The following is a 144,179-nucleotide window of genomic DNA, read 5'->3' as shown; positions in this document are numbered from 1 at the left end:
TAATGTTGTATCTCTGTGTGTCCACCCTTTGGGATGAGCTTCCACTACATCTACATGGAGAAGGATCCAGCTGTTACCTGTATCCATGCAAAAACACAGGGTAAATAACCATCTATGTTGATGCGTATTACAGGCGTCGACACTGGAACCAGTTGTCATCCTTGTCACACCTGTAGAACCTGCGGAAACAAACCCTTAGGACTATACAAGGTGGAAATATATATACTCTAAGGTTCACCTTCGTCCAAATAAGAATATTCACATGTGTTGTACTTGTATTTGTGAAACAAGTTAAAGGATTAATGTGTAAAACTTTAGGGACTATGATCTGGCTAATGTGCAAAACGTGAGCTGGAAAATGTGTGTACAAGACAATTAGTGTGTGTACTCATATTGGAAACTAGGATTTGTGTGTTTGTGTTATTAAATTTATGAATATGGGTGAGTGTTTGCTAAACTTGCAGCATTGGTTTATGAGTGTGTCCATGTGTATGTGTATGAAGCACAAAAGAGACAAATCATGACCCAAGATATGTGTGTGAAAAACCATACATAAAAATTAAACTTCATGGTGAAGCAATCATCCATGTTCTGTTCAAAAGTTGGGCATTGTATGCCTCTTATTTACTCACTAATAAATACCTCGGGGAAGTGTGTGTTGGAGAAAGGCACCCAAGGAAATGACTACAATTCTATAAAACATTGATGATGAAAACATTACCTCAGGAAAAATCAATGACATAACCAAACACTTACTTGATCAAAAATTGTCTGTGAGTGTTGTATCACATGATGTCTTCTTCGTCAACTTCATTGCATCATAAGTAGATGAGAGTGTCAATGTGTGTGTAGGAAAGTGGTCGTACATAGTTCAAAAACAATTAGCTTAGAGTTTTCCGCTCTCTCCATTGAAGGCCAAGATATTCCACCATTTGTAATTAGGACATCTAATGCATAAGTAGCACCTCCTATCAAAACCTTTACGTACGCGCGTGTGTGTGTGTGTGTGTGTGTGTGTGTGTGTGTGTGTGTGTGTGTGTGTGTGTGTGTGTGTGTGAGAGAGAGAGAGAGAGAGAGAGAGAGAGAGAGAGAGAGAGAGCGAGAGCGATAGCTACTGATTTCCGTAATGAAAGATATGGAGCACAAGAAAGGAGAGTATAGGCAATACAATTTTGACTCCAATCGATAAAGATCATGGTGTGTATGTGTGTGTGAGAGAGAGAGAGAGAAAGAGAGAGAGAGAGAGAGAGAGAGAGAGAGAGGGAGAGAGAGAGAGAGAGAGGGGAAAAGTAGATGCCAAAAGAGAAATGAATGCGTTCAGTGTAATAAAACAAGGTATAGTGGTTGGGATTGAATGCTTTTTGCTTAAATTTGGGATTATGCGCATGCATGTGACTCACCATTTTTGTATCGGTGTACACCTGCCTTCACATGTCCTTCCTTTCTATTTTGGACTATTAAATGATATTCTTGGGCAACACCTCATGGAGATAACATTCACCTTCACTCAAAAGGTTAACTTTCTTTAACCAAAAATAAAAGTCCAAAGACCGTCTCGTGGCCCACAAAGATATTTTATCTTTCCCAGTGTGCACAAGTAGGTCCTGAAAACGACTTTTTTTCATTTGTTTTAAGGGTATCTTGGGTGATGCCCTTGAGGTTTTGAGGGAAAAGAGGGCTGGGGGGCATGTGGTGGAGAGAGAGAGAGAGAGAGAGAGAGAGTGATCTGCAAGGTGTTTGTATATACAGGTTTTGAGGCCGAGCATGATAGGCATGCTTGTCTCTCTCTCCATGCATGTGTGTGTCGCGACGGACGTGGGCGAGGGTAGGCCTGCATGCCTATTATATGGTGGTGATAAAACCATTGGGTGCTCAGCGGACATAGCGACCTCTGCAAACAGGGACAGTGAATGCCAAGCCTGAGGCGGAGCCAGGTGCAGGAGCAGTAGAGGCAAACGCAAGTTTCTCTCTCTCTCTCTCTCTCTCTCTCTCTCTCTCTCTCTCTCTCTCTCTCTGCTCTTGTGGGTAGGCCAAGCTGGGGCGCCTGGTGAGGCCAAGCTGTGGCGCTATGAATGGAGCACGACGAACAGGCTGAAGGAAGGCATGGGTGTCCCGGGAAGGGAGCAACAGCACGCATCCCGTAGGCTGCAAGCCGATGGGCACAAGGGGATGGGAGGAGGGGGAATGCCGCGTGTGCATCCCCTCCAGGTTACATCTCAGTGCCAAAATCGACTAGCCTTTTGGGCTGGAAGGAATCTCGGGTCTTAATTAATTAATAAAAGTAATGCTAGACCCAGTAGTATTGCACATCATACCAACATTTAAAGCCTCTCATTATCAACATCCTCCAAAACGTGAGGTCAAGGACATAAACTAGGAAGATATAATGTGTGTATTGCTTTAAGAGAAAATAGATCTACCATTGAATCTTACTTTTATTAGTCTTTGAAGAGTGGGTTCCCCACCTACTAGGTTGTTTTATTTTCTCGAACTAATGATGTAAAGATCACCCAATTTTAGATTGCGGGATAAAATAGCCTTTCTAGGGATGCGTGGCTTGGTTCTTCTTTAGAATAATTATATTCTATGTGTGTGTGTGTGTGTTGTGTGGGCGGGGGGGGGGGGTTTGGTGTTAACTCTTTTCTTGTGGGGGACAAAAGTCGGCACTGTCGTCAAGATAAGTGTGTGAGTGTGTATATACTCCATCTTGGCACGAGAGAATCATCTTATTACTAAGTTGTGTGTGTGTGTTTGGGGGGGGGGGTGGGGGTGTTAACTCTTTTCTTGTGGGGGACAAAAGTCGGCACTGTCGTCAAGATAAGTGTGTGAGTGTGTGTGTGTGTGTGTGTGTGTGTGTGTGTGTGTGTGTGTGTGTATACTCCATCTTGGCACAGGAAAATCATCTTATTACTAAGTTAGTGTAGGGCCTCCATCTTATCACAGGAGATAGCGAGAATGAGATTACCAAAGAGGGAGCAAGTCGGCCAAGGTTTAGTCCAAGAATTGTCAGATAAGTGTGTGTGTGTGTGTGTGTGTGCGCGCGCGCATGAGAGAGAGAGAGAGGCGGGTCCATAATAGAAAAAGGGAGAGAAAAAGAGAATCTACGAGGGCATCTCTTATTTTCCTTTCTTCTTGTTCCAGTGTAGATATAATCTTCCTGTATACTTGTAGCTTATATATTTTATTAAGAAGATTCTAGATCTGAAAGTGCACGGCATATAATTTCCAAAACAAAGACTTGCAACACACGCAATCGATCTTACAACCGGTGTGCAGGCTGTAGCTGCGAAGTTTGAACTAAGCCACTCGTCGAGAGACCTCTCATGCCTACCCGATCCGATTTACAAATAAACAAATCCTGAAGCGCAACGAGACGCGCAAAAATTTGGATGGGCAGTTTGCGCGCCCTTGTGGCCCCTCTTGTTGAGGGTCCCTGGGCCCCTAAAATGACAAGTACAAGCTTTTTTTAATGCATGGCATGATACAATGTTTAGCTATTTGCCATTGTGGGGGGGGGGGGAGTTTGCTATGAATACATCAATTTTCCCAATTCTATCGCATGGCTATGCATCAAAAAAAGCCTGTACTTGTCATTTTAGGGCCCCAGGGACCCTCAACATGAGGGGCCACAAGGGCGCGCAAATCAGCCATCCAAAAATTTGGATGGCTGATTTGCGCGCCCTTGTGGCCCCTCATGTTGAGGGTCCCTGGGGCCCTAAAATGACAAGTACAAGATTTATTTTTATGCATGGTCATAATTCAAGTTGTAAGTTTTTTTTTTTTTTTTTTTTAAGTGTTGGACTTTTAGGCTGTTTTCAAGAGCTTCTTGTGTTCAATTGGCTCTGAATCTGTCTGGGCTTGTCTCACATAAATTTGTTCATCTCGTCGCGCTCTTTGCCTATCGTGTGATGCAAAAAAATCATATCCTACTCGGATTTTCCAAAAATCAATGTGCAAGTTGGCAATTTCTTAAAAAATGATGTAAAACAGACATTTCTTACTTTTTCCTTAATCTACGGGCTCGAACGGGCATTAAAACCATGGAATCTGAAAATACTCAGAGAACCAATGTTTTTTATTGTGTTAAGGATTGCATTTCCTACATACAAAACTTTCTCCAAATTTCACCCTAACACCTTCAAAAGTGGCTTCCAAGGAGTGCCCTCGATCAAAAATTGAAACTGAAGGAAAACAATCAGAATGAACTCCTAAACTGTGTACAAACTTTAAAATAACCAAAATTTCCTTTTTAAAAAATTTATTGCTAAAAATTTAAAAATAGACCACCCTTAGACTTCCCACAATGATAGAAATCAAAAGGTTCAAGGAGAGGTCTGGTGTCACGAGTGCATGGTAGGAATCTAATCGAGGCTTATTCCGTCAAGATCTCTTATACTTTATTATGTCTTCTCATGTACAATCTTACCAAACAAAAACAAACTTACACTTTAAATGACTACAAATTTTATTTAACTTATCAAACAATCTAAAATATGGTAGACCTAGAGTGCTCTTACACATCAACAAACAAAAAAGTCCAAATTTCTTCTCATTAACTTTGATAAACATACATCTGTGAACACTTTACAAGGAGTAGTGTGGTCATAGTTCTTACATCCATTCCATGACATGGTATGCTCCTGGGGTGACCTATCACATAAAAATATCTTTGGTAGGAGTGCCCTCATGTTAGGAAAGAGCGTGTTGCTGCTGATGAAAAGTTTTTGCATTGTCCTACTAGGGATCTCTTCATGTCAGCATAATGATTTTTGGTGTAGTGGGAGCCACATTGCCGCTGAGGAGAGCTTTGTGCCACCGTAAAAGCTTCATGTTATGCCAGTTCCTTGAGCCGTTCTTGCAAACAACGCCACTCAACTAGCATAGCAAGAGGTCACCTTGTAACAAAAACATGTATGAATTCAACATTTGCAAGCTATATAATGAAGACACTTGTTAAGTATATGTTGTACAAATTTGCAAGTATTTCTATCTAGCTGGGAATAAACAATATAGAAATATACATTAGGATGAGACTACCACTCCTAATAAGCATGGATTTGAAGCACTTGCCTGCAAGATGTAACAAAGAAGATTGTTTTAGAGGAAAAGTGGTGACACTTGGCCTCTCTAACCTGCAGCCTTTCACTATTTGTGCATAAAAGCAACCTTTGTGCCAAGCACTACAAAACAAGTAGAGGCAACACCTTAGACTTCAAAGTTTATGATAAGAAGAACACATTCAAAAGTAAGAAGTATATTGTTACCTTGCATAAAGGGGTGTTTTATTCAAATATGTGATGGTATTGGCAAGATATTGAAGAATCGTCAACATTCATCTCACCGATGGTGCGACGTTCTTGGGATGACCTCTTCTCACCCTCACGTGCGGCCTTCGATGCAAACGTTGCGAACAAGCAAATATGTATGCATACGATTTGTGATGTCCTTGAGCACCATGGTAGCTGTTGCATGAGGAAGCAAAGGATGAAAAGAGAGAGGGGCGAGGGAGAGAGAGGAACATGGGAGAAGACAAGGGGGTAGTGGGGGAGAGAGAGAGAGAGAGTGGAGAAGGAGGAGAGAAGGGGGCAGGGAGGGAGAGGGAGGAACATGGGAGGAGAGAAGGGGACAGTGGGAGAGAGGGAGAGAGGGGAGGAGGAGGAGAGAAGGGGCAGGGAGGGAGAGGAGAGGGAGAAAGGAGGGAGGAGGAAGAGAGAAGAAAGGTTTTTTTTTTGGGGGGGAGTTTTTTTTTGAAAATTTGGACTTTTAGTGCTTGTAAGTTTTAAAAAATGTCAAAAAATACTTTTTTGATATGGATATATGTTGGGGGGGAGTTTTAAGTCAAAAATAAGTAAAAATAACCTTTTTTTTTTAAAAGTCAAATTTTGGCTCTTAGTGATCCACGTTTTTGATGATGTGGCCACACCTCTTTACTCCCTTCACTTTCAAAAAGCTAGAGAGAGAAGGTGACCTCCTAGGTCCACATCCTAGATGTGTCTAAAAAAAAGGCTAGAAAAGCCTACTCAAAACTAGCTTCTTGAATGCCCTTGTCCCCTTAACCCTACACACCATTAGCCTTAATCCCTAAAAATTAGGATTCCTTACAAGGCCCATGCAAGGTTCATATTTCTCCTAATGCTCTGCCAAAAGGCTGCCAAGAACTCGACTATGAGGCCCTCCTCCTGCCAATGATGTGTTGCAGCTGGGAGGGCCTCTCTCTGTGCTGCCAGTATATGACGTCCAAGCCGAACAGTGTACTGAAAGAAGGGGACTCCTGGGTGGTCTGCAGAAGAGAAGGGGTCCCTCCATAGCCACTCACCAGGATCCCACTGTACTCGTGCCAGTGGACAACACTCCCAAGCCCAAAGCCTCCAGTGACCAGTCTCAAGAGCTGCTTGGTCAGGGTCTATGACGCAAGTCCTCCCACAGATGCCCACAACTCGGATCCTCTGAAAACAACACTCTGCTACCTGCGGGTCCTCTACTGCAACTCGCTGTAATCGTCCCCCACCCTGAAGCTCAAAGAACAGGGCTGGGACTGTCTCTGAGCAGGCCTTGACTGAAATGAGAACCTCCAGTCGTGTGAAGGCTCCCATCCACCGGGGTGCTACTGGATTGAGAGGCGTGATCCACTCAGATGGAACTGACTCTGAGATGTCCTGACACATGCTCTGCACCCCTCTCATGCCCTGCGGCTGGTAACCCTGTACCTCCTCTCTCAAACCTGTGAACTCTAGCCAGTCACCTAGAGAGCGCGCTGGACCTGCTGCCATGGGACCCAGAAAACATGCGGTCGACTACCAACCAAGTGGCCTCTCTGAGTGCTAACCATGGGGTTCCAGACGAGGGGCTGTCGTAGGCGCTCCTCCGTGCACATCGGTTGTCGCTACTCCAGGCCACGCCGTAAGAGCTCCCAAGAACAAAGCAAACTAACAGCGAAGCGGTCCTCCAGTCTCCTGCTCAAACCAACTCGGCGCATCTCTATAAAGATCTATCTGGTCAAAGGTTGCCAAGGGCCTCTTGACTGAGGCACCCTGGCACGAAGTCTTTGCAACAAGAACTCCTTCCAGGGCTCCTCACCTGGAAGAAGTCCTCTGACTATGGACTTCCCTAGAAGGGCTATGCTCTGCTGTGTTGGATCAATGATCCCAAGCCCTCCCTGAGAATAAGGAAGCGTGATGACCGACCAAGCCACCTTGGCTCGGGCCATCTGAGTGTCACGTCCTGACCAAAGGAAGTTCTGATCAGCCTCTCTACCTGGATGATACAAGAACTCGAGAAGATCCAGCAGGAAGTGATGTACCACATAGTCGCCAACAACACCTGGTTGGCAACTACTACTCTACCAGCCCAGCGACAGACGTGCTAAGCTCCAATGTAACAGCTTTCTCCTGATGGACAGGAGAAGAGGAGCAATCTATTGCTCGGGAGACAAGTCCAAACCAACTTGACAACCCAAGTATCGAATTGCAGTCCCTGGGGAAATCCACCTGAAACCCTCTCCTGGCATCCAATCTGGCATAGGAGCACTACCAACCGAGAAAGCCACTGTCTTTCTCCAGTTGATCAGTGCGCCCGATGCACTACAGAAGGTCTCCAGAGCCTGCTCACATCTGTGAAGATTGGCCTCCTGGCCATTTAAGTACAAGGCTGAGTCATCGGCAAACTCAGCGTCCAGTAGCTCCTCTCCCCGAATAGGGAATGCTAAGCCCCTCATACCAACCTGCTTTGACACCAAAAATCTACTCATCGCCTTCACATAGAATAGAAAGAGAAAGGGCCGGAGGACAGCCCTGTCTGACCAAGCGTGTGAGCATGAAGCACTCACCTCTCCCCCCTGCCAAAAGCGCCTGACTGTGAGCCTGTCTGTACAAAGCTGACACCCCTCTGATCCAAGCATCTGAGAAGCCCATCCTGCGAAGAGTGCCCTCTAGAAAGTCCCAGTCAACTCGGTCGTAGGCCTTCTCAAAATCGAGAAGAAGAATCACAAGGTCCTCACCACGGAGCCGTGCCAAAGCAGAAGCCTCCCAAAAAGTAAAGATGTTGTCAAGGATACTGCGTTCCTTGAAAAAACCTGTCTGAGTCCCATGTATAAGGCTCTCTAAAAGTGGTTGAATCCTCAAACTCAGAGCCTTGGCAAGAATTTTGTAGGTTGAGTTGAGGATGGTGATGGGACGCCACTATCGAATCTCATCTAAGTAGCCACCCTCCTTGGGAATGAGGTAGATCAGGCCCTCACTCATGTTGTCCGGCATCACTCCTGTGTGCAAAATGTACTGAAAATCACTACAAAGATCTGGGCCAAACAGGTCCCAGTACTCCAAGAAGAAGCTAGGAGTCAACCCATCCTCTCCTGGACAGCTACCACGAGGGAGGGCCCTCAGAGCTGTGTGCATCTCCTCAAGCTGAAGTGGCATTTCTAGCCTCTGGCGCATCTCCTCTGTCACAAGACAAGGCATCTGTGCCCAAACCTACTCCCTGCATGCATCCTGCCGCTCTATCTGAGGCTTAGCCCCGATAGTAACTCACGGTAAAAGTCAGTAGCGACTGCACGCATATCCTCGGGCTCACAAGCAACTGACCCATCGGGCCTCCTCAACTGACTGACCTTGGCATGCGAGTGTCGAGGCCCCACTGTCTCAAACAAAAGCACCAGTCACTCTGTCACCCACCTGAGTCCACTGAGATGCCTGTTGGTGGAAGGCAAACTCATGACGCCTCTCCTCTGTGCTAGCAAGCTCCTGTCAAGCCTGCAGTAACTGCTCCTCCAACCATGGACTGTCTGGGTGCTGCTCCTGCAGCCTCTGTAGTGAAGCAATGCCCCGTCTGAGACACTGCTTCGCCTCTCTCGCTGCAGCCCGGCGAGCTAGAGACTCCTGAAGAAAAAAGTGGCTAAAGCTGAGCTAGGCCTGAGGCCACTATGTCTGTCCATGCCCTCTATCCAGAGAGCCTCTACCCTCTCTTTGAGTGCTGAGTCCAACAAGACCCCCACTGGGATGCGGAGCATCTGCATGTCTGCCACTGTGAGGATCACTAGTGCATGGCCCGAGAAGGAAGTCCCTGCCAGGATGCCCACAGAACCCCCCATGTCACTGAAGTGGTCACTAGTGTAGAAGCAATCTATGCACGATAGATTCACTCCTCCCACTCTGCGGTCAGATCTAGAGAAGGTAAGACTCTCTGGGGGCCTCACAAAACCAGAGTGCTGCCATGTATCCAAGACACTCAAAGTCATACAAAACCTCTCCCAAGCTGCCAACTCGACTCCATGCACAGTAGCATGGCTACCACCAATCCTGTTAGAAGGGTCCTCCAACATGTTGAAATCCCCTCCTATACACCAATGATCGGCCTGTGGCAAAGACTCAACAATCTGTGACCAAAACTCTGCACGAGCACTCGCCACATTGGGCGCATAGATGTTCAAGAAGCCCACCAGGTCACCCTGAACCTTCATAGTAATCCACTGAGCCCTGCCTGGCACAATAATCCCTCTGCCCACAATGGCTTGCTGCAGTGAGTCCGCAATAGTCATACATACCCCTCCCTGGATGCCTCCAGGTCCAAAAGCAGCTGACCAAAAAGTATCATAACATCCACACAAAATATGACCACAACGCCGAATGCGGCTCTCACACAGATGGTGGTCCTAAAGCATGAGGAGATTAATCTCTCCTCCCACAAGGCAATGTTGAAGCTCCTGACGCAATCGGCCCCGCTGTCGCTAAAATTGGGGCCCACCTAGTCCCTGCACGTTCCATGAGACGATCCTCATGGGGAGCGAGAGAGAACAGATGTTGTTGTAGCAGCAAGACGGGCTATCTTCGAGGCACGCTTGGATGGGGAGTAATCCGCATCTGAGCATCCTCTAGATAGGCGTGACTGCAGTGAGTGCCTAGACCAAGCCCAAGCCCAAGCAGAGCGAGCCGTACGCACCACAACCTCCTATGTCCAGGAGTCCTCATGAATGTATACATAGCAAGGCAAACACTGCTGAGTCTGGGGGTGTCACCGCAAGCTTGGCCAATGGCCACAAAGTCTGGAGCATATCTGTGACTCCAAGTTCTCCCATGTGGTGAGAGAACTCTAAGACCTGTGTATGTAGCCATCCCACCACTGAGTCAAGGGACCACTCTCTATCGGCCCTACCACAGAGGGGGAAGGAGAAACCAAGTGCTGAGTCCAGGGCCTGTGTTCCCCGTAGCGGCGAGGAACAAAACATGGACCCTGAAACAGGCTGCCTCAGGGTCTGCTACGGAATCGTCGAGAAAACGAGTGAACCCGTAGTCGAAGAAGTCCCAGTGGCGTCTGATGTCAATGCTCGTCAGACCACAAGGGATGGCTGCAAGGGAGGATGTTTGAATCTGCAGAGGGGGCCTCAAGAAGGGCTGACCCTCTCGCGCTAGGCGACTCATGGCAAAGGCGCTGCCAAGAGATCTCCTAGCCGTCGGAGAGGGACCAGTCTCCTGAGCCAATTGAGGAACTGGAGCAGGAGGGGGGGGAGAGGGAGCTGGGGAGAGTGGAGGAGAAGAGGGGCGGGATGGGGCGACAGAGGTAGAGGGGCGAGGTGGACAGGCAACGGGAGCAGAAGGCGGGGAGGATGAGGCAAAGGGGGGGAACTATGGGGGGGGAGCGGCTGTCGAGGGAGAAGCGGAGGTGGAGGTGGCATAGGGATCTCCTCCTGCTCAAGAGGACCAAAACGATTCCCCGTGGGAACCCACTGCTGCTCAGTAGGCACCTGAGGGCCACTCTGAGTGCCAGGCTGATGCTGTGGCCTCTGACGTCCGCGGCCACGGGCCTGCTGCCACCCCTCCTCCGTTGGAGCCCCAGGCTCGGAGGGTGGCTCTGCATCTGTACGCTGTGCCGCTGGCTGTGGCTGCAGGCCCTGGCAGGCTGGGGTTGAGGCTGTGGTGCAGGTCGTGGCCTCCTCTGTGGACATGCCTTCGCTAGATGGCCCATCTGTCGGCAAATGAAGCACTGGTTCACGAGGCCCGAGTACTCCACACTCTGTCGAAACCAACCCCCACTAACCCGAGGTAAAAGGATAACCTTCGGGAGAGTGTGGGTATCTCTGACCAAAACTCGAACTGAGGGAATGCCAGCCACCTTGGCAGCTATTGATGCTGTCGTGCGAGGTGTCTCCAGGACAGTCCCAATGGCGGAACCGATCCTGGAAATAAGTGGTAGGTACTCTCTCCGTAAACCCGGAAAGCAGACTGAGATGGGGATGTCTGCCTCCTCTACTAGAACATCCGAAGCTGGGGTCAAAACCATGTCGCCACTGTCAAAAGTGGGCACGTGAGGCTCGGATGGCGAGTGGACTCATAGCTATGACCTTGGACGCCATCTCAGAGGACTCAAACTTGATCTAATAGTACCCCCGTCCGAGAATCTGGACATCCAAAATCTTTCCCACCTCTGCGAGAAGGTGGGCCTGGAGAAGGTCTCGCAGCTCTCCTCTGCTAGGTCGGGTGCCGAGAATCTTGCAAATGACCGAGGTCGCCTGCAATCACTCTACCTCGGCGGCAAGGCTCGCTTGCTCTGTAGGTGAGAGAGCAAGTCGAATGGTGGGCTCAGCGGGGTCGGGCGAGGGGGATTCTGGCGAGTCCCTCTGTGGCGAAGCTGGAGCCTCCATCTGTGTCTACTTCTGAGGCGTAAGAAGAGGATGATGACGGAAGGATGCTGCAAAAGGGCGCATCAACACTGCTCCAAGGATTTGAAACAAATGCCGAAGGTGCCGAATTTGCAAGGAGTAGCCGAGGCAGAAGGCCCAAATTGACGGGTGAACGGGCCGAGTCGAGGGGGGGAGGGGGAGGGGGGGTGAGATAAAACGGGCTGAGGCAAGCGGGCCAGCGGTGAGAGAGCTCGGGCTGAGGAGGGCGTGTGGCGGCAGCAAGGGCTGATGGCGGGCGGACGGGCTGGGAAAGGGCAGCGCGAGGGGGGGGGCAGCGGGGGCTGAGTGCAGGCGGCAAGGGATAGGTGAGAGGGGGCTAGGCAAGCGGGGGGCAGCGGGTAGCGCAGGGGAGGCAGCGGGCAGCACGTGGGGGGGGGGGGGGGGGGGGGGGCTGGCGTAGCGAGGGTGGGTGCACAACAGCAGCAAGCACGCGCGTCTCTGCTCAATGAGGTCAAAAGAGACTCTCCCATATTACATACCATCCGTGAAGTAATATAAAAGGCAGAGAGTGAGAGGGGAGAGAGAGGTTGGAGATGCCGATGACAATTACAACAGCAATGGTGCACCAGGGAACCTGATTGGGCATCGCCATTGCCTGGTCATCAACCAATTGTCGCACCATTGGTAGGTAAAGCGAGATTCCTTGAAGCTTTGGTTTTTGCCATTAAGAAGCTGCTAAATTTTCAACCTCACAAATGTCCAGCTCGCTCTAAAAAAATCTGCCTTTTTTATGTCGGCTTTCCTGTTGTCAGCTTGCTTCGTACACCTTTTGGAAATTTGTGGCCTTGGATTGCTGGGTTTCATGAGCTTGGCTAGGTTGTGAAGGAGATTAAGGGTGTGTGCGGGATGTGCATGCATCCTTAATCAATATAGGTGCCCAATTGAAACCATTCACGTTTGAAAACGTTTCAAGCTAGGTCGGCCATTGTGGATCTGCAGTGCACCGAGAGAGAGAGAGAGAGAGAGAGAGAGAGAGAGAGAGAGAGACAAAGAGAGAGAGAGAGAGAGAGAGAATTCTGTTGTGCTACTTGCCGACAAAAATTGCTTGCCTTGTCTCTACAATCCCAACGAGCCCAAGCTCGTACTGTTTGGTTGTGGTTGATTTTTGACCTTCCCCACTCAAGCGGTCGTTTCCACGACCGTCAACCTCCTTGGCTTTATGTATTCAAGGGGCTATGCCGACGGTCTTCCCCCCTTCCTTGCAAGAGAGCTTTTCCGTGGCCCAAGCTTGCCCACATCGAGAGAGAGAGAGAGAGAGAGAGAGAGAGAGAGAGAGAGAGAGAGAGAGAGAGAGAGAGAGAGAGAGAGAGAGAGAGAGAGAGGGAGGGAGGGAGAACGTGCATGCAGCATGCAAGAGTCATGCAAGGCTTTCCCCCTCCTCCATAGCCCCCCCCCCCCTCCCCTGAGCTCTAATACCATTGGGAGACTGAGGGGACTGAAGCGTGCCACATTCCACCCAACCGTGCCCTATATAGGCCTTGCCTAGCTAATTATAGGGACCCCTTGTATCGCATGTCCGTCCTGGCCCTTGGCCTGCCCGGTCTTACCCTAGGCCTGACAGAGTGGGTCTCTAGTTCTCATGTTACACATGATTCGGTTAACTTGGGCAACTCTTATCAGCTTGACATAGTCGCATAGGAGATGTGAAGTTATCCATACAGAATGGTACTAAGTTTATGTTGAAAGGTGTACGACATGTGCCAAAGCTCACTTAAAGCTTGGTGTCAGCGAGTCAGCTAGAGGATCTTGGATACACCAAAATGTTTGGTGATGGTTCTTGGATAATTAAAATATGTAACTTGGTCATGCTCAAAGGCCAAAAGTCTGGCTCATTATATTCCGTGTATGTCCCTTCTATAAAAGAGAACTCTATCTATGTAGTTGAGCTACCTTCTACTAAGTTGTGGCATAGCCGGCTTGGTCATATGAGTTAGAAGGGAATGAAGCAATTGCAATGTTTTGGCTATATCCCTGTGTTAGACTATTATGGTTTTAGTTTGTGTGAGAAATGCATATATAGGAAACAAACTAGGCTTACCACTTTGCCATTAGATCGAAAGTTAGGAAATCCTTTAGATTTGGTTCATAGTGATCTATGAGAGTCTATGCCGCATAAGTCTCTAGGGAGGCATTATATTTCTTGACTTTCATAGATGACTCTACTCGAACGGTATGGATCTACCTCTTGAAAAGGAAAGACGAAGATGTCTTCTAGCAGTTCCTAGCTATGGTCAAGAACCAGTCATGCAATAATTTGAAGGCTTTGCACACTGACAATGGAGGAGAGTATGTCTCCATTGAAATAAAGAATTTCTATAGCAAAGGAGTAATTCGGATGTAATTTACTACGCCATACACACCTGCTCAAAATGGAGTTGCTAAGCACATGAATAGGACTATTTTGGAGAGAGTCACTTCCATGCTATCTATGGCAAATTTACCTCAAGAGTTTTGGGGAGAGGATGTTATGACAACGGTACATATAATCAATAGGCTGCCTAGTACACAATTGAGCTACAAGATTTTGAATAAGATATGGATAGGCAAGAAGCTTAGTTATGACAGATACGCGTGTTTGGGTGTGAGGCATTCTCACATGTGCCTAAAGAGCTTAGAAAGAAGTTGGACCCCAAGTCACACAAATGCATTTTCATTGGCTATGGTGTAGATGGAGAGATGGGTTATTGTCTCTGGAACCCAAAAAATCTTGAAGAGAGTTATTTGCAGCTCACAAGAGATCTTTAATGAATCAAAGATGCACAAATAGCCCATGAAAGAGGTTGAATATTGCAAAGTAAGATTTGAGGACGTAGTGTCAAGTCCAGTTACGCAAACAACTCAGTCTACTAGCAATGTACCTACCCCTTGAAATGCTTCAAAGAGAGCTAGTGATGCTCCTGAGAGAGCAAAGTCTAGTAGTCAGGCAGTGAGAAGATCTACATGAGTCTCTTGTGCCCTTGAGCATTTTCAGCCACCATTAGATTATTTGTTGGTCAATGGCTACGGAAAGCCTATCTGCTACCAAGAGGCTATTGAGATGGAAGATAGCGTGAAGTGGGAGCAGGAAATGTGTATAACTTGATTATGGCTAATGAGACTTGGGAAGTGGCCGATTTTCCAAAGGGCAAACAAAGCCTTGTCTTGCAAATGGATGTATAAGAAAAAGTATACGGCAGAAGATCCCAAACCTAAGTATAAAGCTAGGTTGGTTGCCTAAGGGTCTCAATCAAAAGAAAGGTGTGGGTTTTGATGAGATTTTCTCTCCAATAGTCAAGATGATTACATTGCATCCTGTGCTTGGACTAGTAGTCACTAAGGACATGGAAATTATTCACATGGACGTGAAGACGGATTACCTTCACGGGGATCTTGATGAGGATGTCTACATGACGTAGCCACAAGGTTTTGAAATCAAACCTGAAAATCCTACAAGGGTAGAAATGGTGTGTAGATTGCAAAGGCATTGCATGGACTAAAGCAGGGCTCAAAGCAGTGGTACATAGAGTTTGACAAGTACATGCAGCCCCAAAGTTATGTAAGGAATCAAGAAGGTCATTGCTTATATACCAAGAGGTTGAACGATGGTTCCCTCATCATCCTATTGATGGTATGCTCATCATCTTGAAAAAGTCACTTAGCATGCAGTTTGCTATGAAGGATTTTGGAAATGCAAGTCACTTTCTTGGTATGTGTATCAAGAGGGATATAAAACATGCAATACTAGAGTTTTCTCAAGAAACATGTATCCACAAGGTCTTGCAACGTTTTAATATGCAGGGGGGAAGGCTACATTAAGTACCCCAATGCAGACATATGAAAAACTTAGCAAGAATGATGCTCCCAAGTCCGATGCTAAGAAAGAAAAAATGGCCAAGGTGCCATATTCTTCAACAATTGGTTGTTTTATGTATGTTATGGTAGCCACAAGATTGGACGTTGCTTTTGTAGTGGGAGTCGTTAGAAAATTTATGGCAAAACTTGGTAGGAAGCAATGGGAAGCGGTGAAGCACACCTTGAGATATCTAACTGATGTGCCCGCACAACTTGCCCTTTGATGCTGCCCAATTTGTGTTGCTTGTTACTTTTTCAATCGTTGAGGCCTCAAGGGGAGGGGGCCACTATGGGGAACTTCATCGGCAAGACCCATTACAAACAACATTCTAAACATAGCAAGTGGGGGGGGGGGTTTCTCAACGCCGTCAAGAGGCGCAACAGAGGGGTGCCTTTTACAACACTAGCTGAATAAGGGTGCTCACCGTCATCAGCATGCGTTGTCGGATGCAACATTTTTAAATGATGGCGGTAAGGGGGGTATGAGGTGCTACCAAGGGAATGCGTTGATGTCGTCTTAAAACGCAGTAATTGGGAGAGGGTGAGGGGTTGGTCGACGGCATTGCTATTTGCAGTGTTTGAAAACGCTCGCAGTGCTAGCTTCAACGGGCACACTGGGGGGGGGGGGGGGGGAGAGAGAGAGAGAGAGAGAGAGAGAGAGAGAGAGAGAGAGAGAGAGAACGTAGCAGTGCCACAAAGGCAACTGTAGATGGCTGAGACAATCTCACTAGGTGGGAACCGGCTCCTGTGAGACGCACAGTGGATCAGTCAATAATTACCACGGCAGTTACCACAGTAATTCCCAAAGCATATAAATAGGACCCATTACATTGTAATCGGGTTGGCATAAGTCGTGGGCATGAATTGAGTCATTTGTCGACTGTACCTCTGTTAAGCTTTTGATTCATAATCCTTAGCCCTAAGTTGTTCTTGAGCTACATCATCTTCATTGTAATCTTTCATCTGTAATCCCAAATACAACAGTACAGTATATTCCAGTCATACATACTTTGTACTCATTCTCTTTGAGTCTGAATCTGAATCTGAATATCATTCTCAGTACTTCAGTCTGATTCTCATTTCAGTAGATGTATTCCAGTTCAGTTTCTACTTCCTTGTCCAGTCTACTGTTTGAACTAACACATCACCAGTAGCTGTAAACTTCTAACATTGGAATCAGCTATCTAAAGAGATCAGCTCCAATTCCATTTTGGCGATCACGATGGCTAGAGCTGTTGCTCGTTGACTAGAAAACTCATCTCCCAGTTGGAAGCTTCTTAACTGCAGTAATGGCACCCAAAACAAGTCGTGGCCGAAACCATCCTACCGTGTTGACCCTATTCCTGAGGAGTTAGAAAGAGACTCTGACCCCAAGCATGAGCTATTGACTGACACTGAGGCTCAAGAGGAGCACAATCAAGCTGATGAGGCGCAGGACTCACAGCATTCCAGTCAGTCCCGACGCAAACGGGTAGAAAGGGAAGCACGCAAGGCTAAAAGTTCTCGGTCCAGGCAGGGGGGCGAGGGCCCCAAAGGCAGTAAAGGCAGTCGCCATACTTCCAGTAGACAGTCCAGGGAGGACACAGAGACGGAGACAGAAGCAAATATTAATTGGGATGCAGATACCGACAACTATAAGAAAACTCCAAAGATGAGAAGCGGAAGGACCAAGGGTGATCGGCATGATTACACATCCTCGTTGAAAATCTCTTTTCCAGTATTCAAAGGAGGCAAGAAGGATGATCCAAATGTTCAGATCCATGCTTTTGAGCAGTATGTAGAGCTGAAGAATATTGATGAGGATGATTGGGGTGAATACTTTCCGCAAACGCTGAAGGAGGCAGCGAGAAAGTGGTACTACCATTACCCGGCTTGCCAACTTAGATCCTATAATAAACTACTTAAAGCCTTCAGATTGGAATATTCCGACAACAGAGGTGATGAAGATATTCTTTGTAAATTGGATAAGATTAAGCAGAGGAAATTATCAGTCCGAAGCTATGTTGAGAAAATCAAGGAGCTGACAAGGCATCTGCAGGAACCACCATCAGAAAAGCGACTGCGAGCATGGTTCTTGAATGGCTTTCGCAGCAAGAAGCTTAGGGAGCAGGAGGCGCCAGCACCGATGAAGAAATTAAATGATTTGGTGCAGCGAACCCTGAAGCTGGAACAACAAGCTAAGAAGGAAAAAGTTCATAAGAAGAGGAGGTCCAGTAGTAGCAGTTCTTCTACTGATAACTCTAATTCAAGCGAAGTTTCCAACAGTTTTGAGAGTAGCTACAATGAGAAGACCAAGGATAAGCCTAAAAAGGGGTCTTGGGCTAAGAAGATTGAAGAGGTAGCTCGGCAAATTGTTGAGATTAGCGAGACGAGAAAATCAGTGAGAAGAATGGGGACTTGGTGTTCAAAATGTAAATCTAAGGACCATGTTTCCAACGAGTGCCCACAGTGTACTTATAGTAAAGCCTATGTCCATTAATGGAATAATTGTGGCATTAGGATTCATCGTTTCAAAAAGGGCAAAGACTTGTCAGTAGTGGCATATACCAATGCCGAACCAGTAAGAGTGGAAACTGTCAATGCTTCTCAAGAGGAGAAACGAGGTACCAATGGTACTGGTCCAGAGCGCGGCATATACCAAGCGGGTACTGGCCAGGGTCGGGGGCGTGGTAACTTCCAAAGCTAAAGTCTGAATTGCTATACTTGTGGAAGTATGGGCATTTTGCGGCTCAATGTCCAGACACACTTGGGACTGCGGATACTGAGGTGAAGGTACCAGAGTCAGTTCCAGTACGAGCAATTACACGAAGCAAAGGAGTAGTGATTGAGGAAATCCCAGAGATTCCAGAAAAAGCAGTCACTACTGAAAGCAACAAATGGGCTCAACAGAGAGAGGTATGGAAGGCCAAGGGTAAAGAAAAGGTGGTTGATGAATGGCAGGAGCAGAGAGAACTAGCGGCAAAAATCACAGAGGATTTAGCCAAGAAGCTGCCCGAGAAGCCAGAAAGTTCGAAAGCACGAGTCATTCAAAAGATACCAGCCCAATCTACTGAGACAGATCAGTCAAAGCCCGGCATACCTGAGACCATGCTGGTTGCAGTACAAGGGATGATTGAAGAGTTGGGGGTTGATAGAGGAGCTGAAAGCACTACAATGAAGGAATGGCATTGTGAAAATATTACCAGTTCTTCGAGCTGCGACAACCACTCTGACCAGGAGAAAGAGGAAATTCATGTCAAAATCTATGATAGAATCCAGAAACTCACTATGGAGTTGGACGACATTAGAAGAACTTTGCCTGAAGCAGCGAAATTCATCAGGCAACGAAGGAAGGCTGAGGCGGAGGCCAAGACAGTTGACTTGATGGCTGTGCGAGATGATGAAGTGCCACTAATTCAGATTGATTACAAAGTTCGGAAACAATGGGAACCACTTTCGAGTGTCATCTTGGATGGAGGAGCAGGAGTAAACATCATGGGAGTACATCTTCAGCAGACGATGGGCATTACAAATTTGAAGCCAGCACCTTTCAAAGTGCGGATGGCAGATCATTGAGTCGTGCAAGCTACTTGTATGATTGAAAATATGCCGATACGAGTGGGCAAGGGGAAGTTCAAGACCAATTCTCTAGTTCTCGATGTGCAAGGGGCATATGGAATGCTACTAGGGCCCCCATGGTTGCGAACGACACAAGCTGTTCACGACTATGCTAATCAAACTCTGACTCTACAAGGGGCCAGTGGCAGAATCCAGATTCAGACAAACAATACTAAAAGCTGGAGAAAGGAGTTGAGACCTAAAGAACTATGCTAGAAGTATCAGATCAAGAAGATTGAAAGGATGTTGGCAGGTCTATATATTTTTCGATTAGCAAAAATTGATCTCAATGCAATTCTACTGAACAAGGAGCAAGCTCACAAACAGAAGAAGCAATTTCCAGACTAGTTTAATGAACTCAATTCAGGAGAACAATCAGTTCAGTTAACTGGACGACCGAAAGGTTCAATTGAATCCAGTATGCCAGATGAGCCAGCACACTCTGGGGAGGACACGACAAATCAGAACAGTGATTTGGAATTCAAAGGGCCGTCTTGGGATTACGCTGAAGAGTCAACACAAGAGAAAAGGCGGTGGGCCTAACTGGTTACTCCCAGATGACCAAGAGATCGAGGAATGGAATCTAGGCTCTAAAGACAACCCTAGAATGATCAAAGTTAACAAACATCTCAACCCAACAATGAAGGAGAAAGCACGCAAAATGTTCCAGCATTACAAAGATGTTTTTGCCTGGGAACACACTGATATGAAACGGGTGGATCCAAAGGTCTGCCAGCATAGGATACCACTGAAGCCAGATGCTAAGCAGTAAAACTGCAGCAGTACCGAATGAATCCCAATTATGCTAAGAAGGTAAAGGAAGAGATTGACAACCTTCTCAAAGCTAGGTTCATCACTAAAATAGCCAGTAGCAATTGGTTGTTTCCGATTGTAGTTGTTCCCAAAAAGAATGGGAAGTTGAGAGTATGTGTGGATTATAGGAAACTTAATGCTCGAACCATCAAGGATCCATTTCCATTGCCTTTCACAGATATGTTGCTTGATGAGATTGCAAGGTATGAGATGTACAATTTTATTGATGGATATAGTGGCTACAACTAATTACAAATTGCTCCTGAGGACCGGGGGAAGACCACTTTCATTACAGAGTGGGGAGCATTTATGTACTTGGTAATGCCATTTAACCTATGCAATGCACCAGCCACTTTTCAGCGGTGTATGATGGAGATATTCAATGAGTTTCTTCATCGGTTCCTCGCCATATTCATGGACGATTTCACTATATATTCAGCTAAGGAACAACATTTACTATTCCTGGAAATGGTTTTTAAGCACTGTCAGGAGAAGAGGATTTGTCTAAGTCCATTTAAATATGTTTTCCTAGTCTGGAAAGGACAGCTACTGGGACATGTAGTATCCCTCAATGGAATAGAAATGGCCAATGATAAGATCCAGTGTGTTCAGCAGGCCAAGGCGCCCAGGAATGCATCTGAGTTAAGTTCTTTCTTGGGATATATTAACTTTTACAGAAGGTTTGTGCATAAATTTGCCTCCCAGGCTTTACCATTGTATGAGCTCACAAAGAAAACCAGCAAGTTCAATTGGACTGTTGAGTGTGTGGAAAGTTTCTAGAACTTAAAAAGTGCCATTATCAGTAAACCAGTCCTTCGGTAACCAAATTGGGAAGCTATCTTCCATGTACATGTGGATGCTTCGAGGCTGGCGATGGGGGCCATACTAGACCAGCCAGATGGAAGGACTGACTATCATGTCTATTTCGCCAGTCGCAGATTCAGTCAGGCTGAACAAGGTTATACAACCACTGAACGAGAAGCTCTAGGGATTGTTTTCAATGCTACAAAATTTAGGCATTATTTGCTAGGCAAATTGTTTCATTTCTATGTGGATCATCAGGCTCTCCTATTCTTGATTAATAAAGTCATTATCCAAGGCAGGCTAATACGGTGGATGATGTTCCTTATGGAATTTGAATTTTGGATTTTCCATAAACCTGGCAAGAACCACTGTGGCGCTGATTTTCTCTCTAGAAGTACGAAGGGCTATTCTGAAGTGTCTTTAACAGACGAACCAGTGGATGTTGAATTATTTCAGCTGGAAGCGGCAGAATCAGTTGATCGTAAATTATATGAAGTATATCAGTTTCTTTCTCAGGGTGGTTTCCCAGATGACTGAAAGCAACACCAGAAGAAGGCTCTAGTCATCAAAAGCTTAAAGTTCACCATCATCGGGGGCTCACTCTACCGATTAGGTGTTGATGGTATTCTTCGTCGATGTGTGCCTATGGAAGGGAGAATGCAAGTCATCTCAGAGGCGCATAATGGAGAATATGGTGGACAATTTTCTACCGATGTTACTTACAAGAAGATTCTGCAGGCTGGGTTACGGTGGAAAACATTGATATCTGTTGTCAGAAGCTTTTGTAAAACTTGTGAGATATGCCAAAGAATGGGTAGACCCACAGCTGCAGACATGACTCCCTTAACACCAGTACAACCACTGGGTGTTTTCATGAAATGGGGTTTGGATTTTATGGGACCTTTCAAGAAGGTTACTCCCAAGAAGAATAGGTATATAGTGATGGCCACCTGCTATGTAACTAAGTGGGTAGAAGTTAAGGCTCTTCCTGACAACACAACCAAATCCACTGCAAGATTTTTATTTGAGAATATTGTCTATCGCTATGGATGTCCTGTGGATGTCTATCGCTATGGATGTCCTATGGATGTCTATCGCTATGGATGTCCTGTGGAGATTGTGTCGGTCCAAGGGACACACTTCATCAATGACACTATGGCTTCTGAATATGCTTTTAGTCAAGCATCGGAAATCCACACCTTATTATCCTAGATGCAAAGTAGTAACAAGACCATTAAGACTATTCTCACTAAGATTGTGCAGAAAAAGCCAAACCAGTGGGATTTGAAGCTTCAGACTGCTTTATGGGCATACAGGATAGCTTATAAGGTCACTACAGGATTAACACCATTCATAATGGTATATGGCACTGAAGCTGTTGTCCCTATGGAGTTTGTTATTCCGAGTATCAAAATGGTTGTTAGATATGGGTTAGATTTTAATCACAATCTTAAGAAGCGACTGGAGGAGCTTACGCAGTTAGATGGACTCAGACAACAGGCTATGCTGGAACATGAGATTGTTCAGCAAAGAAGGAAACACTGGCATGACCAAAGGATTAAGGTCCGAGAATTTCAAGAAGGGGATCTGGTACTCCTATATCAGTCGAGATTGGGTCCTAAGAAGCCGAACCTAAAGATAGCCTGGGTAGGACCATTTGAAGTGGATTGGGTTTTCTCCAATGGCACGGTAAGACTGAAAGACCTATCTGGATTACTGCTGTCAGGGGTGTATAATGGAGCTAAAATCAAGCTCTACTATTTAGAAGTTAGAGAGCCTTGCCAGGAACAGGGTGTCGAGGATCTGGGTGCTGAAGACCAAGAAATTCCAGAATCAGCTATCTTGGGGCTTTTTCATGTGCAGCCAGTTGGGATCGGAGAGCACACACACACAGAGCCAACACGAAGAAGGAGATAGACACAGTGTGTGGCGGGGCGGTACTCACACTACAATGTGTAGTTATGAGTATGGTTATTATGAATGAGTAAAAGAATGGTTGTACATGGGCGGCTGAACAACGGGCAGCCGGCCACACAGGCCTTTAACCCAACAATCTCCCACTTAAAGGCAGTGTGCCTTTAAAGTGGCCAAAGTACAGCAAAATAAGTCAAGCCATACCCATCAGCGATCTGCAGTGTGCAAACCGCTGTGAGGCTAATGACTTCGTGAGTAGGTCAGCAGGGTTACCGTCAGTGTGTACCTTGACAAGCTCCAAGCACTTGTCCTCTAGCACCTCTCGTATGAAGTGATACCTCACCTCAATGTGCTTTGTCTTCGCATGGAAGATAGGATTCCGTGCCAACGCTATGGCACTCTTGCTATCACAATGTAGCATCGGAGCATCACCAGCCATACCAAGATCTCCCACTAGTCGTGAGAGCCATATGGCCTCCTTGGCAGCCTCAGTCGCAGCCATATATTCAGCCTCTGTAGTGCTCAAAGCAACGCATGGCTGTAAATGTGATGCCCACGAAACCGGTTCACTTGCAACTGTGAACACATAGCCACTAGTAGACTTCCTCGAGTCCACTGACCCTGCATAGTCTGAATCTGTATATCCGCAAACAGACATATCCTTCTCACCATAACATAGGGACAACTCTGAAGTCCCTCTCAAGTATATGAGAATACCTCTCACTGCATCCCAATGACGCTTGCCCGGGTTAGACATGTACTTGCTAGCCACACCAACTGCATGAGCAAGATCTCGATGCATAGCCACCATGGCATACATCAAGGAACCAACAGCTGACGCATAGGGAATCTGAGATATCTCTGCAGTCTCCAAATCTGTCTGAGGGCAGTCATCATGGCTGAGTTTTACATATGGAGGCAACGGGGTACTAATGGCCTTCCCCCCTTCCATATAAAAACGCTCAAGCACCCTGTCAATGTACTCTTTCTGACTAAGAAAGGGCACCCTGCGAGAACGATCACGAGTGATCCGCATACCCAAAATATGACTGGCATCCCCAAGATCCTTCATGGCAAAGGTCTCATGTAGCCTATGTTTCAAGGCATCCACATCAGAAATACACTTCCCTGCGATCATCATGTCATCCACATACAAAACCAAAACAATAAGACTGCCATCTGCAGCCTTGCGAGTATAGAGGCATGGGTCCTCATAACTGTGTACATAGCCCAATGAACTCATGAATGCATCAAACTTACAATACCATTCACGAGGTGATTGCTTCAGCCCATACAAGGTCTTAAGAAGCCGACATACCATCTTCTTTCAACCGTGAATAACAAACCCACTTGGTTGCTCCATGTACAAATCCTCGTGCAAGTCCGGATGTAAGAAAGTTGTCTTTACATCCATTTGCTTCAACTCCATGTCTTCTGTAGCTACCAAAGCAAACAACATACGCAAAGTAGACATCTTCACCACTGGGGAGAAGATCTCATCAAAATCAATGCCCTTCTGTTGCTTGAATCCTTTAGCCACAAGCCTTGCTTTGTACCTAGGCTTTGCATCTATTGAACACAATTTTATCTTGTAAACCCACTTGCATGGTAGTGCCTTCTTACCCTTTGGAAAAGGAGTAAGCTCCCACGTATCATTTTGGATCAACGAATCCATCTCTGACTGCATAGCCCGCTCCCACTTGAGCTTGTCAACACTAGACATGGCCTCATCATAACATGATGGCTCCCCGCAATCAGTCAACAATACATAATCCATAGAAGGCACAAAACGTTGAGGCTGTCTTGCACGCCGCTCTGAACTCCTCAAAAACTGTGCAGGAGGTGCATCTGGCTGTCCCACATCTACATGATCTCCCAACAAGGGCTAATCTCCCACCTGAGGGTCAATGGGCTGCCCACGAGCAGCCATGGGACCATCATATCGATGACCATCCTCCTCAAATATCACACGCCAAACCTCAACCGTTCGCGGTGATGCTCTATACATAGAGTCCTCATGAAAAACAACATCATGGCTGCGCACAATCTTCCTGTCAATAGGATCCCACAATCGATAACCCATCTCACCAGAGCTACCATAACCCAAGAAGAAACATCTCTTCCTCTTTGGATCCAATTTGTTGCGTTTTGCCTTAGGTCCATGTACATAAGCTTCACAGCCAAAAACACGAAGGTGACCATACGAAGGTGGCAAACCTGTCCATACCTCTTTAGGCACTTTGAAGCCCAAAGGAACACTAGGTGAACGATTTATCAAATGCACGGAAGTGGCAATTGCTTCAGCCCAAAATCCATCTGACAAACCAGCCATAGAAAGCATACTACGGACTTTCTCCTGTATAGTCCTGTTCATGCACTCTGCCACACCATTTTGAGGAGGTGTATAGGGAGCACTAAGCTCACGTTGTATACCCTTCTTAACACATAATGTAGTGAAAGCATGAGACATAAATCCACCCCCATTGTCCGTACGTAAGCACTTCAACTTACAACCTGATTGGTTCTCAACAAGAGCCAACCATTTCTTAAATATATCAAACACCATATCCTTCTTACGAATGGGGTATGCCCACACCTTCCTGCTAGCATCATCAATGAACGTAACAAAGTACATAGCACAAGCATTGGGCATCGGCCCACATACATCACTATGCACCAAAGCTAGCTTTTCCAAAGATCTATGTGGAACACTCTTCTTATGAGAAGACCGAGCATGTCGACCATAAAGGCAATGCTCACAAAACTCAAAACCACCAAAATCTGAAACGATAATGTAATCCGCACGTGCCAACAACTTCAAACCTTTCAGTGACATATGCCCCAAACGTTGATGCCATAAAGAAGCAAGAGGTTGCTCAGTGATCCCCACAATGTGATCAACCACACTAGCTACACAAAGGGAATACAACGTATTCCTCTTAGCACCTTTAACCAAAACAAGGCTGCCCTTAGTGAGCTTCCAACCTCCGTCACCAAAAGATACATTGAAACCAAGTGAATCCAAATGACCCACACTAATCAAGCTTTTTGCAAGAGCCGGCACATGACTCACACACTACAAGACAAACGTAGTAGAGTTTGGCATAGCCAAATGAATATCCCCAATGCCATGAATCTGCATAGAACGCCCATCGGCAATCCTGACAGTACCTGTGCTCGAAGCATCATAGTCATGAAACCACGACCTATGAGGCGTAACATGAAAAGAAGCACCACTGTCAATGACCCAATCCATAGGCATACTACTCTCATGAGTGAGAAGAAAAGCATCATCAAAATAGGATGCAAGCAACACATCACCAAGATCTTCACTAGTAGCACTAGTTGGAGCACATACATGGTCATCTTGAGAGCTACACTCTCCCTGTGTTGCATTTAACTCCTCAATCTTGACATTGGACTTAGGCTTGTTCTTAGCATCATGTTCTTTCTTCTTACCATCTCCATTTTCCCTTTTCCACTTGTAGCAATCCTTTTTGAAATGGCCTTTTCTACCACGATGAAAACATTCCACATCCTTTTTACTTGTGCCTGCACGGGAGTTGCTTCTAGATTTACCCCTGTTGGACTTATACTTGTCCATAGTCCTGCCTCTGACAACCATTGCACTAGAAGACTTACTACCTGCATTATTCTTTCGATTAATCTCTTCCGTGAGAAGACTAGACTCCACATTAGTACTTGTCAACTCATCCGCAGGAACGGAGTTACTTATGGCTGTCCTAAATGTGTCCCATGACTCAGGCAACGTGACAAGTAAAAACATAGCTTTTACATTGTCCTCAAACGTAATTTTCTGCGTAGCAAGCTGGCTGAAAATTATATTGAACTCATTCAAATGCGCATTCATGGAAGCACCTTCCTCCATTCGCAAATCAATAAGCTTTTTAATCCAATACACCATAGAAGCAGCCAAATGCTTATCATACATATCGCAAATCCGCTGCCATAGCTCATAAGCTCCACCCTGTGCATCTTTCACATTGTAATAAACAGACTTTGAAAGGGAAAGCCTAATGGTAGACCTGCACATCTCATCCAACTCCTCCCAATTATCCCTCTCCATGTTCTCTGGCTTAACTCCCTGCAACTTTAGAAGTCGAATCTGTTTCTTCTGCACCAAGACATCCCAAATCTGATCTTTCCAATATGAAAAGTTAGCACCATCCAACTTCTCAATATTGAAAACTGTGTCCTCTTTAGTGCCCATTACAACAAGAATGCAACAATCAGAAACCTGTAACCAACCAACAAACTGCCACAACAAAGTAGTGCTGCAAATCTGACAACACCTGCTGCTCAATCAAAGAGCAAATGCATAGAGTATAAATCAACCCATAATATGGTCAAAAAACGTACGTAGAAATCCACAAAAAAAAGCATAAACCTGTGACACCTGTAACTCAACCAGCCTAGGCAAACTGTGCCACAAAATGCATCAACAATGAGTTGTCATAGAGGCATAAACATACTCCATGTCTGAATAACCACAATAGAGACATAAGCTGACCAAGATTACACAAATCCGTGAGCATAAATGGATCCAAGTGAGCATATAACCAATGCACAAGCTCAACGAAGTCCAATCTCTATTGTCAACCAAGTACCTGTCCGTACTCAAACCGCAACACTGCAAGCAAGAGCGAACCTGCTCTATGTATAAGTGAACCAAATCTCCACAATATCATGCATAAAGAGTGTCTGTCAAACTGCCATATCCACATCCATCAACATACATAGATGATGTAAACCTGTAGCTCAAGAACACGCATAAACAGACTGCCCAGAAAAGTAGAAGCTCCCACTCAAACCACAACCATATACATGGATGTCCCACAGTCAAAATACATGTTTTGTAACCACGGAAGAAACCTGTATCCAAAGCTCCCTGTAACCTGTACCTGCACCTGTACCTGTAGTCGAAGAAGACAATGCCGCCAAACTCCCACTCTATCTGTGTGTATGAGGCCACTCCAAGAAGAGGCTACACACTCTCAAATGAGCTGTGGGCTCACGTAAGTGGAAGACACTGCAGCAATGGCACCTGTAATGGCTATGGAAGCTCTGCAGCAGCAGAAAACTACCAAAGAGAGCTGAAAAACGCAGCTCCTAGTATGTAGCTCGGATGGGATTTCTGATGGCACGAATGGCTCCGAAAGGGGGGTTAAACCTCAAAACACCTGCTGAAAATACTCGCGGAGTGCTGAACCTTCCAATGCCAAGCTCGGAAAAACCTTCTGCTCTTTAGAAATGCGCACATGCGCGAGACCGAAAAACGGCAATGAAACAGCAGCAATTTTCAGCACACTCAACAATGATGATGAAGCTCTCAATGCTCTCACTACCAAGCTCTGATACCACTTGTTGGGATCGGAGAGCACACACACAGAGAGCCAGCACGAAGAAGGAGATAGACATAGTGTGTGGCGGGGCGGTACTCACACTACAATGTGTAGTTATGAGTATGGTTATTATGAATGAGTAAAAGAATGGCTATACATGGGCGGCTGAACAATGGGCAACCGAGCACACGGGCCTTTAACCGAACACAGCCAGTTCCAGTTTCAAAACCAGTTTCAGACCAGTACCAGCGCAACCAAGCCAGGCTGATACCAGGACCAAAACAGTGGGGACACAGTTATCAATTTTTAGGCGACCAATGGTTAGATGGAATATCAGTAGTAATCATTTCAATGACGGGTGAAAGTCTTGTCCAATGCATGTCTGCCACGTCAATTGCAGTGCACAAAAGTCTAGGAACGGTAAGTGGTGGAGCTTTTATGGTGCGAATGCATATAACACTAAGGCGAGTAGGCATTTTTCCTCGCAAATCCCCTGCGCGACGATTACCTCCTGTTGTCCACTCACCATCGCCGAGCTCTGAAGTATCTTCATTGCAGCCGCAAACCTCATCTTTTGAGGAGATCGTGGATTGTCGTCTGACTTTGCCAACCACACCTGGGTACGGTTTCGAAGAATCAAGTAAGTCATCTTCTTATTCACCTTATTCATCATCTTCACGGTGCATGGGTAGGAGGAAACTGTTAGAAAAGATGCAGGACACTATCGACGAAACCCAAGCTCTTATTACTACTACAAAGGCAACTCTTCCACTCATCCCGTACAACAAAATTCAACGTTATGTGTTTACTGAGCAAGTTATGGCTCTACTCCAACTGTGGGACTTGTGTATGGTTCTGCAAGCCACAAGGATTGAGTTTGACACATCCATCATAAGGCAAGCCTTGGACTCTTTCAATGCTGAAGATGGCAGTGCTGTGATTTATGGCCAGAAGGTGTCTGTCACACCAGAAAGCATTGCTTTCGCATTCCGTATGTCAAACGGGCCCAAGCCATCTATGGCAACTGCAAAGCAGATTAGTGCAGCTTTGAAGGAGGATGATGCTGCTAAGAGGAAAAGGAAAGCGAGTGCGCAAGGGATTCCAGTTGCAAGACTGGAAGCTCCCGCTGCTTATCGGTTTGTGGCTGAGGCTGTGAGTCTGAAGAATAACCCGATATATGTGCCAGAGAAACTTTTTGCCATGCTTTTAGCAAAAGACTGGATTCCAAAGTCTCTATCAACCTTTGCCAGATATTGTCTCACAATGTGCTTCAGCAAACTGCCAAGCTGAAATCTCAAAGTGTATTCAAGGCTTGATATGTTTGGCAATTTCTGTACTGGGCAACTGATCCAGACACCCATGATCAGGTGAGAATGGCTTGGAGTCAAAAGCCGTTTCCACTATCCAAAAATATCGACTTGTCATCGGATGAAGAAGAGCCAAAAAGTCAGTCAACTCCTACTGGACTGAAAAGGAAGGCTAAACCATATGAACCTGGCAGTTCAAAGAAGCCAAGGAAGACACTGACTAAGAGTAGTGCTCTCCTAAAGCAGCTGGAAAGTCAAGTCAAAATAGTGTCTACTGAAAGGACTCCAGTTAGCCAGACTGAACAACAGACTGCCCAGACCAATGGTGGAATTAACTAGTCAGCAGGACAGATTTCAGTAACCACGAGTACTGGCCAAGATCAGACAGAAAAGGCTAGTCCTGAGCAATCAGCAGACTAGGTTGATAAGGGCAAAGGCCCAGCTTCTCCAAATCCACTGGGCCGAGTCTCCATCCCATACAGTGAAGAATCCTTGCACTTGACCAAGAAAGACAGGTTACAACAGTTGCAAACTCATCCACTCAAGGGACGTCTCCTATTGAGAAATCTGATTATGCTGCATTACCTTATATAGCTCCTGTCACAGTCTATGAGCCAGCTAATTCTGACCCAACAACAGTTAATGATGGTTGTTCAGTACTCATTCAGTCATCATGGAATACTATTGTCAATTGTATGGGACAAATGTTGGATGCTGCAGGGTCAGAAGATGAAATAATTAAGGTAAAAGCTGAATTGAGGGAGGCTAAGGAGCAGATTGAAAAGCTGCAAGCGAGAGCATCCCAGAACTTGCGCCACACTCTCCTTGAAGCTCACTCAGATAAGACCATTCAACAGTTACAAAGTAAGGTAGCCAAGGTAGAGTCTGAGGTGCAGACCATGCGGGAAGAAAAGGCTGAAGCACAACGAGCTGTTGTAGGTTCGAAACCCTGTTAAGAATGAAGTGAGTTGAGTTCAACTCTTTACTGATCCGTCACAATGCTCTGAAGACCACCCTAACAGAAAGATATATCTATAATAATCTGATTGAGATCTTGAATCCATCAGGCAATGCTGTTTTCGATATGGATAACTTGAAGTCTCTTATGGAGACGATGCACAGTGATTTGCAGGATAAAGTTACTGAATATAACAGTGGTCTGACAAATCAAGCTATCCTTGATTACATTGAACAACAGACTACCATTGAAGAAGATGAGGATAAGGAAGACGAAGCAGAGAAGGAGGAAGATGAACCAGACGAAGGGCATAATGATGATGATGATGATGCTTTTCCTCCATCTCCACCTCCAGGACCTGGTACTGGTGGTACAGGGCCAACTAGAGGAAATCAGTCACACAGGCAGACTAGCCAGACTAGCATGAAGGGCAGCAATTGCGCAATCAGCAACTGGAAGAGCAACAACCCAGCAACACTAGGAATCCACCGGCACACCAGTCACACAACATAGCAGGGATGTTAAAGGGAAAGGCAAAGCTGTGAGACTGAGGAACCAGCAGGTGATGAGCAACGTTCATTACAGCTCATCACGCTAAACAAGAGATTGAGACATCAACAGGCTCCTATAACCAGGCGATATCTGGAGGATGATGCTCTTATCTCTGATCTGGAACGCTTTCAACGACTATATGTCAGAGCCAGGGAAATAGTTGAGCATTGGAAATCAGTTGCTTTCCATGATCAAGAGGCTTGCCAATTACCTGCGCATCCCAACACAATATAGCTCTTGGAAAGGGTGCCTGAATGGATACTAATTGATGAAGAGAGAGTAACCAATCCACATTGGCAACGACAGTCTGTTGCAGATTGTCGCTCTCTGGCTATGGAATTAGAGCTTCTGTTGTGAAACAAGCCAACATATAGATGCATGAAGGATGTCAGGAATCAATTGCAAGAGGTTTTAGTGCAAATGCAGATTGCTAGGGGAGTTCTTGATCAAAGGGTGCGGACCATTCTTGAAGACCAGACTGCCACCAGCAAGGGACCTCAAACTAGAATGTCAGTGGAGAACAAGCAACTGCTCTCTGGCAACTGTTTCAGCTGGTTAGAGTAACCAGAAAAATGATGCAGCAAGAGAACCAGGTTGTCCTTAACTTCTTAGAATTTGTGCTTGATTCCCTAGTTCTTTTGTATGCTTTACCAGCAAGAGAGGCAGAGTTGCCAAGATTTTTTCCAATACTTTACCCTCAACATCTAGAACCAGTCGATCGGCTCACATATTTCAAGATTACTGATGAACTTCAGGATTGGTATGAGCGATCGACTGTGGAATGGAAAACTTGGCAAACGTTGTTCAACGACGCTCTCCAGCTGAATGATCTCCAGGAATTGAAAGAGAGGATCAAACTGTGTATGGGCCAATGGAAAATTTAGATCAGAGGCCTAACTAAGATCACCAACCAACTGCTGCAACTCATTGTTGAGTCCTCTAAACTGCTTGAAAAGGAAATTACGGCTAAACCAGGCCTAGGACCACAATATAGAGAGATGGCTCAGATTCTTTTTGAAGCTTGGATCATAACCAAACAGCCTCTTCCAGAAGGGTGGATCCATACAGCCTTGCATTGTCACAAACTGGCCAGAACTTGGATGACCGAAGGCAGACGCACGCTCTATGATCTCGACACCAAAACCTATCATCCTCTCACACCTTATGAAATGGAGATGACCACAAAAAGGCGGGATCAGCTTGAGCAGGAGGCCATTTACAGACTCATTCAGAAGGAGAATGCTGGCACTGGGACTTCTCATACGCCATCCAAGCCAAAGGGTAAACGGAAGCGGGTTCAGTGGAAGGATACTGGGTAGTTCCATCTCAGAATTCGGTCAAGGATTTTTCTTCTTCTCAGTTGGCACAGACTTTGAGTCCTCAAATCATACGGTGTTTGGCACCTGTGGCATCAGCTGTAATAAATGGAAGGTTGATATCAGTCTGTGTAGATGATGAGAGCTCTACCTTGGCCTTTTCAGCTGCCTCTCGCAATCTTTGTATGGCAATCTTTCCAGCAAAATCAGACTGTGGATTTTTTCTCAGAAATTTTGGAATCTTGCCAAAATTCAAGAAAGGAGGGAAGGATGTAGATGGCTGAGACAGTCTCACTAGGTGGGAACCGGCTCCTGTGAGATGCACAGTGGATCAGTCAGTAATTACCACGGTAGTTACCACAATAATTCCCAAAGCATATAAATAGGACCCATTACATTGTAATCGGGCTAGCATAAGTCGTGGGCATGAATTGAGTCATTTGTCGGCTGTACCTCTGTTAAGCTTTTGATTCATAATCCTTAGCCCTAAGTTGTTCTTGAGCTACATCATCTTCATTGTAATCTTTCATCTGTAATCCCAAATACAGCAGTATAGTATATTCTAGTCATACATACTTTATACTCATTCTCTTTGAGTCTGAATCTGAATCTGAATATCATTCTCAATACTTCAGAATGATTCTCATTTCAGTAGATGTATTCCAGTTCAGTTTCTACTTCCTTGTCCAGTCTATTGTTTGAACTAACACATCACCAGTAGCTGTAAACTTCTAACACTGGAATCAGCTATCTAAAGATCCAATTCCAGCAACGTTCTAAAATGCTGCCACATGAAGAAAGGAAAGGGGCAACACCAACAAAAGGAGAATGAGGGATCTCTTCTCAACGCGACTTCTACTCCACCAAAGGCTCTAATACCATATCAAAGTCGACGATGCAGAAGCATAGAGACCAAGGAGAGTAGGCACGCGAGAGAGAGAGAGAGAGAGAGAGAGAGAGAGAGAGAGAGAGAGAGAGAGAGAGAGAGAGAGAGAGAGAGAGAGAGATTCTCTTAAACCAACCAACCTTGGTGATGAATATATGATAATAATACAATGGGGGCAATGGGTTGCATACATACCCACATAAGTAAATTGCCCTACCTAGACTTTGGCAAATAGTAAAATAAATACATAAAAGCCAAAATAAATAATGGAATCACATTGGGAAGCTCACTTGAGATGCCATAACTATAACAAGCCCTGTCTTCAAGGAAAGGGGCTACCCTAGTCTAAGGTAAAGAGAGGGCTCCTAGGTGAAAAGAATTCGAGACTCAAGAGAGGAACCTCTAGAGTAATATGGTCGAAGGGCTGTTGCATGAACATGTTTGGACGTAGTCTTGTAGGGGCAAGATTGTATGGGATGAGGATCCAACTAATGTGGGCTTTGTGTGTGAATTTGAATGTGGCCTGGCTTATAGGGTGGACAATGGGGTAACTTGTGGGCTTGTAGGGGCAAGATTGTGTGGGATGAGGATCCAACTAATGTGGGCTTTGTGTGCGAATCTGAATGAGGCCTGACATATAGGGTGGACAATAGAGAGAGAGAGAGAGAGAGAGAGAGAGAGAGAGAGAGAACATGCATGTGAGGTAGAATACAACCCATGGAACAAATCCTGTACATTGAATACATTCCACGTGAAGGGGAAATTAACAAATTTGAGGATTAAACTATAGATACTTCACATAAGAACATGTTCAATAATCATTTCTTGTCCATCTTGCGTGTATGAAACTCCTCAATGATGGCTCATAAACCTCAACAAATTCAAAGTGATCATTAGCCTTTAGCTATGTAATAGCTGCCCAAGGACTACCACCTACTAAAAACAAATCGTGAAGAATCTAAGTAGATTCCCTCTCTTTCTCTCTCTCACACACACACTCTCTCTTTCATTGTTTAAGCCTATGCGGTAAGTGGCAAACTCCAATTAGCATACTCATGCTACACACTCTCTCTCTCTCTCTCTCTCTCTCTCTCTCTCTCACTCTCATAGTAGCATGCACTACACTTGTGTGCTAACCCCCCCCCCCACCTCCCCTCTTTACGAATCCAAGGAAGAAGCAATAGTCACTCACATGGTTTCACTAGAGACATCAAAGGGAAAAGCTTTTCTTCAAGGTGAAGGCCTTTCACCTATGCCTTCACCTTGAAGGCTTGTGGCAAGACATTTACATTGGTGATAGTTTCATGGGGGAGATTGCGAGTCAAAGGGTGGAGGAAGCGTCATGCTTGGTGCTACCATATGCATGTGTGTGGGGTTTTTTTTTTGGGTTGGGGGGGGGGGGGGGGGGGGGGGCAAGATTTTGGGGGCAAATCAGAGGCAATAAGGTGGAGCCGACGAAGGCTAGGAGGAGGTGAGGGCAAGAAATCTTTGATCAACATCTATCTCTTTTATTTATGCAGCTAAAAAAAAAGGCGAGCAGGGAGGCAAGCCACGCGTCGCTGAGCGGCCCCTCCTTCGAGAGTCACGCGCGAGAGAGAGAGAAGGCAACAACAAGAGAACCTTTAGAAGAGGAGGAGGCCGCCTTGCTCCTAACAATCTGTACTAAAGGTACAAAAGGCAATGGGTGGGAGCAGGGTTGTAGTGGTGGCAGCTGTTGTAATGATGTTGTTGTTGTGTGTGGCCTCTGTTGACGCGTGCGACAACACTCACGGCCTGCCAGAGCTACGGGCTAGGGCTGGTGGTGCGGCCGTCCCCGCAGTGCTACAGCCAGGTGACGCAACTGAGTCGGCAAATGCAGGGCAACACCCCCCTGCGCCGCCAGATCTGCAACTACTTCCAGGGCTACATCAAGCTCCTTGGCGTTCAGCGCTTTAACTCCGTGCTCTCCATCTCCCAAGTCAAACTAAGCTACACAATCTCCGCCAACACCAAATGCAGCCAGATCCGCTAGCCTCTCAACCACGTGCACTTCTGAGTATGACTGAAGTGTGGATGTGTCAATGGCGAGTCTCTTTGTTGGCAAAATCATTACATCTAATACTATCTCTTTACCTTTATATTAAAACCTTTCCTTTGGTTCTTTCCTTCCGTGTAGCATTGCAATTTATTTTTGCTATGTATTTGTTATTTCGATTGCAATTTCCATATGTTGACTTTTGCCGTTCTCAGTGAGTGAGTGAGAGAGAGAGAGAGAGAGAGATTGTTTTTGCTACTCTACTGAGTGTATGTGTGTGTGTGTGTGTGTGTGTGTGTGAGAGAGAGAGAGAGAGAGAGAGAGAAGCCTCTCCGCATTGCTGTTGCTGTGCGAGCGAGCCTGCAAACTGTGTGTGTGTGTGTGTGTGTGTGAGAGAGAGAGAGAGAGAGAGAGAGAGAGAGATGAAATGTTATTTTAGACATCTTTAAAACTGATACAATCATGGTGGATCTAATATAGTGTCTCAGATATTGTTGATAGAGAGAGATCCCGCATCAGACTCTCGAGCCTTCGAAAACTCGGTACGAAGCTAAGTTTTATTAAAGAAACTAAAACTTTCAAGGCCGATAGACCCGTCCTTTGTTCATCGTCCGTGGAGTAGACTACAAAAATGGGATGCAACTTGTGATCATGTAGCTTGCCCGATGAAAATTTCATGGATTTGCTCAATGTTCAGCTGTAAACATGACCTACAACCTAGGACAATACACCCCCGCGTATTGTGTTCCACATGCCAACTTTGCATGCAGCCCACCTTCGTCATCGTTCGTGTGTGTGTGTGTGTGTGTGTGTGAGAGAGAGAGAGAGAGAGAGAGAGAGAGAGAGAGAGAGGGGGGGAGGGAGGGTTGCGGGCATCTTGCGGCTCCTATTGAATGGAGAGAGAGAGAGAGAGAGAGAGAGAGCAAAATCTTGGCTAGATTTCAAGTCTACCGTAAAGAAAATCGACAAAATATTACAAATTTTAAAGTAAATACCACCATACTTCAAATTATGACCTAAAAACGGGAAGAGTTTTAAGTGTGCCTTTATTTTCTTTGGCTTTGGGGGGGGGGAGAGAGAGAGAGAGAGAGAGAGAGAGAGAGAGAGAGAGAGAGAGATCCCACACCAAGCTCTCAAGCCTTCGGAAACTCAGTATGAAGCTAAGTTCCATCAAAGAAACTAAAACTCTCAAGGCCGAGAGACCCCTCCTTTATAGTCAAGAGTCGGGGGGCTGAGGATCGTGGCCCTCCATCTCCTTTCGTTTCTACTGTAGATCGTGTTGAGAAGCCGTTAGATACTCGCCAACTTAGCATGCAGATTCGTCAAAGCCCAGGTACCGTTTGTAGGCCAATGTACTTTGCGCATCTCAGCACATAGAATAGCAGGCTACTATAGCCAATGAAATCGTCGCACCTCAGCAGTTGGAATGCTCTATTGTGCCATCCATCTGGTTCAGCTTCTGGCACATAAAGTTTGCTACAACCGATAGATGCCAGCCACGCCAATAATCGAAAGAAATTGCAAAAGTCGTCCTAGCTCCTCCAAGCGTGCACCAACTTAGCCAGCAGGAGCGCTACCAGCTCAACACTCATAATGTCTGTGCAGTGGCACACTGTCGGCGCAGTCTGTTTTCAGTGAAGTCTGTTGGCCCTCCTCCTTCCAACTGTGAAAACCGAGAATGGTCCCTGAGTGATCATTCCTTGCAATACTGCTCCCGCCAATGACTCCCCGCCTTCGCGGGTCGCCACGTGGTCGCAATATGACAAGGAATGGTCACTCAGGGACCATTTCCTACACCTTCGTTCGTCGTCCGTGGATTAGACTACAAAAATGGGATGTTGCATGTGATCACGTAGCCTGCCTGATGAAGATTCCGTGGATTTTCTTTGTATTCAACTATGAACATGACCTACAACCTAGGACAATACACACGCCAGCTTTGCATGCAACCCGACTTCATCGTTGTTGTTGTGGTGCGTGTGTGTGTGTGTGTGTGTGTGTGTGTGTGTGTGTGTGTGAGAGAGAGAGAGAGAGAGAGAGAGAGAGAGAGAGAGAGAGAGAGAGAGAGAGATGCAACCACTATGTGCTTTCAAGCAGAAGTTAGTTTTATAGGAATAAAGGCCATGTTTTTTTTTCACCATAGCAACGTGCGGGTCACATAGAGTTGATGAACTCTATTTTAGAGGAGCCATTAGGTAGCATAAGTTAAGTAGATCTCTAGTGAGCTATCAAATAGCTATTCATACCTTATCATTGTCTAATTCCTATGTGATAGCTTCCTCATAATGACCATTGTCTCCCTATAGACTAGTAAATTGATGGCTATGTGTAAGGGGGGGCACACACAAGGGGGGGTAATCCGCTATTCAAATCCAATGGTTACTCCCTCATAAGTGAGCGCAATTTCAATTACCTTCCCAAGTGATAATATAGTCATGGCCACGCGCAAAATAACGTGTTGTAAATGGGATATTTTATTGCAGGCCCTTTTGGCACAAGAAGCTCGCCTTCTGAGGAGTGAAAAGTGTCTAGCATATTTTTAAAATGTTGGTGTCTTGATCAAGAGAGGGAATGCAGCCCATGGAGTTCCCAATGCAGAAAATAAATACCTACGAGCTAATTGAATGCAATGAAAGGGCAGGTTGGGAGAGTCTCGAAGCAAAAAATGGACGAAGAAGACGCAACTGAACCTCTTTGAGCTAAAGTTTGCATTATCCCCCTTTTTAAAATTATGGATTATTGGTGCCATGCGAGGGGCCCCTCCGTGTGGGGGCACCTAAGGTGGCCCTCACATGGTAGGGGTAAAGAGGTAAGATGGGAATGAAAAGGACATTTGATATGACAATCAATACACACACATGTGAAATGGGAGGGGGGATAACTTTTGCAAATCTTACTATGGGGATGTTCGTACGGCTAGGGTAGAATGTTCCCACGCTCACACGGCTCTCATAAGAAATTTTGCCAACGCGCGTGAACTCTTCACGAAGCAGGAGGCGAGGGTAGAAAGACGGGGTTTGCCCACTCTGCCAAAATCGGCAAAGTTGGGTCTTGCAAGCTTCGTTTGCTGACAAGCGCAAGCGGCAGTGGAATGACAGCTGTGCAAAACTGCTCTACACCTCAAAGAAGTGCAATTGGTGGAGGGAGGAGGGGGTAACTCAAAAAAGTTAGAGCCCCCCCCCATAGGCCCTTCAAAGGCACATGTGAAGGGCCCTCTAGCCTTGGGGCGATAGCCCCATACACTCAAAACCTGCTTTCCTTATTTGGCGGATTGAACCACTTAAAATGCTCCCTACAGCTTCACTGGAGGGTGCTTCACCTACCCTCTAGAAACAAGTACCGCCTCTTTCACGGGCTACAACGGGTAGACTTGAATGTGAAGGAGTCAAAAGTGAAGGTATTTCGTAAACTTGAACTGGGAGACAATAGCGCAGTGGCTTTATAGGGCCACACTATGTCTGTCCATTGCCATCGAACTCCTCTGAGGCTCCTCCAATTTTTGATGGTCTATGTTGGAGCACTCTTACCCCTCCTCGCGTGGGTGCCCCCTAGGGTAAAACACCCAATATAGAGCCACCTAAGCGAGTCGACTAATTGCCACCACTATGCTGCACAATTTTGAGCATCGGAGGGTGCATTCGAAAGCTGGAAGCAAGGGTTGCCTGGGGTAGAAGCGACGTCGCAAGTAGTGATGCGTGTAGGATGCATACCAAAATTTTGCGTGTGAAAAAATTGGCCACTAGATGGAAGACAATGAAGGGTTTAATATGAGCCAGTGAGCCAACACGCATCAAACCTGAAATCAGACAGCGAGTATCCTATCGCGACTCACTTTAACCAGTCCACCACCTAGGGTGTCCCAACACTGGAGCAAATTTATTTTAGGGAAAATTACCAAAGCACCTCTCTAATTTGATGAAATTCCCAAAATGCCCCTCATATGTTAAAAATTCCCAATCTGCCCACAAAAACACCTTAAATTTCCCAAAATACCCTTAAATTTTTTGGAAATTCCCAAGATACCCAGCCAACACCCCACCTTGTTACATTCGTTCTCTGTGTTGCTGTTTTTTGCGATGGTTTCAAGCATTTCTCAGAGAGAAACAATGCATTTTTGCAGGGCCGCGAAGTGTGTCTGCAGGGTCACGATGGTTTCAACCATTTTTCAGCGACAACGTATTCTCAAAGAATACGTTGGGCAGATTGGGAATTTTGGAAATACGAGGGGCGTTTTGGGAATTTCATCAAATTGGAGGGGTATTTTGGCAATTTTCCCTTTATTTTATCATAGGGGACGGACGGGTCCTAGGCTAGCCCTCGTCACTAAATGACACCTCCCCAGAGAGGTGGGATCAATGGCCCACAGTAGGCGTCGCGAGGCGGGTGCAATCCAGACCGTCTGATCGACATTTAAACTAGGTGTGAACTAAGCGTGAACTCGGAGATATGTGCACCACACCAAATTTGGTGTGAACTCGACGTGAACACGGTGTGAATTGGGGAGGGCCTGCACACCACAACAAATTTGGTGTGAACTCAGTGCGAACTAAGTGTAAATTTGTCCGCGACGCCGTGATCTATAAACTTATCCCACACACACCTTTCAACTAGTGCGTGTTAGCCTAGTGGTTAGAGTCAATCCCGTGGGGAAGAGGGTAGTGGGTTCAAGTCTTGGTTCTGAGAAACTGAGAATCTTTTGCATTTCGTAGGCATGAATCCAACGGTCACGATCAACTGATGATCGTGAGCCATTGATCCCACCTCCAAATGGAGGTGTCAATTAGTGACGAGGCTAGCACAGGGCCGGCTTTCTATCGGTCCTTTAAAGTTTACCTAATAGAGGACCTTGGTGGTTACTACTTAGTACAAAGTCCTAATTCAATGAAGACCCATCTCCGACAAACTCCTCGAATCGAGCCAAAGTCACAAAGATTTAAAAGGGGCTCCACCGGCCCGCGCATAAGCTCGAAGGGAATGATGAGTCTGCCGTTGCTGTTGCTGGTGGTGCTGAAATGCGGGTTTCTTTTGCTGCAGCCACAGCGGGCTTCCGCCATCAGACTCCCAGATTCAGTGCCATCAATCTCCTCCTCTACAGGCAGAACTGCCATTTTCGCTTTGGGAAGCTTCTGGCGCAGTGAGGCTGTCTTTGGGTGCCTCAATGGCGTTCTTAGAACTACTGCTGGATACACCGGTGGCTCTAAAGCCAATCCAGAGTATCGTAACATTGGCGATCAGGCAGAAGCTGTAGAGGTAAGTGGGTTAAAAATGATCTGTGTGTGTTGGTACTTTCCAAACAGCTAAAACTTACGGACCACATCTTTGGTCGAGAATGAGCGTGAAATTCTTGTCTGAGAAGAGACTTGTCTACGCATAGATTTTAAGTAGGTCACACTCTTTTCTGGTGTGCGAGAGAGAGTAGGGCTAGACCTATTGTTACAATACTATCCACTTGCTCCCAGAAAACTGCCCCCATAAATCAGTTCATAGGTTAGTGAACAGGTAAACCTAGCAGCATAGAACTTGCTTGATGCTTTCTATCTAGAAAGTTTAGATAGAATTCCAGAAGCGACAACCCAGTCTATAATATGTTTTCCTCGTGTTTTCTGTACATACATGTGATTTTATCGTCTGGAGTGGATGTTATGTTGTTTTGAGGGATAAAATCTGCCTAGGTTGAGGGATGCTGTATGTGTTAAAGTTTGCCATGATTTTGGCGGTCTTGGCGGAGCTGCTGGGCTGATCTTAGGGAATGAGGGTTGTTTTGTGGCTATGCTCGGCTTGTGTGAGGTAGTTCCCCTTGCTTTGGCGTTTTTGCATCAACAACCCATCGCCACACACTTCAGCATATAGCATTTTCCAGATTGCAGCCCTAGCGTTTTTGGAGCCAGATCGCCCTCCCTTGTGCATGGCGATTTTCAGCCCTAAGACCTGCAATTTTCAGCAGATGTAGACCAATTTTCAGCCCTAAAGACGTGCAGTTTCAGCCCCCAAATCAGCGTTTTTCAGCAGCAGAAATCAGCCCCAATTCAGCGTTTTTGATTTGCAGCAGATTTCAGCCTTGAGCGTTTTTGGACAGCAGATAAAGAGTAGCAGATTTCAGCCCTTAGATCGGTCTCGCCATCTCCATCGTCGTCATCGATCTAGCCTAAACTTGCATCAGTCGCATGCATTCAGTTTGTACCAGATTGTGCAATCATAAGTAGACCACTCTCGCCGACGAGAGTGGGGCCTTCGGAGGAGGGTTTTACGACGTCTCTAGTGTCGTATCTCTCTTCTCTCTCTGTCTCTCAGTCTCATACACTTGAACGCACAGTGTCCATTCACTTTGTTTGTGATCATAGCATTCTCTCACTAAGAACGGAAGGATCTACCTTCCATAAGAACAGAAGGAACCTTGAGCACAATTTGGAGCACTCATCTTGAGCAAAGCGCAAATATTCATTCCGCTGCATCTTACACGACTTGAGGTCCAAAGAACCCCTTTAGGAAGAACCGATCTTGGCTCTCGAGCCTAGGTCCAAAGAACCCCCCTCAGGAAGAACCGATCTTGGCTCTCGAGACTAGGTCCAAAGAACCCTCACAAGAAGTATTATGTGTTCGTATGATTAGTACGCACGCATTGTTCGAGTGTTTCATTCGTGATCGTTTCCTGTATTTTAGTCAGCGTCTTTATGTGATCTCTTTTTCTAGGCATGACCTAACTAATTGCTGTGTCTATGTTGTTATCTTCAATTATGTCCACCGGCTATGCTCACAAAGTAATTTCTCAAAAGTACTCTCATTAATTTCCGCTATTCTCAGGTTAATAGGCCAATTCCATTACACTACGTCCCTGTCGGGTACCGCTAGAACTGCCTTTGCAAGTGGTCCCATCTAATCGGGAGTGATCTCGAGGTGAGCCGCCAATTTCGGTGAAATGAAGTTGGCCTTGGCTCCTCCATCAAAGAAGATCAGGGCTTCTTGGTCTTTCACTTTGCCCCAAGCTCGGTAAAGTTGTGTACTCTCTTCCACGGTTCTTAGCTGCTCTCGAACTCTCAGGCCTCTCGTCGTGCTTGTCGTTTTGTTCTTTCTGTGCCTTTTTGAGCACTTCGCAGAGATATGCACAGTTTCCCCGCATCCAAAGCACTTCCCCTCCTTTATATGTAGCGAGCCTCTCTTGAGGAGTAAGCTTGGGTCGTGTATCCTTGTCTTTCTGTTCTGGGTTGCTCTTTCTCTTTCTACTTTCAATTTTCGAAGTTTGTTCGGCTCTTTGCGTCATGATCTCATCTGTGGGGTACGTCAGATTGCCAGAGTGAATGGCAAAACCCCGTTTCACATGACTCATCAACTCCTGAATGAAAGCTGACTTTTGTTCTAAGCAGCGATCTCGGATCTCTGTAGGTAGACCCAGGGTAAACCGCTCAATCTGTTCCTTGAACGAGATCTTCTTAAATGAAGAGGCGGGTAGAAAAGAGCTCCAGAATCTCTCACAATAAGTGTCCGCTGTATCTTTCTTGGTCATCCGTAGATGGTTCCAAGCAGTTCGTATGTCGCGTTCATACTCTCGAGTCAATCAAGAAGAAATAAAAAGCCTTTTGAATTTCAACCATTTAACTGGCACAGTTTTGTTTAATAGAAGTGTGGACCACCAAGTTCGAGCATTCCCCTTAAAGTAAGAGGCAGCTCTCCGAATCTTAGAGTGCTCTGAGTAATGCCCTCTAGAGAAAGTGATGTGAAACTGCTGTATAAAAGACAAAGCCTTCGAAGCATCTCTATAACCAGAAAACGTGTCAAATTTAATTGACTGTCCACCTTCCTTAAACTCTCGGACTTTTTTGCTTTTGTCTTCCTAAAAGTCATATTGGTTGGCTTTATAAAAATTCTTCTTCTTTGCATAAAAGATGCTGTCATCAGAGTCCGAACTATTTGAAGAGGAGTCCTCTGTAGAACTGTAAACCACGGGGCGAGATTTAGGCTTCTTTGCCTTTTTCTTGCCCTTTCCGAAGCTTTGCTTTTTGCTTCGCTTTTTGCCTTTTCTGTCTTCTTCGCTCGAATCAGATGAGCTAAAAGAACTGTCGGAAGAAGAAGAAGAAGAAGAAGAAGAAGAAGAAGAAGAAGAAGAACTGGGTACTCCTTCAAATCTAACACGCTTCTTCTGTTTCTTTGCCTTTTCAAATGTCGACTGACGACCCAAATAACCCGGGAAGTCAGTGCCTTTCTTTTGCTTTTTGTCGTGCTTTTTAGCTTTGCTTTGCGCGTCAAAAAGCTGAGCAATTCGTGCATCAACCACCTCTTCTAATTCCTTCTCTGTATACTTCTTCGGAGAGGTTTCTTCAGAGCGGGTTTTCGGGGTGGTTTTTTTATTTTTCTGCCTGTTAGGTGCAGCGGAATGAATGTTGTATTTCTCAAGATTAGTGATCTTTATTGCTCAAGGTTCCTTTTAGTTCTTAGGGAAAGAGAGAGCTTTCCGTCTTGTAGAGTGCTGTGGTCACGAACAAAGTGAGTGGATATTGTGCGTGCAAGTGAATGAGACTGAGAGAAGGAGAGAGAAGAGATACGACACCGAGAGGTTGTAAAACCCTCCTCCGAAGGCCCCACTCTCGTCGGCAAGAGTGGTCTACTTTGATTGCACAAAGGTGTACAATGCGAATGCAATGGACTGATGCAATGGGACTATGCTGGTGACGACGACGACGATTTGATGGCTGAGCTCTTCTAATCGCTGAATTTCGGGACTGTTTCGGTGGCTGAAAATGATTGTTTTGGTTGCGTTTTCTTGGGCTAAAGATGGGGGAAACTTCTGCAACCAATCTGGGATGTATCTGCTTCCTTGCTAAAGGCTGAAAATGCTGTGTATCTGCGACAGGTTGGGGCTGAAAGTCAAAACGTTGCAGCAAGGCAAAAATGCCAGCAAAAACGCTAGCTTGGCTGATATTGCTGATGTCGAAACGCTGATTCAGCTGATGCTTTGCAATCCCAAAAACGCTGGAATTGTTTCCGGTCCTTTTCCTAATATCCAATCCTGTAGAGAATAGCCCTGGTATTTGGTTTGTTCTGCCTCCTCACGAGTCATCATAACAAAGTTGTTTTTATAAAAATCCCTAAACAAATAGGTTGGTAGGTCTACTGATCCCTTATCTTTGACCTTGAAGATATAGATGATCTTCATGGCCGTTAAGTGTCGTGGTATGGCATGAGAAGTCCACAGAAGATCTTTTATGTTGAACTATCTTCCCAAAGAAAATTACTCTCTCTCTCACAATCACACCTGACCACGTTAATCAACTTCAAAATCTAAAGCAATCTCGTGTGCGTCTTCCCTAGATTTGTGAGTGGATTTGTCGCTGCTCGGTGCTTAGTGAGAACAAAATACATGAAGCTAACATGTAGTTACGGGCTTGGTTCTTGCTTGTGTATGTATGCATGCAAGCATGCGTGCCTGCATTCAAAGTGTGTGCCATCATTGTTCAACAACTTCAGGTAGCTCAACTTAGCTGAGAGCATGTTGGGAAAAATGTGTCTCAACTTACTATCGCATCGTTCTCAATTTCAAAAATGCTGGTTGAGGGCAAGGGGAAAAGGAGAAATTGTGCCCCGAAAAAGAGAAAAATAGTGTGAAACCCCGGTTTTGTTGGGAATCCCTGCGAAGAAGGAGGTCCAAAAACGTTGGGGGGTTCTGGGGGGTACTGCCGAGAAGTTGCCTGTTGAGCGGGAAGCTCGTGGTGCTTTTCTGCCAGAAAGTGTGAACTTTGGTTTGCTTATATATTAACTTAGCAAAATTGCCCTACCTATTTTTGTAGGAAAGTCACTTAAAAATAATAAGTGAAAATCCCAATAAATAGGAAAATAGGCTAAATGCAATGGAAAATTCCCTTAACTGATGCTAATGGATTCTGATGGGAATTCCGATGATCATGCTGTGTGCAACCGGAGGATATGCATCTATGCTAAGTGACTGGGCATGCACGGTCTACGAATAGACTCACAAAAGTGCCAGATCACTGCTAATCTAAACTGACTGAACCTTGCTATGGTGTAGCTTGTCCACGGACCCATAGGGTTGGGATGTGTCACGTGACATCCCCTCCTTTTCAAAGTGAGGTACTGGTACCGAATTGTATGGTGTCGAGGGAGATCGCCAACAGCATCCGGAATCCTGGAAGGGACTCTTCGCCGGCCCACTCTGATGTGTGGGTCGTGCGGTACTTGAACTTCATAAAGGTCTGCAACGCTTGCTTCTTTGGGCCACGCCGAAAGCGACACAAAGTCTTTTGTGGCTCCTTTGATGCTTCGACTTCGTCTAGAGTCCTGCTTCTTTCCTCTTCAAGAATCTCCATGATTGAAAATTCCTGAAACCATCTCCAACACAAAACCATGAACATACCCATTCCATGTAAAGTGAAGGAAAAAAATCTTGTCTTCTCTAAAGACTGTGTATGCAATGTAGATGAACATAGAGACGGAGTGACAAACCGTTCATCAAACACATGCAAACAATGAGATCAAATCTTTTCTGTTTGATCAAAATCAATCAACTGCGGCAAATCCCAATGGAAATGCCCATGCTTGGTGCTCATACTATCATGTGCTCTTTCGGAAACTGTGTCATGCCAAGGAAGAGACATGGAATGCGACTTCCTTACATACAAACTTTTCAGCTTTTCATGAACAATCCGCATACATTCGTGCTCATCCATGAGAGAAACGTGCTCAACATACAATATGTCATGCCTAGTAAAAGGGATCACATAACGATGCTGACTAAAATACAGGAAACCTTCACGAATGAAACACTCGAACAATGCGTGCGTATCAATCATGCGAACACATAATACTTCCTGTGATGGTTCTTTGGACCAAGGCTCGATAGCCAAGATCGCTTCTTCGGGATCTATCGAATCTTCTTGTGGGGGATTTGTGGACCTCGACTCGAAAGCCAAGATCGATTCTTAGTGATTGATCGAATCTACAACGAGGTTAGCTTTGCTAGAAAAAGCATCCACTAACACATCATCCTGGTGAACAATCACATCTTCTTCATGCAACTCATCATGCTTGTGAGAAATCACATCTTGATCATGCAAATCATCATGCTTGTGAGAAATCACATGTTGATCATGCAAATCATTATCATTCAAATCATCATGCTTATCTTTGTTATCCAAATCATCATGCAAGTCATTGTCAATCAAATCATCATCATGCTTCACACAATCATGCAAATCTTGTGGGTCATGCTCTGGAGAAGAAGAGACTGAGAGAGTCTCCTTTTCCTGAATCTCTTGCATTGGTGCCGGTACTTGAGAAAAGAGTTGCAACAAGGCGGCTTTCCTTTCTTTGTACTCATGCTTTATGGCTGCCATTCTTTCTTCGTGTTCACGCTCTCTTTCTGCTTTTCTTTCTGCATTTCTTGCTTCTTGTTCTAACTTCTGTTTCAGAAAAAATTGCTGCAAAGCCTCCATAGGAGTTAGTGCAATCTTTGTCGTAGATGAAAAAGGGGGAGGGTCGGAAAAACCTCACGGTGGGGAAAATTCTTCTTCGCCTCTCTCATGCTCATCACCTCCAAACGAAGTATCCATTCCGCTTCGAGTGATGACCATTCTGCAATCGTGGGTTCTTGTGTTCTTAAGTTCACGAGGAACTTGGGTTCTGAAGTTCATGAGGAACTTGGGTTCTTAAGGGTTGAGGTTCGTGAGGTCCTTGATTCGTGAGAATCTTGGGTTCTTGAGGCTCTTGAGGTTTTCTTTCGCTTGCCAATCGCGTTGGAGAAGGATCTTCTCTTCACCCGAGTTCTACCCTTTTCTGCGGGTGCACCCCTTGGCGGCCTTGCGCTCACACCAAGGTTGCTTTTTCCCACCTCACTTCGATTGGCCGGCCGCTAAGTGCATGGTCCGCTCTCAATGAGTGAAAAGAGACAGAAGGGGAGGCTGGACAAGCCCTTTTTTCTTGGGATTCCTGTCACTCTTCAACAAAACACGATTAGGAATCGCCACGCCCAAGTAAACTTGGGTTCGTGCGATTGCAACAAGCAAAAAAATTCTTGTGGTTCTTGTGGTTCTTTCCTTGAGTAATGCAGAACACTTCCAAAGCTCTGATACCAATGTTAGGTGCAGCGGAATGAATGTTGTATTTCTCAAGATTAGTGATCTTTATTGCTCAAGGTTCCTTTTAGTTCTTAGGGAAAGAGAGAGCTTTCCGTCTTGTAGAGTGCTGTGGCTACGAACAAAGTGAGTGGATATTGTGCGTGCAAGTGAATGAGACTGAGAGAAGGAGAGAGAAGAGATACGACACCGAGAGGTTGTAAAACCCTCCTCCGAAGGCCCCACTCTCGTCGGCAAGAGTGGTCTACTTTGATTTCACAAAGGTGTACAATGCGAATGCAATGGACTGATGCAATGGGACTATGCCGGTGACGACGACGGTGATGACGACGACGACTTGATGGCTGAAATCTGAGCTCTTCTAATCGCTGAATTTCGGGACTGTTTCGGTGGCTGAAAATGATTGTTTTGGCTGCGTTTTCTTGGGCTAAAGATGGGGGAAACTTCTGCAACCAATCTGGGATGTATCTGCTTCCTTGCTAAAGGCTGAAAATGCTGTGTATCTGCGGTAGGTTGGGGCTGAAAGTCAAAACGCTGCAGCAAGGCAAAAATGCCAGCAAAAACGCTAGCTTGGCTGAAATTGCTGATGTCGAAACGCTGATTCAGCTGATGCTTTGCAATCCCAAAAACACTGGCTTTGGGGGACTGCCTGAAGGGGGAACAAACGCCAGAAGAGGGAAGCTTCAAGGCGATGGTTCTGCTGGGAATCCCCGTGAAGAAGGAGGTCCAAAAACGCTTGGGGGTACTGCTGAGAAGTTGCTTGTTGAGCGGGAAGCTCCTTCTGCCTCTTCTGTGAGAAAGTGTGAACTTTGGTTTGCTTATATATTAACTTAGCAAAATTGCCCTACCTACTTTTGTAGGAAAGTCACTTAAAAATAATAAGTGAAAATCCCAATAAATAGGAAAATAGGCTAAATGCACTGGAAAATTCCCTTAAGTGATGCTAATGGATTCTGATGGGAATTCCGATGATCATGCTGTGTGCAACCGGAGGATATGCATCTATGCTAAGTAACTGGGCATGCACGGTCTACGAATAGACTCACAAAAGTGCCCGGTCACTGCTAATCTAAACTGACTGAACCTTGCTATGGTGTAGCTTGTCCATGGACACATAGGGTTGGGATGTGTCACGTGACACTGCCACTACGTGTGCACCTCTTCAAAAGAAGTCTTGCTCATATGTTTAGCCAATTTCGGGTCCTTGGCAAAATTAAGCATCATCTTTGTTGCAAAGCAGATCACTCGTTGACGCTCCATCTCTTTGAGCTGCGCCTGAGTAGGCCAAGGCAGGCCATACTCCTTGCGTGAATCTTCGTTGTGATCTCTTCCCGCATCGCCGGATGCAGAGGAAGTCGACTGATCTTTGCCTGAAGCCATAGGTGCCGCGAAAGAAAAAGGAATCGGATTTCTCGTAGAAAAGAAATTGGCCGTGCTCTGATACCACTGTAACAGACTTGGACACTCCAAGTCGAGAATCTACCACGATACCACAAATAATCACTTGAAACAATTCACAGTTCACAAATGATTCGACACTGGCCCAATGGAGTTCCGTGCCTAGAGATATTGGCCCCAAAGACTGGCGCCACTTTCGGTATTTCTTTTTACATTAATCTGCAACGCAAAGTATAAGAGAGCCTTTGAGTCTCACTCTCAAACTCTGCGTCCAGATGCTATGCAGAGTGGGAGCCCAAAGACCCTTTTAAAGATTTTACAAGGGATACTAAAAGCAGAGCCCAAAAGCTGTCCATAAAAATTGCCTCAAAAAAAGTATTCACAAAAATAAAGCAACTTTTAAATATAAAGCTCTTTCTCTCTCTCAAGCTTGCGTGGAAGTAAAAAGCAACAATTGCGTAAGATTCCAGCCTGAGCTTTGCGTAAGAAATTTTCCCAGCCTTGCGTAGCCAAAAACTGTCCTAAGATGTCCAGGCAAAAGGCTGTACGGATTTGGCCTCGTCCGTACCATTTTTGCCAGCACGTCCGTACCATTTTTGCTAGCCACGTCAGCATTCCTGTGGTCGCAGTTCAGCCACCCTTGCCAGAGTATGTGTGTGTACCATGGGTAGCCAGGCGGGTATGTGTGTACCGGCAGCAGCCACGTCAACAGCAACCCTAAACTCAAATAACCCAAAAGTCGTCCGAAAGGCTGTCTTGTAGACGTCTCCCGGCGCGATTCGAATCTGATGATATCCACTCTTCAAATCAATCATGCTAAAACACGAGGATCCTTGTAATCTGTCAAGTATATCATTGATCCTAGGAATCGGAAATCTGTTCTTGATGGTGATTTTGTTGAGAGCTCTATAATTGATGCACATTCTCCAAGATCCGTCTTTTTTCAAAACCAACAACACTGGAGAGCAATACGGTGAAGTACTAGGCTGGACAAGACCCTTTTCCAAGAGGTCTTTCACTTGGTTCATAATCTCTTCAGGGTAAGGTGGCCGGTTCGGTGGTGTGCTTCCAGGTATCAGATCAATGGTATGATCTTCAGGACGAGCGGGTGGTATCTCGCTTGGCAGGCCCTCTGAGAAGCAATCGGCATGAGAGGAGAAAATCTTGGCGTTCTTTATCAAGTTCAGACATATTTGTCCTATCCTCATCACTTCATAAAGATCAAGTAAACAAACAGACTGGATTTCATTAACTGTGAAATGGCTGAAGCCGATACAATAGGAACAGACTCGCTCTTAAGTTTAATATCAAGTACAATGGTTCTGCCCTTCTCTGTAGTCAATGTCGCTTTTCTCGCCCGATAGTCGACCACGGCGTTATTCTTGTGGTACCAGGGAATTCCCAAGAGAACATCACAACCTTCCAAAGACATTATGTAAAAGTCCTGATGCCCCAAATACCCTTGACAATGCAACCGAAGTTTGCCAATGACAGGCGTAATGGCTACGTCCCTGCCGGGTGCCGCTAGAACTGCCTTTGCAAGTGGTCCCATCCGATCGGGAGTGATCTCGAGCCGTGCCGCCAATTCCTGTGAAATGAAGTTGGCCTTGGCTCCTCCATCAAAGAAGATCAGGGCTTCTTGGTCTTTCACTTTGCCCCATGTAAGGTGCAACGGAATGAATGTTGTATTTTCTCAAGATTAGTGATCTTTATTGCTCAAGGTTCCTTTTAGTTCTTAGGGAAAGAGAGAGCTTTCCGCCTTGTAGAGTGCTGTGATCACGAAGAAAGTGGGTGGATATTGTGCGTGCAAGTGAATGAGAGTGAGAGAAGGAGAGAGAAGAGATACGACACCGAGAGGTTGTAAAACCCTCCTCCGAAGGCCCCACTCTCGTCGGCGAGAGTGGTCTACTTTGATTGTACAAAGGTGTACAATGTGAATGCAATGGACTGACGCAATGGGACTAGGCCGATGACGACGACGGCGATGACGACAACGACTTCGTGGCTGAAAATTAGGGTCTTCTATCTGCTGATTTTCATGGACTGTTTCGGGGCTGAAATGACTGGTTTTTACTGCTGCTTTATGGCTGAAAATGACTGTTCTTGTCGGGACTTGAGAGAAGATGAAAACGTTGATCTTCTGCCCTGTTCTGTCTGCGTTTTTATGTCTCTGTCGAGGGCTGAAAATGCTGGTCTTGCAGGCAGATCCCAGGCTGAAAAACGCTGGTCTGAAAGGTCCTCCAATGCTGAACAAAAACGCTAAAGTGGCTGGTTGGCTATGCCGATGCAAAACGCTAAAGGGGATCCTGATGCTATGCTAGCGTTAGTAAAGGGGCTGAATTCGTTGATGATGATCAGCAGGAAAAACGCTAATGCTGATGCCTGTGGGTCGCAGGAAAACACCAAGTGATGGATCTGCTGAGTTGATGCAAAAACGCCAAGGGGAGAAGATGCAAAACGCCAGAGATGGTCTGAGGGGGTACTGCTGAGAAGTTGCCTGTTGAGCGGGAAGCTCCTGCTGCCTCTTCTGCTAGAAAGTGCTAACTTGGGTTTGCTTATATATTAACTTAGCAAAATTGCCCTACCTACTTTTGTTGGAAAGTCACTCAAAAATAATAAGTGAAAATAACCAATAAATAGGAAAATAAGCTAAATGCACTGGAAAATTCCCCTAACTGATGCTCATGGATTCTGATGGGAATTTAGATGATCATGCTGTGTGCAATCGGAGGATATGCATCTATGCTATGTGACTGGGCATGGACGGTCTACGAATAGACTCACAAAAGTGCCAGATCACTGCTAATCTAAACTTGATTGAACCCTGTTGTGGTGTAGCTTGTTTGTCCACGGACACATAGGGTTGGGATGTGTCACGTGACATCTCCTCCTTTTCAAAGTGAGGTACTGGTACCGAACTGTATGGCGTCGAGGGAGATCGCCAACAACATCCGGAATCCTGGAAGGGACTCTTTGCCGGCCCACTCTGCTGTGTGGGTCGAGCGCTACTTGAACTTCATAAAGGTCTGCAACGCGTGCTTCTTTGGGCCGCGCCGAAAGCGACAAAGTCTTTAGTGGCTCCTTCCTTGCTTCAACTTCGTCTAGAGTCTTGCTTCTTTCGTCTTCAAGAATCTCCATGGCTGAAAATTCTAGAAACTATCTCCAACACAAAACCATGAACATACCCATTTCATGTAAAGTGAAGGAAAAAAATCTTGTCTTCTCTAAAGACTTGTATGCAATGTAGATGAACATACATACGGAGTGACAACTCGTTCATCAAACACATGCAAACAATGCGCTCGAATCTTGTCTGTTTGATCGAAATCAATCAACCGTGGCAAATCACAATGGATTGCCCGTGCGTGGTGCTCATATTATCATGTGCTCTTTCGGAAACTGTGTCATGCCAAGGAAGAGACATGGAATGTGACTTCTTTACATACAGACTTTTCAGCTTTTTATGCACTATCCGCATACATTCGTGCTCATCCATGATAGAAACGTGCTCAACATACAATATGTCATGCCGAATAAAAGGGATAACATAGCGATGCTGACTAAAATACAGTCACGAATGAAACATTCGAACAATGCGTGCAAACACATAATACTTCCTGTGATGGTTCTTTGTACCAAGGCTCGAGAGCCAAGATCGGTTCTTCCGAATCTATCGAATCTTCGTGTGGGGGATCTGTGGACCTTGACTCGAAAGCCAAGATCAATTCTTGGTGATTGATCGAATCTACAACGAGGTTAGCTTCGCTAGAAAAAGCATCAACTAACACATCCTCCTTGTGGACAATCACATCATCTTCATGCAACTCATCATGCTTGTGAGAAATCACATCTTGATCATGCAAATCATCAAGCTTGTCATTGTCATCCAAATCATTATGCAAATAAATCATTGGCATCCAAATCATCGTGCTTATCATGGTCATTCAAATCATCATGCAAATCATTGTCAATCAAATCATCATCATGCTTCACACAATCATGCAAATCCTGTGTGTGATGCTGTGGAGAAAGAGAGACTGGGAGAATCTCCTTATCCCGAATCCTTTCAATCTTGTCCTGCATATTAGCAATGAGAGATGGAGAAGGAGAAGTATCCACTCCATGAAAGACAGTAGGAGAATCACTGTCGGCATTGAGAGTTATAGTGTTAGCTGCAAATTTTATGACAGCATCAGTCTCACGAAACCACTTAATGCCTAAAATCACATCCTGAGAGAGGAGAAACAACAAATCTTCTAGTGAAGGCAGTCTGTTGGATTGCAAACACCACATCAAGGCATTCCTCGGTGATGAGAGCGTACATACCAGGACGAAAGCCAGAGACCTCGATAGGAGATCTCGGACTAACTTCGAGGCGGGCTTTCTAAACAAGAGAGGAACTGATCACATCATGCATACTACCTAGGTCAAACAATATGACAAAACGGTGCCCCGACGTACGACCATAACATTTAATGAGAGAATCATCAATGGGAGGGTCCTGAGAAACTTTGGGCACAATTGTGTTATCATTCATTGCATTGACAGATGTAGTGGGTGCTGTGGGTTCTTTAGATTCATTCGATTCAAGCTTAGGACATGTTCTTTTTATGTGACCCTTAATGTGACAATGAAAACAACGACCTTCCTTAGAATAAGTGCTTTGTTCTTCCGAAGTGATGTATCCTCCTACAATGCCTTGTGCTACCTTTTCATTTGGAGTAAGCTTAGGTTTAGCAATTGTGTTAGCCTTACCCTTAGATTCATTGGAAGAATTCTTTGATGAGATATTGTTGGAAGATTGGTGAGAAGAGTTATCATTCTTACCGTTCTTACCGTTCTGAGGAGTTTGCGAGATACTTGTGGAAGTCTTGTTCTCCTTAGGCTTTCCCTTGTTGTGCTTCATCTCCTGTGCGAGAGCAATCGCTACTGCCTTGTTGAGATCGATTGGATCGAGTACCTCGACATCGTACTTGATATACTCGTCCAATCCAAAGAGAAAAGCCTCTTTGCGCTCTTCATCTGACATACGTAATTGAGTACCTAGCTGCAAAACACGATTAGAAAAAGACATAACCGGCATACCATTTTGCTTGAGAGCGCGCCAATCGTCTTTCAACCGTGCGAGGTACTGAGGTGGCATAAACCGCGCCTTGAGCTTGTCTTGGAAATCAGCCCAACTGAAAGAGAGGGACGTGAAATCGTCGGCTGCCTCTAGGTGCGCGGCTAGCTGTGCCTTTTGCCATGCGTGGTACCAATTAATGGCATCACCGGCAAGGTACAGAGCTGTCGTCAAAACTTTGCTATTGCTTGTCTTCTTAGTTGTCGCAAAATAAGCATTAAATTGATGCAACCAAGAATGAATCACCGTAGCATCTATCTTACCATCATACTTACTGAAAGTCACTTTTTCGGTGACTGGGTTGTTGGAATCCGCATCATGGCTTGCACCACGAGAGGAACTCCCATGATCTTTGGGTGGTTCGGTCTTCGAGGCGAGAACTTGGGCAAGCAATTCTTGAGTGCGTAGCTCTTGTCGAGCTTCACGCTCGGCCTCCAATGCTGCGTTTCTTGCTGCCGCTTCTTCCTTCCTTAGTTCTTTTCTTTCTTTTCTTACATCGCGCTCGTGTTCTAGAGCAAGGCGCTTGTCTTCTTGTCTATCCATCATGGCCATCATCTGCTTCATCATTGCCTCCATAGGGTCTGGCGTAGATGGCGAAGAGGGAGGGTTGGAAAAATCTCCTGATGGGGAAAATCCTTCGTCGCCTCTCTCATGCTCATCACGTGAATGCAAAGTATCCATGCCGCTTCGGGTGACGACCATGCACTATGATCTTGGGGTCTTAAGCTCGCGAGGAACTTGGGTTCTTGAGGGTCTTGAGGTTCTTGAGGTCCTTGATTCGTGAGAATCTTGGTTTCTTGAGGTTCTTGAGGGGTTCTTTCGCTTGCAAATTGCGTTGGAGAAGGATATTCTCTTCACCCGAGTTCTACTCCTTTCTGCGGGCGCACCCCTTGGCGGCCTTGTGCTCACACCAAGGTTGCTTTTTCCCACCTCACGTTGATTGGCCGGCCGCTAAGTGCACGGTCCGCTCTCAATGAGTGAAAAGAGACACAAGGGGAGGCTGGACAAGCCCTTCTTTCTTGGGATTCCTGTCACTCTTCAACAAAACATGATTAGGAATTGCCACGCCCAAGTAAACTTGGGTTCGTGCGATCGCAACAAGCAAAAAAATTCTTGTGGTTCTTTCCTTGAGTAATGCAGAATACTTCCAAAGCTCTGATACCAATGTAAGGTGCAGCAGAATGAATGTTGTATTTTCTCAAGATAAGTGATCTTTATTGCTCAAGGTTCCTTTTAGTTCTTAGGGAAAGAGAGAGCTTTCCGTCTTGTAGAGTACTGTGATCACGAACAAAGTGGGTGGATATTGTGCGTGCAAGTGAATGAGACTGAGAGAAGGAGAGAGAAGAGATACGACACCGAGAGGTTGTAAAACCCTCCTCCGAAGGCCCTACTCTCGTTGGCGAGAGTGGTCTACTTTGATTGCACAAAGGAGTACAATGCGAATGCAATGGACTGATGCAATGGGACTAGGCTGATGACGACGACGACTTCATGGCTGAAAATTAGGGTCTTCTATCTGCTGATTTTCATGGACTGTTTCGGCGCTGAAATGACTGGTTTTTATTGCTGCTTTATGGCTGAAAATGACTGTTCTTGTCGGGACTTGAGAGAAGATGAAAACGCTGATCTTCTGCCCTGTTTTGGCTGCGTTTTTATGTCTCTGTCCAGGGCTGAAAACGCTGGTCTTGCAGGCAGATCCCAGGCTGAAAAACGCTGGTCTGAAAGGTCCTCCAATGCTGAACAAAAACCGCTAAAGTGGCTGGTTGGCTATGCCCATGCAAAACGCTAAAGGGGATCCTGCTGCTATGCTAGCGTTAGTAAAGGGGCTGAATTTGTTGATGATCAGCAGGAAAAACGCTAATGCTGATGCCTGTGGGTCGCAGGAAAGCACCAAGTGATGGATCTGCTGAGTTGATGCAAAAACGCCAAGGGGAGAAGATGCAAAACGCCAGAGATGGTCTGAGGGGGTACTGCTGAGAAGTTGCCTGTTGAGTGGGAAGCTCCTGCTGCCTCTTCTGCTAGAAAGTGCTAACTTGGGTTTGCTTATATATTAACTTAGCCAAATTGCCCTACCTACTTTTGTTGGAAAGTCACTTAAAAATAATAAGTGAAAATAACCAATAAATAGGAAAATAGGCTAAATGCACTGGAAAATAGGATAAATAAGTGAAAATAACCAATAAATAGAAAAATAGGCTAAATGCACTGGAAAATTCCCCTAACTGATGCTAATGGATTCTGATGGGAATTCAGATGATCATGCTGTGTGCAACCGGAGGATATGCATCTATGCTAAGTGACTTGGCATGCACGGTCTACGAATAGACTCACAAAAGTGCCAGATGTGCTAATCTAAACTTGACTGAACCCTGCTGTGGTGTAGCTTGTCCACGGACACATAGGGTTGGGATGTGTCACGTGACATCCCAAGCTCGGCAAAGTTCTGTACTCTCGTCCATCTTGCTGGGATCGGTACCCACGCAATCTGGAACGAGTCCTGTTTTTGTCTTGCCTTTTCTTCCACGGTCCTCAGTTGCTCTTGAACTCTCAGGCCTCTCGTCGTCCTTGTTATTCTGTTCTTTCTGTGCCTTCTTAGGGCGCTTCGCGGAGATATGTCCTGTTTCCCCGCATCCAACGCACTTCCCTTCCTTGATGAAACGAGCTCTCTCCTGAGGAGTAAGCTTGGGATGTGCATCTTTCTTTTTTGGATTGCTCTTCCTCTTTCTACTTTCATTCGTCGAAGTCTGTTCGGCTCTTCATCGGTGGGATAGGTCAAACTGCCAGAGTGTGGCAAAACCCCGTTTCGCATGACTCATCTACTCGTGAATGGAAGCTGACTTCTGTTCCAAGCAGGATCTGGGATCTCTGTAGGAAGACCCAAGGTAAAGCGCTCAATTTGTTCCTTGAACGAGATCTTCTTGAATGAAGAGGCGGGTAGAAAAGGGCTCCAGAATCCCTCGCAATAAGCGTCACCGTATCTTTCTTGGTCATTCATAGATGGTTCCAAGCAGTTCGTATGTCGTCCAGTCAGCCCAAGAAGAAATAAAAAGCCTCTTGAATTTCAGCCATTTAACTGGCGCAGTCTTGTTTTATAGAAGTGTGGACCACCAAGTTCGAGCATTCCCCTTAGAGTAAGAGGCAGCTCTTCGAATCTTAGAGTGCTCTGAGTAACGTCCTCCCGCGAAAGCAATGTCAAACTGTTGTACAAAAGACAAAGCCTTCGAAGCATCTCTATAACGAGAAAATGTGTCAAATTTAATTGACTGTCTACCTTCCTTAAACTCTCGGACTTTCTTGCTTTTGTCTTCCAGAAAGTCATACTGGTTGGCTTTGTAAAAATTATTCTTCTTTGCATAAAAGCTGTTGTCATCCGAGTCCGAACTAGACGAGTCCTTTGTGGAACTGCCGATCATGGGCCGAGATTTAGACTTCTTTGTCTTTTCCTTGCCCTTTCCAAAGCGTTGCTTTTTGCTTCGCTTTTTGCCTTTTTTGTCTTCTTCGCTCGAGTCAGATGAGCTCGAAGAACTATCAGAAGAAAAAGAAGAAGAAGAAGAAGAAGAAGAAGAAGAAGAAGAAGAAGAAGAAGAAGAACTGGGTAACTCTTCAAATCTAACACGCTTCTTCTGTTTCTTTGCCTTTTCAAATGTCGACTGACGACCCAAATAACGCGGGAAGTCAGTGCCTTTCTTCTGCTTTTTGTCGTGCTTTTTCGCTTTGCTTTGCGCGTCAAAAAGCTGAGCAATTCGTGCATCAACCACCTCTTCTATTCCTTATCTGTATACTTTTTGGGAGTAGGAGGTTTCTTGAGAGGTGGTTTTCGGGGTAGTTTTGTGGTTTTCTGCCACTGCGTGTGCACCTCTTCAAAAGAAGTGTCACAAAGTGACGACGTGGCGGACAACAGAAACCCTAATTTCTGCTAGAAACCCTGATTTCCGGAAATCGCGGAGGTTGATTTTTTTTTTTTTGTGGAAAATGATGAGCGACGCAAATTTTTCTTTAAAAAAAAAAAAAAAGAGAAAAAGACTCTCTAAGAGAGAGAGAGAACTGATGCTTTTGACTTTAAAAGCTTTTGGGGCTTTGCTTTTGGGCATCCCTTGTACCTTTAAATTAGTGGTGAGGGCCTCACTTCTCAGAGCATCTGGACGCAGAGTCTGAGAGTGAAACCCTAACCGCTCTCTTGTACTTCATTGATTGATTAATACAAAAAGAAATACCGAAAGGGGTGGCAGTCTTTGGGGCCAATATCTCTAGGCACGGAACTCCGCCGGGCCCGTGCAAATCTATTGTGATCTGTGAATTGTTTTGAAGTGGTTATTTGGTACTGTCGCGATTGATTTTTGACTTGGAGTGTCCAAGTCTGTTACAGTGGTATCAGAGCACGGTCGATTTCTCTTCTACGGGAAATCCGATCCTCGAATTTTTTTTCGGCGACACCTATGGCTTCAGGCAATGATCAGTCGACTCCCTCTACATCTGGAGATGCGGGCTGGGATCACAACGAAGATTCAGACAGAGAGTATGGCCCGCCTCGGCCTACTCAGGCGGAGCGTTGTCAATTGATTGGCGATGCAACAAAGATAATGCTCAATTTTGCGAAGGACCCGAAGATGGCAAAATATATGACCAGACCTCTTTGGAAGAGGTACAGATGGAGTGGCAAAGAACCACAACACCACTCCCGAAACCCGCTCTCAAGAAACCTTCTGCCTCCAAGAAAATATACGGAGAAGGAACTGGAGAACGTGGTTGATGCACGGATTGCTCAGCTTTTTGACGCGCAAAAGAAAGGCAAAAAGCACGGCAAAAAGAAGAAGAAAGGCACTGACTTCCCGGGATATTTGGGTCGTCGGTCGACATTCGACAAGGTAAAGAAACAGAAGAAGCGTGTTCGATTTGAAGGAGTACCGAGTTCTTCTTCTTCTTCTTCTTCTTCTTTTGATAGTTCTGCTAGCTCCTCGGATTCGAGCGAAGAAGACAGAAAAGGTAAAAAGCGAAGCAAGAAACAAAGCTTCGGAAAGGGCAAGAAAAAGGCAAAGAAGGCTACATCTCGCCCAAAGACTCACAGTTCTACGACGACTCGTCTACTGACAGCTCAGATTCCGATGACGGAAAGTTTTATGCGACCAAGAAGAATTTTTACAAAGCCAACCAGTATGACTTTCTTGAAGATAAAAGCAAGAAAGTCCGAGAGTTTAAGGAAGGTGGCCACTCGATCAAGTTTGATACTGTTTCAAGATACTCAGATGCTTCGAAGGCTTTGCCTTTTATTCAGCAGTTTGACATCGCTTTCGCGGGAGAACGCTATTCAGAGCACTCCAAGATTCGGAGAGGTGCCTCTTACTTTAAGAGGAATGCTCGGACTTGGTGGTCCACGCTTCTTTTAAACAAGACTGCGCCAGTTAAATGGCTGAAATTTAAAAAAGCTTTTTATTTCTTCTTGGTGGACGCAAGAATATGAATGAGATATACGAGCTGCTTGGAACCATCTTCGGATGACCAAGAAAGATACAATTAATGCTTATTGTGAAAGATTCTGGAGCTCTTTTCTACCCGCCTCTTCATTCACGAAGATCTCGTTCAGAGAACAGATTGAGCAGTTTACCTTGGGTCTACCTACAGAGATCTGAGATCACTGCTTGGAACAGAAGTCAGCTTCTATTCACGAGTTGATGAGTCATGTGAAGCGGGGCTTTGCCATTCACTCTGGCAGTCTAACCTACCCCACAGATGAGGCCATGACACAACGAGCCGAACAGACTTCTGGGAATGAAACTAGAAAGAAAAAGAGCAACCCAGAGAAAAATGATGCACGACCCAAGCTTACTCCTGAGGAGAGAGCTCGCTTCATCAGAGAGAGGAAGTGCTTTGGATGCAGGGAACAGGGACATATCTCCGCGAAGTGCCCTAATAAGGCACAGAAAGAACAGAATGATAAAGACGACGACGGGTCTGAGAGTTCGAGAGCAGCTGAGGAATGTGGCAGAAAAGGCAAATAGAAAAGCAGAACTCATATGGTGTGGGACCTGCACCGAATCTAATGAATGAAAGTACAAACTTTGCCGCTTTTGGGGCAAAGTGAAGGATCAGGAAGCTCTTTTGAAGGAGCCAAGGCCAACTTCTTTTCACTTGGAATTGGCGGCTCGATTTGGAATTACGCCCGACAGACTGACGCCACAGGCAGAGGTAGTTCGACCGGCACCCGGATGGGATGTTGCCATTACACCGAGCATTGGCAAACTTTTGTTTGCAATGACAGGGGTGTTCAGGGCACGCGAGTGACGTTCTACTCAGGATCCTTCGGTACCACAAGAACTACGCCGTGGTTGACTACCGGGCCGAGAAAGTGACTTTGATAAATGAAGGGCTTAGAGATTGTACTTGATGAACTTCAGTTTCTTACTCATTCTTTTGGGAGAGAACTGAACGCTGGATAAAGTTTGAATATGTTTTGACCTTATCAAAAGAACGCCAAGATTTTTCTCCACACTCATGCCGATTGCTTTTCAGAGGGCCTGAAGATCAAACCATTGATCTGATACTTGGAAGCACGCCACCGAATCGGCCACCTTACTGTGTGAGCCGAGTACAGAATGAAAAGATTATGAGCCCAGTGAAAGACCTCTTGGAAAAGGGTCTTGTCCAGCCTAGTACTTCACCGTATTGCTCTCCAGTGTTGTTGGTTTTGAAGAAAGACGGATCTTGGAGAATGTCCATTGATTATAGCACTCTCAACAAAATCACCATCAAGAACAGATTTCCGATTCCTAGGATCGATGATATACTCGACAAGTTACAGGGATCCTCTTGCTTTAGTAAGATTGAGTGGATATCATCATATCAGGATAGCGCTAGGAGATGTCTACAAGACAGCTTTTCGGACGACTTTTGGGTTATTTGAGTTTTTGGTGATGCCTTTTGGCTTAACCAATGCTCCTGCGACATTTAACCGGATGATGGACAAGATTTTTCGAGAGTACAGGGTATTTGTTGGCACTTTCTTTGACGACATCATTGTTTTCTCCAAGAATGAGGCAGAACACAGAGATCATCTGCTTCAAGTCTTTCAGGCATTACGATATCACACGCTAGTGATTAATGCAAAGAAAAGTGATTTTTTCCTACCAGAGATACACTTTTTGGGACACATTGTGTCAGCACAGCAGGAGTGCAAATGGACCCGGCCAAGATAGAGACTATCCGTGATTGGCCCGATTTGAGGAATGTCCATGAAGTTAGAAGCTTCTTGGGACTGTGTTCGTACTACAGGCGGTTCATACGAAAGTTTGCCGAGGTTGCTTCCCCTTTGCATACCTTGACACAGAAAGGAGTATCTTTTTCGTGGGGACCCACAGAGGTGACTGCTTTTCGGACATTGAAAGAGAAATTGACTACAGGACCAGATTTGACTTTGCCGGACTTGCAGAAGTCATTTGAAGTATATTGTGATGCTTGTGGTCGTAGTCTGGGTGCGGTCTTGATGCAAGAAGTCCATGTCATAGCTTACGAGAGCCGTTTGTTCTCTAGGCCGGAGATGACAGCACAGATCTATGAGAAAGAGCTTCTTTCTCATACTCAGTGGCGGCATTACCTACTCGGAGCGGATTTTACTGTCTTTACAGACCATCAGAGTTTGCGCTACTTCTTGTCACAGAAGCAGCTTTCGGAAAAGCAGATGCGGTGGGCGAACATCTTGTCACAGTTCCACTTCGAGATTGTCCATGTGTAGGGACAGAAGAATGCGGTGGCAGATGCTTTGTCTCGGAAACTGTTGGTTCTGGCTGTTTTCGTGATACATCATAGGAGCTTCGAGGATATGGTCGATCAGTATGCCACAGATACAGATTTTGCAGATATTTTCACACGGATACGGGATGGGGAGACAATAGCTGGATACTCCCTTCGGGAAGGCTACTTGATGAAAAAGACTATGTTGTGCGTTACACAGCCGTTGAGGGATAAGGTTATGACTGAATGCCACTGTCCACCTTTTACGGGTCACCGCGGCATTGCTACCACCATGAAGGGGGTAGAGAGATACTTCTTTGAGCCGAGACTCAAAAAGGATGTGGAAGAGTTTGTGCGCAGTTGCTTGGTATGCCAGAAGGTCAAGTTTGACAGGCATAAGGCACAGGGATTGTTACAGCCTTTACCCATACCCACCCACACCTGGGAAAGTATTGCAATGGATTTCATTTTTGATCTCCCGAGAACACAGAAAGATCACGATGATTTTCCGATTACATGGCACGTCTGAGACGATTGTCTCCGACAGAGACCCCAGATTTATGAGTTTGTTTTGGAAGGCAATTTGGGAGAACATTGGCACGCAGTTGCAGTTCTCGTCATCGTTCCACTTGCAAACTGATGGGCAATTTGAGATTGCCAATTCAGTGATTTTAGATTTATTGAAGTCTTGTATCTCGGATCAGAAGACTCAATGGGAAAAGAACTTACCTTTGGTGGAATTTGCCTACAATAACACGATACACTCTTCGACGGGGAAGACGCCATGTGAGATTGTTGAAAGTGCTGCAAAGGTTCCATCCTTGCTGAGCACGAAAGATTAGATATTGGAAGCGGATGAATATTCGCGAGATTTGGATATGGCTTTTGCCAAGGTTCGCGAGACTTTGCAAGAGTCTCAAGAACGACAGAAAAAGGCTGTGGATCGACATCGTCGCGACTTGAAATTGAAGGAGGATGATTGGGTGCTTTTACGTTTTGAGAAGGCACGCCTAAGAAAGAAAAAGGGAAAGGAGAGGCTTTTTCCAAAGCTTAGTATGCGATACTACGGACCTTTCCAGATAACTGAAAAGATAAATGATGTCTCCTTCCGATTGAAACTGCCAGATACTTGGAGGATTCACAATGCATTGCATGTGAATCTCTGAAACCTGTTAAGGGTGATGTGCTTTATGATGGGGAGCCTGATGAGCAACCCGAAGTGGAAGAAAACGAGGAGATCCTTGTTCTTGAACAGATTTTGGCACATAATGATATGAAGAAAGGTAAAGTCCGAAGGCGATTCTTGGTTAAGTTCAAGAACTTTCCTGCATTTGATGCGAAGTGGATGGAGGAGGACCTAGCAGATACTCCTAGGATTGTGAAACTTTACCTTGATGTTTTGGTTTAGCATAGTCTACTCCAAACAGAACCCAAAAATTCAGCTTAGCCGGAGATCTGGTGCAGTGGGATGCACAAGAGGGGAGTAAGTCCGCTCCCTTGTCAACAGATGCCTCGATTTTGATACTAAAGTCACTGATGTCTCTTTGAGCTTCAGGGATACTGAGAGCTGACAGTATTCTGCTGGATGACTTTATGAAATGGAATTCCTTATTATGATACTGATTTGTTCTTGACTTCTTGTCAGTGCAGGAACTGATAGCCGAAATGACTGCAGCATTTTGGTCTGATTGATCTCGAATAGACATGGTTGCAATAGGGGTTAGTCAATCGGACATCGATGAGGTCCCGATTGGACCTAGATGTGATTGCTAGCTACATTGCCGATAAATCATGGTCTAAGATCCGAATGAATGTTGAATGTCATGTGATGTCGTGTGATGTCTAGTGATGTCCTGTGATGTGACTGTCGATGTTGTACATGTGCTAGATGTGTGTTCCTAGTACATAGGTACTAACAGTCAGTGTCTGCTAAGACGGTTTATGGATTTTGTCGGTTTTGCAGGCGTAATCGCGGTCGATTACAATGCTTTCAAGAGGGGGGTATGTCTCAAAGTGATGACGTGGCAGACAACAAAAACCCTAATTTCTGCCAGAAGCCCTAAAATTCCTGCAAACCCTAATTTCTGCCAGAAACCCTGATTTCCGGAAATCGCGGAGGTTGATTTTTTTTTTTTTTTTGGAAAATGATGAGCGACGCGAATTTTGCTTTTTTTTAAATGAAAAAAAGAGAAAAAAACTCTCTAAGAGAGAGAGAGAACTGATGCTTTTTATTTTAAAAGCTTTTGGGGCTCTGCTTTTGGGCATCCCTTGTACCTTTAAATTAGTGGTGAGGGCCTCACTTCTCAGAGCATGTGGACGCAGAGTCTGAGAGTGAAACCCTAACCGCTTTCTTGTACTTTGATGATTGATTAATACAAAAAGAAATACCGAAAGGGGCGCCAGTCTTTGGGGCCAATATCTCTAGGCACGGAACTCCGCCGGGCCAATGCAAATCTATTGTGATCCGTGAATTGTTTTGAAGTGGTTATTTGGTACTGTCGCGATTGATTTTTGACATGGAGTGTCCAAGTCTGTTACAAGAAGTCTTGCTCATGTATTTAGCCAATTTCGGGTCCTTGGCAAAATTAAGCATCATCTTTGTTGCATCACAGATCACTGGTTGACGCTCCCTCTCTTCGAGCTTCGCCTGAGTAGGCCGAGGCGGGCCATACTCGCGTGAATCTTCGTTGCGATCTCTTCCCGCATTGCCGGATGCAGAGGAAGTTTATTGATCTTTGCCTGGAGCCATAGGTGCCGCGAAAGAAAAAGGAATTGGATTTCCCATAGAAGAGAAATCGGCCGTGCTCTAATACCACTATAGCAGACTTGGACACTCCAAGTCGAGAATCTACCATGACACCACAAATAATCACTTCAAAGAGTTCACAGTTCACAATGATTCAACATTGGCCCAACGGAGTTCCGTGCCTAGAGATATTGGCCCCAAAGATTGGTGCCTCTTTCGGTATTTCTTTTTACATCAATCTGCAACTCAAAGTACAAGAGAGCCTTCGGGTCTCACTCTCAGACTGTACGTCCAGATGCTGTGCAGAGTCGCAGCCCGAAGACCCATTTAAAGATTTCACAAGGGATGCTAAAATCAGAACCCAAAAGCTTCCAAAAGCTGTCCATAAAAACTGCCTCAAAAAAAGTATTCACAATAATAAAGCAACTTCTAAATATAAAGCTCCTTCTCTCTCTCAAGCTTGGATGGAAGTAAAAAGCAACAATTGCGTAAAATTCCATCCTGAGCTTTGCGTAAGAAGTTTTCCTAGCCTTGCCTAGCCAAAAACTGTCGTAAGCTGTCCAGGCAAAAGGCTGTACGGATTTGGCTCTGTCCGTACCATTTCTGCCAGCCATGTCCGTACCATTTTTGCCAGCCACGTCAACATTCCTGTGGTCGCAGTTCAGCCAACCCTTGCCAGAGTATGTGTGTGTACCATGGGCAGCTAGGCGGGTATGTGTGTACCGACAGCAGCCACAGCAGCAGCAACCCTAAACTCAAATAACCCAAAAGTCGTCCGAAAGGCTGTCTTGTAGACGTCTCCCGGCGTGATTCGGATTTGATGATATCCACTCTTCAAATCAATCCTGCTAAAACGCAAGGATCCTTGTAATCTGTCGAGTATATCATCGATCCTAGGAATAGGAAATCTGTTCTTGATGGTGATTTTGTGGAGAACTCTATAATCGATGCACATTCTCCAAGATCCGTCTTTCTTCAAACCAACAACACTCGAGAGCAATACGGTGAAGTACTAGGCTGGGCAAGACCCTTTTCCAAGAGGTCTTTCACTTGGTTCATAATCTCTTCGTTGTGAGCTCGGCTCACACGGTTCGGTGGCCGGTTCGGTGGTGTCCTTCCAGGTATCAGATCAATGGTATGATCTTCAGGTTGAGCGGGTGGTATCTCGCCCGGCAGGCCCTCTGAGAAGAAATCGGCATGAGAGTGGAGAAAATCTTGGCGTTCTTTATCAAGTTCAGACATATTTGTCCTATTCTCATCACTCAACTCTTTCATAAAGATTGAGTAAACAAACAGACCGGATTTTATTAACTTTGAAATGGCCGAAGCTGATACAATAGGGACAGACTCGCCCTTAAGTTTAATATCAAGTACAATGGTTCTGCCCTTCTCTGCAATCAATGTCGCCTTTCTTGCCCGATAGTCGACCTCGGCGTTGTTCTTGTGGTACTAGGGAATTCCCAAGAGAACATCACAACCTTCCAAAGGAAGTCCTCATGCCCCAAATACCCCTGACGATTCAACCAAAGTTTGCCAATGACAGGTGTAATGGCTACGTCCCTGCCGGGTGCCGCTAGAACTGCCTCTGCAAGTGGTCCCATCCGATCGGGAGTGATCTCGAGCCGCGTCGCCAATTTCGGTGAAATGAAGTTGGCCTTGGCTCCTCCATCAGAGAAGATCAAGGCTTCTTGGTCTTTCACTTTGCCCCAAGCTCGACAAAGTTCTGTACTCTCGTCCATCGTGCTGGGATCGGTACCCACGCAATCTGGAACGAGTCCTGTTTTCCTCTTGCCTTTTCTTCCATGGTGCTCAGTTGCTCTCGAACTCTCAGGCCTCTCGTCGTCCTTGTCGTTCTGCTCTTTCTATGCCTTTTTAGGGCACTTCGCGGAGATATGTCTTGTTTCCTCGCATCCAAAGCACTTCCCTTCCCTGATGAAGCGAGCTCTCTCTTGAGGAGTAAACTTGGGACGTGCATCTTTCTTTTTTGGGTTGCTTTTCCTCTTTCTACTTTCATTTGTCGAAGTCTGTTCGACTCTTTGTGTCATGATCTCATCGGTGGGGTAGGTCAAACTGCCAGAGTGAATGGCAAAACCCCGTTTCGCATGACTCATCAACTCTTGAATGGAAGCTGACTTCTGTTCCAAGCAGTGTTCTTGGATCTCTGTAGGAAGACCCAAGGTAAACCGCTCAATTTGTTCCTTGAACGAGATCTTCTTGAATGAAGAGGCGGGTAGAAAAGAGCTCCAGAATCCCTCGCAATAAGCGTCTACTGTATCCTTCTTGGTTATGCGGAGATGGTTCCAAGCAGTTCGTATGTCACGTTCATACTCTCGAGTCAGCCAAGAAGAATCAAAAAGCCTCTTGAATTTCACCCATTTAACTGGCGCAGTCTTGTTTAATAGAAGTGTGGACCACCAAGTTCGAGCATTCCCCTTAAAGTAAGAGGCAGCTCTTCGAATCTTAGAGTGCTCTGAGTAACGTCCTCCCGCGAAAGCAATGTCAAACTGTTGTACAAAAGACAAAGCCTTTGAAGCATCTCTATAACTGGAAAACGTGTCAAATTTAATTGACTGTCCACCTTCCTTAAACTCTCGGACTTTCTTGCTTTTGTCTTCCAGAAAGTCATACTGGTTGGCTTTGAAAAAATTCTTCTTCTTTGCATAAAAACCAAGGTGGAAAGGTACGAAGTGTACGGTACGGTTTAGGTACGTACGGAACATACTTCCGTACTGAACCAACCTTTAGGTACGTGATAGGTTCGTACCATTTGTAAAAAAAGATAATTACACGAAATTTAAGTTCACAGACCTTTCAAAATTCAGCCTCATTAACAATGCAATGCTTAAAATGAATATATTGATCATGAAACTTAATGACTCAAGACTCAATACTCAATGAGAAAACCAATGACCATAAATCATAAAATTAAATAACAACTATAAACCTCATGTCCATGGCATCAGCCAGAAGTCGGCATATACCATACAAACTGAATTAAGATCCAAAAAAAGGTACTGTGAAATACTACAATGCCATAATAACAATAGAAGTCTGCTGCAGCCTGTCCTCCAAAGCATGCAGTCACCAATGTGCACTAAGACGTGCAGCCTCAAAAGTCTGTGTCAGATGCGGAAGATGAATCGTCGGTAGAGAGCAAGCCCCCATCATCAAGGACATTGCCCTCTTCATGAAACTCAGGGTCAGGCTCAGCATTGTCAACTCTGGTACAAGCACCTCTGCACCACAAGCCTCCTCAGGCATATCAGCAGTCTCTGCATGGATGAGCCGGACAGCTTCATTCGCTCGCTTGCGATTGGAGCAAATAGGAAGCTTCCCCCTGCGAATACTCTCTCGTCACAGAGTGTGGATCTCCTCCCACCGTGCGTAGAGGAAGGCTAAGAGCTCGTGCACGTGATCTAGTCACACGACGATCCACGCTCTCGAGCTCTCTATGCAGCTCTTTGAGAATCTACTCCTGCTCGTCTCTGATCTGTCGGTCCACCTCCTCTGGTCTAGGATCATCTACCATTTTCAGATGTACCTTTTTCACGTGGCAAGGAATCCTCATCTTCACCGCCAACACGTGCTCTCTTCCTGGAAGTAGGGGGTTGCATGAAGGCCGAACCTCCTCCAACCTCTGCCTCCGCACCTAAAGACTCCAGCTCTCCAACAAAAGCATCATGTAAAGCATCCTTGTGTGCTGGGAGCACCTCTCAAACCAGGAGCACCAACAGGAAACAAGCTGCTCCCTCAAAGGTGGTGGCATTTTCTCACATGCACCAATCTGATCAGTGCACCCGATGCTCGTCAAGTGCTTTTTGACTCGCGTAATAGTGCTGGTGTACTGGTCCCCACAATACTTGCATTGCCATAAGCGTGTGCCGGAACCTTGTTGAGAAGTGGTCGTGATGATGCTCAACACATTGGTGTGGAGCGACCAGTTGGGGTTGGTTTTACGCGGCATAATGAATCTTGCACATTGCAAATGCAAAAGAGTGCACACACATGAGGAGTACGGAGTGCATGGTGGCAGAAGCAGTACCTTTTCAGGCGCGTAGCTCGGCTCTACAGGTCTCTGTGCATTGCTCTGCAGACTTCTCTGTAACACAATAGAGACTCTTTTGGTTTCGTGGTCGATTAAAAAGGCCTAAGGCTTTCTCCCCTTCACACTATTAAGCCCATCTAGAAGCGCCCCCTAGCGCAACTGGTCCGAGGAGAAAACGCCCAATTTTTTTTTAAAAATGCTGTATTTGTTGTACGGAACGGTACGGTACGTACGTACGGATTCCACCCTGATAAAAACTGCTGTCATCCGAGTCCGAACTAGACGAGTCCTCTGTGGCACTGTCGATCACGGGTAGACTTCTTTGTCTCTTCTTGCCCTTTCGGAAGCGTTGCTTTTTGCCTTGCTTTTTGCCTTTTTCGTCTTCTTCGCTCGAGTCAGATGAGCTAGAAGAACTATCAGAAGAAGAAGAAGAAGAAGAAGAAGAAGAAGAAGAAGAACTGGGTACTCCTTCAAATCTAAAGCGCCTCTTCTGTTTCTTTGCCTTTTCTCAAATGTTGACTGATGACCGAAATAACCAGGGAAGTCAGTGCCTTTCTTCTGCTTTTTGTCGTGCTTTTTAGCTTTGCTTTCCGTGTCAAAAAGCTGAGCAATTTGTGCATCAACCACCTCTTCTAATTCCTTCTCTGTATACTTCTTGGGAGTAGGAGGTTTCTTGAGAGCGGGTTTTCGGGGTGGTTTTGTGGTTTTCTGCCACTGCGTGCACCTCTTCAAAAGAAGTCTTGCTCATATATTTAGCCAATTTCGGGTCCTTGGCAAAATTAAGCATCATCTTTGTTGCATTGCCGATCAATTGACGACGCTCCATCTCCTGACGCTTCGCTTGAGTAGGCCAAGGCGGGCCATACTCCTTGCTTGAATCTTCGTTATGATCCCTTCCCGCATCTCCGGATGCAGAGGGAGTCGATTGATCCTTGCTTGAAGCCAAAGGTGCCGCGGAAAAAGTTTTAGGGAGCGGATTTCTCGTAGAAGAGAAATCGGTCGTGCTCTAATACCTCTGTAACAGATTTGGACACTCTAAGTTGAGAATCTACCGCGACATCACAAATAACCACTTCAAAACAGTTCACAGTTCACGATTGATTCGACACTGGCCCGGTGAGGTTCCGTGCCTAGAGTTATTGGCTCCAAAGACTGGCGCCCCTTTCGGTAATTCTTTTTGTATTAATCTATGCTCAAAGTACAAGAGTGTGGGCAGGCGCTCACACTCAAACTCTGCGTCTAGATGCTCTTAGTTATGAGAGGCCTGCTCACATATTTAAAGATTACAAGGGATGCTAAAAGCAGAGCCCCAAACGCTGAAAATCAAAAGCCTAAAAATAAAGCAAAGGCTCTTTCTCTCACAAGCTCTCTCTTGAGCCAATAGGAAATAAAGCAAAAGCTTCTCTCTCTCTTTCCAATTTGCTTAGAGCAAATAAAGCAAAAGCTTTTTAATTCTCTCTCTCTCTCTCTCTCTCTCTCTCTCTCTCTCTCTCTCTCTCTCTCTCTCTCTCTCTCTCTCTCTCTCTCTGCCTGCGTAGGAAAGTAGCAAAAAGCAATGCCAAAGTCTGCCAGCTTTGCGTGGAATAAAGCATCGCCCAAAAGCTGCCAGCGTTGCCACGCCACCTCCGCAATCTGCGTCGCAATTCGCGGGCTGCCACGTCAGCAGACTGTACGGACTTGCCGCATCAGCATTTTAGGTAGCAGCTTCCGAGGTTTTCTTGCTGGACTGTCCATGCCAAAAAGAGTGTGTGTGTGTGTGTACTAGATAGCAGCCACGTCACCGGTTTGTGACATGGCCTCTCTGCGCTTCACGCTCTAACCGTCTTTCTTCTCGCTCACGATCCAATTCGGCTATTCTTTCTTCGGTTGCCAATCGTGCTTGCTAGTGCTCACGCTCTAGGGCTGCCATTCTCTCTTCGGCCGCCAAGCGCGCTTGCTCGCGCACACGCTCTATGGCTGCCATTCTTTCTGCGGCCACCAAGCGCGCTTGCTCACGCACACGCTCTATGGCTGCCATTCTTTCTTTGTGCTCGCGATCCCGTTTTGCTTTTCTTTCTTCGCGTTCACGAGCCAATTCTGCCTTTCTTGCTTCGCATTCTAACTTCCTGTCCATCATCATCTTGTCGAAAGCCTCCATAGGGGTTAGTGCAATCTTTGGCGTAGATGGGGAAGGGGGAGGGTTGGAAAAACCTCCTCGTGGGGAAAATTCTTCTTCGCCACTTCCATTCTCATCACCTCCATGCGAAGTATCCATTCCGCTTTGGGTAATGACCATACACTGAAGTTTTGGGTTCTTAAGTTCACGAGGAACTTGGGTTCTTGGGTCGTGAGGTTCTTGAGGTTCTGGAGTCTTGAGGGTCTTGAGGTTCTTCTTTTGCTTGCAATCTGTGCTAGAGAAGGATCTTCTTGTGAGTGCGCGGATGCGGTGCGTGTGCGGAGAGTGAGAAGGAGAGAGAGGGAGACAGAGAGCAGGACACAGGATGTGGGGTGGAGCTCCCAAATCTCACTATGTGAGTACCACGTGAGTGAGAGCTCCTTATTCTTTGTATGTATAAAGAATAAGGAGATAAATGTGGGCAGCCGGACATTAGCCGGTGGACACGGGCAAAGCACGGTGAGGCACACCGCCTTTACCTAACATTCTCCCACTAAAGGCTGTGTGCCGATAAGTGGCGAGAAGACTAGCCTACAACTAGTATATACAAGAGGTGAGAGAAGACGACTCTCAACCTATACCCACTGGCTCACTCCAAACATGCTCTAGTGTAGATGCAACATGCATACCACTAGGGCTAGAGCTACAATGACACTCATGATGCAGGTATCGAGTGACGACCTGCATGGCTCCACAATGCACAATGCAAGTGTCAGTCATCGCACGACTGACAACTCCCACTGCAAATGCACTAACCGCATAAGCAAGATCAGGTCTTGAAACCAAAAGGTCAGACATGAGAGATCCGAAAGCCGACGAAACATGCACTATGTGTGCCAACCTATCCCTGTCAGCAACATCTGGCAAAGGTATGTCCGCTGAGAATGACTGCAAAACCGAAAAATCAGCACCACTGCAATCATACATAGCTGTCTGAAGGACACTGTCGCCCTCAAACGTATCAGACGCATCATAGAATAATGCATCGGTCTCTGGCTCAATTGATGTCACCTCAACTGATGATTGACAAAGCTGTGCATTCCCAGAGATACCACTGTCTGTGTGAACGTCACCACAAGACAAATGCACAACCTGCTCTCCATGCAGCACATCCGCAAAAGAGACACGCCTCGTCTCTCGCTTCAAACATGGTTGCAAATACACAGAGACTACACTGCCTCGTGTGTCAGAAATATGCAAAGGGTATACCAGACCACTCCTAGCACCTCTGGCTATCACCAGTGATCCCCTATGCATCTGAAATGACCGCTCTCCAAGCAGTACACAATGTCCACTACTCTGCAACTGACGCACTGAAATGAGACTCTGACTGAGTCCTGGTACATAACGTACATCTCGTAGCGTAAGCAATGCACCGCTAGGTAAAGACATGCATACATCTCCAGCACCCTCTATGTCATATGCTGAGCCATCAGCAAACTGCACACGACCAAGTCTCCCACTAGAGAAAGAGCAAAACAAATCACGACGTGGCGTCACATGAAAAACTGCATGCTCGTCTAGTAGAAAACGCGTAGACAATGTGCTATCCCAAGACACAAAGTAGTTCGAAGGCAAGCTAGACTCAAAAGTGACATGCCCGTCACATACATACTCTCTAGCATCTGTCCTCATAGTAGCACCATGCATCTGCCTCTTCCGCTGCCTCATACGCCTGAAGCAACGACGCCTAATATGTCCATCGTGGCCGCAGTGCCAACATGTCAGTCGCGATCGTGATCAAGAACCGCCTCTAACCTGAAGCGTCTCCATATCCATGCCAAAACTATGGCAAACAATGCTCTAGATCACAAGACTCTCCCACCCGAGAGCAAACCATTGTCTCAAGCAAAGAAGGATACACAACTTCTCACTCCTGCGAGAGTGGATACAAAAACACAAAACTGTGTCCAAACTGACAAAACCTGTCAAAGTGAGAGTAAACACTCGATCACAAACTATGGCGAGAATCTGGGAAAAATCCGGCAGAGTTTCCCCCGAAAACTGAGTAAAAACTCAAGTACAATCTCTACCATAAACCATAACACTACTCAATGCCAATGAGTAGAAATGCCAAAATGGCTCCACATTTTCACATACAATGGCAATCCGCACTCAACGTACATCAACGGAGTGACCGCGCATAAGCAAGCGCCAAAAGAGTTGCAATCCGGAAACTTGATCAATGTGAAAACAATGCTCTCAAGAGAGCTCACCGGCACTTGAAAGTGCTCGCCAAAATGCATGTATAATGGGCATCAACCATGCGCCATAACCTTATGCAAACCATCCGCAAAGACCATGAATCCAAGTACAAAATCACTGCCAAAGTATCGTGTGAAAACGAGTGAAAGAAGCTCCACTTGTGTACTTCAAAAAAAATTGCGTCTCTTAAGAGACCGCTTCGATGGTGTGTAAACGTCTCCGAAATCTACCAAAAACCCTCAAACCACAAGCTCTGCATAAGCTCAAATTGCATCTTCAGCTCAAAATTTATGCACCTAACTTCGAGCACCTACCGTGCTTCCAAAAGTGCATCAAACTCGCACACTATGCGAAGACAAAAAACCTGCAATTTCTGTATACAGTCAGTCTGAGCTGAATATCATCAAAACGGTGATGAATTTGCAAAACATTTCTTCTGCAAAGTTGTAGACCACGTCGAAACGGATGGGCATTGCGGACAGAATTCTCAGATCTGCATTCTACAAGGAGAAAAACAGATCTGTAAACAGTGCTGCTGTGCACACAATTTTAGGGCAGCACCTTCACTTACACACAATCTTCCACACTCCTTTCTGAGCTTCCACAAGAGCATACATCACTCTCAACTGAGCTCACAAGCTCCCATTGCATTCTCACAAAGCTTCCAAGATTTCTTAATCTCTCCACCGTCGAGAGCGAGCGAGCTATCGCCTCGAAGCTCTCAAATCCCTCCGCGGTCACCATGGCTCTGATACCAATTGTGAGTGCGCGGATGCGGTGCGTGTGCGGAGAGTGAGAAGGAGAGAGAGGGAGACAGAGAGCTGGACACAGGATGTGGGGTGGAGCTCCCAAATCTCACTGTGTGAGTACCATGTGAGAATGTGAGTGAGAGCTTCTTATTCTTTGTATGTATAAAGAATAAGGAGATAAATGTGGGTAGCCGAACACTAGCTGGTGGACACGGGCAAAGCACGGTGAGACACGCTGTCTTTACCTAACACTTCTCTGTACCCGAGCTCTTCTCTTTCCCACAGGCGCACCCCTTGGCGGCCTTGCGCTCACACCAAGGTTGCTTTTTCTCACCTCACGTCGATTGGCCGGCCGCTAAGTGCACGGTCCGCTCTCAAGGAGTGAAAAGAGAAACAAGGGGAGGCTGGACAAGCCCTTGTTTCTTGGGTTTCCTGTCACTCTTCAAAAACACGATTAGGAATCGACACGCCCAAGTGGACTTGGGTTACGTGCGACCGCAACAAGCAAAAAAAATAATTTCATGTGGTTCTTTCCTTGAGTGATACAGAACACTGCCAAAGCTCTGATACCAATGTAAGGTGCAGCGGAAGTGAAAGGTGAACTTTGCTCAAGATGAGTGCTCCGAACTGTGCTCAAGGTTCCTTTAGTTACGGAAGGGAGAGCTCTCCATTCCTTTAGTGAGAGAGTGCAAATGATCACAAACAAAGTGGCAAACATTGTGAATGAAGGTGCTGAGACTGAGAGATAGAGAGAGAAGAATACGACACCAGAATGTTGTCAAACCCTCCTCCGAAGGCCCCACTCTTCTCACGTGGCACATCCAACCCTATGTGTCCGTGGACAAGCTACAGCATGACCAGGGTTCAGTTCAGTCAAGTCAGTCTAGAATAGCAAGTGATCTGGCACTTTCATGAGTCTGTTCGCGGACCGTGCTTGACTAGTCACGTAGATTAGATGCATATCCTCCAGTTGCACACAGCATGATCATAACATTCCCATCAGAATCCATCAGGGGAAATTTTCCAGTGCATTAAACCTATTTTCCCTAATTTTGACATTTTTCACTTATTTATTAAATGACTTTTGTTGGGAACTAAGTAGGGCAATTTTGGTAAGATAATATATAAGCAAACCAGAGTTGGCACTTTCTGGCAAAGGAGGCAAAAGGAGCATTGCTCAGCAGGCCGACTCTCAACAAGAACAAGAACCTCTCTCAAGCAAGACTTCCCTTGTCACGTGACACATCCAACCCTATGCGTCTGTGGACAAGCTACATCACGACGTCGGTCCAGTCAGTCTAGATTAGAAGCGATCTGGCACTTTTGTGAGTGTTCGTAGACCGTGCATGCCCAGGCACTTAGTGTAGATGCATATCCTCTGGTTGCACACAGCATGGTCATAAGCATTCCGATCAGAATCCTTCAGGGGAATTTTCCAGTGCATTTAGTCTATTTTCCCTATTTTTGACATTTTTCACTTATTATTTTTAAGTGACTTTTGTTGGAAAGTAAGTAGGGCAAATTGAGTAAGTTTGTATATAAGCAAACCTAGGCTAGCACTAATTGGCAGAAGAGGTAGCAGTAGCACTCGCTCAACTGGAAACTTCTCAGCAGAACCCCAAGCCCTAGCGTTTTTGCTCCACAGCAGCCACCTAGCGTTTTTGGACCAGATCAGCCAGTGTTTTTGGTTTGTAGATCCCTGGCGACAGAAGACTCAACAAGGAGCCTAGCGTTTTGCATTTGCAGAACAACCAGCGACAGATTCCAGATTTTCAGCCCTAGCGTTTTTGATTTGCAGATCAATCCCAGTGTTTTGCAGATTTACTGCGACGGAACATTAAGGAACATCAGCGTTTTCAGTTTTCAGCCTTTAGACACCGCAGATCAAGTCCCGAACCTCGCATATCTCACCTTCCCGTAGCAATTCCTCGCCGCACGGTCAGTTTCCGCAAGGTTTACAGTTTCAGCCCGGAAAACGCAGATTTCAGCATTTGCATTTTCAGCGCGTCGTCGTTGCATCGTCGTCATCGACATCGTCCTTGACATAGAGTCAGAATTCAGTAGATAAAGATTTGCAGATTTCAGCCCTTAGAGTTTTCAGATTTCAGCCCGTCTCGTCGTCGTCCTCATCGTCGGCAAGTCCAAGCATTGTAGAGATTTGTGCAATCATAAGTGGACCGCTCTCGCCATAGAGAGTAGGGCCTTCGGAGGAGGGTTTGACAACTTTCTGGTGTCGTATTCTTCTCTCTCTATCTCATAGTCTCATGCACCTTCACGCATAGTGTCCATTCACTTTGTTTGTGTCCATTGCACTCTCTCACTAAAGGAACGGAAGGCTCTCCCTTCCGTAAGTAAAAGGAATCCTTGTGCACAGTTCGGAGCACTCATCTTGAGCAAAGTTTAAACATTCATTCCGCTGCACCTTACATCCCCCTTGGTGGAGTTTTCTCCAGCAATCCCAGCGTTTTTCCCGAGCTACACCAGCCCTGGCCTTGGGCGATTTTAGCAAGCAAAGGGCAGTAGCTTCAGTTTTTTTTGAACCAGAACCCCTAGCGTTTTTCAGCCAACTTGCCAGTGTTTTTTAGCCAATCTGTACAGCGTTTTCAACCAGCCATTCGGCGTTTCATATGCTGCAACATTCAACATTTTTGTAGCAGAAAGCTCAGCCAAGGACAACGTTTTTAGGCAGTAGCAAGCAGCAATTTCATCGAACACTTTAGCAAGCAAAACAATAGCAGATCAACCCAACGACTTCGACCTCTCGCAGATTCATCAAGCACTCAGTTTTCAGCCTTAGCATCGTCCTCGTCGTCCACTCTGTCAACATCGACATAGCCCATTAGATTTGCATTCAGCATCTTGTACCAGATTGTGCAATCAATAGTAGACCACTCTCGTCATCAAGAGTGGGGTCCTTGGAGGAGGGTTTGACAATTTCCCGGTGTCGTATTCTCTTCTCTCTCTATCTCTCAATCTCATGCACCTTCACGCAAAGTGTCCATTCACTTTGTTTGTGTCCATTGCACTCTCTCATTAAAGAACGGAAGGCTCTCCCTTCCCTAAGTAAAAGGAACCTTGAGCACAGTTCGGAGCACTCATCTTGAGCAAAGTTCAACATTCATTCCGCTACACCTTACATGGTATCAGAGCTTTGGCAGTGTTCTGTATCTCTCAACGAAAGAACCACAAGAACCACACACACACACACACACATATATATATATATATATATATATATATATATATATATATATATATATATATATATATATATATATTTTTTTTTTTTTTTGCTTGTTTCGGTCGCACGTATACCAAGTTCTCTTGGGTGTGTCGATTCCCAACTGTGTTTTTGAAGAGTGAGAGGAAACCAAAGAAAGAAGGGCTTGTCCAGCCTCCCCTTGTGCCTCTTTTCACTCATTGGGAGTGGACCGTGCACTTAGTGGCCGGCCAATTGACGTGAGGTGGGAAAAAGCAACCTTGGTGTGAGCGCAAGGCCGCCAAGGGGTGCGCCCGTGGAAAAGAGCAGAACTCGGGTGAAGAGAAGATCCTTCTCTAACACGGATTGCAAGCGAAAGAAGAACCTCAAGAACCTCAAGACCCGCAAGAACCTCAAGAACTTAAGAACCCCAAGAACCAAGACCCCCAAGAACCCAAGTTCCTCGTGAACTTAAGAACCCAAGACCACAAGAACCCACAAAAACCCAAGACTTCAGTGGATGGTCATCACGCGAAGCGATATGGATACTTCGCTTGGAGGTGATGAGCATGAGAGAGGCGAAGAAGAATTTTTCACACCAAGAGGTTTTTCCGACCCTTCCCCTTGCCCATCTACGCCAAGGATTGCACTCACTCTTATTGAGGCTTTCGATAAGAGGATGATGGACAGCAAGTTAGAGAGCGAAGCAAGAATTGCAACCATAGAGCGTAAGTACCAAGAAAGAATGGCAGCCATAGCAGGTGCGAGCGAGCAAGCCCACTTGGAAGCCAAATTAAGAAAAGCAGAAAGAGAAGTAGAAAGAAAGGCCGACTTGGAGCGTGAGCGTGAGCAAGCGAGCTTGGCCGCGCTTGGCGGCTGAACAGAGCGTCCGACACATGAAAGAGATGTTGTGACTCTCTTCTCAAGTGCAGGCACAGATGTTAGAGATTCGGGAAAAGGAGACTCTCTCAGTCTCTTCTTCTCCAAAGCATGACACACAGGATTTGCATGATGATAAGCATGATGAATTGCTGATAATGACGAGCATGAAGAATTGCATGACAATGTGATGATTTGCATGATCACGATGTTATTTCTCACAAGCATGATGATTTGTATGATCACGATGTGATTGTTCACAAGGATGATGTGTTGATTGATACTTTCTCTAGTGAAACTAACCTCATTGCAGATTCGATCAATCACGAAGAACCGATCTTGGCTTTCGAGTCGAGGTCCACAGAACCCCCACAGGAAGATTCGATCAATCAGGAAGAGCCGATCTTGGCTCTCGAGGCTAAGTCCAAAGAACCCTCACAGGAAGTACTATGTGTTCGTATGATTAGTTAGCACGCATTGTACGAGTGTTTCATTCGTGTTCGTTTCTTGTATTTTAGTCATCATTCTTATGTGATCCCTTTTCCTAGGCATGACATCTTGTATGTTGAGCATGTTTCACTAATGAATGAGCACGGATGTATGTATATTATTCATGAAAAACTGAAAAGTATGCATTCAAGGAAGTCACATTCCATGTCTCTTCCTTGGCACGACAGTTGTAGAGAGAGCACATGAAAGTATGAGCATGAAGCATGGGCACTTCGTTGTGATTTGCCACAGTTGATTGATTTAGATCAGCAAGACAAGATTCGATCTCATTGTTTGCGTGTGTGGGGTGAACGGTTTGGCACTCCGTCACTTTGTTCATGTGCATTGCATGCATAGTTTTTTAGGAAGACTAGAATTTTTCCAATCACTTTACATGGAATGGGTATGTTCATGTTTTTGTGTTGGAAGTGGTTTCGAGAATTTTCATCCTCGGAGATTCTTGAAGAAGATAGACTCATGACTATGGACGAAGTTGAAGCATTGAAGGAGCCACAGGTGACTTTGTCTCACTTTCGGCGCGGCCCAAAGAAGCAAGCGTTGCAGACCTTTATGAAGTTCAAGTATCGTACGACCCACACATCAGAGTGGGCCGGCGAAAAGTCCTTTCAAGGATTCTGGATATTGTTGGCGATCTCCCTTGAAGCCATACAGTTCGGTACCAATACTTCACTTTGAAAAGGAGGGGATGTCACATGACACATCCAACTCTATGTGTTCATGGACATGGACAAGCTACAACATGACCAGGGTTCAGTTTAGTCAAGTCAGTCTAGAATAGGAAGTGATCTGGCACTTTTGTGAGTCTGTTTGCAGACCGTGCATGACTTGTTACGTAGATTAGATGCATATCCTCCGGTTGCACACAACATGATCATAACATTCCCATCAGAATCCATCAGAGAAATTTGCCAATGCATTAAACCTATTTTCCCTATTTTTGACATTTTTCACTTATTTATTAAATGACTTTTGTTGGGAACTAGGTAGGGTAATTTTGCTAAGATAATATATAAGCAAACGAGAGTTAGCACTTCCTGGTAGAGGCGGCAACAGGAGCATTGCTCAGTAGGCCGACTCTCAACAAGAACAAGAACCTCTCTCAAGCAAGACTTCCCTCTTTGTGGCGTTTTCTCCAGCAATCCCAGCGTTTTTCCCAAGCTACACCAGCCTTGGCCTTGGGGCGATTTTAGCAAGCAAAGGGATAGTAGCTTCAGCGTTTTTTGAACCAGAACCCCTAGCGTTTTTCATCCAACCTGCCAACGTTTTTCAGCCAGTCTATACAGCGTTTTCAGCCAGGCCATTCAACGTTTTCACATGCTACAGCATTCAGCGTTTTTGTAGCAGAAAACTCAACTAAGGGCAACGTTTTTAGGCAGCAGCAAGCAGCAATTTCAGCGAACACTTTAGCAAGCAAAATAGTAGCAGATTAGCCTGACGACTTCGATCTCTCGTAGATTCATCAAGCACGCAGTTTTCAGCCTTAGCGTCGTCCTCCTCGTCCACTCCGTCGACATCGACATAGCCCATTGGATTTGCATTCAGCATCTTGTACCAGATTGTGCAATCAATAGTAGACCACTCTCGCCATCGAGAGTGGGGCCCTTGGAGGAGGGTTTGACAACTTCGCGGTGTCGTATTCTCTTCTCTCTCTATCTCTCAGTCTCATGCACCTTCACGCACCATGTCCATTCACTTTGTTTGTGTCCATTGCACTCTCTCATTAAAGAACGGACGGCTCTCCCTTCCGTAAGTAAAAGGAACCTTGAGCACAGTTCGGAGCACTCACCTTGAGCAAAGTTCAACATTCATTCCGCTGCACCTTACAACTCTCTATGGCGAGAGTGGTCTACTATTGATTGCACAGATCTCTACAATGCAATGGACTTGCCGACGATGTCGACGACGAGATATGCTGAAATCTGAAAACGCTAATGGCTGAAATCTGCAGATCTTTATTTGCTGAATTTTGACTCTATGTCGATGACGACGATGCGACGACGACGCGTTGAAAACGTGATGTTGAAATCTGCGTTTTTCGGACTGAAACTGTAAACGCTCGTTGATCTGACTGTGCGGCGAGGATCTGCTGCGGGAAGGTGAGATCTGCAAGGTTTGGGACTTCTTCTGTGGTGTCTTGATGAAGAAAACTGAAAACGCTGATGCTTCTGGGGTTTCTGTTGTGATGAATCTGCAAAACGCTAGGAGCCCTACTGATCCCAAAACGCTAGGGCTGATTCTGCTAACGCTAGGGCTGATCTGTGATCTGATGCAAAAATTCTAGGTGTTCTGCTCTGGTCTGCTAACGCCAGGTAGATCTGCAAGTTGCAAAATGAGGCCGATCTGTTGGGTTAAAGGCCTAAATAACCCCTTTTTGTACATTTATTTTTATACTTTGTCCAATATGAACCTGGATACATTTTTTAAAGGTCACTTATAATAAAAGTGGGAAAACCCAAAATTCACTTATTGAGTTTTCCCCAAAAACGTGAGCTCTCTCTCTCTCTCTCTCTCTCTCTCTCTCTCTTCCTCTTCGTTCTGCTAGCGCTTCCCTTTTGTAGCACAGTGCCTCCGCTTCAAGCCTCAAGGCATGCACATCTTCGCGTGCTCTATCACTTGCACACATTGCCGCGCGCTCATCAACTGGTATCAGAGCCAGATTAGGGTTTCAGAAGCTTTGTGCAGGTGGCTGGACAGAAGGAAAAAGGCTTCTCTCGCGTCAAATTTCCGCTTTCATCGCGAAGCCCTTTGCTTCCGGTGTCACCTAGGGTGATTAGGGTTCCCAAAACAGCCTATAACAGACTGAATTTAGGTCAAAACAGGTAAAACCATAAAATTACAGGTCAAAACAGAAAAACGCAGGTGTTCTAAATCGATTCCCATGAATGCCGCTTGCTTTTCCCACTCAAAATAGGTCCATTTGATGCAAATTGATGCGCCAAAACAGTAAATTTGCAGAAAATTCAGAATTGGATTGTTTTTATGTACACAAATTGAGGTTTATGTACGCCTTTTGTGGGTTTATGCAAGTACGCATTGGGGATACTTGTTAATTGCTGAAATTTTCAGCACATTGTATGCAACGTGCTATACATTGTGATCACTGGAAATTTTCAGATTTTATGTAGACACTTTCTGTTGCATTTTTATCCGTGCAAATGGCCTCTACTTCCTCGTCGTCTGATGCCAAGAGCTTGATGGAAATCAAGCAATTTGACGGTACAGGTTTCGACTTATGGCAGGACAGGATGCAGGGGATTTTGTTCCTCAAGGATTGTGAGGACGCCCTTTTGGCTGTAAAGCCTGAGGATCTGCCGGATGAGGATTGGGCCAAGCTCAACAAGAGGGCAAAGGCCTACATCAAAATGGCTGTGACCGATGACATTCTGGTTGACATAAAGGGCTTGGACAGTGCACATGCAATTTGGCATAAGTTGAAGGTCACTTATGAGAATGCCACCCCTGTGAATCAGATACATTTGATGCGCAAACTGGTGAACATGATGCTTAATGAAGCCAAGTCGGCTTCTGAGCACTTAAGTGCTTTCACCACTGTTATGAGTCAGCTACAGGATACCGGGCTTCAACCTTTTGATGACAAGTTGAAAGCCATATTTTTGTTGATGACTTTGCCAGACTCTTTGGAAACGCTCGTGGTTTCTTTGAGTAATAGCCCCAACCTCACATATGATGGAGTGCGAGGCTCCATCTTAAATGAGGAAATTAGATGCAAGTCTAGTGGTGAGGAAGGTGGCAGTTCTGCTTACAATACGAGAGGCAGAAGTCAGAAGCAAAATACAGGTACCAAGACTCAAAATAGGAGCAAAAGCAAGTCTAGGGATAAGGATGTGACTTGTTATCAATGTGGCAGAAAAGGCCATAAGAAGCCAGATTGCAGGTATTTCAAGAAAGAGCAGGAAAGAAAGAAGGAATCGTAGGAGAAGAAGAAGACAGAGGATAAGAAAGGGGAAAAATCAGCAGGTACCTCCTCCAAGGATTCGGAGACTGTCAATGTATCCTCTAGTGTGGTTATCACAGAGTTATGCGACAGTGAGGAGATCTTGGTTGCAGCTTCATGCCCCTCAGATTTTGTTGTAGCAAATGGAGAAGACATGCTTATCTCACGTAGAGATGTCATTGATGCATTGCTAAGTGCAAATGATGGCCTTACACAGTCTTGGATAGTAGATTCGGGTGCCTCATTTCATGTGACTCCATCTGTGGAGTGTTTTGCTTCTTATCATGCAGGCAAGCATAGCAAGGTTTACCTTGGGGATAACCATGCTTGTGACATTGAAGGAATGGGCACTGTGCGCTTGGCATTAAACAATGGCCAAGAGTTTATGCTTAAAGATGTAAGGTATGTACCAGGCATCAAGAAGAGTCAATTGTCTGTTGGCCAGATGGATGCACAGGGTTATACAACCATTTTTGCTGGGGGTTCATGGAAGTTGCTTAAGGGATCAATGCTCATTGTCAAGGGATGCAAGAGTGGTACATTGTACTATTTACATGGCAAAGCTTTGCCTGACAAGTTTCTTGCAGTGGCCGAAGTTGCTTCTCATTTGGAGTTGTGGCACAAAAGACTTGGCCATATGAGCCAGAAGGGACTTGATGTGCTCTCCTCTTTGAAGAGGGTTGATGTAAAGGGCACCAAGTTGGATTTTTGTAATGACTGTTTGTATGGTAAACAAAAGAAGTCTTCTTATTATTCTTGTGTCTCGCGCAAAGCTAATGCTCTTGATTTAATTCACTCCGATGTATGTTCAATGCCTGTCAAGTCTTTTGGTGGTGTATTATACTTTGTTACATTCATTGATGATTGCACTAGGAAAGGCTGGGCATATTTGTTAAAGAATAAGAGTGAGACATTTAATGCATTTAAGAGGTTTCATGCTTTTGTGAGCACGCAAAAGGGTAGTAAGCTTAAATGTTTGAGATCTGACAATGGGGGGGAGTACACGTCTGCTGAATTTCAGCGTTATTGCGAACAATATGGGATTAAAAGGGAGTTGACAGCCCCTTATAATCCATCTTCTAATGGTGTGGCTGAGAGGTATAACCGTACTTTATGTGAGAGAGCGCGTTGCATGTGTCCACGGCTAATCTCCCTCATGGGTTTTGGGGAGAGGCTTTGAAAACTTCAATTCATGTATGCAATCGCTCTCTTAACAGTACGCTGAAAAATGACATTCCAGAGGAGGTTTGGTTTGGCAAACCTGCCTCTTATGATCATTTGAGAGTGTTTGGCTGCGAGGCTTTTGTCCATGTTCGTAATGACTTGAGGACAAAGCTAGATGCCAAGTCCATCCAAGGACTCTTCCTAGGTTATGGGGAAGAGGGTGAAATGGGCTACAGGATATGGTTGCCTCAGTTTAAGAGGGTAGTACGCAGCCGAGATGCAGTGTTCAATGAGGCTAAATTGCTGAAAAATGCTACATCTTTTGAAATTGACAAGAAATCGGTCAAATTTCAGCCTCTCTTGCCACCTATTGATGTTGAAAAAGAACCTCAGGATGCATTACCGCAAGCTGAAATTGATAATCAGCCGGTTAACCTTGAGCCAGAAGAGGTAGGACATGATTTAGATGCTCCAAATGAGGATGGACAGCCACCTGTCATGGCTGAAAATGACTTTCAGCGGCATGAGCATGTTGAAAGTGAGTTGCCTCCTGATGTAGAACCTGTGTTTGAGAATTTAGATCATTGGTACGCAGGTCTACTCGTGTCAGAAGGTTGACAACGCTTTGAGCCCTCTTTGCATCATGTTATGTTGACAGATGAGGGAGAGCCTCTTATGTATAAAGAGGCAAAGACATGTGAGTCAAGCAGTAAGTGGGAGCTTGCAATGCAAGAGGAAATGAAATCCTTGTATGCAAATGATACTTGGGATCTTGTGCCATTGCCTAAAGGGAGAAAGGCTCTTCCTAACAAATGGGTATACAAGATTAAGATTATGGATGAAAAACCCAAGTACAAGGCAAGATTGGTTGCAAAAGGATATGCACAGAAAGAAGGGATTGATTTTCAAGAAATCTTTTCTCCCGTTGTAAAGCTTACAACTTTATGTGTCCTTTTTGCTCTCGTTGCGGTGCTTGATTTGGAATTGAATCAAATGGATGTAAAGACAGCGTTTTTGCACGGTGACATTGAAGAGGACATATACATGAAACAACCTGAAGGTTTTGTAGTTCCTACACGTGAGGAACTTGTATGCAAACTGAAAAGGGCTTTGTATGGTTTGAGACAATCATCACGGCAGTGGTATAAGAAGTTTGACACTTTTATGCTGTCTCAAGGCTTTAAACGCAGCCATGCAGATCATTGTTTGTATACAAAAAGGAATGAAGATGGTAGTCCCATCATACTTGTTCTCTATGTTGATGACATGTTGCTTGTCGGGAAACATAAGACTAGTCTTGATGCTCTGAAACGTAAGCTAAATTCAACATTTACTATGAAGGATTTGGGTGATGCAGAGCATATTTTAGACGTGCGTATTAAAAGAGAGAGAAAGCTGAAATTGCTGTTTTTATCTCAAGAAAGGTACATTGCAAAAGTACTTGATAGGTTTAATATGGCTGATGCCATTAGGAGAAATATGAACCTTGCATGGGCCTTGTAAGGAATCCTAATTTTTAGGGATTAAGGTTAATGTTGTGTGGGGTTTAGGGAGCAAGGGCATTGAAGAAGGTAGTTTTGAGTAGGCTTTTCTAGCTTTTTTTTTAGACAAATGTAGGATATCAGCAAAAACGTCGGTCACAAAGAGACAAAATTTGACTTCTTAAAACAAAATTAATTTTTACTTGTTTTTTACTTAAAACTTCCTCCCAACATATATACATATCCAAAAATCATTTTTTGACCCATTTTTTAACCCACAAGCTTAGAAAGTCCATTTTTTCAAAACTCTTTTCCCCCAAAAAGTAATAAACATTTTGTTCTCTCCTCCTCCTCCCTCCTCCCTCCTCTCTCTCTCTCCCTCTCCTCTCCCTCCCTGCCCCTACCTTCCTCCTCCTCCCCAATCTCTCCCTCCCTTCCCTCCCTTCTTCTCTTCTCCCATCTTCCTCAACCTCTCTAACCTTCCCCCTCTATCTTTTCATCATTTGCTTCCTCACGCAATAGCTTCCATGGTGCTCACGGACATCACAAATGGTTTGCTTCCACCATCACGTACTCTGCACACCAAAAGCATACATATTCGCTTACCCACGGCATTTGCACCGAAGACCATTAGTGAAGGTGATCAAAGGTCATCACAGGAACGTCGCACCGCTTGTGAGACCAATGTTGACATTTGGGTGGATAGCCATTTGTACCCTTACGATCCTATCAGCCGCTTTCATCCACCATTTAATAGCCTTTCCACATTTCTTCAATTTCTTGGGAGGGGAGAAGCAGGCTTGTTAGGCTATTGCAAGCGGTTGTGTATGGGTGCAGGTGCTTCTTTGCATATGTGGATGCACGAATGTCAAGCTCTTCACCTCAAGACGACGGCATTACAAGAGAGTGTTGCCTCTTCGGAGAGGGTAGTTAAAACTCTTGAACAACAAATGCAAGAAAAGGAGTCCCACATCCAGAAGCTTACCAACACCATCACATACTTGAAAGAAACACCCCTTGGTGCAAGGGAACGCAGACGCACGTATTTATCCATTGAAACTCTTGCACATTCGGGAGGAGTACGCAAACGACGAGTTACAGCCACAAGGTGATTTGGTCTTTACTTGTATGATGCATTCTTACTTGACACTATTTTTCTAACATTTATGTTTATTTGTTACTAGAAACTTCATCCAGGAGGCATGCGGAGAAACAAGTCAAGATGATCGAGTCAACCTTTTCACTAGTTGTCTCAATACCCAGGACGTGATTTCTATCTTACAATCACCTGGAGGTAAGCACATTAAGGATGCAGTCACCAAGGACCTTATGCGTAAATTAAGAAATGTGGTTAGTGATGATGACGTTCAACAAGCTTGTGATGAGGCTGGAATCAGCACCAAAGCCTATAAGGCTATTTTCCAACTCCTAAAGTATGCCCTCAAAGAACATGGCATTGTGGAAAACCTATTTCCCGTTTCTCACAAGGTCAAGCTCGCAAAGAAGGCCACAAACGAAGATGTGTTCTCTCGCATTGGGACATACCTACACATTGAGGACACAATGCAAACTTCCCTTTATGCTTCGTGCGCAACAAAGACAAGGGAAAAAGGTAAGAAACAATCCATAAGACCTTCGGAGAAGGGCTTTCCTTACACAATGTGGAACAATATTTTCGTGGATCTTAGAAGGCTTCAAGAAGCCATGCTTAGATTTTACGAGTTACCTGAAGAAGGTGACACACTTAACTTTTTTCTTTGGTATTATTCTTATGATAGACTCTGAAGTTTAAGGTCTTAGCACTATTTATTTTGTAGTGCTTGGCACAAAAGTCGCTTTTGTGCTGAAACTCGATGAGTGTCAAATAGTGAAAGGCCGAAGGTTAGAGAGGCTAAGTGTCACTCTAATGAACGAGGTTCTTCTGCAAACCAAGCGAAGGGATTCAGTCGAGCCATCTCCCACCCCATCTTTTAGCGTACAATCAGAGAAAGACATTTGGTGGTTGGGTGCTATTGAGGTGCCCAAAGAGACCAATGGAGTACTTTTATGGATGTTTGAGAGAACTCCATGGATCACAGAAGTAATACACTCCCAAATTGCAGGTCAGAAGTTGGAGATTGAGGGTTTTGGGAGTTATGATGTGGAGTGACACTTAGGTTGGGATTTGAAGACCATAAAGTGTTTGCTTGGCTGCAAACAAGAGGCTTCTTCTCTCATGCCTTGTCCATTTTGCACTCGAGGGTCACTAAATGTGAACGCAGGGTTCAACTCTTAGCGACATGTTTATTTAAAAAATAATACTTTTTTTAAAAAAATTAGTGTGAATAGGGTCCTTTTTAAATGGGCCCTTATAAATATTGCATGCTCTCATAAACCACTCATTTCTTAAGAACAAGTGAGCTCTTACCAACAAAATGACGCGCACCAAACAAACCGCGAAAGAGCATCCGCCTGCCAACAAAAACACCCTCCAAGGATGTGAGAAGCCGTCTTGGCTTAAAGGCACAAGAAAACGGCCACGAACGCCTGGCCGTTCCAGGAACACATCTGGTAGTGGGCATGGTGGTAGGGCACGAGAGTCATCGAGGACTGTTGAATCTCCACCTCCTCAAGATATAACACCTAGAAGGAGAATGAAGCAACGTGCCCAGCACTGGAGAGAAGAAGAGGGCCAACAAACAACAGAGTCCGATAGGAAGCAGCCGTCGCGCCACCAATCACAAGCAGGACCATCCAAGACTCGAGTGGTCCATACAGACACTGAATCAGAGAGTGAGCCACCATGGCTGCGAGATAAAATACCGCACACACACCGGATGGCCGTTGGGGAGAAGATATTGCCTCGAGGCCAAGGAGCTCTCCCCATACGACAAGATCGGCAGCCAACGGAAGAGGAAGAATTAGAAGAGGCTGCAAAACCAGCCCCTAAGCATGTAAACATGCGCAAGTCTAAGTTTTTCAAGAAGCCTAAACGTCGCCCGCCAGCAAATGTGCAAGTGCCCCCAAGACAACCGTAGCGGCGCCGAAAAATAGCAAGGGCATTTGCAGAAATCCGCCACTACCAGAAGACGATGGAGCTTTTGATTCGACGCGTCCCCTTTGCTCGCACTGTGAAGGAGGTGCTTCAAAGCTATGGAAATCAGTATAGAATGCAAGCTATAGCGCTAGAGGCTATTCAAGAAGCTGCAGAGGCCGACATCATTTCGGTGTTGGAAGATACCAACCTATGCGCCATACATGCAAAGTGAGTGACAATACAGCCAAAAGATATGCAGCTTGCACGTCGATTGCGACGAGACTTCGAGCATTAGCTGAAGTTACCCCTCTTTTTGTATTGCACACCCTTATCTTTGTAATGATTTGACTTTTTCCAATGACAATATGATCAACAGTTGTCTCTACTGTGTCTATTATCTTTGTAATGAAATGACTTTGTAATTTCAAGTTCTGTATGTAATTTCAGTCAATTTAAGTAAATTTGTGCTTTTTAAGTACCCTTGGGGGTAGATAAGTCTACAAGGGGCAAAAAAAAAGCCTGGCCACAAGGGCGCGCAAATGGCCTATCCAAAACTGCGCGCAAATGGCCCATCCATCAGTTTTGGATGGGCCATTTGCGTGTCCTTGTGGCCAGGCTTTTTTTTGCCCCTTGTAGGCTTATCGATCCCCAAGGGTACTTAAAAAGTACAAATTTACTAAAACCTATTGGTTTTGCAACATTATTTTACATGGATCCTTGTGGACACCCTTTTTTGGCCATTTCAAGCTTTGAATTTCCTATAGGATATTAAAAAAAAAAACATATTGTGAAACCAAGTGTCTATGCAACATTAATTTGGATTTTTCAAATGTCCAATGTAATGGGACTTTTTGGTGCAGGGGTGTACTAGGTAGAGCTAAAGCAGGTGATAGTGTGCTGGAAACTTCATTTCATAATTGATTTCACCTTTTCTAGTGTCCTTGAGTGTGAACATATGTTGGAATTGCCATAAAAAGGGTGCATCTAAATTAATGATGCAAAACCAATTCATTTCAATAAATTTGTGCTTTGTAAGTATCCTAGGAGGTAGATAAGCCTACTAGGGGCAAAATAAAGCCTGGCCACAAGGGCGCGCAAATGGCCCATCCAAAACTCATGGATGGGTCATTTGCGCGCCCTTGTGGCCAGGCTTTTTTTGGCCCTTGGTAGGCTTATCTACCCCCTAGGGAACATAAAATACCTAAATTGACTGAAATTGAATGAAATTACATACAGAACTTGAAATTACAAAGTCACCAATCAAAACAATTTTCATATCACCAATTGAAACAATTTTCAAGATTGACAAATCACATTCAAAAGAATTTGCAAGATAGAGAGATAATCTCAAATATTTTTTATTACTTTCAAAACGGTGATTTTACATCATGTATCTGAGGAGTCCATAATTTTTTTGACCATTTCCTGGCGCCTATTTTGCGCGTAAGGCAACTCCCCAATCAAGAGGGACTGCGCTATGGCCTTTGGGGCAGTTGAGCCAATGGAAGTATGTATCCCTATCTGGGCAAGCACTTTACCACGAAAGCCAGTGCCAAACGCTGTGCATACAAGGGATCTACGCACTAGGAACACTTGATGCGCAGTTTGAGCAATGGTGCTCAAACACAAAAACTTGCTCAAAGCTTTTAACGACCAAGTCATAAAATGGGCTTGGGGATTAAATTCATTATGGATAATGGCCACATCGCCAAGGGGGGGTTGTCCTAGGTAATGCGCAAGGGAAGCTTGAGGTCCAAAGCCCGTCCGCTTGCCACCCGTCCTTGCAGCAAAATCATCAACCTCCACGACATCCTGTCATAAACCGATGAAGGTTGAGAAAAAAGACAATGAAGGATAAAATAGTAACATGAAAATTAGGATACAGTTTACCTTCTGCTCCTTGTCGTCCTCATCCCTGTTGTCCTTTGCATCCAAGTCAATGCTCCTATGCACCACAGATACGATCTTTGGATCATCAGATGGGAGGTTGCATAATGGCATAGGCATCCTAGTAGCCTCAACTTTGGCTTGCGTGGCTTGGAATTCTTCATCAACCACGTGCAACTGCTCTGCTGCTAGGATCTCCGCACATACAACTGCAATAGTGTCAGCAACAGAGTCCCCATCTGGCAAGAGCTTGCTTTCTAGGGCATCTGGCGTATTGTCTAAGGGACATTTGGTGCTGCTGCATAGCACGCTCAAGCATTCATCCATGCGCAGGTCAAATGCTTTCTCCAAATCATGCAGGAACACATACTCCTCCCCATCCACTAACACTGAGGAGAAGCGGCTGATTTCTACCTCTGGGATAGCCACATCCGTCAGTGGTAGTGGCACTGGAGTGTCACTAGGGCCAGCCGCAACTATGGATTTCTCAACCACTTCCTCAAGACCCCTAGGGTACTCGAGCCGGTGTGCCTTTCCTTCCGCTACAGGGTTCATGGGGATAACCTGCTGCTCCTTGGTGTCCTTGATAAAGGACCCAACCTGAAGGTGTGGTAAGCGGAGCTCCTGCAAATCAGGTTCCTCGCTCACCAAGAAGATAAATGTTGCGAGCCGAGAAAGATACTCCATCCCCAACTTGCGCTTCTTGAGCGTTGACACCCTTGGGGCTTACTCGTCCAAGTAATGGCCTACATCGGTTGCAATTTCTTGGAATCGTTGTAACCGCTTGGAGAATGGACGATCACCTTTGTGTATATAGCGCAAAAGATCGTAAGGCACCCAGATCCCTACATGTGGGGGGATAGATACAGAATATTTATGATGTACTCCTCCATGAACGCAAAAATCTCGGCAAATGCATCCTTGTGAAGGGCAACTGTGGCATCAAGGTCAGGGAGACGAGTAAAAAAGGTGTGGAGGTCCAACTTCCCTTTGTATTTGGTGTCCTCGAGGAAGAGGATGAAGCGTGACAAAGGGGTGGATGTGGTTGCAGATGCAGAGGTTGTGGAAGCATCCATGTCTAGCCTGGGGTGTAGATAGAGAGTGGTGGAGCTTAAGAGTTGTAAAAGTGAAAATAGTGAATGAGTTAGGTGGCCCTCCTTGTACCCTTTTTTTAAGACATTAAAAAAAAAAGGCACTTTCACCAAAAAATGATTTCTCATCCCAATGCAAAAATTATATTCAAAGGCATGATTTGCCGAAGCAAATCATGTTGATTACAACGGGGATCAGTTTGAAAATTGCAAGAGTTACAAAGTTATAAGATCGATAGCATAGTTCCATCCATCTCCCAATCCTCCTCGACCTTCAATTTGTCTTCCATTCTCTTCCCAATCTGCGGACATTCATTACAATAAGCATCCAATGATCGACAAACCATGATGTATTGAAAATGTGGTGGAAGGATTCTCACCTTGTGACCTTGTAAACGAAATTGTGCTAGTTGAAGGGCCTCAAAACCCATAATAACCAAATGTTCTCGAACATTACTGAGAGTCCAATGCTTGTTCACTTGGATTGCCTCCAAAGCATCGTTGGGCATCTTCACTGCAATGTCAAAGCTTGCAATAGCGCCGTCTACACTCTGTAAGGGAGTCCACACTCCAAGCTTGCACATCCAACGATCATAGTGAAATCGTATGTACAAGGAGGTGCGGGATTTCAAATAGCGCATTCCAATACCTGAAGCTCCAACCTTACAACGGTACCGGTCCTTGTTGTGCATGCCCTCCACAAAACCCCAGTCCTCTGCTAAAAGCCTTCCTAATTCCTCGTAATGCGCATCTTTACATACAAGCATTGTGGTAGTCTCCACAAATCCAAACTGTTTAAAAATGTGCACAAAACAATGAATAGGCAAACACCAACTTAATTCCACAGACCTAGAAGCTTTAGAGTATTTCAAAGAGTTTTGGGCATCCATTATCATCTTTTGCTTGAAAGATGCTACCGACCACAAATCTGGCACCGGCCACTCCATACTTAATAAGGAAGTTACTTTGATGGATTCAAGCGTTCCAAAGGCGTGAGAATAGAAGAAAATCCTTCTTTGAACCAGTTTGGTTGGGCAAAGATGTGGGAACATTATTGCTCCAATATCCGCATGTATAGCATTGAATGTGCCGGAGAGACTATGTAGTGGCTGCTCCTCCACCAATGTGGATGGAAATATGACTATGAATGCATGACAAATCTTAAGTATGAATCCATAATAACATTACATTGTGATTTCACACCTAGCTTTGTATTCTCAAAACATGTACTTACAATGTGTTGGAAATCGAGGTGGTTGTTGCAAATGCATGGTTGACATTGAGAAAACATGTTGCACAATGGCTACGGTCCCCTTGTCTTTGCGGTTCTTGAAGCCAAGGAGCTTTCCTTTCCAATGAAGATCCAAGTTTGCACGATTCCGCACACGATGAGGGCCAATAGCAGATGGTTGCATGTATATCCAAGCACCTTTGGTGAACTCTTGTGGCACCCACTCATGATCTACACCTTTAGTGTTGTGGCATGCAAGTGCTGTGACCTCATCCTTTGGCCGCCTTTGCGAAGTAGAGTTGGCTATGGTTGAGCAAAGAAAACTAGGAGGAGGAGAAGGACCTTGCTTGTTGCTACAATGTAGATGGGATAAAGTGATACGAGAAGGTGGTTAACCCTTGTGGCAATGGGAGGAGAAGGTGCATAACCCTTGCCTGCCTGGTGTGGCAATGGGAGGAGAAGGTGGATAACCTTTGCTTGGTGTGGCAATGGAAGGTGGTAGGGGAGGAGAGAGGAGCTTCCTTGCTGCAGCAATGGAGATGGCGTAGAGAGAGAGAGTGTTGGAGTAGAGGATGAGTGTGATGGTTGCAACCAAGGAGGGGTTGGAAAAGGGGTTCTAGAGAGAGAAAATCACTTTTTGCCTAAGAACTACTTTTGGGGGAGCTCTGGATAGCAAAAAAAGATTTTTCAAAAGTTTTTTAAAAAATTTGAATTTTTAGGGTTTTTGGGTGCACGTTTTGACTTTTTGAGGTTAAAAAATGCTTTTTTGACTATGAAATAGTTTTAGGGGGTTTTAAGAAGATGAAATTTGAGTTTTGAAAATTTTGAAAAATTTCAAATTTTTGGGATTTTTTCAAAACCGGATAAAAAAGGAGGGAAGTTGGAGGTTCCATATGGCCCCCCCTCCACCCCACCTTCTCACTAGGTAAGAGCCCATTTAAAAAGTGTAAGACTACTTTGTCCCCCTACATTTTTGAGGGCATAGAGTGTGTCCACCACCCTCTTCTCATTGGTTGGCTTCTAATTAACCTTAATCCCAAAGGGCCCCTAGAGGGTACATATTTTTCCTAATGCTAAGCCTCTTGGAGTACCTTTACCTCTATACACTAAGCTTAGCAAAGCAGATTGCCCAAAGGATGAGGTAACATTGAAAGCAATGAAGGGAATCCCTTATGCATCAGCTTGTGGTTCTCTTATGTATGCTATGGTTGCCACTCGTCCCGACATTGCTTATGCAGTGGGAGTTGTTAGTCGATACCTGTCGAATCATGGCAAAGCGCATTGGGAAGCTGTCAAATGAATTCTAAGATATTTGAAAGGTATACAATCAAAGTGTATCTGTTATGGCAAAAGTGACTTAAAGTTGCAGGGATATTGTGATGCAGACATGGCAGGTGACATGGATACCAGGAAATCTACCAGTGGATATGTATTTGCCATTGCTGGTGGTGCAGTCTCTTGGTGTTCTAGGTTATATTTCAGCTACGGAGGCTTCAAAAGAGGCCATTTGGTTGGGCAGACTTGCAAAAGAACTTGGCATGCCTGCTCATACACTCGTGTTGGGTTGTGATAGCCAGAGTGTTGTCTATTTAGCCAAAAATGCCATGTTTCATGCACGTACTAAACACATAGATGTGCGGTACCACTTCATACGATAGGTATTGGAGGATGGTCTAGTCAGCTTGACTAAGATCCATACACAGGATAACTCTGCAGATGTTCTCACCAAGAGTTTTGCTAAGGCTCAACATGAGCATTGCATACAGTTGGTGGGAGTTGGTTAACTTAAAGGCGTCATTTATGCCTTTAAGTGGGAGGTTGTTGGGTTAAAGGCCTAAATAACCCCTTTTTGTACATTTATTTTTATACTTTGTCTAGGTTCATATTGAACCTGGACACATTTTTTGAAGGTTACTTATAATAAAAGTGGGAAAATCCAAAACTCACTTATTGAGTTTTCCCCAAAAACGTGAGCTCTCTCTCTCTCCCTCTTCGTTCTGCTAGTGCTTCCCTTCTGCAGCACAGTGCCTCCGCTTCAAGCCTCAAGGCCTGCACATCTTCGCGTGCTCTATCACTTGCACACACCGTCGCGCGCTCATCACGATCTGCAATTGTTGAAAAGCGTTGGCTGATTCTTATTGATGGCTGGAAACGCTAGGTTGACATGCCGGGGGGGGGGGGGGGGGTCTGGCTGAGAAGGTGCTTGTTGGATGTTTGCTTGTTGGATGTCTGGTCCCTGTTGCCTCTTCTACCCAATAGTGCTAGCGCTAGGGTTTCTTATATACTTCCTTGTCAAATTGCCGTACCTAGTTTCCCAACAAAAGTCACTTAAAAATAATAAGTGAAAATTGGCTAAAATAGGAAAAATAGGTCTATGCACTACAAAAATGCTCTTGATGGAATTTGATGGAAATCTGATGATCATGCTGTGTGCAACCAGAGGATATGCATCTACTATAAGTGCCTGGACATGCACGGTCTGCGAACAGACTCACAAAAGTGCCAGAACACTTCCTAATCTAGGCTAACCGAACTGAACTGAACCCTTGTCATGAAGTAACTTGTCCATGTACACATAGTGTTAAATGTGCACGTGACATGCCAAGCGTACTTGCTCGAGCTCATGCTCTATGGCTGCCATGCTTTCTTCGTTCACCAAGCGTGCTTGCTCGCGCTCACGCTCGAAGGCTTCCATTCTTTCTTCGTTCCACGCTTCTTGTTGTCTCATCATGTCCATCATCGTCTTGACCAAAGCCTCCATAGAATTTGGTGCAATCCTTGGCGTAGATGGGGAAGGAGGAGGGTCGGAAAAACCTCCTGGTGGGGGAAATTCTTCTTGGCCACTTCCATGCTCATCACCTCCATGCAAAGTATCCATTCCGCTTCGGGCAATGACCATACAGTGAAGTCTTGGGTTCCTAAGTTTACGAGGAACTTGGGGTCTTGTGGTTCTTGGGTTCTTGAGGGTCTTGAGTTCTTGAGGTTCTTGAGGGTCGTCTTTAGCTTCCAATCTGTGTTAGAGAAGGATCTTCTCTTACTCGAGCTCCTCTTTCCCACGGGTGCACCCCTTGGCGGCCTTGCGCTAACACCAAGGTTGCTTTTTCCCACCTCACGTCCAATTGGCCGGCCGCTAAGTGCACGGTCCGCTCTCAATGAGTGAAAAGAGAAACAAGGGGCTTCTTTCTTGGGTAGTCTACAAAAACACGATTAGGAATCGATACGCCCAGGTGGACTTGGGTTACGTGCGACCGCAACAATAAAAAAAAATTCTGTGGTTCCTTCCTTGAGTGATATAGAACACTGTCAAAGCTCTGATATCAATGTTAGGTGCAACGGATGTGAATGTTGACCTTTGCTCAAGATGAGTGCTCCGAATTGTGCTCAAGGTTCCTTGCACTTACGGAAGGGAGAGCCTTCCGTTCCCTTAGTGAGAGAGTGCAAGTGATCACAAACAAAGTGGATAAACATTGTGAATGAAGGTGCTGAGACTGAGAGATAGAGAGAGAAGAATATGACACCAGAATGTTGTCAAACCCTCCTCCGAAGGCCACACTCTCTATGGCGAGAGCGGTCTACTATTGATTGCACAAATCTCTACAATCCAATGGACTTGCCGACGATGTCAACGACGATGAGGACGGATGGGCTGAAATCTGAAAACGCTAATGGCTGAAATCTGCAAATCTTGTATCTGCTGAATTCTGACTCTATGTCGATGACGACAGCGATGGCGACAATGCGACGGCGATGCGCTGAAAACGCAGATGCTGAAATATGTGTTTTCCGGGCTGAATCTGCAAACGTTGGCTGATCTGACTATGCGGCGAGGACTGTTGTGGGAAGGTGAGATCTGTGAGGTTCGGGACTTGCGGTGCGGAGTCTAGATGCTGAAAACTGAAAACGATGATGCAGAGAAGGTTATGACGCCGGAAATCTGCAAAAACGCTAGGCTGAAATTATGGTGCAAAAGCGCTAGGTCTGAATCTGTATCTGATGCAAAAACGCTACTGGAATTGCTGTGCTCTGCTGTCACCAGGCTGGTCTACAACTGCAAAACGCTCAGGCTGATCTGCAATGGCTGAAAACACTTGCCTTTCTTGATGGCTGAAAACGCTAAGTTGTCTGCCGGGGGTCCTTGCTGAGAAGGTGCACTGTTGGACGCCTGGTCCCTGCTGCATCTTCTGCTAGAAAGTGCTAGCGCTAGGTTTTCTTATATTCATGCTTGTCAAAATTGCCCTACCTAGTTTCCCAACAAAGTCACTTATTAATAATAAGTGAAAAATGGCTAAAATAGGAAAAATAGGTCAGTGCACTGTAAAAATTCTCTTGATGGGTTCTGATGGTAATCTGATGATCATGCTGTGTGCAACCAGAGGATATGCATCTACTCTAAGTGTCTGGACATGCACGGTCTGCGAATAGACTCACAAAGGTGCCAGAACACTTCCTAGGTTAGACTGACTGAACCCTTGTCATGAAGTAGCTTGTCCACCACATAGGGTTAGATGTGCACATGACAAGTTGAATGGTTCATTGGATTCCTCTAACCTAAAACTACATGCACGTCATGCCAGAAACCCACCGTTGTGTAACAACCCTTGTGAAAATGTGTGTACAAAGCATTTATGCAGAGGGTTCCAAAAGTGGAAACCTAATCTAATGGACTCATCTGGACATGCAGGTCTTGCGAATAGGCTCACAAAATTGCCAGTTTTCCACCTATCTAGAAGTCGATGAAGCATGTCCATGTGGCACAGAGAGCCACATGCACGTGCCACCCACTGGATGGAGGAGTACAATATTTGCTAGAGCTTGGTATGGACCTGTTTTTATGGTTGAAAATTGTCACAACAACAATAGAAATATAAAACTTGTTGAAACTTGTCTGTGACTTCTAGGGAAACCCTCACCCCAAAAGTGATGATGAACACCTCCAAACTGAAAAATACAGCATGGAAGAAGCTGTTGCAGCAACCCTAACCAACTTTGTCGTGAGAAACCTTGCTCTGATACTGTCACGTGCACATCTAACTCTATGTGTACGTGGACAAGCTACTTCATGACAAGGGTTCAATCCAATTCACTTCAGTTAGATTAAGAAGTGTTTTGGCACTTTTGTGAGTCTGTTCGCAGACCGTGCATGTCCAGGCACTTAGAGTAGATGCATATCCTCTGGTTGCACACAACATGATCATCAGATTAGCATCAGATTCCATCAGGAGCATTTTTACAGTGCACATACCTATTTTCCCTATTTTTAGCCATTTTTCACTTATTATTTTTAAGTGACTTTTGTTGGGAACTGGGTAGGGCAATTTGACAAGGAAGTATGTAAGCAACCCTAGCGCTAGCCTTTTTTGGCAGAAGAGGCAGCAGGGATCAGACATCCGGCAGTGCACATTCTCAGCAAGACCTCCCGGCAAGAAGTCTCAACGTTTTCAGCCATCAACAAGAATCAGCCAGCGTTTTCCTTCCATTGCAGATCAGCCCTAGCGTTTTGCATTTGCAGGTCAACCTGGCGACAACAGAACAATAGACCCTCTAGCGTTTTTGCAACAACAAGGCCTAGCGTTTTTTCACCCATCAGCAAACCTAGCGTTTTTGTATCCACAGCAAGCCTAGTGTTTTTGCATGGCAGATCAGCCCCGGCAGTAGCAGAACAGTAGAAGCCTAGCGTTTTTGCATCAAGGACCCAGTTCAGCCCCGAGCGTTTTTTGATTTGCAGATCAGCCCTAGCGTTTTGCAGATTCATCGCGACAAGATCATCAGAAGCATCAGCGTTTTCAGTTTTCAGCAGTCAGACATTGCAGTAGAAGTCCCAAACCTCGCAGATCTTACCTTCCCGCAACAGATTCTCTCCACACGGTAAGATCCATCGAAGTTTGCAGTTTCAGCCCGGAAAACGCATATTTCAGCATCTGCGTTTTCAGCGCGTCGTCGTCGCATCGTCGTCACTGACATGGAGTCAGAAATCAACAGATAAAGATTTGCAGATTTCATCCATTAGCGTTTTCAAATTTCAGCCCGTCTCGTCGTCATCCTCATCGCCAGCAAGTCCATAGCATTGTAGAGATTTGTGCAATCAATAGTAGACCGCTCTTGCCATAGAGAGTGGGGCTTTCGGAGGAGGGTTTGACAACATTCTGTGTCGTATGCTTCTCTCTCTATCTCTCAGTCTCAACACCTTCATTCACAGTGTTTACCACTTTGTTTTGTGATCACTTGCACTCTCTCACTTAAAGGAACGGAAGGCTCTCCCTTCCGTAAGAAAAAGGAACCCTTGAGCACAGTTCGGAGCACTCATCTTGAGCAAAGTTCGGAGCACTCATCTTGAGCACTCATTCACATCCGCTGCACCTTACATATACTATTTGAACGTGCGGAAATATGCATAGAACACCTACCACAAGGTGTGTAGAGGTTGGAGGAGTATAAAGGAGGCGAGCAAGAGCAAATATGTGCGAGAGACGAGAGCAGAAAGAGGCTACAAAGCAAAAAAACGAGATTTGAAAGTGTACTTCTATTGTACGCTTAAGTTTTAAGATGTCCTTTATAGGTTTTAAGTTAGGGCACAATGTGTACACATTGTGTCCACATTGTATATGGCCATGTAATGGCCAAACACAAAAATAGTGAATAAATGAGCATGTACAGACTGTGGGGTATGATCAGGGGAGCCAGTAGGCTGTTATTCCCAACACACTTGACATGGTTAGCCATCTAGCCTACTTACACACTTGCTCTTGGTTTATGTTTAGGACCTATGTCTTGTCCAAAGACCCTAGCTATTCTGGGACCTCCTAGGTTCACTGACTTTTCACTGCTTGTTACTCTGTAAATACGCCCCAATTTACTTGATGCCTAATATTCTCACCCTCTTAACCTAGATCATTATCCTCAATGATCACTATGAAGGGTGTAAAGCGGGGTCAGAACACAAAACCTGTCGTACCCATGTCCAATGGTAAGTCTTTGTCCACCAGCGGATGGTGGTGGCCTCTTTGAGAAGTTGATATTCCTTTATGCCGTGAACACGACTATATCTCTCGGAAGTCCACTTAAAATGGTGATGGTCAGTGGCTGCTTCCCATCTGTCATTGTAGTCGTCATCAGTCTCTGTAATTGTGTTAGGCTCCTTCCCTCGACCAGATTGTGTGTGTGATCATGGTCTTTCACTATGCCTGTTGGCATCATTGGCATTGGTATGAACTTTCGCTTTGTTCTTCCCATATGAATACTAAGAGCCATGTGAATGAGAGCATCTTTCAGCTCTCTATGAGTGTCTTCTTTGTGAATGTACTGAGTTTTCAGAGACTCGATGCTCCTCGGTCCCTCTTCTACCTGAATTGGCATCAATTTATTCACCTTGGGATCGTGGTTTCTCCTCATTATAACCATGCTATGATTCCTCAACTAGTGTGCCGGTATGGTCCCGATCTTCAACAAACATTGTAGAGCTCTCCTTTCTCGCACAAGACGACGTGGAGGCATTGCGAATAGCTGATTAGGAGTGAATTGTAAGTGGGAGACTACCATAATCGTCAAAATGGAATGAGCTGGTCAATTGAAACTATTCCAGAGTTAGAGATTCAAAGTCAGATGCTAGCTCTCAGATCGGATTAGATGAATAGAATCAGACTTCAGAAGACCAGATATTGAGAATTCAGACAGACAACTGAACTAGAATGAAAGACTTCTGATGACATAGACTGAGGCAATTGGAAATGTACATTTAGATTTATGAACCGGTTCAGAAGTACAAAGTTCAGAAGTATAATTGGTACAACACTTAGTGCTCATAAGCTCTACAAGATGACTAGTGTCTAGAGTTCCAAGAGATACAAGAGTTAAAGTCCCCAAATGGGGATTAATCGGTCCTATTTTAAGGTATCTGCACTCGGGTCTTGACTGGCCGCACAATTAGGATAAGTGGCGATAACTCCACTAGGTAACTCGTCCAAGGAAATCCTCGTGCAAGGCATTCCTATAGCCGGTTCCCACCTTCTACAGTTGCAGAGGGTGCTCCATAGTCACCCATCCTTTTGGAAGCATAGGTGTGTTTTTCCGCGTAGTGAGATTGTTGTTGGGTTAAAGGCCTAAATAACCCCTTTTTGTACCATTTTATACTTTGTCCAGGTTCAATATGAACCTGAATACATTTTTTTAAAGTCACTTATAATAAAAGTGGAAAAACCCAAAACTCACTTATTTGAGTTTTCCCCAAAAACGTGAGCTCTCTCTCTCTCCCTGCTTCGATTCCTAGCGCTTCCTCTCTGCTGCACTCCGCCTCCTGCTTCTTGCCCCAATCCTGTACTACATCGCGATGCGCACCTACCGGTACCTTCTGCTTCGCGCTTTCAATTGGTATGAGAGCCCTAGGGTTTCAAAACAGCCCTGCGCAGTCTGTTGGACAGCGAGTTAAAATTGCTCTCCCGCGATCAATTTCACTTCCATCGCGAAGCCCCTTGCTTCCGGAGTCGAAGAGGTCATCAAAACTGTAAAAACAGCCCAAAACAGGCTGTTTTTAGGTCAAAACAGGTGATTTACAGGTTATACAGGTCAAAACAGCAATACGTAGGTGTACCAAAGTTGTGGGATCACATGTATTGATGTTTGTCACGACAAATTGAGTGAAAAGTTGAGTACAGGTGCTTGAAATTGCACTTTTCAGCTGAAATTTCAGATTTGGACAGTTTCATGTAAAGAAATTGGCGTCTATCGTATGCAAAGTCTTGTGGTTGCTCCTATTTGCTAAAATTTTCAGCCTATTGCATCTCTCTTCTATACACACTTATGGTTGAATTAAAATGGCTTCTTCCTCTTCCGCATCTGACACTAAAAGTTTGATGAAAATCAAACGGTTCGATGGTCAAGGCTTCGACTTGTGGCAAGAACGCATGCAAGGTATCCTTTTCTTTAAGGATTGTGAAGATGCACTGGAAGAGAATAAGCCGCCAGGTTTGTCTGACGAAGAGTGGGCCAAGTTGAATAAGAAGGCTTTGGCCTACATCAAAATGGCTATCAATGATGACATTTTGACGGACATCAAGCGTTTGGACTCTGCTTATGCAATATGGCAAAAGCTAAAGTCCAATTATGAAAACACCACGCCTGTGAACCAGGTGCATTTGATGCGAAAGTTGGTGAATATGCAGCTTGATGACTCGAAGTCAGCTTCTGAGCATTTGAGTGCTTTTATGGTGTGTTGAGTCAGTTGCAGGACAGTGGGCTTCAGCAATTCGATGATAAGTTGAAAGCTATTTTCTTGCTTATGACATTGCTAGATACTTGGGAAACCTTGGTTGTCTCCTTGAACAACAGTCCCACCCTCACGTATGACGGTGTGAGAGGGTCTATTCTCAATGAAGAGATTAGACGCAAGTCTAGTGGGGAAGGTGGCAGTTCTGCCTACAATGCAAGAGGTAGAAATCAAAAGCATGATGGGGGCAACAGGACTCAAAATAGAAGTAAGAGCAAGACAAAGGATAAGGATGTCACTTGTTATCAATGTGGCAGAAAGGGTCACAAGAAATCCGATTGCAGGTATTTCAAGAAAGAGCAGGAAAGGAAGAAGGAAATGCAAGATAAGAAGAAGTAAGATGAGAAGGAAGGGGAAAAATCAGCAGGTGATTCCTCCATGGATGCTGAGAATGCAAATGTATCCTCTAGTGTGGTCATTGAGGAGTTGTCAGATGTTGAGGAAATCTTGGTTGCGGCTTCATGCCCCTCAGATTTGGTGATAGCTATTGCAGAAGACATGCTTATCTCGAAGAAAGATGTCATTGATGCATTGCTCAGTGCTAATGATGGCCTATCCCAGTCATGGATAGTGGATTCTGGTGCTTCATTCCATGTGACTCTATCTTTGGAGTGTTTTGCTACATATGTTGCAGGCAATTATGGCAGGGTGTACCTTGGTGATAACTTTGCTTGCAATATTGAGGGAATGGGTACTATGCGTTTGGCTCTTAACAATGGTCAAGAGCTTGTGTTGAATGATGTCAGGTTTGTACCAGGCATTAAGAAAAGTTTGCTATTTGTTGGCCAGCTAGATGCACATGGTTATACTACCATCTTTGCTGGGGTTTCATGGAAGTTGCTTAAGGGCTCTATGCTTGTTGCAAAAGGGTCTAAAAGAGGTACTTTGTACTATCTCCAATGCAAAGCTTTGCCTGGCAAGTTTCTTGCTGTTGCTGAAGTTGCTTTACACACGGAATTGTGGCATAAGAGACTTGGCCATATGAGCCAAAAGGGTATTGATGTGCTTTCCTCTTTAAAGAGGGTTAATGTAAAAGGCAAAAACTTGGATTTTTGTAACGATTGTATTTATGGAAAGCAAAAGAAATCTTCTTATTACTCTGGTGTCTCTCGCAAAGCTAATCCTCTTGATCTTATTCACTCCGATGTATGCAATATGCCTGTTAAGTCTTTTGGTGGTGCAATGTATTTTGTTACATTCATTGATGACTGTACTAGGAAAGGATGGGTGCATTTGTTGAAAAGTAAGAGTGAGACTTTCAATGCTTTTAAGACGTTTCATACTTTTGTCACTACGCAAAAGAGTACTAAGCTTAAATGTCTCAGATCTGATAATGGAGGAGAGTATGTATTTGCTGAATTTAAGCGTTTTTGTGATGAAAATGGGATTAAAAGGGAGTTGACAACCCCTTATAATCCGTCTTCTAATGGTGTGGCTGAGAGGTATAATCGTACTTTATGCGAGAGAGTGCGTTGTATGTTGTCCACGTCTAATCTTTCCCAAGAGTTTTGGGGGGAGGCATTGAAAATTGCACTTTATATTTGTAATCGCTCTCCTAATAGTACGCTGAAAAATGACATTCTAGAGGAGGTTTGGTCTGGCAAACTTGCCTCTTATGATCATTTGAGAGTATTTGGCTGTGAAGCTTTTGTTCATGTACGCAATGACTTGAGAACAAAGCTTGATGTAAAGTCCATTAAAGGAGTTTTCTTGGGTTATGGGAAAGAAGGTGAAATGGGTTGTAGAGTGTGGTTACCACAATTTAGAAAGGTAATACGTAGCCGAGATGTAGTGTTCAACGAGGCAAAATTGCTTAAGAATGCTACAAAATCTGATGCTGACAAGAAAACAGTCAGATTTCAGCCTTCGGTGCCACCCATTGATGTTGAAAAAGAGCCTCATGATGCATTACCGCAAGCTAAAATTGATAATCAACCGGTTAACCTTGAGCTAGAAGAGGTAGGACATGATTTTGATGCTCCTAATGAGGATGGACAGCCACCTGAATTGGCTGAGAATGATTTTCAGCAGCATGATAGAGCTGAAAATGAGCTACCTTATGATGTAGATACGTTGCCTGAGAATGTAGATTATTGGGTACACAGGTCAACTTGTTTGAGAAGGCAACCGCAGAGATTTAACCTCTCTTTGGATCATGTAATGTTGACAGATGAGGGTGAGCCTCTTACATTTAAAGAGGCCAAATCATGTGAGTCAAGCAGCAAGTGGGAGCTTGCAATGCAAGAGGAAATGAAATCCTTGTATGCAAATGATACTTGGGATCTTGTACCATTGCCTAAAGGAAGAAAGGGTCTTCCTAACAAATGGGTGAAAAACCCTAGTACAAGGCAAGATTGGTTGCAAAAGGATATGCACAGAAAGAAGGAATTGATTTTCAAGAAATCTTTTCTCCTGTTGTAAAGCTTACAACTTTACGTGTCCTTTTTGCTCTCGTGGTGGTGCTTGATTTGGAATTGAATCAAATGGATGTAAAGACAACGTTTTGCATGGTGACATTGAAGAGGACATATACATGAAACAGCCTGAAGGTTTTCTAGTTCCTACACGCGAGGAACTTGTATGCAAATTGAAAAGGGCTCTGTATGGTTTGAGACAATCATCACGACAGTGATATAAGAGGTTTGACACTTTTATGCTGTCTCAAGGCTTTAAACACAGCCATGTAGATCATCGTTTGTATACAAAAAGGGATGAAGATGGTAGTCCCATCATACTTGTTCTCTATGTTGATGACATGCTGCTTGCCTGGAAACATAAGACTAGTCTTGATGCTCTGAAACGTAAGCTAAATTCAGCATTTGCTATGAAGGATTTGGGTGATGCAGAGCATATTTTGGGCATGCGTATTAAAAGAGATAGAAAGCTGAAATTGTTGTTTTTATCTCAAGAAAGATACATTGCAAAAGTACTTGACAGATTTAATATGGCTGATGCTAAGTCTCTTGGGGTACCTTTACCTCCATACACTAAGCTTAGCAAAGCAGATTGCCCAAAGGATGAGGTGGCATTGAAAGCAATGAAGGGAATCCGTTATGCATCAGCTTGTGGTTCTCTTATGTATGCTATGGTTGCCACTCGTCCCGACATTGCTTATGCAGTGGGAGTTGTTAGTCGATACATGTCGAATCCTGGCAAAGCGCATTGGGAAGCTGTCAAATGCATTCTGAGATATTTGAAAGGTACACAATCAAAGTGTATTTGTTATGGCAAAAGTGACTTGGAGTTGCAGGGATATTGTGATGCAGACATGGCAGGTGACATGGATACCAGGAAATCTACCAGTGGATATGTATTTGCCATTGCTGGTGGTGCAGTCTCTTGGTGTTCTAGGTTACAGAAAATTGTGGCATTGAGTATTACTAAGGCTGAATATATTTCAGCTACGGAGGCTTCAAAAGAGGCCATTTGGTTGGGCAGACTTGCAAAAGAACTTGGCATGCCTGCTCATACACCCGTGTTGGGTTGTGATAGCCAGAGTGCTGTCTATTTAGCCAAAAATGCCATGTTTCATGCGTGTACCAAACACATAGATGTGTGGTACCACTTCATATGACAGGCATTGGAGGATGGTCTAGTCGGCTTGACTAAGATCCATACACAGGATAACCCTGCAGATGTTCTCACCAAGAGTCTTGCTAAGGCTCAACATGAGCATTGCATACAGTTGGTGGGAGTTGGTTAACTTATAAGTGGGAGGTTGTTGGGTTAAAGGCCTAAATAACCCCTTTTTGTACATTTTTATACTGTTGAGGTTCAATATGAAACTGGACACATTTTTTTAAAGCCACTTATAATAAAAGTGGGAAAACCCAAAACTCACTTATTGTGTTTTCCCCACAAACGTGAGCTCTCTCTCTCTCTCTCTCTCTCTCTCTCTCTCTCTCTCTCTCTCTCTCTGTGCTTCGATCCCTAGCGCTTCCTCTCTGCTGCACTCCGCCTCCTGCTTCTTGCCCCAATCCTGCACTACGTCGCGACGCGCACCTACCGGTACCTTCTGCTTCGCTCTTTCAATTGTTGTTCCGCGTTCTCTCTCTCTCTCTCTCTCTCTCTCTCTCTCTCTCTCTCATAGCTTAATGGTAGGATTGCCCTCTCTTTTCTCCCCACGACATTGCTTCCCCATTGGCCACTCTCATAGTCAATAGTGTCATCTCGTGAGTCGTGAGGCCCTCCCTTCGCTCTGGACGATGGGATTTCCTCTAGCTTAGTTGTGTTGAGAGGTGTTATGTGTTTGGACCCCGGAAGCTTGCACCTTCCACTTGCTTTTCAGCGCATAATGCGGATCAAGCGTTGAACTCTGGACTTACACTAGAGTCGAAGGGCCTAGCCACGAGCTCTGCAATGTGCCTAAAGTTTCTATATTGTTGTGTTTCCTCACCTAGTGTGAACCAGCTGCACCTGGAGAACGCTCAAGACTACCCAGCATTTGTGCCGAGCATCTGCATGCAGTCTGAATGGGACCTAAGGGGGCCTTCACATAGACCAGATAGTGGTACTTTTGAAGGGCCCTCTAAATAAGAAAGTGCATTAACATAGACCTTCAGTACCGCATAAAGATTGTGCACATCTTAGAAGCACCTCCAATGTAGAGGGCCTTTGAATCACCCTCTAGGTTTTAGATGGCCTTCTAAGTGAGGGTGAGCTGCTACTGCCAGTCAGCTTTACCTTTCCACCTCCAATCACATACTTTTTGTCCCTTTGAAATTTGGAAATGGAGCTGACCCACCAACTTGCCAGAAGCTAGCCTATGGGGCGACTTAGATGGTCTTCTAAGGCCCTTGGTTGTATTTTGTGCGCCTATGCATGGCTCATTTGGCCACTTTGGACATGTCTCACCTTTGAACTCATTGTCCTTATATCTTTTTTAATGCCATGCATGGGCTGCTTCTGGCCTTGCTTGGATGCCTCCTATCTCACCTTAAATCTGTAGCCCTGCATTCCATCATCACTATTGTTTTGAGCATTGGTCGAACATGGATGGAGCTATTCACCCCCCTGGCTCTTGCTCTCACCTCGTGTGCCAGCATTCTTGGTATTTGGGTTGCTCTGCTCTGGCCTTCTCTCATTTTCTCCTCCGTTGTCTTGCCGTCTTCTATCTCTGATCTATCGTCTCTCTTTTATTGGGCTGTTGTTACCCTGACACTAACTGCATATGCATAATTTAGGCCCTTATAATGCCATATGTCATCAACCTGACTGTCAAATTAGATCAATCTTAAGCATAGGTTGTATGAATGCCCATAAATTGTTAAAAAAACTGTAATTGTGCTTGAATGTGTTATAAGTGGTCTAAACTTGATAATACAGTTATTAACAAATTGATTTGATTGATCCACCCCTTTTCATAAAATTTTTCTTTTCTAGGTTTTATCATTTTGTTGGAAGTAATTGACTTAATACCAAGCATATCTTACAGTAATAAAACTGGCTTATATTGACACAGCATATCTTACCAAGCATACCTTACAGTAATAAAACTGGCTTATATTGAGACAGCCCATGTTCAATGTTTTTAAGCCAAAAATTGATGTTGTGTCACAGGTTGAGTTCAACCCCGATGTTATCAGATATGAACAACTACTAGATGTATTTTGGTCAAGTCATGATCCTACACAAGTGTTTGGACAAGGGCCAGATGTTGGTGATCAGTATAGGTAAGGTTCGTTTATACATTGCAATGACGGGAAAACTAGATGCTTGGGTACATAATTCATCGTTGAGCTTGTATGCTGTAGATCTGCTATTTATTTTCAAGGACCAGAACAGGAGAACCTTGCCTTGTTGAGCAAAGCAAGAGAGGAGGCAAAGCTAGTAGATGGTGTGCTGACAACTGAGATAAAGCCAATGAGCATTTTCTTCCCTGCAGAGTTGGAACACCAGGTCGGTTAAGGCTCTTGTTTGTGAAGCATTGAGAGAATGGCATGTGTATTTATTAATGGTTTCCAAAAAAATAATTCTATACATACATTTAACTTTAAGGAGAAGTAAGGAGAAGAGGCACTAAGGGAAAGCTGAACACATTGCATGCATGCTAGACGACCTCTTTATGCAAGGAAAATTTCCATAGCCATGAGTCTTGTCATTTCCTACACTGTCACCCATTTCTTTCGCAGTTTAGATGTTTTGAAAAATAAATTCAATACATACATGTAACTTACTCTTAAGGAGAAGTAAGCAGAAGATGCACTAAGGGAAAGCTGAACACATGGCATGCATGCTAGACGACCTCTTTATATAGAAGGAAAATGACTTTTGACTTTCCATTGCCACAAGGCTTCTCATTTCCTACACTATCACCCTTTGCTTTTACATTTTAGATGTTTTGAAAGGCTTTACTTTTTTCCGACATTGTGGGGCTCTAATGGCTTCAAAAAAATAAATGCAATACATCCATATTGCAAGGCAAAATCAAGAAGAAAACGCTGAGAGAGAGAGAAATAGAATGTAAATTGGCATATACAAATTGCATGCACTCTACACAACCCACTTCATAATGACTTTTGACTTTCCAATGTCAGAGGACTCTTCATTATCACCCTACACTTCTACCTTTTAGATGTTCTGAAAGGTTTTTAAATTTTTTCGAAATGGTGGGACCTAATGCTTTATATGTCCTCATGTGGTCCAAAGTGCTAAGTGAATTTTCCTGCCAATAGCATGCAAGTTCAGCTCTGTGTCCTGCTATTGCTCATGTCCAAAGTAGTACAAAGCTGAGCTGCAATATAATAGGGGGAGTATCTCCTTAATGGCTGAAATATGCTCCTTTCTTATCATCATATCCAAGTAGTTTTGTCTGCACAAGATATAAACTCCCTTGAATTGCCAGTTTCAAACATTAAGCTTTTCAAATGGTGCAGAAATTTGAACTGCGCCAAAATTCTCAGCTTATGCAGCTGCTTGCAAGTGCGGGGATAGAAGAAGATTTCTCATCGTCTCATTTGGGAACCCGGCTGAATGCATATGCAGCTGGAATGTGCTCAATCTTGAAGAAAAGGGAAATAGATCGAATGGTCGACAATTTTCTGAGATGCAGGTCAAATCTACGGCAAATTGCACAGAGATAATGATCCTGTTTGTGGTATCATGTGATACTCATAGATGCATGCTTGGTTGTGGAGAAAAGGGTGAGTGCACATTGATTTTCAGTGTATATTTAAATGCGGTTTCTTTTTGCGCCTCTTTCTTGTATGTATGCATGCACACACCTATGTGTTGTATAAACTCTGAGCCCCTGCAATGATTGGAAGAAAACTGTATTTCACTCCTGAGAAAAAGAGCAAAAATGAGCTTACTTGCTTTCTTCCTTTCTGTTTGCAGCTAACTAGTCAGTAATTATTGATTGATTATGTATGGAGAATTATCAATGTCCCTTCTCAAACTTATCATATCAAAGCATAGTATTTCTCTCTCCAAGCTAGAAAGAGAAAATACTTTGTAATACCAAAGGTGCACAAACTGATGCACGCCCTTCTTGAGCTCAACTGTCGTGAGTGGCACATCTATCCTTCTATGCCCAACAAAAACGAAGATTGTGACACTCATTCAACTGTTGTCAACAAGCCTATGATTTTGCATTTTTTAAATCTAGAAAAGCTACCAGCAGTACCATCACCACTTTTAATTTTTGATATACAATCGAATATTTGATTTCAACTATGCATCAATGTATTATCATGACGTTGGCATGGATCATCTCAACAGTGCAATGAAGAGAATACTGGAAATTTTAGTGTAATACAGAAAATTGACTTTTGTATCGTGAATATGGAAGTTCAAGCATTTCAAACTTTGTACATCTGTGACATAAGAAGGTAGCTTTGTCTTTCTGATATATAGGTTGATGGGCGCACTTAGGATCAGAAATTCTTTTCGTTTGGGCAGTGATCCGCTTTCAGTGCAGATCCACTGGTTTAGTCAGCACACATACTGAATCTCAGTGCTATGATATGGCTAGTTGAGTACGAAATGTTTCACGCATCACGAGATGTTTTTAGCCTTGCCACACGGAGTTTTGACAAGAAACATTTCACCCCATTGGGAAGACATTATGGAAAGGTATGCGGCCAAATCAGCATCGTTCTTCAGAAAAATGCAGAAAATTTGACAACAATGGTTTTACCCTATTTGGAAGGTGCGATGAAAGGCAGAGCTTAATTGACATATAAACATCAAGGGATCATTGCATGTGCAGTTATCCGCTAAGAACATTTCCGCGTAAACTCATGTCTGAAACAATTTGAGGGTTTCATCCATTTTATGTTTCTAGCTGTTAAGGATCGTGTTTCATGGTGACGTTTTGGGCACTGCAATGTAGCTTGAGCTGAACACCATGGTGAAGGGACTCTTTCTTGGGTGACTTAAATGCAAAAGAAGAATCACGAGAGTGTTCAGGTGCAAGAGTGTAATGTGTGCAAATGCATATGTGGGTCATGATTACCCTTAAACTTCATAGAAATACTAACAAACCCTTAATGGAAGAACAATGGGCGCTTCATGTCCTTTGAATAATGCTGAAACGTAGTTTTTTCCTTATGAACCCCCTTTTTTTTTGCACTTATGTGCAATACTTTGAAGACAGTTAAATAACTCAAGGTTGACATGCTAATTGTATGCATAGTTATTTGCACAGGAATTTTCACCAATTTTGTAAGCTCTCTGATTTTTAGTACCTATTGGTGCATATGAAGTGTGCCTTGAGCAAGCAAGAGGGTTGACACAACCCACAAGACCCTTCGAGGAAAGAGCTATGGAAGTTGTTAAGGTACAAGACAATTTGCGATAATTGTTGTTATGATGCAAATACGAACGTGGTTCGTATCAGAAAGAAGCTATCGAAAATTTGTTGAGATGATGGCTACACCGCCAAGTGACAACAGCATGAGGGCATTCTTCGTGAATGGCACTTTGATGAAGGGTTTACAGAAGGCAGAAAAGCAGTAACACTTAGTATATACATGGCTAGACTGCCATGGATTGTTTGGCATGCACAGCACTTGCGCAGAGTCACATGTTGCATGCCGTGCGGTTGTTGAGATTAGTCTGCATGGACATCATCGCGAAACCAGGCCTTTGTTTTGTCGAGAAGAGGGGAAGAAGAAGAAACACTGGCAAAGAGGTCGCCTTCGGGCGCCCAGATGCCAGTTTCCGGATGTGGGGCCCACCAGGTGGTCGTCTTTGTCAGACTCTTCATCTCACCGCCACTGGTCGGGTTCGATGATGAGATGCACAAGGGAGCTTGTAGTCGGAGGTTGGCGGCCAGCCTGCTTCAAGGAAAGAGCATGAATGTTAGATATGAAGAACCAGCCGCGAGCTTGCGGAGTGAAGATAAGCTGGCGGGACTGGTGTGTGAAAACATACGAACCTGGTTGTGTCGAGGTTTGCTACTAGTCTGCTGAGCGCTCTAGCATTGCTGCTTGCCATCGTCTGTAGTCTGCTCAATTTACTTGTTACGCACCTTTATATAATGGGCTCGCTTCGTAAATTTACCTCAAGCCACGTCCCTGCCGCTATCCGCTATCTCGTTACCTATTTTTAACGTCTCTCTCTCTCTCTCTCTCTCTCTCTTGGGTTGCAATTCCATCGAACCTTTTTTTCACGGCCTTCTTTTTTTTTGATATTTTAGTTATATATCTCTTTGGTTGACCTCTGTGGACGAAAATTCAATCTCTCTCTCTTTCTCTCTCTCTTTGTGTGTGTGCATGCGTGTGTGGGCTCTGGACTTTGGAATAGTTCTAACAAATCCCGGTTTGAAGTGTGAATCTCTCAATTGAGAATGAAAAATACAATTGAAATCTCGTTGGGCCTTAATTTCCAAGATAAAATATTGGCCATTTTAGCTATAAATCTTGGTAAAATATTGGGCAATTTAGATATAACTCTTATTGGACCTTAATTTCCAAGGTTGGGCATTTTAGTTATGAATCTCGGTATATATCTTAAAACTTTGGTACAAATCCTAGTCATCTTGTCTCAATAGTATGACCTTGAAAAACACGTCAAGAAAATGTTTTTTTCTCGCGCAGTGCTCTCAGTCCTCATTTCTTTATTCTTTTTTGAGGTATAAAATGATGATACTAGTAAATTGTTGACAATTCTTCCAAAAGAAAAGGTATATCGAGAAGAATTTCTCAAAACTTGTTTCGGATGACAAAGCTCTGCACTTCAAGACAAAGCACTAACCTGATGAGTAATGTGTTCAGTTGATGATGCTTGTAGCTCGAAAATCTAACCGTGAACCCTCATTATAAACACCATCAATGTTGAGGAACTTTATTTTTCTAACCATACACAAATATATTTTTTGGTGATTCTCCAAAGGTAAAACTCTAGAAGATTGAGCTGTTTTTCCAATATCTAAAAATTCCTCTCAAGTTTCAAGCAAGGTTTGTCATTATAAAATCTCAAAGTGGCACCTTATGGTTCTACATATCTAGGAGTGTGCACTTCCCACCATTGTACTTGTATGCCTTATAGACTCATGGCCCATGGCACTTGCCTAAAAGCTTGTCAAAAAGCTAAAAATGTACACAAGGATGCCTTACCAAGTACCTACTTTGTCCACAAGCATACGTTTTTTCCACTTTAGTCTTAGTCCACTATTTAGGCTTTACTCATTTACAAGATTTTGAAGATCACAACAGTTTTCCAAAACTACCGTGTCCTAGTCCATTCATTCCCATCACTAATCTTCAAGGTAATATATTCCCGAGTACTTATAACTTCAAAATAATTCCCTTGTCCATTGCTAATTATTAATGAAATCAATCCTAGCGTGAGTCTATGCTAACATTATGTTGCATCATAATAAAAAAATTTCAAGACAATGTCGTCTCTCTCTGTTATCTTTTTGGGGGGGTTGTGTGTGTGTGTGTGTGTGTGTGTGTGTGTGATCTCTTTTGGAAAGGTTTTCTTTGGTTGTTTCTTTGCATGTTGCTATATTGTAGGCCAAAAAAAGCTGAGCTCGAGCTTACCAGAAGTTGGTACAAATACACAAGAACCCCTAGATATGCAAAAGGAAGGACCATCACCACTAAAGGAAACAAAGCCAAGGATATTAAATACTAGTGAGAAAGTGGATGAAGCTAAAGAAAAGGAACAAGAGCTCAAAAGGAAACTAAGTTCTGTAGTATCAGATATGAAAGACATACTAGAAGACATTTCACATGTAGTGGAAGAAGGGCTTAATTATCTATTAGATATGTTAGAGACGACAATGATGGTAGTCAGACTTTTGGGTCAGTTCTATTTGAAGAGTCGTCCTTAGAACATCCACGTATCAAGGTGGATATGGAATCTCTGTATTGGGTTTCCCCAATCCCAAAAAATAAGCTTTTCAAAACATTAAAAGGGAATAAGTGAAGGGTGAGTTTAGGAAATGAAAAGACCTATGGAAATGGAAAGTCAAAAAACTTTCTGTGTTTATATAAGGAGAGATGGTCGAGTGCACATGACTACATTTGTGTTTTTCTTTTGAAGCCATTAGGTATACCTTTTATTTATTTATTGCGATCGCTGTTAAGTAAAAATAAAAAATTAAGAAACCAATACTTTAAAAATGCTATCTTCATCTTAGTAGTTTGTAAGCCAACCAGAGTGCTAAAATCCAAAGAATGTTTGGATGTTGGAAACTTGCATTCTATAATGTTCACTAAAATAAAATGCACATTAAAATTCAAAGAGTTGCTAAGGCTTAGACCTAACCTATGGAACATCTTGGATAAAATATTGGAGAAAATGGGGATAAATCTTTAATACAAGAGCACATAGAGGAATTGAAACAAGGACAATGTCCACGAAAAATTGTAAAACCAATTCCAGTAAACAAGTTGCAAGAATATTTTGAAGGTGAAGAGGGCAACACCACCTTACCTCTGGAGTATGTTGGGGTTTAATCCATGGCTATACTAAACAATGGGGTAGGTATTTCCATTGCAACCAAAAAAGGTTGAAAATCTTGGTGAAAACCCGCTATTAGAAAAACACAAATGAAAATGTAACTTGGAGATGGACATTTAGAGAAATTGATGGCTTTACTAGAGGGAGTTGTGGTCGATTCCTATGGAGCATTGACTACCAACATACCTTTGTAAGCTTGGATCTTGGAAAAGAAATCCAATTATGATATTATATTGGAAAGAACGTTTGTGCGGAAGGTGGCAAATGATTCAAGGTTGGGATATGACTATAAACACCTTGTACGAGTATGTTCTATCATAAGGATAAATTTAGAAGATCACTTTTTATAGACATGTCTAAAATTCCTATCAAGGAATTTGACTCTATATATATTGCAGATACAAAAATACCATTATGGTTGAATGAAAAAACACATATTTGGATATGGTGGGCTTCAAAAAATGGTAGTTTAATGAAAGAAGACTACATCTTGGATTGAGAGGTAGAGAATGAGGCATTCATTCCAAATCCATATACATTTTACTATAGAGATACACATGTAGCAAGTCTATCTAGGAAACTGTGCTCGATTGTTAGTCTCTTGTGGAAATTCCTTCCTTTGTTGCTTGCCCATCAAGATCTCTGCATCTCTTTTAGCACAACAATACTTAGGTGGCCAAATCTCTCATGCCATAATTGAGTTGTATCTTTTTCTATAGTTAGTGTAAGTGCAAAAAGCCCATAAAGATTGCTGCATCTTACTTCCTTTCCCGTTGTGTTGCCTTGAAAATCTAAAATTTCTACTCCAGTTTGCTTGAAACAAACTTTAAGACCACAATCAATGATTACAAAAATTGAGAGTAGAATCTTCTTGATTTATGGCATGTACAACACATCAAAAAGTTGCAATTTCACTTGTAGCTACTAAACGTGAAATTATTCTAGATCCTTCTATTGGACATTTTGCATTATGTCCAACAATTACATTGATGGATTCCTATAGAGGGCTTCCAGGAACTATTACCAATGTTTCTTACTAGTCATATGTTGGAATGCTCCACTATCTAGAATCCAAGAACTATTAGTAAACAAAGTTTGTGTTGATGAGCATACCTCTTTTATGGAAGCCCATAGTTCAAGCACTACCTCAACATTGCTGGTGGATTCCCTTTCCTTCCAAGAATCTATCATGGTACTGTTCTTCTCATCTAGTTTTGTCACGATATTGAGCACCCTCCTAATGTATGTGGTTAGCATTACAATTGGGATAGCTGGCATGTAATGATTAAATATTGTGTTGTATTAGAAGGCACGGACAATAATAAAATACTTCTCAACCATTTATTGTTGCATAGTGTTGTAGTTATTTTCCAATAAGCCTATATGGATCCGTTGTACAAATTTAGTGAGAAACTACCCTATGAAGGGTCATGCGGAATAAGTGATAGGTACCACACGTGAGCTAAAGTGTAAAGAGGGGCCTCTAATTTTTTGTCACCAACAAATACTCAACTCCATAAGAGATGCCATGGAGTTTGGGGGCTATAGCTTTAGGCCATTCTCTTGCAAGATTCTCTCTCTCTTCTCTAATGCTAAGCTCTATGTAGTTATTGTGTCAACATCTTTCTCTCTTATAGACTATCACCATCATAGCTATTCTTGTGTGCATGTGTGTGTGTGTGTGTGTGTGTGCGTGTCTGTGGTGTGTCCTTGTCTATTTGTGTGTACTTAGTTAAGGAAGAGATGGTGAGAAGTTTGATGGGTGTATGTGTGCGTGGGTGAGAAAAATTTGAAGTATTTTAGCACTTGTTCTTCTGATTTCCCAACAATGGTATCAGAGAAAAGGTTCACAAACATTGACAGTTTGATTTCAATTCTTGAAGAGGAATTTAAAATTGGAAACATTGGATTTGTAATTTGAAGTTCAATAGGCATTTAATCAATGTATAATCAGTTTTTTTAAAATCAAAACACGCTTATCGACAATCATAATTGGTATGGCAAGCACTTAATTCAAAGCAATTGCTAAATTTTGTTGGGTTTGTGGAGCTGCGAGGACACAAGAAGAAGAAGTTTTATGGTACTGTTCTTCTCATCTAGTTTTGTTAAGATATTGAGCACCCTCCTAATGTATGTGGTTAGCATTACAATTGGGATAGCTAGCATGTAATGATTAATTATTGTGTTGTATTAGAAGGCACCGACAATAACAAAATACTTATCAACCATTTATTGTTGCATAGTGTTGTAGTTATTTTCCAACAAGCCTATATGGATCCTTTGTACAAATTTAGTGAGAAACTACCCTATGAAGGGTCATGTGCAATGAGTGATAGGTACCACACATGAGCTAAAGTGTAAAGAGGGGCCTCTAATTTTTTGTCACCAATAAATACTCAACTCCATAAGAGGTGCCGTGGAGTTTGGGGGCTATAGGTTTAGGCCATTCTCTTGCAAGATTCTCTCTCTCTTATCTTATGCTAAGCTCTGTGTAGTTATTGTGTCAACATCTTTCTCTCTTATAGACTATCACCATCGTAGCTATTCTTGTGTGCATGTGTGCATGTGTGTGTGTGTGTGTGTGTGGCGTCTTTGTCTATTTGTGTGTACTTAGTTAAGGAAGAGATGGTGAGAAGTTTGATGGGTGTATGTGTGCGTGGGTGAGAAAAATTTGAAGTATTTTAGCACTTGTTCTTATGATTTCCCAACAGTGGTATCAGAGAAAAGGTTCACAAAAATTGACAACTTGATTCAATTCTTGAAGAGGAATTTAAAAATGGAAACATCGGATTGGTAATTTGAAGTTCAATAGGCATTTAATCGATGTATAATCGGTTTTTTTAATCAAAACACGCTTATCGACAATCATAAATGGTATGGCAATCAATTGATTCAAAGCAATTGCTAAATTTTGTTGGGTTTGTGGAGCTGCGAGGACACAAGAAGAATAAGTTTTTTAAGAGATTTGTTAAGTGGTGAAACAGATTCAATATCGGAGTGCCTTTGAAAGAGTTTTGAGAAGAAGCGGCTTTGTCTTAAGAGAAGGAAAGTAGAGAAAAAGGCACTTGACTGTATTTGCAAGAAAGCTAGCAAGAGGTTGCAAAGGAAGTAAGAAGACATAATATGGAGTTTTCAAAGGAGACTTCAATTGCTTAAGAAAATTCGAAGGTTCCTTGTTGAGATTTACTTGAAAAGATCCTCCTTATTTCAAGAATTTACCAAAGATTTATCACAAATAATCTCGTACTTCTATGTTTGAAATGGAATCAAGGATCATCAATTGGATGGATTTCTACTGCTTGTGATTTGTTGGCACATTATCGGGGGACTCGATCCTTGCGCACTAACCACCAACCTCCATCAAACTGAGCCCGACCAGGGTGTGTGAATAGCCTTCTCTTCAAGTGTGGCCTTAACTCATTCACTTAACCCTTTGGTTGTCCATCCAATTTCACATTATCTAGCTCACAATAGCCAACTGGAACCTCCTTGTAGAGAACCTTATCGTATAAATCCAACTACACATATAGGGATACAAAACCAAATCACCGACTTACTTTATAGAGAGGACTAATAGGATCTAGTAGTTCACAATATGGAGCTCCAATACTTTTTGTAAAGAAGAAAAATGGAACCCTTTGTACATATATCAACTATAGGGATTTAAACAAGATCACCATTAAGAATAGGTTTCCTATTCCTAGAGTTAATGATATGCTAGACAAATCCGAAGAGGCAAACATTTTCTGTAAAATTGACCTAAAATTTGGGTACCATAACACCAAAAATGTTTGAACAAGATGTTTACAAAACTACATTCAAGACACAAACTAGGCACCACGCATTTCTTGTCATGCCATTTGGTCCGACAAATGCACCAACTACTTTTACACATATGATGAACATGATTTTTATTAACCATCAAGATCATTGTTGTATTTGATGAAATTTTGGTGTTTAGTAAATTTGAAAAAGAGCATAAAGAACATGAACACATGTATTTGATATGCTTTCACAAAACCACTCATATTAAATACCAAAAAAAGTTCATTTTTCCAACCCGACATTGAATATACGGGACACATTGTATCGGGAATTCATGTTGACCCAAAGAAAATTGAAGCTATCTAGTCACATACTAGACCTAAAAACTTGCATAAGCTGCATTATTTCCTTGGTCACTGTAGTTATTACAAGAATTTTGTTCGTAATTTAGCTTATAAATCTCATTATTTGACTCTTCTGTTGAAGAAAAACACTTCTTATGCATATATAGATTTAACAGAAAGCTCATTCACTACACTCAAGAATGCTTTAAGTAATGTAACTATATTATAATTGCTTGATTTTGATAGACCATTCTTTGTTGTAGTCAGCGATGCTAGTGGAAAAGGTATTGGTGTAGTTTTTATGCAAGATAACCATCTACTCGCATTTCAGAGCCGCAAATGTAAACCTTGCAAATCAAAATTCAGTAAAACTAATTCAATAATCAAAACTGATCAACAATGTATCAAGTATTTATTATACTAATCCTTAATAGATGATAGGCATACTAAGTGGGTTGCCTTCATTCAAAATTTTCATCCCAACATTCAATACCAACCGAGTAAAGAAATGTTGTAGCTAATGCTTTGAGTCTAAGACTCTTTCTTAATAATCTATCAACCATTATGGGTACCTCATTTGATCTATGCTCTATACTTATGCACAAGATGAAGATCTCAAAACCACATGGTTGCGCACAAGAGTGGAAGCTCACATTAAAAAAATCCCCCATTTTTCTCATATTGACTTGTTGACTCTTGAACTTGTAGACATTATAATTTTAGACCTACTAGTGAATTTTGGTTAAGTTTGGATAAGGGATGCACACACCAGTTATGTTTAATTTTTTGTTATGGTAAAGTTATGGTCATCAATGCCAAAAGAAACTCAGTCACCAACTTTGTGCCAAGTTTTAAAGACTTTCTAATCACATATTTATTCTCATCATATATCTGAAGAGGAGCTACAAAAGTTACCAACCAATGTTTGTTTCCAAAATTTGACAAACTTTAAGATGCAATGGTGGTCAGTGCCACCATGTTTTCTCAAGGGCTATGGTAGTTGCACCACCAAAATAAAATTCTTGAAGAGACCAAGTTAGTTTATTTGGAGAAACACTTCAAGCTATCACCATGGGGAACATATATAAGGAGGCGGTGGCTCCGGAATCTCCCACAAGCAGAACATGGAGTGGATATTGGGGTCTTGTGTGGATGTGCCCTGCCATATTTGAGATATATGTACGGTGGTACAAGCCATGCATGTGCTTAGTTGATAGGCAAGCATGAGGTGGGAACCCTGTTCCTAGGCATTCCTAGGGCCAGAGTTATTATTTTTTCTATAAAATTTTAGCCTTGTCACATCTTCTAATGACATGGCATTTCACTAATAGTGAGTTGATGCTGTGTAGGTTGGAGCTATGCGGACTCCAAAGAAGGAGCCAATAATAAAATAATACTTCTCGTCCATTTATTTTTTCATAGTGTTGTAGTTATTTTCCAAGAAGCCTATATGGCTATGTTGTACAAATTTAGTGAGAACATACGCTATGTAGGGTCATGCAATACGTGATAGGTACCACACATGAACTAAAGTGTAAAGAGGAGCCTCTAATTCTTTGGCACCAACTTAGTCAATAAAGAAACTAAATACGGCTTATGATGTTGGGGACATTACTCTTGATGCCTATAGAATTTACTTCGACTCTTGTCTCCTTGCCTTTTGTGCTGTTTGTGAGAGCATCATCACCCTTGATGTCCCTAGTCTTGAGTCATAGCTCCTCTTCAAGAAACATTGCACTTAGTTCTTCAAATGTAAGAGGGATTGAATGATCTTGAGTGCTGAGAGCTATCAACGCGGATGCTAACTTGGTTGGAGACATTCCACAGAGGTCAGCGGCGGGTAGATTCCTAATGGATGTCATTTTGCAAAGGTAGCAAGGTCCTCTATTGTGACTTATCAAGTCAAACCCTTGACTAGACACTCTATGAACTTTTAGCTAGATTGATTTTTCTACCCTCTATGGCAGCAAAGTCGTCTATTATGACTTATCAAGTCAGACCCTTGACTACATCCTCTATGGACGTTTTGCTAGATTGATCTTTCTACCCTCTTACTACATGCATATATGTTAAGATGCATTCTATACAAGTTTCTTTATTTTGAAGGACATGAGAATTTGGACCTGTACTAAAATACCCAAGGGTAAGATTCAACTATGGAGCTTAGGAACGTCATACCTATGAAAATATATGTTAGAACTAGACAAAGAGCCATGGATCAAATATGTGTAAGGCTTGGATAACTTGAAGGAAAGACTAGAGGCCAAATCTCCAACACTACCTTGCACCCTAACCCTCTTGTCAAGGAACAACAAGATCTGGGGGGGGGAGGGGGGATGTTAGCTAGTAGTTGAAGATCATGGGGCACCACTTTGTAAAATTTTCCATTATTATAATATGGCAACCACTTAAGTTTTTCATCTTGACTTGTAATTTGTTATTCTTATGGATGTATGCAAGAGCCATTTTCAATGAGCTAGGGGCTACAAACTTCCATTTTGTAACTGCTACATCTAATGGCACCTAGTTTGCTAAGTTTTGAGCCATTTTGGGTGAAGTTCTAAATCCTAAAATTTTGGCCAAGTATAAAGGTAATTTTTGTAATGTAAAGTTTTAAATTGAGTGTAATATTCAGAAATGTGTGTATCTATGCTCTTTATCTACTTATTTCTTCCTCATACACCATAGCAATATGATCCTTAGCATTGATACACATTGCTAAGTGAAGGCTCTTCACATTGATGTAAGTCTCTTGTGTTGTTTCTCAACTTGGTCGGTGACTCCTTATGAGTTGCTTTTTGTGTCGTATCTTGAGATTTAGGCATTTGTTTGATGAACTGCAAGTTGCATTAGGTAGAGCTCAACTTTCTTGAGTTGTAAGATACCTTAAATGCTAATTTTAAAATGCTAAAATTAGGGATAAAGTTGAGTGTTTTTCTGGTGATTGACTGTTGTTTGGTGATTTTGAGACCATAGATTGGCTATCTTGGTTGTATATATCATCCTTTAAGTTTGGTGTCATTTGGGAGTCATTTGGTTGACAAAATAGTTGAGATTGACTCGGGGTCATAGTCTAGTTTTTGATGATTGTCTGATCATTTGAGAGTGGGCATTTGATTGTAGTCTACATTGACATTGTTTTCTAGGAACTTGACAAGTTGTTGTTGCCTTCATGGCCTAGCCAAGTCTTTTGCATCCCTTGTATTGACATTAATGTAAGGTTTTTGCTATATCTACAATAAGATTAGAATGGAGTGTGGAAACCCATCTAGCAAGACACATTAATGTTTCCCAAGGAGAATCCTACTCCTCAACATGTTAAAGCATTCAAAGATGGGAACCAAGGAGCACATAAGGTCATGTATTGGTTGTCTATTAGTGTGGAGAATTCTATGATTAGGAATACATGGGATGAAATTTCTCCTGAAGAAGCATACATGGGATGCAATTTATCCTAAGGAGGCATGGAACAATTTGGTCTCATTCGATATGATCACCATTATGGATAGGGAGTTGCATGAATATAGAGCTTGACACACTATGAAGAACATGTGGGTTGTTCGTGGATGATTATGTCTTGAAGATAAAGAACATATGCGAATTCCTTTCCTTTATTAGTGAGAGGTTGATGAGGATGAGAAAATGGAAGCATGCTTGCATGGTTTAGGGCCAATGTAGAAGCAATTTAAGACCTCTCTTTATACTCAAGAAGAAATTTTGAGTTTTACGATTCTTGTACCATTATTGATTGTGGAAGAGAAGAACATTAGTGAATATTTATCTTCACAAAATACAAGTAATTTTGAAGGAATTTTATAACAACAAAGGTAGATGTTGAAGGTGCATGCCAATGAGGCGACTGTGGTTGTGAAAACCAAATTTAGGGTAACCAATGTATGTTTGAATATTAAAGGTAGAATACATGTGGTAGAGAAAACTTTCAAGGTAGGAGGAGGAAAAAAGGATGTGGAAAAATTTGAAAAAATGTAAAAAAAATGGTGGGAGATACTGGCACGCAAGGCCACTTTGAGCACGACTACTCACAAAGAATGCAACAAAACAAGTTTCAGGAGGTATGTATGAGCCATAGAAATTGTTTGTTATGCATCATACAATAAATACCATGTGTAAAAGTGTATCTAAATGTGGTGATGTATGTGGATTGAGGTGCATCAAATCACATGACCAGCCATGGTGGATGGTTTTTGGACATGGAACCTTAGACAATCATGGTTATGTTGAATTGGAGATGATACAATGCATCCTATTGTACATACACAGAATATTCCATTGTCATTAGTAGATGTAAAGGATACTTTATGATGTATTTTATGTGCCCAAAATTCTTGCCAACATTACAAATAACTTGGTTTTGTTGAAAAATTGTTGAGTAGGGTGTGTAGATGAAGTTCAATTTTGATGGCCTCTATGCATAGGAATACATGAATAATGAAAATCTCATTGCATGGTGGGCATAAGGCTCACTTGATGCTGATGTACCATATATGAAATCTTCCAGGTTTGCACAAGGGTTAGGAGTTGTTGCACACATTGAGATTTGTCGTAAGTGTATTGGATATGAAAATGTGCAACGGCTAAAGATTATGCAAAGTGAAGAGTTTGTGAAAGGTTTTCCAGTAATGCTAATATACATAAGGTTTTCCAGTAATTCTAATATACATAAGGTTTGTTAAGGTTTTTCAGTAATGCTAATATACATAAGGTTTGCGAGGCTTGTCAATTTAAAAAGTAGGAAAAATCTTCATTTCCTCATGAAAAGCATGTAAGAAAAAAATGTATTGGAGAGAGAGTGCATTTTAATGTATGAGTTCTTGTGAAGACTGTGTCTATGGGTGGATGCAGGTTCTATGTTGACTTCATTTGATAACCATACAAGGGATCTATGGGTATACTTCATGAAGAAGAAGAGTGTGGTGTTTACTCACTTTCAAAATTTCAAGGTTCTGGTTGAAAACAAGAGAGGGAAATATGTACAGTGCCTGAGGTCACATGGAGGGGGAGAGTACTTCTCCAATGAGCTTGACAATTTTAGGAGAAAGCATGGAATTCAAATTTAGTTTTTATACAAGTATACTCCATAGTAAAATGTCTTTTCTAGGTAGAAGAATATGCACATTGCAAAAGTTGCAAGGGAAATGATGAATGATAAGAATATGCCTCATGGCTATTGAGATGAGGTAGTTTCCACAACTATCTACACCATAAATAGGACACCCACTGCTACTATACACAATATGACACTCAAGGAGAAGTTTACTAGTAGAAAGGCTGATTTGGGACACCTTAAAATGTTTAGATTTATTGCTTACATGCACGTAGTTCCAAACAAAGTTAAACCCAAATGCTGAAAGTGTGTATTCATTGATTATTGCATTGAGAAAAAAGGGTATAAGTGCTACAACCTTATTATGCACCAAGTGAGGATGAGTACGGATGTGGATTTTGATGAGTTAAAGAGATTATATGTTGATATAAAGGATGATTATGGGTTTGGTGTGAATGAGAACATGGCTACCAAAATGTAGGTGTGCAGTCACATGTTTTGAGTGGACCGCAAGGGTCATCTAATTCAACTAATGTGAAAAATCAACGGAGTAGTAGGTTCCATGGAAGATTCAAGTATTGAAAATTCATCAAATGTATCAAGGAATGGTAAGGAAAAGGTTTATGATTCCCCAAGGGTGTCAAATTTGAGCGAATGACATGATGGTAATGATTTAAGTGGCTAAAAGAAAAGTAGGATGTAGGTTGAGAATGGGACACTTGGTAGTGATCCTGGACCACATAGATTCCCCAAAGTAAGGAATAATCCTATGCAAAGGTTGTCTTATGATAGAGTTACATGGCTTGTCATTGTGCAGTTATGGCAAAGATTGTGGAAGATTACTTGCTTTGAGGATGGATGAGGTCTACAAAGTAGGACAAAATTCAGATGGCACAATTTGTAGTTACAAGGCTAGATTAGTAGCCAAATATTATGCTCAAACTTATGGAAGAAATTATAAGGATACTTTTAACACCATAGCTCAGATGGATAATGTCCATACAATTATTGTAGTGATTGTAGAATAAGGTTGGGTATTGCATCAAATGGATGTGAAGAATGCATTCTTGCATAGTATCTTGTAAGAAGAGGCTTGTAATATGGAGTAGCCACATGGATATGAGGATATGAGACTTCTCAACTATGTAAGAAAGCTTAGGAAATCACACCAAGATCTTGGCATGATGAGAGGATTGCAGCCTATTTGATCACTATTGACGTTGATCACTCATTGTATGTGTGCAAGAATGAGGTAGGTCTTGTGATCACATGCATCTATGTGAATTTGGTGGAAATCATGAGGGAAAATTTGAGCATGGAAAGGGCCTCTTAAAGTAGAAGTTTGACATGAAATGTTTGGGAGAGTTGTGTTGCTTTATGCACATGAAAGATTTGGGAGAGTTGTGTTATTTTATGTGCATTGAAATTGTATGAAAGAAAGAGGGCATATGGTTGCCACAAAGGCAATATGCATTGGATATGTTGTCAATATATGGTATGGATCATGATAAGCTATCACTATGCTCTTGGATCAAAATTTGAAAGGTGCAAGTTGATGTGGGTGATGTCCTTGAGAATGCCACCATGTACACAAAGATTCTAGGCAGTCCCATCTAATTGACAATCTCATGATAACTATATTTGAGTTACACGGTTGGATTTGAGAGGCAATTGAAGCAGATTTCAAAGAAGGCACACTTGGATGTGCGATTAGGCATATATTCTACTATGTGAGTGCTACCTTGGATTATACACTTTTTATGAGATTGGCATGGAGGTGCATCTCCATGGTTACACATATGTAGATCAGGTTGGTAGTCTATCTGATATATACAACCTAGTCTATGTTCTCCCTTGGAAGTATTGATATCACATGGAGAAATAAGAACCAATCCGTGATTGATTTTGTAAGTGCAAAAGAAAAGTACATGGATGATATAGTTGCAACATGCAAGGTAGCATGGGTAGAGATGCTAATTCAAGAATTGGGCATACAAGTTTTGAGGCCAATTTTCATCTACTTGAACAACCTTTACAACTTACAATTGAAGAGTACATGGTGTATGCAAAGTGAGGGAGAAGAAGAGCAGACATAGTGTTGGAATTAGGGTTGCAGAGAAACACACACAGCTTGGAGAAGACGAAGGAAGCTCAAGGCACACAATAGAGAGTGTGTTACTTAGTGTGCAATGGAAAGATAGATAGCCCTAGAGTGATGGGCGTATATACAATGCACGGGGGAAAAAACCTCCTAAAGAGGGAAAAAATGCCTCGACGGTCCTAGTGTGTTCACACACATCACTACCACATGTATATGGTAACAAATCCCCCCTCAAGTGATGCAGTGAACGAGAGATGGCACATGAGTAAAGGGAAGTGCCATGCCCTGAGGACAGGATCAGTCCACAAAGGGGAGTAAGCCCAAAGCTTTGCGGAAAGCTTCAAGCTTCTCACAAGACAATGCCTTTGTGAAAAGATCTGCAAGGTTGTCCTGTGTTGGCACATAAGCCAAGCTGATCTCTCCTGCTGAGAGCCTCTCCCTGACATAGTGGTAATGCACCTCAATGTGCTTTGTGCGAGCATGAAAAACTGGGTTCCTCGCAACTGCCAATGCTCTCTGACTGTCAGTGTAGATAGTGTTGGCAGTGTCCTGTCCAACACCCAAATCAGCCATAAGGCGTCTGAGCCATACACACTCAACCGTAGCTGTGAAGACTGCCCTGTACTCAGCCTCACAACTCGAAGTGGCCATAGTATGTTGCTTCTTGCTCAACCATGATATACATGAACTGCCAAGCATGAAACAAAAACCACTTGTGGACACTCGCGTGTCAAAACAACCAGCCCAATCTGAGTCCGAAAAAGCATGTAAGTCTGGTGGCAATGATCCCCCCTTGGGATAAATCAAGCCAAGATGTAAAGTGCCACTAAGGTAGCGGAAAATCCTCTTGACTGCCTGCCAATGCTTAGACCCTGGGCTATGCATAAATCTGCTGACCTGTGAGACTGCAAACTGAATATCTGGCCTCGTGTTGCATACATAAATGAGGCAGCCAACAGCAGTTTGGTAAAGAGTGACATCAGCAGGATCACCGGCATCATGTAGACTCAACTTCAAACCTGTTTCCATGGGAGTGGCAATAGCTTTGCAATCCTCAAGTCCAAACTTACATAGCAAAGTCTCTATGTAACTTTTCTAACACAAGGCAATACCACCATCACACTGCTTAAACTGTATACCCAAGTAATGATGCAACAATCCCAAATCTTTCATCTTGAAAGTAGCATTCAAATCAGCCTTAAATTCAGCAATATGTCTCTCATTTGGTCCAATGATCAGCAAATCATCAACATAAAGAACCACAATGAGAAGTACATCACCCTCACGCTTTACATACAATGTGCTTTCTGTTGGACTGTTACGAAAGCCTTGTTTGACCAAATGAGTGTCAGTTTTCTCATACCAAGCACGAGGAGATTGCTTCAACCCATACAGAGCCTTGTTACATTTGCACACTTTGTCCTCTTGTCCTTTTATGACAAAACCGCGAGGCTGCGTTACATAAAATTCCTCAAATATGTCACCATTCAAGAAAGTAGTAACAATGTCTGATTGATGTACATCCCAACCAAAATGAGCTGCCAATGCACATAGAAAACGCACAGTAGTCATACGGCAAGTGGGAGCAAAAGTCTCTTCATAATCTATGCCTTTTTTCTTTGCATAACCTTTTGCAACAAGTCGAGCCTTATGGCGATCGATCTCACCATCCGGCTTGCGTTTCAACTTGTAAACCCACTTCGTACCAATGTCCTTTTTTCCAGGAGGCAAATCACATAAAGTCCATGTGTCATTTTCTATAAGTGCATCATATTCTGATTGCATGGCAGCCATCCAATTTTTTGAATTCTATGCTTCATTGAAAGTCAGAGGCTCCTCAACATCATGTAAACTAGACACAGCCAAAGCATAACAATCTGATGCATAAGATGCATGGCGAGAGCCTGAACGAGTACAACTAGACAAAGGTGCATCCAATTTACTGTCACGCAAAGTGTGCACCAGCCATTTTGGCATACCTCTAGCCTGCTCATTTTCAGCCCTTTCCTCATCAAGTACATCATGTACATCTGCATCAGCAATAGGCTGATCTAAAACATTTTTAGAAACCCCCATAGGTTGTACATTTGCCTTATTGGAACTTACATTCGTATTTCCACCACTGAAAAGAGGCAACAAAGTGTCATAAATGTCCTGTGAGCTTACATTACTGTCTCTTGTACATGACAGCAAGGGCTGAACAGAATCTTCCACAAACACGCCATCCCGTGAAACCAAAATATGTTTTGTTTGCGGATGATACAACCTGTAACCTTTGCTTTCAGCACTATAACCAACAAAAATACATTTGACAGCCTTATCATCCAATTTTCTGCGTTGCACTTGTGGCACCAAAGCATATGCCAAACAGCCAAAAACACGCATATGCTCAATAGAAGGCTTCTATCATGCCATGCTTCATATGGAGTAATAGACTGTAAATCTTTCGTAGGGCACATGTTAAGTACATAAGTGGCACACATGATGGCCTCAAGCCAAAAAGAATGCGGCAAAGCTTGACTTTTGACCATACATCGTGCCATTTCCGTCAGTGACTTGCTTTTCCTCTCAACAACACCATTTTGTTGAGGTGTATAAGGCAAAGTACATTGGTGTTTTATCCCATGACTAGCCAGAAATGCATTAAATTCATGAGACATATCCCCCCCCCCTCGATCGAAACGGAGGGTGCCCACAATACATTTCGAGACATTTTGAGCCATAGCCAAAAATTGTTTGAAGCACATAAAAACTTCGGACTTCGCTTTAAGCGGAAATACCCATGCATGCTTGGAGTAATCATCAATGAAAGTCACGAAGTACAGGTAATTGCCCAAGGACGGAGTTTGTATGGGCCCACAAACATCACTATGCACAAGCTGCAACCTGCATGTGGCCCGAACTGAACCATCCTTTGGAAACTTAGAACACTGCATCTTACCCAAAATAGAGCCTTCACAAACATGTTTGACAGGTACTTCAAGAGGCGGCAAAGAAGCAACCATATCAGATTTCTACAAACTCAGAAAACTGGCAAAATTCAGATGACCAAAACGTGCATGCCAAAGTTTTGCATCTAAAATAGCCCTTGAATTTGCAACAGCATTTGCAAAATTTTGTCCACACTTGTCATACAAAGTGAGCTTATACAACCCACGGCACAAAAGGCCAGATGCAATAATTTCATCACCAAAACTGAGATCATGAACTGTACATCTGTCATCCACAAATTTGACTACACGTCCAAGTCTAGCAAGTGCGGATATAGATAAGAGATTCTTCTTGATCCCAGGTACATAAAGTGCATCAAAAAGTGTGAAGGAACTGCCATTAGCAGCAGTGACCACAATCTTTCCAACTCCTTGAACTGGACAAGAGGCGTTGTTGGCACAAGTGATTGAATTCCCATGAGGGACAGACTCGAGAGAGGTAAACAATTCACGATGTGAGGTAATGTGCTTTGTAGCACCACTATCGAAATACCACACATGTGAATCTGCAGCAACTGACAAGCATGCATCATGCAACAGGATTGTAAGTGCACTCTGCGCTAAAAGCCCATTCTGCATCAACATCAGCAACAGAGTCTCCTTTCACAGAAGACTCAACAATGGCTGCATTGTAGTAGAACCAGCATTTGTAGTGGAACCACCCTCTTTCTTCTTAGTCTCTTTGGCCTTCAACTTAGGACACGACTTGATCAAGTGATCATTGGCTTTACAATAATGGCAACGCATCTTCTTTTTGCCCTTATCACTAGAATTGCCAGATGAAGTGCTGCCAGCAGAAGCATTAGGAACAAAGTTTTGCCACTCGCAGCAGAACCATAAGAAGTGGCTACATTACTGTTACCACCCTTTCTTTGAGAAGCAATAAAAGCCTGTTCAATTGCACGCTGCCTAGTCCTGTTTTTTCTAGAAAGCGACTCTTGCAACAGCAATGTGGATAATGCATCAAACTTGACAACTTCAGGATTTCCTTGGGTCATAAGTCTCAAGTACTAGCAAAAGTCTGGTAGGAATCTGGTAAGGCATCAAGAACAGTCTGCACAAGGGAACTGTCTGAAATGACTTCACCTGCAGAAATAAGCTGCTCATTGATATCCTTGACACTAGCAAGGAAAGTGTCCATATCATCTTCCTCATGCATAATCTTTGACTCCAGCTCTTTACGCAGCAAAGCAATTTTAGCCTCATTGCGGCTTGCATAAAGACCTGCTAAAATATCCCAAGCCTGTTTTGCAGATTTTGTAGAACGGATGTGAGGAACAATGGTGCGCTTCACAGAAAATGCAATCAATGCATGAGCCTGCGCATCCTTAACATCCCAATGAGCTTGTTCTGTTGTAGGCAAAACAACTCTAACAACTGCAATCCTTGCAGCAAGACCTGCAACATCCTCAACATTGCCTACATCCTCAGAACCAGGACGTACATCAATGCCCTGCACAATGTTCCAAACACCCTTTGACACAAGAACATGTTGCATCATATAAGCCCACATAGGGTAGTTTTCCCCATCCGACCTTTCCTCTGCAGCAAACATCTTGAACACATCTGTGTTGTTGTTGTCAGCCATGGTAAATGCTGCACCTGATGTGAAAACTGCCCGAAAATAGGAGAAATGGAGCGGGAACAACCTGTGCTATATAGCACAAACCGTAGAAGACTATAAGGCACCTGTTATGCAAAAAACGGCACTGAGACAGAAATTATGCACAAAATGACGAAATAGCCTGTGCAGTACTGCCTGTAGTGGAAACGGAGGCCATAATGAGCCCAAATCAAAATTCTGAGCAGACCAAGCTCTACGAGCACTCCCAAAATTTTTGTTGACCTGCTATCGCTTGCCAAAGCTCACTGAAATCGGAGAAAGTGAGCAGGCGTGTGCTGGAGCAGCTGGCGACTAAGCTCGGGAGGGCGTACCCTGCTCTGATACCAATTGTTGGAATTAGGGTTTCAGAGAATAACACACAGCTTGGAGAAGACGAAGGAAGCTCAAGGCACACAATAGAGAGTGTGTTACTTAGTGTGCAATGGAAAGATAGATAGCCCTAGAGTGATGGGCGTATATACAATGCACGGGGGAAAAAACCTCCTAAAGAGGGAAAAAATGCCCCGGCGGTCCTAGTGTGTTCACACACATCACTACCACATGTATATGGTAACACATAGAGTGTTGGTGGAGCTCTTAGTCAGGATTGGGATACCTCACTAATCTTTATTGTTCTATATGATCAAAAGAATATATAAGGTTAATACGATCAGTGTGACGGAAGTTCAATTAGTTGTCCTGAACCCTAACAATATTCTTTAGTAGTTGAGAATATAGATAATATCTAGCATAACTGGATATGCTAGTCAACATACCCAGCATGCTAACTAGCATATAGACTATGCTAACTAGTATACATAGCATAATAAACATGTATGCTGACTAGCATACACAGTAGAATAGATGCTAAGAAGAATAACTGTGTATGCTAACTAGCATGCAGACTATGGTGACTAGCATACACAATAGCATCTATGCTACCTAGCATAACTGGGTGTGCTAACTAGCATACAAAGTACATTGTATGCTAAACAACATCACTGGGCATGTTGGCCACCATATACAATATGCTAAATAGAATAACTAGCATGTATGCTTACTACAAAAGGATGCGTGGAAGATCGCCAACAGAGAGAGATAGAGCACGTAAGAGAACAAAAGAGCACGTACAAATGCGTCTCCTACAGCTGAGTGCCACAGCGGCACAGCAAGAGAGAAGAGAGGAGGGGAGAGAAGAAACACACAAGCAATGGGTACAATCTTTCCCCGTGCAAGAGTGACCAATTCCCTCTTGCACGTATTTGATCTATAGATTTCTTGAATGTTCAAATTGAGTACAAACTGGCCGCCGGCCGGTCTTAAATGGCCAAAGCTCATAAAAGAGCACGTGAATAATAAAATGTATAAAATATGTGTTTGTTCGCATAGGCTTAAATCGGTTAAGTCTTTTCCACCTATTAGTTGCAATAAATAGTAGAATATCAATTCCATAACATACCTCTCTGTTAGAAAGCAAATCCTCAGTTGAAAATAAAAGAATCTGCAAACAATACTTGTCAAAATAGTGATTAGTATTCTGTGTTAGGAACATGTCATAATAAAAGAAAGAAATTAGGAAAGTAAAAAACATTGTTTATGCTCCACATACGACCTATTCTAGTGTCCCATACCACTAGAATAAGTAGTATATGTCATAACTTGATGAATCAGGATATCCTTGGTCACACTCATCATTCAATAATCAATTCTCATCAATCTCAAGTCCAATTCCATAAATACTATCGCAACAGAAAAGCATCATAGACCAATTCCCAATCCAAGTCCAAATCCAAATCCAAATGTCTGCCAATATATACACATTACAAGTCCAAATCCAAATGTCTGCCAGCATATACCCATTGCAAGTCCAAATCCAAATATCCTTCATTTTGTATACCCGAGTAACAAAATCATACGAGTTACACAGGTGGCCAGCCACTGCAGCATGATTTTGTGATCGGTGTTGCCTAAACTAACAAAGCTACACCCAACGTACTGCCTAAATTGGCAAATCGGTACTTGTGCTACCTAAATCGACAAATCTGCAATTAATATTGGTGGAAACAATAAATATCTTATTTATCAGCGTGCTGCCTAAACAGGCGAATCTGCACTAATGCTGCCTAAATCAAAAAATCTGCATTTGATATTGATCAAGAATCTGCAATTTATCAATGTGCTTTAATACCACTTCTACAAACAAGAGCGCGAAGAGCCTTGCAAGACACTAAAAATAATATACTGCAAGCCATAATCGACAAAATTGTATACCTACTAATCGTACTTGCACATAATCCGAGCTATACGCAAGAGAAGAGAGAGAAGGAGCGAGAGAGAGAGAGTAGAAGAGAACGTGCAAGAGCACCTCCTAGAGCGGAGTCCTATGTCGACACAACGAGAGAGTAGAGAGAAGAGAAGAAGACTAAACACAGGCACTGGGTGCAATCTCCCCCCGTGCAAGAGTGAGCATTTCCCTCTTGCACGTATTTCATTTATAGATTTTTCAATGTTAAAAGATGAATACACATTGGCCGGCCAACACAAATGACTAAAGCTCGTATAATGAGCACTTGAGTAATAAATGTACATATCCCTTATCCATAACATACTCTGGGGTTGAAAAAGCAACCACCCTCAATTGCGAGGTACATAAGTGGGAGAGTTGAGTGCAAGGTACAAGACGGGAGGTACATTCCTGCAAAGCACACGAGTAACTAAAAACCAAAAGAGAAACAATGATTAGTAGGAAGCAATTTAAGAGTGGAAAAATGTGTAACATGTGTATGGTGTAATGGGACTTCATAAAATGAAGTAAATGTGCATAGGTGTGAAATGCAACCTTGGTAAAAAATGTGCTTCCAAATAGACCACCATCTGTCACCCTTCCAACTTTCCATACTAGTTCATCATATCCTTTCATATCAATCCATACCAAATGTGGTGGGCTAGTTGCACATATAATGCAACCACGGAGAGTCGTGTTGTACCAGGCGTAGGCACTCTAGTACACATGTATCGACATCCATAATTTCCAATAGTAGTATTGCAAAGCAGAGAGCCCCGCATCACGAGGTGTAGGCACTCTAATACACATGTCAATAACCATAAGTTTTCGTAACAAGGTGTGGAATGGATAGTCTTGCCCTAGCTAGGCGTAGGATCTCTAACATGTGTAGAAATTTTGCCATTCCCATTTAGTCTAACCAATAAGATCCTTGCCATAACAATGTACAATGTCTCAAGTAGTGTGCTAGGATAAATTCCAAATCACTAGAATGAAAATAGTGTTGCACATGTTTGAAGCTTGTTAATACAAAGTGCAAATGATAATGAGAGTGGTAAGATTAGTCATCACAAAAGTTAGCCATCTAATTTTACATAGAAAGAGCTTACTTACTATCGGTAACAGAAACGATTTTGCTAGAGGGATACTATCAGAATGCATTAAGAAATTTGTATATCTTAAGATTCTATGATATGATAGCATTGTACTTAGCTTTACCTGCAAAAGTATTTCAATAGTTTAATCGTACACTAAATAGGTTAACGTTTTAAAAGCTGTTAATGGTAAAATTGATGCAAAGTATGGTTTGAAAACATACAGATAAATACACCTATTGCATCGACCCTTGAAATGTCATCTTTTTAAGCATTGTCTACTAGGTTTTACATGTGGTTTCTCTTCATCTCCTATTGCACGATCACCCACCTCTTGGTAAAGATCCCGCCTCAAGGAAATCTATCCGTGTCTTGTGGAAAACTGATGTCATTAGCAGGTCCGTCTTTTTTTTCCCAAGTCATCGTGAAGCTCTTGTCATGAAAGCAACTTATGAACCAAAACTATTGGCACATTCTAGTTAAGAGTCATGTGTCAGTTTGCCTAGCAAAGCAAATCATTCTACTTATGGTGGTTTACAAGCGTAACTTCGTCGAGTCAAGAATGGACTTTGTAATTATGAATGAAAGGAGATAATATATATAATGTTGCTAAATTGAAGCCGATGCCAAGGGCATGTCTCAAAATAACACAAGTTACAGGTTGAGCTCACTTCTTGAAGAAAAAGTAGTTCAGTATTCATGTTGCATGCAAGAGAGAAACATGGTTGTTTGGGAAGTTGAGCTGCTCATATACTTGAGTTGAACTCAAAATTACTGTTTCTTTGCAAGCGATGAGTTATAATAAGGGGTGGAAGACTAGGTAGCCATCAAGACCCTAGCGAGAAACCGATATATCACTCCCTGTATAGGGATCAGAGAGAGAGAGAGAGAGAGAGAGAGAGAGAGAGAGAGAGAGAGAGAGAGAGAGAGAGAGAGAGAGAGAGAGAGAGAGAGAGAGAGAGAGAGAGAGAGAGAGAGAGAAAATAAAATGTTATATAAAACATGGGTAAAAGCCAAAAGGACCTATGAATAATGAGACCAAAGTGAGAGAAGGAAGGGGAAGAGGGCGAGAGAGAGAAATGAAATGAAATGTTATACTAAACGTCTTGAAAAGGCCAAAATTAAAGACGAGGCCAAACTGATACAATCCATGTGAATCTAATAATCTAATCCAATGCCTAGGTACAAATGAAAATGAAGTAAAGTAAAAAAAAAGAAAAGCAAAAATTGTTGTCAGCAGCGTCAATGCCCACTGCCTCTGTAAGTAGGCGTACTGGGAGGGCCATAGAGAGAGAGACTGGGGTGCAAGGCGTGCTGCTGGTTGGAGGTGTCAGTTGGCTTCTTGCCTCTTGATAGTGGCACTATCAATTGTTGCTTACTATCTACAACAACCGCTTATCGCCACCAGGTTTCCATGTATGCCATGATCAGCTGCTTCACTCCGTAGCACGAGCTGAGGCTGCCGGCTACTGTCGGGGGATATGTGTTCGCTACGTGAGCCGGCGCCGGGCCTCTGGCTGTGGGAGGTGTGAAAGAGAGAGAACAAGAACAATTGATGCAACTGACTCTGGGAATCTCCGTAATCATCAATTAATTGATTAATACGTTTGAGTACAACTTACTCTTTAGCCAAGGCTTACTGTTAACAGCACCATCACTTGGATCGTCTGCTAACTAGGAGTTTAAGCTCCCGTCAGGATTAGCCGGGACGTTAACGACACCGGACTTAATAAAATGCTTAATCAAACATTATCTGATGACGGTGAAGTAACTTCTGCAAACTTTATCTCGACTCATTGTCTCAATCTTCAGGCTTCAGAAATGATATGCAGCTTGCATGCACTGCCTCGACTCCCGAAGCTCGATCCCTTTTCAACTCGAATCCCTTTGCTTCTGCTCCCTTGTCTTATACTTGCTCAATTCTCGACTTATGTAGGCTCAAAGCTTATGCTTGCTGATGTACTTTCAACTCCCTTACTTATGTCCGATGTTGGTTGCCCTTCTTTATCCTGTTTCTTCTTTTCGTCTTCAAACTCATCCAGCTTTAGACCCTCCTTGGACCTTCTTCTTCAGCTTATGTTACCTTCCCCTTCGAAGCTTCCCGATTTTCCTTCATGTTCGACTTGCTCCGAGCTCTCAAGGCTTGCCTTGCTTGCTATGTTCAAACTTGAGAGGGCGAGAGGAAGAGAAAACCTTGCTTTGTATGTTTAAACTCGAAAGGGAGAAAGAAAATCCTTTGCCTTGCTTTGTAGTAGCCGGCGATGAGCCGAGAGCGAGAGAGAGAGAGATTCCTTCTTGCTTCGAGAACGAGTGAGAAAAGCTTTCCCTCCTCCTCGTCCTCGACTTGCTCTCAAGAACGAGAGAAAGAGAGAGAGCCCTTGCTTCATCCTCCCCATTCTCCCTTCTTCCTACTCTCCTCGCTGCCCCTCCAATCTGCAACCCTTCCTTCCCTTTTTGCACTCGTTGATGCCTTTAATAATAGCTCTTCTCTAGTTTTTTGCCCCACCACGTAGTCACGGCGCCGTGACTGACGTGGCGTGGGAAAGAGTTCGATGACGTGGTAGGGTCGAAGTTCGAGCGTCACCAAATCGGGCAGTAATGGCACCGAAATTGAGCGTGCTGGCGAGCTATGCATTTTCTCCTTCCTGGCCGTGCTCAACCGAGCTCTCTATAGCCTAGCGCAGTCTCCTTTCTCCGCCCTGCACTGCTCGCTTCTTGCCGTCCCCTCCATCTCCCGTTATTTTTTTTAATCTCCCTCTTCGTTCTCCACTTAAGCCCTTATTAAAGAGTTGGGCGGCCATTTTACTTAGTCTTATGGGCGGCCTTGCCACTTGGTTGCCTTTGGGTGGCCTAGCTAATCTACAAGGGCACCATTTTTGACATGCATAGAGACCAAAGCAACACATATTCGACCAACAGTCCTTGACTAACAATATCCTCATGAATTTCGATGCCCGCATTACTTTTCCGACAGTGCCATACGCCTTCAATATGCAAGTATAAGTGATTGCAACCGGAGAGTTTTCCTCTCTTTGCATCTTCTCCAAATATCCAGCTTCTTGGTCCTGCCTTATTGGAGTTATCCCACAATAATTGCATTCCAAGAGATGACATTCCGAACACGAAGCTCTTCAATCACTTTTTGTACTTTATGAGACGTACACCACATTTGACTTACATGTAGACTATCATAGTACTGCTGCTGGCAATGTACCCTGTTATCAATACACTGCAGGAGATACATATCAGATAAGATTCTCGTCGAGCACTTACGCTGTTGCATTTCAAAATCCGATCGAGAGCCAAAATCTCCCAGATGGCACCCTGTCCAAGCCGACTGGACTGACATGGATTCGACCCCCGGTGAATCTTTAACGGCCAATAACTTGGCACCGGAACTCCGATTGCTGATCTGAAAAGACCGACGCGCTCTACAAAGTGAGCACTTTAGGCCCGTGCATTCATTCCATTTTTGTCACCTTAGCTGCAGTTGCCCAATCCGGTACGGATCTGCAATCAACTTAAACTTCAAACTACAATAACTTCTTCATCGTGGCTCCAATCGACGAGCCGTAAAGACAGGCCGGTAGAGCACTTCAAGCACTGCAATTCTAGGTCATAATATTCCATCTATGCTCACTTCAAGCACACTCATTTTTGACATCATTAAGGCATATGTTGTCCCTTTTAAGCTACATCTAGCATACATTAATCATTAGGCTTGGCTTGTTAACAAGCCCTGATCACTAACTGTTAGTTGTGTAGGCTTTAAAGAAGCTTATCTTGTATTTCTCTGCTCTTTTTCTCTTCATGGCAGCGGAGCTGCACGACATCCACCCCCTCCGAGCCTGCACAGCCTCCGGTCTGTGCCAACAACACTTCAATCTGCATCTTCAACATGTACCTTAAGATTTTTTCCATCATGAGACTCACGTTATTGGTAAACATATGAAAAAAAATGAAATAAGGCTTATAACCTATCATTAATTGTCTAGCTTAATCATCAGGTAGCTGTCCATCAAAAATCTTTGAACCACATCTGTCGTATCTTCAAAGCATTCAATTATGGATAGCATGTTTAGTAAACCCTGCCAGACTCAAGTGCTCCAGTTAATGATGCACACGGCTTGACCATTAAGCTCACCTTAAGGAACCCTGTCAAGCTCAAGTATGCCTTACTCTGTCTGCACACGGAATGGCCGTCAAGTCCTTTACCTCAAGTTCTGGTAGCAGAACCAACTCAAAAGATGTGAAGATACTTCATGAATTATCCAAAGAAGTCAGCTGGAAGCCAGCCATGTAATCTTATTGACCGCATAAACGAAAACTCTTCTGACTTAGTATAGATCTAGAAAACAAAATCTTGTACCATGCAATCTGCTACAACAGATAACTGGTACTCTTCAAATCTGTAACTGGCACTTTAGTAGCCCCCTGGATCAAACGGGAACCTAATCATCTGTCCCAGTGTGAGCATTCCTTTAAAAAAATTACACCATCCTCCAGGATCATAGGGAATATACAAGAATTTCCAATCATTACAGCATAAACATAGATTAACCCATAAATCTTCATACAAACCGCCTGGATCATATGGCATATAAATCAATTGCCCAGGACCATGCATACATCTGTCACCTCCTGGGTCAAAAGTTAGCTCAAAATCCCCTACATCATTGTAAGGTCTCTGACCCCAACCAAAAAGAGCACCCTTGTACCATGAAATGATCATAATGGAAAAAAAAGTTACTATTTTTAGCAGTTTTCCGAATTCTGTCAGTGCCATGATGTTTAGAACGTTATAAAGCTTCGAAATGTGAATTAAAATATTTTTGTGAAAATTTTCCAAATATAGTAAGTTTTTGGTCGCCCGACCCGTCTAGTTTTGACCGTCTCGAAAATCTGCACCCGTACCCCGAATTTGAAAAAAATGCAATTTCGGACCTCGGGGGGGGGGGGGGGGGGGGGGGGGAGGGGGGGAGGGGCTGCTAAATATGGCAGGTACTCGGGCCAGTACGCCTTAGTTAGGGCTCAGTATAGAAATTTACGACATCAAAATCCGACTCGTATGGCCCATTTTAGCCTAAAACCAATTTTTCATAAAATTGTCCGGGGAGGCACCGGGGGCCCGAGGTTGTGTGGGAACAGGTTCCAACCCACTCCAGCTCAGCTTTAGCAGCTAGGGGGTGCCCTTTGTCCTTGTGGGAGTCCTGGGAAAGCTGCCAAGCCAGTAACTAAGTCTCAGAGTCAGTTAACCTAGCCAATCTGACACTTGGTGGGTAGGGAACTGGACTTGCCATGCTTAACTGGAGAAGCTCCCAGATGCATTTAGCAACCCAGATCGATTTTCAGCCCTGAGGAGCCTATTTAAAGGCCTGCTCACACACACACACACACACACACACACATGCTCACACACACACCCAATACACACACACACACACACACACACACACACACACACACACACACACACACACACACACACACACACACACACACACACACACACACACACACACACACACACACACACACACCTTGGGAAGGTGCTGTCGGTACACACACAGTTTTTGAAGGAGAAGCAAGGAGGGAGGTGCTGGCGAAATTCTCATCTTGAGGATTCATTGGATCAGAAAAATCAGAGGATTCTCAGCCCCTAATCACGGTAATCATGGTTTAATTACTACTCTTCTTAATTCTCATCTTTATTCTCCAAATTCCTTAGCTACTATGCTTAATCCTGGCTATAATTCCTTATAGCTGCTCTCTAAATCTCCATAGCTATACTCCATTACATAATCATCATTCAATTAGCTAAATTATGCAGCCATTCATCATCCTTAACCAAGGATTAATGCATGATTAGGAAAGATTCTCTCTCTAGGCAACATAGTTAATAAATTGTCAGCCAGTAATAGCGTAGATTTGATGAAATTTATTGTTTTACCACTCAATAGTGTTGTAATTAAATTAGACTCAATCTTCTCTCACATTAAAATGTGATTAAGACTGAAAATTAATCCGTCATTAGGCCATTAAGAAGAGAATTTTATCATGTCACACATGCCTGCGGCAATCCTGCATCTTCATATTGCTCTAGGAAAATGAATGAACTTGCTTACTTCATCTCTTTCGTGAATCATTTAGTAAAATTCTGAATTTCTTAATCATCTAAGCCAAGTAATTAACCTTAGAGCCATTTCCATAGGATAAGTAAGGAATTACCCATAAAACTGCTAGGTCTCGAAGGAAAAATCTAATCTCTTGCCTAAGGAGGATTCTTTAATAATTCTAATCTGCCATTTGGTTGCTATGATGCTCTTGGACTTTAGCTCTTTTCTTCAAGTTTATCATTTAAAGTAGTGAGTAAAATGGCCCCGTTTAAGAGAACTCGCTTCGGTGGTGCCCACGACCACGAGGCGGGAACGAGCAATACAAATGGAAAAGGAAAAGCTCCCATGGTCAAACAAGCACCGGCCATCTCACGAGCCAATGACAAAGAAATGGAAGAGGTAGATCACAGTTTTATTCAAGTTGTTTAATTTAACATTGCATACGTTTAGCTAGGAATGAACATATCCCCAAACATGTTGGAGAAATCCGACGGAAACCTCGGCAATTGAATTCATTTGTATTTTAAAGTCTAAAGTAGGAAAGAAATGATTGACGGATATACTGTTTGCAATAGGAAAGAATGTTTGCTAGGGAAAATTTAGCTCGGCATGTTCATTCTATTTCCAATGTTGAATTAGTCATGAACCCCCTCTTGATCACAGGGGGCAGAGTTCCTGGTTAAGGGCTCTTGAATCCACGACTGCTAGTTAAGCGATGGATACCCACAACTGTTGGTTAAGCGGTGGGAACCCACGTCTGCTAGTTAAGCGGTGGGAATGTCCATGTTGTGCTTTCTATGCGGTGGACATACCTAGTTGTATGGGCAGCTAGGCGACAACGGGAGGAGTAAACTCTCGTTGGAGGGGGGGATGTTGTACCTCCAGAACATTGGAATTTTAATAAATAAGTTTGAGTAGAATTTTTACTAGAATACTGTCTTGGTGTTGTTTGCAATACTGGTTGAAGGGCTGTCTTAACGAACAATGTGCTTCTGAATTAAAACAAGGAATGTTTATGTTGAACAACCTTTGTGGTAGTAATTAGGTCACACAAGGAAGTGTGAGTGTGGGGGTGGAAAGTGGGGGCTTGGCTCAGGTTGCCAATGCCTACGAGATGGGTGGTCCCGATTGGTCGGGAACTCTCTGTCCCCATAGTGCTTACTCGATATTAGTAATGCTCATTGCCCCTAGAGCGGGGAATTCTCGAGAGTACGTGCCTCTGAAACATGGGAAAAAAGGCACTTGAGGCTTCTCTTCTCTTGGAAGGTGGGTCCTAGGAGCGCTAGATAGCTCAAGTACGCTTTCCCTGTGAGGTGGAGCTAGATCTCCCTGCTAGTAGGCTTGAACTCGACTCACTTTGTGATGAGAGATCATTCGCTAGTCGAACCCCAAACCATTTTGTTTGCTTCCGCAATAGATCTAGTGGCCACCAGGTTCACCATCAGATCCGCCGTTGATACGGTGGGGTGGGGACCTCACAATCATAGGGTAACATCAAATTCCATATAGCATTAGGTAGCACCAGATACTGCCATATCCCCTGTGCAGCTGGATCATCCAATTGTCGATCATCAATGACAGGTAAAAGCATTGGCAGTTCACCTTCACTCTCATTAGTATTGGAATCCCAATCATGCATATCTGAATACATCAAGTCTCTGATAAAATCCTCTTCATTAGGCTCAAAAGATGCATCCGAAAACAATTCTCTATCTTGTAGAGGCTCAAAATCAAGTAAAGCATCATCCAACAGCTGCATAAGTTCATCATCTGCTGAATCTGAACAAACTGGCTCATGCATGATTCTGGATTGATTGGTATCCTTAGCATCTGTATTTGAGAACCCTTCCAAAGCTTCGTCCAGTAAGAACATAAGGTCTAGGTCCACTGCTTCAGAAGGTTCCTCTATCCTGCACATCTCAGGCTGCTATAAACTAAGATTTCCACATATAACATGCATACTAAATGCATCTGCAGTCTTTCACCCTCAGCCAAATATCTTTGCACTTATGTAGCACAAAGTTCAGCATGCACATTGAAAATTTTACCTACTGCCCTGTCTGTATCATCAGCACAATGAAACCAATCATATTCAACATCAAGAGATTGCACTTCACTATGCACCCCCTCTGAATCAGCATCATCAATTTCATGATCATCTTGCCATCGTCTCAGCCCTGTGTCACAGATTGTCGATAGAGAAGAAGTTTGCTCCCTCTCTACATCACCATCATCAAATTCAGGGTCAGTCTACCAGATTGGTAGCTCTAGGTCACAGAAGCGTGTGAAAGGAGTCTGCACCCCCTCTGAATCATCATAATCACGTTCAAGGTCAGTTTTCCAATTTGGTAGCTGTGCTTCACAAAAACTTGTCAATGAAGGAGTCTGCACCCCCTCTGAATCAAGCACATACTCTTGCTTAGCCAAGTCCTCAAAATCTGGTACATCCAAATTCGGCAAATCTGGTATACCAAAATCCATGGTCTTGCTGCTCTCAACAATAGCCCTGCTTTGACCTATGACATCTGTATCATTAATCCACTCTTTGGCAAAACCTGTACCAATATCTTCAATCACCTCTATGGTAGAATCTGTACCAGAAAAATTTTGCTCTAATTCTGGTTCAGTAGCAAAAGTATCAGCTGTAACTGAATCTTCTTGCATGTCTACATGAATATGATTGCACTCATTCACCTGCACAATTTCTTCCTTAGCTTCAGCCAATTCATTGTTTTGATCCCCTGACCTCTTTTCGTTTTGTACTACAGGTGTATGTTCTTTGCAAAATTCACCCTGTGTGGTTCGAGGCTGTAGAGACTCACCCTCAAGGACTTCTACTTCATGCATAACATCTGCAAACCCCAAATTTTCATATACAGCTTTGACTATGTCTTCATCATTAGTCTGTAAGAAGGTAGCATCCTGTACAATAAACTCATCAATCATCACAGCTTCTAACTTTGATCGTACTTGTCCTCGGATATCTACGTAGTCCGGTAGACTTGAACTATGTTCTTGATAGATTTCATACTCCTCATAACGTGCTTGCACAATAGCTTCTTTAAAATACTCCTAGTCGTTGTTGCAAGCTCTGGTAACCTCTTGAATTTGCTCCTTCACATCTGAACTCACTAAACTGCTCAAAAAATTGATTATCAACGCTTCTGGTCCTTGTACCTTGGTGTCCAGCTCACAACACTCTAGGTATCCCTCTAGATCGTATCCATCAAAGAGTCGTCTTTCGTCGTATATTGCATCTAAAGCTTCATCCAAAGCTTCATCGATTTGATTTTTCTTCTTTACAGTCTCTATTTCAAGCAGAGATCCTTGAACCAATTGAAGCATCTTTGCAAAATCTAGAACTGTTGACTTATCATCAAAACCGTTCACACTTAGTTCTGCAATCATCTTCATCATCTGCTCTAAATTCTCCATCTTTACCTCCCACCCCGGCTCGTTTTGTGTCGGGTTCACCAAAGATGTCGGGGGATATGTGTTCGCTACGCCGGGCCTCTGGCTGTGGGAGGTGTGAAAGAGAGAGAACAAGCACAATTGATGCAATTGACTCTGGCAATCGCCGTAATCATCAATTAATTGATTAATACATTTTAGTACAACTTAATCTTTATCCAAGTCGGGCTGTTAATAGCACCGTCACTTGGATCGTCTGCTAACTAGGAGTTTAAGCTCCCGTCAGGATTAGCCGGGCCGTTAACGACACCGGACTTAATAAAATGCTTAATCAAACATTATCTGATGACGGTGAAGTAACTTCTGCAAACTTTATCTCAACTCATTGTCTCAATCTTCAGGCTTCAAAAATGATATGCAGCTTGCATGCACTGCCTCGACTCCCGAAGCTTGATCCCTTTTCAATTCGAATCCGTTTGCTTCTGCTCCCTTGTCTTCTTGCTCAATTCTCGACTTATGTAGGCTCAAAGCTTATGCTTGCTGATGTACTTTCAACTCCCTTACTTATGTCCGATGTTGGTTGCCCTTCTTTATCCTGTTTCTTCTTTTCGTCTTCAAACTCATCCAGCTTTAGATCCTCCTTGGACCTTCTTCTTCAGCTTATGTTACCTTCCCCTTCGAAGCTTCCCGATTTTCCTTCATGTTCGACTTGCTCCGAGCTCTCAAGGCTTGCCTTGCTTGCTATGTTCAAACTTGAGAGGGCGAGAGGAAGAGAAAACCTTGCTTTGTATGTTTAAACTCGAAAGGGAGAAAGAAAATCCTTTGCCTTGCTTTGTAGTAGCCGGCGATGAGCCGAGAGCGAGAGAGAGAGAGAGAGATTCCTTCTTGCTTCGAGAACGAGTGAGAAAAGCTTTCCCTCCTCCTCCTCCTCGACTTGCTCTCAAGCACGAGAGAAAGAGAGAGAGCCCTTGCTTCATCCTCCCCGTTCTCCCTTCTTCCTACTCTCCTCACTGCCCCTCCAATCTACAACCGTTCCTTCCCTTTTTGCACTCGTTGATGCCTTTAATAATAGCCCTTCTGTAGTTTTTTGCCCCACCACGCAGTCACGGCGCCGTGGCTGACGTGGCGTGGGAAAGAGTTTGATGACGTGGCAGGGTCGAAGTTTGAGCGTCACCAAATCGGGTAGTAATGGCACCGAAATCGAGCGCGTGGCGAGCTATGCATTTTCTCCTTCCTGGCCGTGCTCAATCAAGCTCTCTATAGCCCAGTGCAATCTCCTTTCTCTGCCCTGCGCTGCTCGCTTCCTGCCGTCCCCGCCATCTCTCCTTATTTTTTTTAATCTCCCTCTTCATTCCCCACTTTAGCCCTTATTAAAGAGTTGGGTGGCCATTTTACTTAGGCTTATGGGAGGCCCTTGCACTTGGTTGCCTTTGGGTGGCCTAGCAAATCTACAAGGGCACCATTTTTGACATGCATAGCGGCCAAAGAAACACATATTCCACCAAAAGTCCTTGACTAACAATATCCTCATGAATTTCGATGCCCGCATTACTTTTCCGACAGTGCCATACGCCTTCAATATGCAAGTATAAGTGATTGCATTTGGAGAGTTTTCCTCTCTTTGCATCTGCTCCAAATATCTAGCTTCCTGGTCCTACCTTATTGGAGTTATCCCGCAATCATTGCATTCCAAGAGATGACATTCCGAACACGAAGCTCTTCAAGCTCTTTTTGTACTTTATGAGACGTACACCACATTTGACTTACATGTAGACTATCATAGTACTGTTGTTGGCAATGTACCCTGTTATCAATGCACTGCAGGAGATAACATTTCAGACAAGATTCTCGTCGAGCACTTACATTGTTGCATTTCAAAATCCGATCGAGAGCCAAAATCTCCCAGATGGCATCCCGTCCGAGCCGACCGGTCTGACACGGATCCGGCCCCCGGTGAATCTTTAACAACGGCCAATAACTTGGCAACCGGAACTCCGATTGCTGATCTGAAAAGACCGACGCGCTCTACAAAGTGAGCACTTTAGGCCCATGCATTCATTCCATTTTTGTCACCTTAGCTACAGTTGCCCAATCCGGTACGGATCTGCAATCAACTTAAACTTCAAACTGTAATAACTTCTTCACCGTGGCTCCAATCGACGAGCTGTAAAGATAGGCCGGTAGAGCACTTTAAGCACTGCAATTCTAGGTCATAATCTTCCATCTATGATCTCTTTAAGCACACTCATTTTTGGCATCATTAAGGCATATGTTGGCCCTTTTAAGCCGCATCTAGCATACATTAATCATTAGGCTTGGCTTGTTAACATGCCCCGATCACTGACCGTTAGTTGTGTAGGCTTTAAAGAAGCTTATCTTGTATTTCTTTGCTCTTTTTCTTTTCATGGCAGCGGAGCTGCACGACACGCGTACCTCAAGGTGTTGGAGCATGGGCGAGGCACGCTCAAGGTCTTGCCACCCACTAGGTGGGGTTGCAATATGGTGGGTTGAGGATTGAGAGAGAGAGAAACAGGGTTGGTCTACTGAGATCGGAGAGAGAAAGAGAGATC

The 144,179-nt window shown here is 43.8% G+C and overlaps 2 protein-coding genes and 1 pseudogene across 2 annotated transcripts; 2 read left to right on the top strand and 1 right to left on the bottom strand.

The window, feature by feature from the left end:
• Positions 1-39,915: 39,915 nt before the first annotated feature.
• LOC147444440 (peptide methionine sulfoxide reductase A5-like) lies at positions 39,916-108,245 on the top strand. Its single transcript, XM_086527043.1, has 4 exons — positions 39,916-40,276; positions 106,483-106,595; positions 106,677-106,821; positions 107,799-108,245. Exons 1-4 carry the CDS (start codon positions 40,001-40,003, stop codon positions 108,003-108,005), a joined length of 741 nt encoding a protein of 246 aa, XP_086383169.1. The 5' UTR covers positions 39,916-40,000; the 3' UTR covers positions 108,006-108,245.
• On the top strand, positions 87,073-87,893 carry LOC147444441 (histone H3 pseudogene; annotated as a pseudogene).
• Positions 108,246-109,713: 1,468 nt separating the features above from the next.
• LOC147444439 (uncharacterized) lies at positions 109,714-110,461 on the bottom strand. The gene is made up of 2 exons (XM_086527044.1): positions 110,303-110,461; positions 109,714-110,201 (listed from the first exon to the last, which is right to left on the bottom strand). The coding sequence occupies exons 1-2, from the start codon at positions 110,359-110,361 to the stop codon at positions 109,976-109,978; spliced, it is 285 nt and encodes a 94-aa protein (XP_086383170.1). The 5' UTR covers positions 110,362-110,461; the 3' UTR covers positions 109,714-109,975.
• Positions 110,462-144,179: the final 33,718 nt, after the last annotated feature.

Source organism: Adiantum capillus-veneris, chromosome 13, assembly GCF_014529385.1.
Source record: "Adiantum capillus-veneris isolate H3 chromosome 13, ASM1452938v2, whole genome shotgun sequence".
NCBI classification, from domain to species: Eukaryota; Viridiplantae; Streptophyta; class Polypodiopsida; order Polypodiales; family Pteridaceae; genus Adiantum; species Adiantum capillus-veneris.
The sequence above is the reverse complement of the archived record's forward strand: the minus strand, read 5'-3'. Positions and strand labels throughout refer to the sequence as shown.

Bases quoted from the DNA above. Each gene is read 5' to 3' on its own strand.
- LOC147444439 (XM_086527044.1), bottom strand. From the start codon at position 110,361: ATGGCAAGCAGCAATGCTAGAGCGCTCAGCAGACTAGTAGCAAACCTC. The intron at 110,202-110,302 runs GTTCGTATGTTT...TCCTTGAAGCAG, and splicing joins GCAAACCTCGACACAACCAG to GCTGGCCGCCAACCTCCGAC.
- LOC147444440 (XM_086527043.1), top strand. From the start codon at position 40,001: ATGATGAGTCTGCCGTTGCTGTTGCTGGTGGTGCTGAAATGCGGGTTT. The intron at 106,596-106,676 runs GTAAGGTTCGTT...TGTATGCTGTAG, and splicing joins GATGTTGGTGATCAGTATAG to ATCTGCTATTTATTTTCAAG. The intron at 106,822-107,798 runs GTCGGTTAAGGC...CAAATGGTGCAG, and splicing joins CTGCAGAGTTGGAACACCAG to AAATTTGAACTGCGCCAAAA.